Here is a 144179-nt window from a genome sequence, read left to right as displayed (position 1 = left end):
TATCGTCCTGAACACAGCTATGAAATCTCGGACTACAGGTGTGTTCCCCAATGTTGGACCATCAACATTCTCCAGTAAGTAAGCATAACAACTCATGCGGCAGGGAAAACTAACCTGAACTGGAAAAGTAAAGGCCGTGCCCTCAGGTGCACAGGCTATCACCACTCTGGTATCACAATCGATCTCTGCCTTCATCTTGGTGAGTCAATCCATACCAAGGATAATGTCGTAATGGTATAGTAGGGCAACGATCAGGTCAACGAGTACTGTCCTACTTCCTAAGTCTATCGAGCAATCCTTACAAATCTTGGTAACGTCTGAAAAGGTCCCTGTGGCGGAAGGATTCTCACCCCCTTTGTAAGAGTTGTTTCCAACACTAGTTGCTTTACTGTTGCGCATGATATTATGAAGACAGTGGACCCGGTGTCCACCAATAAGAAGATCGGTGTACCTTGAATATGCGTTGTGACTTTGAACGTCATCGGTGTTGTAACTGCTGTCACGGATGCCTCAACTAAAAGTGAGTGCATGCGAGCTTGTTGAGAACGGTTCGGCTGCGATATCATGGGCCATTGAGGCGGCCTAAATCGAGGTGCAGGTGGCCTATAAGAAGGCTGTGCAGGCAGTGCGGATCGTAGAGGTGGAGCCGAGATAGCCGGTGGCATCTGACGATTAATCTTCTGAGGGGGCATGAAGCCATTGTCCCTCATCCTGGTGAAGCAATAAGTGTCAGAATGGCCCGACCTCTTGCAGTAGGTACACCATACATCAGGTCGCCTCGGCTATGTTGATAGAGCCGTAAGCCGAGGAGGAGAATCTGTACGAGGCCTCTTGCCGAGGAACGGCCTGCTCGGCAAATCTGGTAGAGGCATAGGAATCATAGGTACATGTGTACGAGATAGCCTATCCCCATCCTGCTCAGCTCGCAAGGACATGCTCACTAGCTCAGCATAGTTGTTAATGCTAGCGCAACACATCTTCGAGCGGATCTCAGGCCGCAAACCCTCAGAGAATCGTCGTATCTTCATCGGCTCATTTGCTAGGATCAAAGGAGCATATCTGGCTAGCTTTGTGAACCAGTTCTCGTACTCTGCCATAGTCATTCCTCCCTGTCGGAGGCGAAGGAACTCTCCCTCCTTCTCATTACGGTAGGTGAGAGGGAAATACTTCTCGTGGAAGCGGGTCTCAAAAGCTTCTCATGTCCATATATACTCAGTAGCCACTGTCCATAGGTTGTTATCCCTTAAGAGACTGGCCTCCTTCTCGAACATGTAAGTGACCAACTTGACCTGCTTTGCTCAGTACAGTGCAGCGGATTCAGTATCTTAGAGATGCGGTCAAGCCAATACTCGGCCTCCTCGGGTCTGTGAGTACCCGCAAACGTGAGAGGCCGGAAGTGTTGAAATCACTCAAATAGGCCGCTGGCACTCATATTCCCAGCAGGGTGCATAGGTGATGCAAGCGGAACCACACTCATGTTCTGGGTAAGGGCCTTAGCAATAGTGGTCCAAATCTACTACTGCTGCTATATAAGAAGCATCATCTGCTCCAGCCTATCAGGAGGAGAAGCCTGATGCATGTGGGGAGTCGACGAAGGCGCACGGTTCTGCTCTGGAACCAGTGGTGCAAAAGGTGTCGGCCTATTTATGGGGCCAGTGGCCGACTGAGGATTTTGCATAATATCACTGTCAGGGCCTAAACTGGGGTCCGTGTGGCTATCGCTTAAGGGAGGTGCTTCGTCAATCGAGTCACCAAGTGTAAGACATGTCATACTCCGTGTGGCCTTAGGTGGTATTCCCTATATACAACATAAGGTGCAACACGTGTAAGATTTAGCACAACAATACTCAATTTCTCAAGCATTCTACACATTTCATAACAAAAGGTGTTGCATGCATTTCATTAAACCAAAATTGTCATAATACATGAGACATAGCTTTTACATGGATCATAACAGAAAATGCATGTGAGCTAATCTAAACAAGCTTTTAAACACTAACACATGCCAACCACTCTACCATATTACTAAGCCTATCAAGGCTATAACATAGAAAACAGAAAAACAAGAAAAACTCAAAGACAACTACAACGTGGGACTAGTCGTCCAAATCTGGCAATGGTGGAGGTGCACCCTTATCCTACATACAGCACAGGATATCCTTCAAGGTGCAAAACACCTTCTTGAATTTCTGTTTTATGAAGGCCTGACTCTCTTCAAGCTTGGCCCGGGTCTCACTGATTTCATGTCGCATAGCGACCTGGCCCTCCTCGATTTGAGCTAAACGGGCTTCTATAGCAGCCCGATCATGGTGGGGCTCATGTGTAGCAGGTGGAGAGCCCCCATCAGAGTCTTGGGCTTCCTCTTCTTCCTCTTCCTACTCTTCCTCTTCCTCGCTTTCTTCCTCTATCTCATCTCCGCCTTCTTCATCACTCTCTTCCTCTTCACTTCCCGTCTCATCCTTACTCTCATCGAGTCGGGCTTGACGTTGTTGTGGCCCAATATTCATGTTGTTGAGAGTAGTGTCGTTGATAAAATGGATCGGTGCAAGCCTTTTTGAGCCAAGTCTATAACTGAATTCACGAGCAAGCTTACATATAAGTAGGCCAAATAGGAGTGAAATGTCTGTCCTAGGAGAGCATGCGGTTTGAACTAACTATAGTAGCACATATGTAGGCAAGCACAGCTTGTCTCCTTTCCCAGCTCGATATAAGAAGTCCACCATCAGACGCTTGCATTTGGAGCTATTATTCCATCTAGGATACACATTGTGCGTGAATATGTGGTGGAGTAGGCGGAAGTCGTGAGTCATCTTGGTCGCTATGAGGTAGTTGCCACGACTCTAATGGACCAGTCGGCCATGAAGAAATCACGTACGCCGATCTCTTTCCCGCACACTCCTGAGACACTTTTCGCTAGCATGAACCTCACCAAGCGGCATCCCCATGATTCGGTCTATCAAGTCCACATTGACAACGGCTTCCCACCTTCCCACAGGGATAGAGAACTGTAGAGGCTCCAGCAGTGGGTCTCATATATGGGCGTAGAAGGCTCGGACAGTGCTCTCATTCGCACGAGACTTGCCCTCAAATATGGGACCCCACCTGGCGTCCAACAGGAGATCCATCGTCGGATAAAGCCTAAATAGTTTCTCATCCACGTGTGCTTCAAAGAGGACCCTATAGCCTGGAAACCTTCCATGTGTCATATCCGCCAATAGAGCTCTTTCGAGAGGAAGTTGGGCATCGAGATCCCGCTTCGTCCTTAGCTCCCAATCGACGCTTATGCTAGCCTCGACACCTTTCCATCTCCTTGAACGGGTAGGGCGGCTAAGCTTGGCTTCATCCATGGGAGCCCTCTTCTTTCCAATGAGAGAAAGAAGTGTGGAAAGCGAAAATACAGCCACCACAATCTCAAAAAGGGCCATGAGAGTGAAATAAAGTGGAGGGATAGGATGGGTTGTTGGACCTTGAGATTTTTTTGAGACACAAAGGAGGGTTTGCATACTCAAATGGGAGGAAATGAGGGAGATAGGAGATGGGTTTGAAAGGAATGGTGGGAGGTGGGTATGTAATGAAGAAAATGAAGAAGATATGAGAATGGAGGAAGGATTTGAGAGAGAAAAATGGGATTTTTGGGAGATTGGAAAGCTTGGAGGGGTGTAAGAGGAGGAAATGAAGCAAATGGGGGGTTTATAGGGGCCCCCACACAATTTTGTGGTCCCCATAGGTGTGTACAAGTGCCGGCTCGACCGGCCCGCCGTAGTCCGACAGGCCCGGACAAACCGGACCGCGAGGACTCGTCGTTGGGGCGATGCCATCGCGGTTTGCTGGATAGGTGGGCGATGGCATCCCCCTCCCAAGGTGCCGAAAATGCATAGGGTCCACTTTAGTCCCCCCCAATTTGCGTCATTTGGTCCCCCAAGTTCGTTTGAGTTGTTTCGGGTTCCATCTCATGCACATTCATGCTTTTTGGGTTATTTGAGTATGGAATATGTTAAATTATCATCTAAACCCATCGATTGATGGTCTAGAAAAGAACTGGGATCACCTCACATGATCACAGATGCGTACGGGTCCTATTTCAATGGTTAGTTTCACTTCAACGGTCATGTGATCACCGATAGGCGAAACTTAGGATCCTATGATCATTTCTATATTTTATCGCTCCCTCCTAAGTCAAAGTACATCAGTGTGCATCGTGTGCCCATAACCCAGGTCTAGTTTAATCCAATCATGCTCTGAACCAACTTGCAATGCCCTGAAAATCGGGGGTTAAGCAGAAGCTCAGCTTCGGGTTCCAATGCGTCACTTATGCAACATAGATAATGATGATAAATGTTGTCCATATTAGTACATTAAACATGAATGAGATTACACTAAATCAGCATATCATGCATTCGGATAGGATTTTGCTCCCTTAGTGAGCTCTGTATTGCTCGTGTTGTGGTTTAAATTTCGAGGATGAAATTTTTATTAGGAGGGTAGAGCTGTTAAGCCCATGTTCTAGTGTCTATTTCATTCCGTAGGATCCCACGGTCCTTCCGGTCAAATCTCAGCGACTTGCGACCCTTAAATTTTATTTGCGCACAACCTTGAGTTTCATCCTATAAACCCGAAGCGATTTAACCCTAAACCTACGCCATTGCGACCGCGTCATCACCGTGATTCCGACGTCGCATCTCGTGCGGCAATCCGACGTCTAGATCATAAGTTGTGGCCCGCGCACTATAAAGGTCATGGACCGCATGATGTGGGACCCACTTATCATATGACACCATTCTCAACTGGGGTGACATCACCCAAAGTCATCATTACTTTTTAGTCAAGCATTGATTGTCTTACATCTCATTATGACATGCCTCCTTACAATTAATGATGGCCTTACAAAGCCATCATTACATATCTCTCTCTTATCCCTCTCTCTCCTTCTCCATTTCTATTCCTTGTAATCTCCAACCAACCATCAAAGCTCCCAAATCCAACAACTTCTAGCTTTATCCCCTCCTAATCCATCCCTCCAAACCCCATCTCCACCGTTAAAATCCCTCCGTTGAAGTTGAGAAGACCGAAGGTGAAAGGAGAAGGAGATCTAGAGCCTTGAGGTGGGTGCTTCTTTCTCCCTCTCTCTCTCTCTTTCCTTATTTCTTTGTAATGGTGTGGTCGTGTGGCCCACTTGGATGGACCCCACCTTGATATATGTCTCATCCACACCATCCCATACATTTGGTGGCCCACCTGAGCAAGGCCCACCTATATATATGTTGTATTCAAAACCCATCCAGCGTCTTCAGTGAAGGGTGAACGGACAGTGTGGTGTCCTGTCCGTCAAAGCAAGGATATCAGTTTGATAAAAAAAAAATTGGGTGGACCCCTCATGTAGGCCCCACCTTGATGTATCGGTCTAATCCACGCTGTCCATTCCGTTCCCTAGCTCAATTTAGACGTTGAGCCAAAATATGAGGCCAATCCGATTATTGGGCGGGCCATGCCGTAGGGAAAACAGTGGTTTTAGCGTTAAAAATTAATCTGATGTTCTTATACACCAAAATATCATGGATATTGGGCTTAATGGGTCTGTCTTGATCCCTGGGATCTAACGGCTGGGACGAATTTCCCTAACATGGGTCCCATATGTGAAAAACCTTAAGAAAACGATTAAAAGAAAAAAAGAAAAAAAAAAGAAGGGAGGCTGCTGTCAGCAGCTGCGCTGGCGTGAAGAATAGGCTAGACCTCACGGCCCAGCTGTGGGCCCCACTGTGAAGCGTTTCGGACATCAACATCGTGCATTTGGCATGTCCCCTTTCAATTATGGGATAACCCAAAAATCAGTCGTATACGGAACTCAGGAGGGCTACAGAATCTAAAATCATGTGAAGACAAGCCTAAAACATATAAAAACACCTGGTGGGGGCCTATCTGAAATTTGGATATGGCTGAAACTTGGTATGGACCCTTCATTCAAGTGGGACACCCGCAATGGGTGGGCTGGATTTGTAAACCTCATCTCGGTGGGCCTGATAATGATTATGAATGTTTTCAATGGAGGGTAGCCCTCTTAACTGTTGTATCTGGTGCGGCCCACACAAGTCACGGACTGACTTGATTTTTGAGACCTAGGCCCGTGCTGGAATGGTGCATCTGACCGAAGGGTTAGATGTTTGGCAAACATCAACGGTGGGGCCCACATAGCTTGACGACCACGCTGCACCTTTTCCCATATATATATATATGGTGGGCCCTGCATGGAACCCACCTCCGTTGTGTCTCTGGCTGTGTCAGAGAAGGAAAAAAAAAAAGAAAAAGAAAAAGAAAACAACAAGGAAAGAAAAGAGGAGAGGCAGCCACGTGCTGCTCTCTCTCTCTCTCTGAACTTCAGTGGGCTGTAGGCCCCACATGATGTATGTGTTTTGGCACGCCGTCCATCTGTTTCGTTGGTGGGGGCCACTGTCACCTGGCGACAGTGAATTCTGTGGGTCCCACCACTATATATATTATAGTATATATTATATATTATATACCATATATATTTTATATTATATATTTTATAATATGTATACGGTGGTGGGCCCTATGTGGGACCCACCTTTGCCCTCCTAGTGCAGCCAGTTGTGGTGCAACAGCCATCTAGCTGCTCCTTTATCGGTAGCAGGCCCAACATTATGTATATCGACACTGCTTACTATTTGAACGGTGGGGCCCACGATGATGTAAGTGTTGTATCCATGCCGTCCAACCAATTGTGAGATCATTTTATAGCATGGGAAGATAGTGGTGAGTCAGATCTAAAGTTCAAGTGGACCCCACCATTTAAATTGTAGATAGGGACATCCACCCTTCAAACTTTTAAGGGCCATGGTAGTTTCTAATTAAGCTGATATTGTTTTCACTCCATTTATCCCTATGTTATCTTATGAATAGGTCGGGTCTTAAAATACATAAGAGCGAGCCCGACTTGATATATATGAGGCCCACCAATGCGACCTATTTTGATATACATGAAGCCGATGGTGTGACCCATATAATGCGGCCCATGTGAGGTGGCCCACTTAACATATGAGGCCCAGGTGCGAGGCCCGTTATGATATATTTGAGGCCCAGGTGCGAGGTCGACCTGTTGTGTATTCGAGGCCAGATGAGATGTATGTTGGCCCATATGACGAGGTGTAACACCCTGAAATTCGAGGGTCGAGCATAACTCGGCTCCCGAGTTCCAAAACATCACTTATGCAACATATTTAATGATGTATGTATGTTGACTGTATTAGGGCATAAAACATGGAATAGATTAAGCCAAAACACAGATATGATTCAGGGATAAGTGAATAAAGCAAGCGGAAGACTTATAGAAAAATATGTGTACAAGTGTAAATCCCTGAAGTACATATACAAGCCAAGTCGTATGAAAGTGTTATTTAACAAAATTATAAGTATCAAGTTACATCATTTAAATTTCCAAAAATAATCCCAGCATCCCGCGCATCAGACCAAGGCTCGCTAGAACCCGTCTGAAAACTGCATATAAGAGAAGGCAGCCTCATCATCATCCATCTCCTGCTCTGCCTCAGAAGTCGCATCCACATCTGCAACATCAGAACCTATGACAGAGTCCGGTGGGTGTTTAACACCACCCCAGAACGTGGGAGTGAGTGATCAACTCAGTAGAATAATAAGGCACTGGTTAACATGTTATCAGTTCAATCAAACAGTAATGATAAGGCAGAACAATTAAATAAATCCTAAGTACTCTTATTAATGCAAAGATGTATGCAAAATGATGCGTGCCCTCACGCGTACACCCTCAGCGTCTTCATCTTACGTTACGCATGACATCGCCTCAAAGTGGGCCACATCTACAAAGCACATGCAAATGCGGCTCATGGATATGATTACCAAGTTGTTATTAGTCTATTTTACACAGCAGGTTTGGGAAGCTAAGATACCTTCCTCATATCACCATCCAAACAGTGATCCAAACGAGGGTCGTCAGTCCTAGGCATCTCATACGATCATATGGTTTCAGGTCGTAGCAAAGGGCTCGTCACCAATCAATGCACGCCTTTCATACCTTTATTACCACAATTCGGCTCGTCACCTCCTTGCGGTATCCAGGTATACTCGAGGTCACTACAAAGGGCTCATCACCAATCAATGCAGGCCGACAGTACGAATATAGTGTCCCATACCACCATAATCGGCTCACGAGTTAGTTGCTCAATGGTCACTACCGGGAGGCTCGTCACCCCAGCATAGGCCGACAGCTCGACCACAGTGTCCCATACCACCATGTCCGGCTCATGAGTCTTAGCGGATCAAGGTACCATGGTTATTAGGATTTCACTGGTAAGTTCAGTACCCTAGATTCAAGCAGTAGCGTCCATACATGGTGAATATACATCGGACAATCGGGTTACTTGACGAACTCGACTAGCACGAGCGCACGTTGAATTGAGCGACATAGAGTGCGCAAACACACCGCGTGGCCAAACCACTGCCGACAACTCTAATACGGCTCGGGTTCGTCTAATACGTCCTACGTGGCGAAAGCAATCTCAACCACGAACATGAAGCAGATTACCGATTTCCTGGACTAATGCATAGTCCCAAACACATTACACTACTACAGATGTTCATATTGAATGTAAAACAGTAAAGGAGCAACAACTCAAATCATGGTACATAGACATTTGAAGAATATCAACTTAACATAAATGTAAGCATATGAAATGCTTGAATTTAAATAACATGGAATGTAACTGGCATAAAGGAAATCATGCACATCAATAGGAGTGTTGAGAATCACTTCTCAACGCCCACAATTAGTGTAATTAGTTACACTTTAGATCATTCATGCATTTCTACAAACACTTAGAATACATGGAACAACATACATGACGTATGTTAAAAAACAAGCATTTGGACAATTCCTTTTACCAAGGAGTTGTCACACATACATCTAACATACACACATGACAAATAATCATGGCAAACATAAGTGCATATTTTATACGTATACGGTACTTTATACATACACATAGAATACACAAATCTCAATATAACACATGCATATCAGGAAAGCAACGTAAACACAACATTTGGCATGCGAAATCTCATCCCTAATAAGAATAAATCATTAACTGGCATTGAAAGCCTTGAAAACCATAACCTATACACTTAAAGTCCGCACCTTAAGCAAGGAAAGAAACACCGAACTGATTTAGACGAGTTGTCTTCGTCAACGGCGATAGAATACCCTAAAACAAGGATAGAAATGAGATACAACAACACCAAGACTAATCTAAGCTCTAACACAGGTTAGGGTTAGGTTAACTTACCCCAAAATGAACTCAGAACCGTTAGAATAACGATTCAAAGTGAAGGTTCAAAGATGAAGAAGAACAAGAAAGAATCCAAGATGATTCACCAACTTATCTCTCTCACTTTCTCTCTCTTTTCCACTCTCTTTCCAAGCTAGGGTTAGAGAAAATTCGTATGGAAAAGAGAGCCAGGGTTTAAGGACTATAAATAGGCCTCAAATTGATGAAAATAACCCTAGGGTCAAGGTATACTTAGGGTATAACCAAAACCTGCCTCTTACGATCCAACGAAGCACTTCTAGTGGGCCTATAACCACGAAAGGTCGAACTTAAGCTCATTGACCATGGATCTAGGTCAGGCTGAGTTTTCATACCGACCGGCTCTTCAGATCAGCCGTGGCAGACCACACTCAATTCAATGGTCACGGAATCTCGATCAGGTCCATAAGCACTAGGATATGCCTGGGCCACCTTCCCTGATCAGAGGGTGAAATTGGGTCAAAATCCAATGGTCAGATAACTTAAAATCGTCGCGCAAGCGACACGACTCAGATTTCATAAAAGCTTATTAAATTTCCAACCGTTCTCACACTCTTCACTCCGAACTCAATCAAATCGACCCAGAACATCATCTGGACTTGATTTTCGAGGTGATGGTCAAGCCCAACATGGTGACCGCAACAGCCTAAGATCATCGCTATCGGACTTTCGACGCGCGGTCCAGGTCCGATCCAGATCTTCCAAAAATTCTCCAGAACAACTGGATTTAGCGATGGATCCCAGATTTCAGAGTAACATAGGACTAACTAATCTACAGGTTTAGAGCCATGCAGATACAATTTAAAGTGATTGATGCGAATTTCACAAGCAATCGAGTATAGTGCTAATTACCCCAAAAACAACTATTAAGGAAAGATTAGCACAAAAATTTCCAAGGTCGTTACAATCTACCCCCCTTAAAGAAAATTTCGTCCTCGAAATTCATACCTTCATAAATTCCTCAAGGATCAGAGGGTAGGTCTTTCTGACCTCAGTTTCAGATTCCCAAGTAGCCTCTTCCACACCATGATGCGTCCATAGCACCTTCACAAGAGGGATAACCTTGCTACGCAATACCTGCTCCTTCCTGTCAAGAAAACGCGTCGGTCGCAATACATAAGTGGCATCCTCACTCAACTGCACTTGCTCCCAACTGATAATATGCGAAGGATCAGGAACGTACTTCTTCAGCATAGAAATATGAAATACGTTATGCACGCCCGTAAGAGATGTGGGCAAAGCAAGGCGGTATGTTACCGCTCCCACTCGATCCAGAACTTGAAATGGACCAATAAATCTCGGCGTCAGCTTCCCCTTCTTACCGAACCGCAAAACTCCCTTCATAGGAGAGACCTTCAGAAAAACATGGTCTCCCACCTCAAATTCAAGCGGTCGACGCCTTGTATCAGCATAACTCTTCTGCCTGCTCTGCGCTGTCAGAAGTCGACGTCAAATGATGTCAACCTTCTCTGAAGTCACCTGCACCAACTCCAGGCCAAGCAAACTACGCTCACCAATTTCTGCCCAGCAATGTGGTGCTGTGCATGAGCGACCATACAACGCCTCATAGGGAGCCATGCCGATACTCGCCTGGAAACTATTATTATACACGAACTCTGCATACTAAAGACAATCATCCCAACTGTCCTTGAAATCTAAAACATAAGCTCGCAACATATCTTCCAGGACTTGATTCACATGCTCCGTCTGCCCATCTGTTTACGGATGAAATGCAGTGCTGAACTTCAGTTTCACACCCATCGCTTCCTGGATACGAGTCCAAAAGATAGATGTAAAACGCGTGTCTCTATCAGACACAATCTCCAGGGGAACTCCATGCAGACGTACTATCTCCTTGATATACAACCTAGTCAACTCGTCTGCAGAGTAAGTGACTCTGATCGGTAAGAAATGTGCCGACTTCGTTAATCGATCGACAATCACCCAAATAGAGTCATATCCCTTCCTCGTCCCCGGCAACCCAGAAATAAAATTCATAGAGATGAAATCCCACTTCCATTCAGCTATGGGCATGGGCTGCAACAACCCAGGAGGTCGACGATGCTCTGCCTTGACCTGCTGGCATGTGAGACAACGAGAAACAAATTCAGCAATCTGGACCTTCATATTGTCCCACCAATAAGACCTCTTCATATCCTGATACATCTTCGTGCTAACTGGATGCATCGCAAGTTTAGAACTATGGGCTAACTCGAGAACCTCCTGTCTCAAGCCAGGGATGTCAGGAACACATAACCGGCCACAAAAACGTAGGCCCCCATCAGAACTAACACTCCAGTCAGAGTTCTCATCTGTACCAACCCGCTACCTCATCTTCACCAAAAGCTCATCATCTGCGTGAGCTGCAACGATCCTCTCGTCGATAAGGGGCTGTACACGAATGTGTGCGATAACCTCATACAGCTCAACCACAGTAAGCTTCTACTCAAAATCACGCACGAACTCCAACATATCCCACTCTGCTATCATCAGCGAAGCCGCAAACTTAATAGCCTTCTTGCGACTCAACTCATCTGCCACAAGGTTCGCCTTGCCCGGATGGTAAGAAACATCGAACTTGAAGTCTTTCAATGTTTCCATCCATCTGCGCTGCCTCATATTCAAATCACTTTGCGTGAAAATATACTTAAGGCTCTTGTGGTCACAAAAGAGCTAAAACTCCTCACCATAGAGGTAATGTCTCCAAAGCTTTAATGCGAAGATGACAGCTGCTAACTCCAGGTCGTGCGTAGGGTAATTCTCTTCGTGTTTCCTTAACTAACGCGAAGCATAAGCAATCACCCTGTCCTTCTGCATAAGGACACAACCCAGGCCAAAGCGAGAGACGTCAGTATATATAATATACTTAACCCCTTGCTCTGGCAATACTAGCACAGGGGCGGACGTCAACTTGTCCTTCAGCTCCTGAAAAGCTAACTCCGCCTGCTCATTCCAAGCAAACTTTAAATCTTTCCGTGTCAGCTGCGACAACGGTCTAGCAATCTTCGAGAAGTCCTGAATAAAGCGTCGATAATAGCCCGCAAGACCCAGAAAACTCCTTACCTCACTAACTGAACCAGGCTGCTTCCAGTCCTGCACTACAGCTACCTTGGCAAGATCGACGGCTATTCCTTCCTTGGACACCACATGTCCTAGGAACTTGACTTCCTCTTTCCAGAAATCACACTTCTTGAACTGTGTTAAAAGCTGATGCTTCCTAAGAGTATCCAAAACCGCTCTTAAGTGCTCCTTGTGCTCTACCCGACTCGCCGAATATATCAAAATGTCATCGATGAAGACAATGACGAATCGGAACAAGAATGGCCGAAACACCCTGTTCATCAGATCCATGAACACGGCCGGTGCATTCGTCAGACCGAACGACATCACAAGGAACTCATAATGACCGAAGCTAGTCCTGAAAGCGGTCTTCTGCACGTCCCCATCCTTGACGCGCAACTGATGATACCCTGACTGCAGATCAACCTTCAAAAAGTACCGTGCCCCCTTCAACTGATCAAACAGATCATCAATCTTGGGCAAAGGGTACTTATTCTTCACAGTTACCAAATTCAGCCTATGATAATCAATACACAATCGCAAGGAACCATCCTTCTTCTTCACAAACAAAACAGGTGCTCCCCAAGGAGACACACAAGGCCGAATAAAATCCAATTCCAGCAAACCATCTATCTGCTTCCTCAACTTTTCCATTTCACTCGGAGGCATACGATAGGTGGGTAAAGATATAGGCACCGCACCAGGCATAAGATCGATAGCAAAATCAATCTCACGCTGAGGAGGTAATCCAGGAATTGACTCAAATACATCTTCAAACTCCTGAACTACCGGCGTACTAACCAACGCCGATTCGGCCAAACTCTCCAACAGAGAAGAATAATAATCAATACGAAGAGGGTAACTGACCTGAACTGGGAAAGTAACAGTCTCACCCTCAGGTCCATGGATCGTCACTGATCTAGCTTCACAATCAATCTCAGCTCGCATCCTCGTGAGCCAATCCATACCCATAATAACATCGTAGTGATAAAGCGGTGCGACTAACAAATCAACACGGATGATCCACTTCCCAGATCGACCAAACGATCCATACAACACTTGCCCAAAGCAGAGGAAATCCCCGTAGCGGTAGTAAGCGTCACTCCTTACATAGGAACAGATCTCAAACCCAAACGCCTAACTGCCGCATAAGATATAAGAGAAGTAGTGGACCCTGTATCCACTAACACAGAAACGGGAATACCTTCAATGTGCGCTGTCACCTCGAAGGACCTCGGCACTAAGTCAGACATAGGCGCTTCAGCTGAAAGCGCATGAACTCGAGCCTGCTGCTGATGATTCGGCGGAGGAACCATGGACCGCTGAGGTGGCCTGAAGCTAGGAACTGCAGGTCTAAAGGATGGATGAGCTGGCGCTGATCGAAGAGGTGGAGGAGAAATAACCTGAGGTATCAGACGGCTAACCCTTTGCGGTAGAGTAAAACCACCGACTCGCATACGGGAGAAGCAAAAATGGTCCAAGTGCCCCATCTTCCCACAGTAGGAACATCGAAGATCAGCTCTCATCTGCTGAGCGGGCGGCACCGAACGCCTCAAAGGAGAATCTGCTCGCGGCCTCTTGCCAAGGAAAGGTGCACCCTGAAAGTCCGGTTTAATCCAGATCATGCTCTGATACCAACTTTTAACACCCTGAAATTCGGGGGTCGAGCATAACTCGGCTCCCGAGTTCCAAAACATCACTTATGCAACATATTTAATGATGTATGTATGTTGACTGTATTAGGGCATAAAATATGGAATAGATTAAGTCAAAACACAGATATGATTCAGGGATAAGTGAATAAAGCAAGCGGAAGACTTATAGAAAAATATGTGTACAAGTGTAAATCCCTGAAGTACATATACAAGCCAAGTCGTATGAAAGTGTTATTTAACAAAATTATAAGTATCAAGTTACATCATTTAAATTCCCAAAAATAATCCCAGCATCCCGCGCATCAGACCAAGGCTCGCTAGAACCCGTCTGAAAACTGCATATAAGAGAAGGCAGCCTCATCATCATCCATCTCCTGCTCTGCCTCAGAAGTCGCATCCACATCTGCAACATCAGAACCTAAGACAGAGTCCGGTGGGTGTTTAACACCGCCCCAGAACGTGGGAGTGAGTGATCAACTCAGTAGAACAATAAGGCACTGGTTAACATGTTATCAGTTCAATCAAACAGTAATGATAAGGCAGAACAATTAAATAAATCCTAAGTACTCTTATTAATGTAAAGATATATGCAAAATGATGCGTGCCCTCACACGTACACCCTCAGCGTCTTCATCTTACGTTACGCATGACATCGCCTCAAAGTGGGCCACATCTACAAAGCACATGCAAATGCGGTGCATGGATATGATTATCTTGACCGATTGCCAATTAGCGATCGATGCCGTTTATCGTGACTGATTTGCCGACTCTGACTATCGATCGATTCGACTCTCGTGACCGATTTGTTGATTCTGATTATCGATCGATCCGATTCTCGTGATCGATTTACCGATTCTGATTGTCGATCAATCTGATTGACGTGACCGATTTGCCGACTCTGACTATCGATCGATTCGACTCTCGTGACCGATTTGTCGATTCTGAGTATCGATCGATCCGATTCTCGTGACCGATTTATCGATTCTGATTGCCGTTCGATCTGATTGATGTGACCGATTTGCCGACTCTGACTATTGATCGATTCGACTCTCGTGACCGATTTGTCGATTCTGATTATCGATCGATCCGATTCTCGTGACCGATTTACCGATTCTGATTGCCAATCGATCTGATTGACGTGACCGATTTGCCGACTCTGACTATCGATCGATTCGACTCTCGTGACCGATGTGTCGATTCTGATTATCGGTCGATCCGATTCTCATGACCAATTTATCGATTTTGATTGTCCATCGATCTGATTGACGTGACCGATTTGCCGACTCTGACTATTGATCGATTCGACTCTCGTGACCGATTTGTCGATTCTGATTATCGATCGATCCGATTCTCGTGACCGATTTACCGATTCTGATTGCCAATCGATCTGATTGACGTGACCGATTTGCCGACTCTGACTATCGATCGATTCGACTCTCGTGACCGATGTGTCGATTCTGAATATCGGTCGATCCGATTCTCATGACCGATTTACCGATTTTGATTGTCCATCGATCTGATTGACGTGACCGATTTGCCGACTTTGATTATCGATCGATTTGATTCTCGTGACCGATTTGTCGATTCTGATTATCGGCCAATTCTGATTGTTATGGCCGATTGCCGATTCCGATCATCGAGGCCGATTATTGATCAATTCCAATTGTTATGGTCGATATCGAGGTCAATCACCGAGGCTGATTCTGATCGCCGATTCCTACTATTGAGGCCCATTCTGATGAGCATTCGGCTTCGGCCTGATGCATTTGAGACCTATGTAATGTATGTGAGGCCCATGTGAAAGGCCCATTATGATGTATTAAGCTCTTGAGTGAGGCCTATGATGTTGTATATTAGGCCCTTGTGTGAGGCCATGGGTCCACTATATGGTAGGCTCTGTGCGAGCCATTCCATGGGGGCAATGTTGGTTAAATGCCCACATTGTCAAGGCCGATTGTTGATACCGATTATGAGTATGTGACAGCATAGCATCACGATACATGCCCATACGCATCATCCGCATGTTTGTTATGAGATGTGGTTGACCATTGCATATGTCATTGGACATGTGTTATGAGACTCCTTGATAGGCGGAGATTGTCTCACATGAGTACACGGTATGCGTAGGATTGATGCATGACTGGATTGTATGACTCATGCATCTTGCATTATGTGTTGTGATTACTGTACACCCTTGCGACATCAGGGTCGTAACCTCCACAGGTACTTCGTGGATGGCCAGATGGGACACCGAAAATCTGTTCTACATGGGGTGCTATAGATATCCCTGGGTGAAAGTCTCTAAACCCTCTTGGTTCCAGAGGTTGCTCCAACGTCTAGACCGAGTGGATGCATGAGCGCATGAGGGCCGCATACCGTTAAGCCGCGTCTCCCACTGTGTCGTGGTCGGTTGGAAATGGGTACGGCCTTACCTGCCCAAGAGGAGGGGGCAATGCTAAGCTGAGTCTGACCAGCTCGAGGAATGGGTCCGCTATCGACGAGCCGAGCCCAATATTGGCAGGCGGATAGTGTGGTCTCTTCCACTCACCTTGTTGCGCGGGATGGGGCCACAATCTGGTTTGGAGTGTAATAGACTCCGGTGATTTTTCAGAGAGTAACCATACTGATATGTGGACTTATTGAGCAGGAATTGCATATTCATTCATTCATTCCTTCACTATCCATTCGGGCTGGTGGTGCATAACTATTTGTTACGTGTACCTTTGCATGACCAGGATTTCGGTTGGGCGCGCGACTAACCTGAGATTAGGAGTTTATCACATTGATTCTGACTATCCAAATTTAGGTATGAGAGTGGTTTGGATAGAAATCCCTTGTGGTGGACCCCGTAGTCTGCGATACTACGTTCTATCATCCCGACTTCACACTCCAACATGGTCATTCCATTCGCACCGCATATCGCATTACATTCGCAACATATGGTAACTGGGGTTACTATGTTTATGCATTTATACGGCCTAGATACGACTGACAGTATTCGTGGACTCATCAGGATTTGTATATTGCATTTGCATCATCGGCATCTGATATTTGGCTTGCTATATCCGCATTACATAGCTGATCTGCATTGCTTCATCAGTATATGATATTGTTTTGATTATATTTCTGTATCGTATAGTCTGCATAAGGTTGATGGTATTTATGGCCCTATCAGTAGGTTTTTGCATTACTCTAATATCGTATCTTGTCAGTATTTCTATTTATTCCATTGTCTGATTCATGGCATTGTATTGCATACTTGACACTTACATTGTACACACACTTACACCACCCTCTAAGCTTTCTATAAGCTTATGCATGATAGATGCGTGGAGGTGTTATTATGTTACAGCAGCGTTGAGCTTGGAGCGTGCAGTTGTCTTCTGGAGCTTTGATTTCGATATATGTATTTCCCTTTTAGCATTGTACTCAAATGATTATATTAGTGGATATGTGATGATGATGTTGCCTTTGTGAATTGGGTAATCTTGTGGTTATGCTTTAAATGAACAAAAAAAAAATCCTCCTTGTAGCATCCCAAGATCGAAATCTGGCGTATGATGTTAGGAGCCGAGAATGGGGTACTACGGAGGCTGTCGGCACCGGACTAGGCGATCGTGATTCCTGTGATTCCGATTACCTGGTTTGGGGCGTGACAGAAGTTGGTATCAGAGCATAACTTGGGAATACCTAAGGATAACATCGCATATCTGCTGATAGCTACCCTTCACTCTATGATTGTTGAGAACTTAAAATGGTTAGATCCACAAGTTCGAATAACTTGGCGATTTTCTGATATAGTTCCCTACCGCTGAGATTGTGAGGACGTATAGTATTTCAGTTTCGATCATTTTTTATCCAAGATTCAAGGTCCAGTTGGATCATCGTGGTGTTGATGAGGCGTTTTGGGAGTAGGAGGCTGAAGTTCACAGGCGTTGTCCCCATCTATTAGGTGTTTGATTATGATGACATGTTGCGTTCGGATAGGATTTCGCTCCCTTGGTGAGCTCTGTATTAGTCGTGTTGTGGTTTAAATTTTGAGGACGAAATTTTTATTAGGAGGGTAGAGCTGTTAAGCCCGTGTTCTAGTGTCCATTTCGTTCCGTAGGATCCCGCGGTCCTTCCGGTCAAATCTCAGCGACTTGCGACCCTTAAATTTCATTTGCGCACGACCTTGAGTTTCATCCTGTAAACCCGAAGCGATTTAACCCTAAACCTACGCCATTGCAACTGCGTCATCGCCGTGATTCCGACGTCCCATCTCGTGCGGCAATCCGACGTCTAGATCATAAGTTGTGGCCCGCGCACTATAAAGGTCATGGACCGCATAATGTGGGACCCACTTATCATATGACACCATTCTCAACTGGGGTGACATCACCCAAAGTCATCATTACTTTTTAGTCAAGCATTGATTGTCTTACATCTCATTATGACATGCCTCCTTACAATTAATGATGGCCTTACAAAGCCATCATTACATATCTCTCTCTTATCCCTCTCTCTCCTCCATTTCTATTCCTTGCAATCTCCAACCGGCCATGAAAGCTCCCAAATCCAACAACTTCTAGCTTTATCCCCTCCTAATCCAACCCTCCAAACCCCATCTCTACCGTTAAAATCCCTCCCTTGAAGCTGAGAAGACCGAAGGTGGAAGGAGAAGGAGATCTAGAGCCTTGAGGTGGGTGCTTCTTTCTCCCTCTCTCTCTTTCATTATTTCTTTGTAATGGTGTGGCCGTGTGGCCCACTTGGATGGACCCCACCTTGATATATGTCTCATCCACACCATCCCATACATTTGGTGGCCCACCTGAGCAAGGCCCACCTATATATATGTTGTATTCAAAACCCATCCAGCGTCTTCAGTGAAGGGTGAATGGACAGTGTGGTGTCCTGTCCGTCAAAGCAAGGATATCAGTTTGATTTTAAAAAAAAAATTGGGTGGACCCCTCATGTAGGCCCCACCTTGATGTATCGGTCTAATCCACGATGTCCATTCCGTTCCCTAGCTCAATTTAGACGTTGAGCCAAAATATGAGGCCAATCCGATTATTGGGCGGGCCATGCCATAGGGAAAACAGTGGTTTTAGCATTAAAAATTAATCTGATGTTCTTATACACCAAAATATCATGGATATTGGGCTTAATGGGTCTGTCTTGATCCATGGGATCTAACAGCTGGGACGGATTTCCCTAACGTGGGTCCCATATGTGAAAAACCTTAAGAAAACGATTAAAAAAAAGAGAGAAAAAAAAGGGAGGCTGCTGCAGCAGGCGCTGCTGCTGTCAGCAGCTGCGCTGGCATGAAGAATAGGCTGGACCTCACGGCCCAGCTGTGGGCCCCACTGTGAAGCGTTTCGGACATCAACACTGTGCATTTGGCACGTCCCCTTTCAATTTTGGGATAACCCAAAAATCAGTCGTATACGAAACTCAGGTGGGCCAGAGAATCTAAAATCATGTGAAGACAAGCCTAAAACATATAAAAACACCTGGTGGGGGCCTATCTGAAATTTGGATATGGCTGAAACTTGGTCTGGACCCTTCATTCAAGTGGGACACCCACAATGGGTGGGCTGGATTTGTAAACCTCATCTCGGTGGGCCTGATAATGATTATGAATGTTTTCAATGGAGGGTAGCCCTCTTAACTGTTGTATCTGGTGCGGCCCACACAAGTCACGGACTGACTTGATTTTTAAGACCTAGGCCCGTGCTGGAATGGTGCATCTGACCGATGGGTTAGATGTTTGGCAAACATCAACGGTGGGGCCCACACAGCTCGACAACCACGCTGCACCTTTTCCCATATATATATATATATGGTGGGCCCTGCATGGAACCCACCTCTGTTGTGTCTCTGGCTGTGTCAGAGAAGGAAAAAAAAGAAAAAGAAAAAGAAAACAACAAGGAAAGAAAAGAGGAGAGGCAGCCACGTGTTGCTCTCTCTCTCTCTCTCTCTAAACTTCAGTGGGCTGTAGGCCCCACATGATGTATGTGTTTTGGCACGCCGTCCATCTGTTTCGTTGGTGGGGGCCACTGTCACCTGGCGACAGCGAATTCTGTGGGTCCCACCACTATATATATTATAGTATATATTATATATTATATACCATATATATTTTATATTATATATTTTATAATATGTACACGGTGGTGGGCCCTACGTGGGACCCACCTTTGCCCTCCTAGTGCAGCCAGTTGTGGTGTAGCAGCCATCTAGCTGCTCCTTTATTGGCAGCAGGCCCAACATTATGTTTATCGACACTGCTTACTATTTGAACGGTGGGGCCCACCATGATGTAAGTGTTGTATCCATGCCGTCCAACCAATTGTGAGATCATTTTACAGCATGGGAAGATAGTGGTGAGTCAGATCTAAAGTTCAAGTGGACCCCACCATTTAAATAGTAGATAGGGACATCCACCCTTCAAACTTTTAAGGGCCATGGTAGTTTCCAATTAAGCTGATATTGTTTTCACTCCATTTATCCCTATGTTATCTTATGAATAGGTCGGGTCTTAAAATACATAAGGGCGGGCCCGACTTGATATATATGAGGCCCACCGATGCAACCTATTTGATATACATGAAGCCGATGGTGTGACCCATATAATGTGGCCCATGTGAGGTGGCCCACTTAACATATGAGGCCCAGGTTCGAGGCCCGTTATGATATATTTGAGGCCCAAGTGAGAGGTCCACCTGTTGTGTATTCGAGGCCCGATGAGATGTATGTTGGCCCATATGACAAGGCCTATGTGACGTAAATGAGGCCCATCGTGATTGTACGTAATGCCAAGGGCCACTATGCGTATGGCTCTATGTGGGCCACTCCTTGGGAGCAATGTTGGTTAGATATCCACATTGATGAGCAATGATGGTTGGATGTCCACATTGTGACATTCCCTGAGATTTTGTTAGGTCCATTCACATCATTCTCTTAGTGTGTTAACCCTAATCAGTGGGCCCCATTCACCATAGACGGATGACTCCGTGCTATCGGATTTGATATAATCACGGTTGAGTGTCGATCTTTATACTATGGTTGATCGGCTGATTATTTATGGACCCTACTTTATTTATCTACTGATTACCGGTGCCAGTTATCGAGGCCGACGCCTATTATCGACCCTGATTATCGGTGCCGATTATCGACGCTGATTACCGATTTTGATTGTCGTGACTGATTGCCGATTTTGATTGACTTAACAGATTGTCGATTAGCGATCGAGGTCGATTATCTTGACCGATTGCTGATTAGCGATCGATGCCGTTTATCGTGACCGATTTGCCGACTCTGACTATCGATCAATTCAACTCTCGTGACCGATTTGTTGATTCTGATTATCGATCGATCCAATTCTCATGATCGATTTACCGATTCTGATTGCCGATCGATCTGATTGACGTGACCGATTTGCCCACTCTGACTATTGATCGATTCGACTCTCGTGACCGATTTGTTGATTCTGAGTATCGATCGTTCCGATTCTCGTGATCAATTTATCGATTCTGATTGCCGTTCGATCTGATTGATGTGACCGATTTGCCGACTCTGACTATCGATCGATTCGACTCTCGTGACCGATTTGTCGATTCTGATTATCGATCGATCCGATTCTCGTGACCGATTTACCGATTCTGATTGCCAATCGATCTGATTGATGTGACCGATTTACCAACTCTGACTATCGATCGATTCGACTCTCGTGACCGATGTGTCAATTCTGATTATCGATCGATCCGATTCTTGTGACCGATTTACCGATTCTGAATGTCCATCGATCTGATTGACGTGACCGATTTGCCGACTTTGATTATCGATCGATTTGATTCTCGTGACCGATTTGCCAATTCTGATTATCAGCCAATTCTGATTGTTATGGCCGATTGCCGATTCCGATCATCGAGGTCGATTATTAATCAATTCCAATTGTTATGGTCGATTATCGAGGTCAATCACCGAGGCTGATTCCGATCGCCGATTCCTACTATTGAGGCCCATTCTGATGAGCATTCGGCTTCGGCCTAATGCATTTGAGACCTATGTAATGTATGTGAGGCCCATGTGAAAGGCCCATTATGATGTATTAAGCTCTTGAGTGAGGCCTATAATGTTGTATATTAGGCCCTTATGTGAGGCCATGGGTCCACTATATGGTAGGATCTGTGCGAGCCATTCCATGAGGGCAATGTTGGTTAAATGCCCACATTGTCAAGGCCGATTGTTGATACCGATTATGAGTATGTAACAGCATAGCATCACGATACATGCCCATACGCATCATCCGCATGTTTGTTATGAGATGTGGTTGACCATTACATATGTCATTGGACATGTGTTATGAGACTCCTTGATAGGCGGAGATTGTCTCACATGAGTACACGGTATGCGTAGGATTGATGCATGACTGGATTGTATGACTCATGCATCTTGCATTGTGTGTTGTGATTACTGTACACCCTAGCGACATCAGGGTCGTAGCCTCCACAGATACTTCGTGGATGGCCAAATGGGACACCGAAAATCTGTTCTACATGAGGTGCTATAGATATCCCTGGGTGAAAGTCCCTAAACCCTCTTGGTTCCAGAGGTTGCTCCAACGTCTCGACCGAATGGATGCATGAGAGCATAAGGGCCGCATACCGTTAGGCCACGTCTCCCACTGTGTCGTGGTCGGTTGGGAAGGGGTACGGCCTTACCTGCCCTAGAGGAGGGGGCAATGCTAGGCTGAGTCTGACCAGCTAGAGGAATGGGTCCGCTATCGACGAGCCGAGCCTGATATTGGCAGGCAGATAATGAGGTCTCTTCCACTCACCTTGTTGCGCGGGATGGGGCCGCAATCTGGTTTGGAGTGTAATAGACTCCGGTGATTTTTCAGAGAGTAACCATACTGATATGTGGACTTATTGAGCAGGAATTGCATATTCATTCATTCATTCCTTCACTATCCATTCGGGCTGGTGGTGCATAACTATTTGTTACGTGTACCTTTGCATGACCAGGATTTCGGTTGGGCGCGCGACTAACCTGAGATTAGGAGTTTATCACATTGATTCTGACTATCCAAATTTAAGTATAGGAGTGGTTTAGATAGAAGTCCCTTATGGTGGACCCCGTAGTCTGCGATACTACGTTCTATCATCCCGACTTCACACTCCAACATGGTCATTCCATTCGCACCGCATATCGCATTACATCAGTAGTATATGATATTTTGGGTTGCTATGTTTTTGCATTTATACGGCCTATGACTGACGGTATTCGTGGACTCATCAGGATTTGTATATTGCATTGCATCATCGACATCTGATATTTGGCTTGCTATCTCCGCATTACATAGCTGATCTGCATTGCTTCATCAATATCTGATATTGTTTTTATTATATTTCTGCATCGCATAGCCTGAATAAGGTTGATGGTATTTATGAGCCTATCAGTATGTTTTCGCATTACTCTGATATCGTATCTTGTCAGTATTTCTATTTATTCCATTGTCTGATTCATGGCATTGTATTGCATACTTGAAACTTACATTGTACACACACTTACACCACCCTCTAAGCTTTCTATAAGCTTATGCACGATAGATGCGTGGAGGTGTTATTAGGTTGCAGCAGCGTTGAGCTTGGAGCGTGCAGTTGTCTTCTGGAGCTTTGATTTCGATATATGTATTTCCCTTTTAGCATTGTACTCAAAATATTATATTAGTGGATATGCGATGATGATGTTGCCTTTGTGAATTGGGTAATCTTGTGGTTATGCTTTAAATGAACAAAAAAAATCCTCCTTGTAGCATCCCAAGATCGGAATCTGGCGTATGCCTGTTAGGAGCCGAGAATGGGGTACTACGGAGGCTGTCGGCATCGGACTCGGCGATCGTGATTCCTGTGAATCCGATTACCGGGTTTGGGGCGTGACAGAAGTTGGTATCAGAGCATAACTTGGGAATACCTGAGGATAACATCGCATATCTGCTGATAGCTACCCTTCACTCTATGATTGTTGAGAACTTAAAATGGTTAGATCCACAAGTTCGAATAACTTGGCGATTTTCTGATATAGCTCCCTACCGCTGAGATTGTGAGGACGTATAGTATTTCAGTTTCGATCATTTTTTTATCCAAGATTCAAGGTCCAGTTGGATCATCGTGGTGTTGATGAGGCGTTTTGTGAGTAGGAGGCTAAGGTTCACAGGCATTGTCCCCATCTCTTAGGTGTTTGATTATGATGACATGTTGCATTCGGATAGGATTTCGCTCCCTTGGTGAGCTCTGTATTGGTCGTGTTGTAGTTTAAATTTTGAGGACGAAATTTTTATTAGGAGGGTAGAGCTGTTAAGCCCGTGTTCTAGTGTCCATTTCGTTCCGTAGGATCCCACGGTCCTTTCGGTCAAATCTCAGCAACTTGCGACCCTTAAATTTTATTTGCGCACGACCTTGAGTTTCATCTTGTAAACCCAAAGCGATTTAACCCTAAACCTACGCCATGGCGACTGCATCATCGCCGTGATTCCGACGTCCTATCTCGTGCGCCAATCCGACGTCTAGATCATAAGTTGTGGCCCGCGCACTATAAAGGTCATGGACCGCTTGATGTGGGACCCACTTATCATACGACACCATTCTCAACTGGGGTGACATCACCCAAAGTCATCATTACTTTTTAGTCAAGCATTGATTGTCTTACATCTCATTATGACATGCCTCCTTACAATTAATGATGGCCTTACAAAGCCATCAATACATATCTCTCTCTTATCCCTCTCTCTCCTTCTCCATTTCTATTCCTTGCAATCTCCAACCGGCCATGAAAGCTCCCAAATCCAACAACTTCTAGCTTTATCCCCTCCTAATCCGACCCTCCAAACCTCATCTCTACCGTTAAAATCCCTCCCTTGAAGCTGAGAAGACCGAAGGTGGAAGGAGAAGGAGATCTAGAGCCTTGAGGTGGGTGCTTCTTTCTCCCTCTCTCTCTTTCCTTATTTCTTTGTAACGGTGTGGCCGTGTGGCCCACTTGGATGGACCCCACCTTGATATATGTCTCATCTACACCATCCCATACATTTGGTGGCCCACCTGAGCAAGGCCCACCTATATATATGTTGTATTCAAAACCCATCCAGCGTCTTCAGTGAAGGGTGAACGAACAGTGTGGTGTCCTGTCCGTCAAAGCAAGGATATCAGTTTGATTTAAAAAAACATTTTGGGTGGACCCCTCATGTAGGCCCCACCTTGATGTATCGGTCTAATCCACGCTATCCATTCCGTTCCCTAGCTCAATTTAGACGTTGAGCCAAAATATGAGGCCAATCCGATTATTGGGCGGGCCATGCCATAGGGAAAACAGTGGTTTTAGCGTTAAAAATTAATCTGATGTTCTTATACACCAAAATATCATGGTTATTGGGCTTAATGAGTCTGTCTTGATCCCTGGGATCTAACAACTGGGACGGATTTCCCTAACGTGGGTCCCATATGTGAAAACCTTAAGAAAACTATTAAAAAAAAGAGAAAAAAAAAGGGAGGTTGCTGCTGTCAGCAGCTGCACTGGCGTGAAGAATAGGCTGGACCTCACGGCCCAGCTGTGGGCCCCACTGTGAAGTGTTTCGGACATCAACACCGTGCATTTGGCACGTCCCCTTTCAATTATGGGATAACCCAAAAATCAGTCGTATACGGAACTCAGGTGGGCCAGAGAATCTAAAATCATGTGAAGACAAGCCTAAAACATATAAAAACACCTGGTGGGGGCCTATCTGAAATTTGGATACGGCTGAAACTTGGTCTGGACCCTTCATTCAAGTGGGACACCCGCAATGGGTGGGCTGGATTTGTAAACCTCATCTCGGTGGGCCTGATAATGATTATGAATGTTTTCAATGGAGGGTAGCCCTCTTAACTGTTGTATCTGGTGCGGCCCACACAAGTCACGGACTGACTTGATTTTTAAGACCTAGGCCCGTGCTGGAATGGTGCATCTGACCGATGGGTTAGATGTTTGGCAAACATTAACGGTGGGGCCCACATAGCTCGACGACCACACTGCACCTTTTCCCATATATATATATATATATATGGTGGGCCCTGCATGGAACCCACCTCTGTTGTGTCTCTGGCTGTGTCAGAGAAGGAAAAAAAAGAAAAAGAAAAAGAAAACAACAAGGAAAGAAAAGAGGAGAGGCAGCCACGTGTTGCTCTCTCTCTCTCTCTGAACTTCAGTGGGCTGTAGGCCCCACATGATGTATGTGTTTTGGCACGTCGTCCATCTGTTTCGTTGGTGGGGGCCACTGTCACCTGGCGACAGCGAATTCTGTGGGTCCCACCACTATATATATTATAGTATATATTATATATTATATACCATATATATTTTATATTATATATTTTATAATATGTATACGGTGGTGGGCCCTACGTGGGACCCACCTTTGCCCTCCTAATGCAGCCAGTTGTGGTGCAGCAGCCATCTAGCTGCTCCTTTATCGGCAGCAGGCCCAACATTATGTATATCGACGCTGCTTACTATTTGAACGGTGGGGCCCACCATGATGTAAGTGTTGTATCCATGCCGTCCAACCAATTGTGAGATCATTTTACAGCATGGGAAGATAGTGGTGAGTCAGATCTAAAGTTCAAGTGGACCCCACCATTTAAATAGTAGATAGGGACATCCACCCTTCAAACTTTTAAGGGCCATGGTAGTTTCCAATTAAGCTGATATTGTTTTCACTCCATTTATCCCTATGTTATCTTATGAATAGGTCGGGTCTTAAAATACATAAGGGCGGGCCCGACTTGATATATATGAGGCCCACCGATGCGACCTATTTGATATACATGAAGCCGATGGTGTGACCCATATAATGCGGCCCATGTGAGGTGGCCCACTTAACATATGAGGCCCAGGTTCGAGGCCCGTTATGATATATTTAAGGCCTAGGTGCGAGGTCCACCTGTTGTGTATTTGAGGCCCGATGAGATGTATGTTGGCCCATATGACGAGGCCTATGTGACGTAAATGAGGCCCATCGTGATTGTACGTAATGCCAAGGGCCACTATGCGTATGGCTCTATGTGGGCCACTCCTTGGGAGCAATGTTGGTTAGATATCCACATTGATGAGCAATGATGGTTGGATGTCCACATTGTGACATTCCCTGAGGTTTTGTTAGGTCCATTCTCATCATTCTCTTAGTGTGTTAACCCTAATCAGTGGGCCCCATTCACCATACACGGATGACTCCGTGCTATCAGATGCTGATTATCGGGGCCAATTATCGAGGCCGACGTCGATTATCGAACCTGATTATCGACGCCGATTATCGATGCTGATTACCGGTGCCAGTTATCGAGGCCGACGCCGATTATCAACCCTGATTATCGGTGCCGATTATCGACGCTGATTACCGATTTTGATTGTCGTGACCGATTGCCGATTCGGATTGACTTAACCGAATGTCGATTAGCAATCGAGGTCGATTATCTTGACCGATTGCCGATTAGCGATCGATGCCGTTTATCGTGACCGATTTGCCGACTCTGACTATCAATTGATTCGACTCTCGTGACCGATTTGTTGATTCTGATTATCGATCGATCCGATTCTCGTGATCGATTTACCGATTCTGATTGCCGATCGATCTGATTGACGTGACCGATTTGCCGACTTTGACTATCGATCGATTCGACTCTCGTGACCGATTTGTCGATTCTGAGTATCGATCGATCCGATTCTCGTGACCGATTTATCGATTTTGATTGCTGTTCGATCTGATTGACGTGACCGATTTGCCGACTCTGACTATCTATCGATTCGACTCTCGTGACCGATTTGTCAATTCTGATTATCGATCGATCCGATTCTCATGACCGATTTACCGATTCTGATTGCCAATCGATCTGATTGATGTGACCGATTTGCTAACTCTGACTATCGATCGATTCGACTCTCGTGATCGATGTGTCGATTCTGATTATCGATCGATCCGATTCTCGTGACCGATTTACCGATTCTGATTGTCGATGGATCTGATTGACGTGACCGATTTGCCGACTTTGATTATCGATCGATTTGATTCTCGTGACCGATTTGCCGTTTCTGATTATCGGCCAATTCTAATTGTTATGGCCGATTGCCGATTCCGATCATCGAGGCCGATTATTGATCAATTCCAATTGTTATGGTCGATTATCGAGGTCAATCACCGAGGCTGATTCCGATCGCCAATTCCTACTATTGAGGCCCATTCTGATGAGCATTCGGCTTCGGCCTGATGCATTTGAGACCTATGTAATGTATGTGAGGCCCATGTGAAAGGCCCATCATGATGTATTAAGCTCTTGAGTGAGGCCTATGATATTGTATATTAGGCCCTTGTATGAGGCCATGGGTCCACTATATGGTAGGCTCTGTGCGAGCCATTCTATGGGGGCAATGTTGGTTAAATGCCCACATTGTCAAGGCCGATTGTTGATACCGATTATGAGTATGTGACAGCATAGCATCACGATACATGCCCATACGCATCATCCGCATGTTTGTTATGAGATGTGGTTGACCATTGCATATGTCATTGAACATGTGTTATGAGACACCTTGATAGGCGGAGATTGTCTCCCATGAGTACACGGTATGCGTAGGATTGATGCATGACTAGATTGTATGACTCATGCATCTTGCATTGTGTGTTGTGATTACTGTACACCCTAGCGACATCAGGGTCGTAGCCTCCACAGGTACTTCGTGGATGGCCAGATGGGACACCAAAAATCTGTTCTACATGGGGTGCTATAGATATCCCTGGGTGAAAGTCCTTAAACCCTCTTGGTTCCAGAGGTTGCTCCAACGTCTAGACCGAGTGGATGTATGAGCGCATGAGGGCCGCATACCGTTAGGCCGCGTCTCCCATCGTGTCGTGGTCGGTTGGAAAGGGGTACAGCCTTACCTGCCCGAGAGGAGGGGGCAATACTAGGCTGAGTCTGACCAGCTCGAGGAATGGGTCCGCTATCGACGAGCCGAGCCCGATATTGGCAAGCGGATAGTGAGGTCTCTTCCACTCACCTTGTTGCGCGCGATGGGGCGGCAATCTGGTTTGGAGTGTAATAGACCCCGGTGATTTTCCAGAGAATAACCATACTAATATGTGGACTTATTGAGCAAGAATTGCATATTCATTCATTCATTCCTTCACTATCCATTCGGGCTGGTGGTGCATAACTATTTGTTACGTGTACCTTTGCATGACCAGGATTTCGGTTGGGCGCGCGACTAACCTGAGATTGGGAGTTTATCACATTGAGTCTGACTATCCAAATTTAGGTATGGGAGTGGTTTGGATAGAAGTCCCTTGTGGTGGACCCCGTAGTCTGCGATACTACGTACTATCATCCCGACTTACACCCCAGCATGGTCATTCCATTCGCACCGCATATCGCATTACATTCGCAACATATGGTAACTGGGGTTACTATGTTTATGCATTTATACGGCCTAGATACGACTGACAGTATTCATGGACTCATCAGGATTTGTATATTGCATTTGCATCATCGGCATCTGATATTTAGCTTGCTATCTCCGCATTGCATAGCTGATCTGCATTGCTTCATCAGCATATGATATTGTTTTGATTATATTTCTGTATCGTATAGTCTGCATAAGGCTGATGGTATTTATGGCCCTATCAGTAGGTTTTCGCATTACTCTAACATCGTATCTTGTCAGTATTTCTATTTATTCCATTGTCTGATTCATGGCATTGTATTGCATACTTGACACTTACATTGTACACACACTTACACCACCCTCTAAGCTTTCTATAAGCTTATGCACGATAGATGCGTGCAGGTGTTATGAGGTTGCGGCAGCGTTGAGCTTGGAGCGTGCAGTTGTCTTCTGGAGCTTTGATTTCGATATATGTATTTCCCTTTTAGCATTGTACTCAAATGATTATATTAGTGGATATGCGATGATGATGTTGCCTTTGTGAATTGGGTAAGCTTGTGGTTATGCTTATTATGAGTTAAATAAATAAATAAAAATCCTCGTTGTAGCGTCCCAAGATCGGAATCTGGCGTATGGACGTTAGGAGCCGAGAATGGGGTACTACAGAGGCTGTCGGCACCGGACTCAGCGATCGTGATTCCTGTGAATCCGATTACCGGGTTTGAGGCGTGACAACCCAGGTCTAGTTTAATCCAATCATGCTCTGATCCAACTTGTAACTCCCTGAAAATTGGGGGTCAAGCAGAAGCTCAGCTCCGGGTTCCAATGCGTCACTTATGCAACATAGATAATGATGATAAATGTTGTCCATATTAGTAAATTAAACATGAATGGGATTACACTAAATCAGCATATCATACTCTAGAGACAATTAGATTACGCAAGCGGAAGACTGTGATAGATATATAAAGTGTATAAGTGGATATGAACCCCAGAGTATGATCATGTCACCAGGCTGAATAATTACTGTATAGTTCCAAAATGTACAAAATAATAAAGCATAATGTCATCTAATCCATATCCCTATAACCCCGGTGATGCAACTCCAGGTCTACATAGACCCATCAGAGAGTTGCAGGTAGGAGAACTCCTCGTCGTCATAGAAGGTCGGCTCCAACTCGTAAGCCTCGCCATCATCTGAAACTACAAAAGAGTCTGGTTGGTATTTTAAAACACCATCCCAGAGTGGGAGTGAGTGATCAACTCGGTGGAGCTATAAGGCAAAGGTTAACATGTTATCAATTCAGTCAAGTAGTAATGATAAAGCAATACAATAAGCATTCTTAAGTACTCTGGTTAATGCAAGGATGATATGTATTAATGATGCATGCCCTCGCCTGCACTCCCTCTGCGACATCATCTCACGGTCGCGCATGCTAAACTCCCACTGTGCTCAACACCCACGCCAAAGGCACATGCAATGCGGTGCATGATCATGTTAGCTAAGTTCTTAATTAGACCCATTCATACAACAGATTGGGGAAGCTGAGGTACCTCCCTTTATATCATTTACTCAAACAATGATCCATCTAGGGTCGTCAATCCTAGTTAATCACATACGATAAGCAAGTTCTCGAGTTTACACTATGGGTTACTACGGGAGGCTCGTCACCTCAGCGTAAGCTTAATTCACACTCGAGGTCACTACGAGGGCTCGTCACCCGGTTGTAGGCCTATTTTATACTCGAGGTCACTATGGGAAAGGCTCGTCACCTTAGCATAGGCCGACAGCTCGAATACAGTGTCTCATACCACCGTATTTGGCTCACAAGTTTAGTTTGCTCATTGGACATTACGGGGAGGCTAGTCACCCCAGCATATGCCGACAACTCGAGCACGGTGTCCCATACCACCATACCTAGCTCATGAGTCTTAGCGGATCATGGCACTAAGGTTAAACGGGTTTTTCAATGGTAAGTGGTACCTTGATTCAAACAGTAGCGTCTATACATGGTGAACATATATTAGGCTAATCGGGTTACTTGACAAGCTCGATTGGTACGAGCGTACATTAAATTAATCGACATAGAGCACATACACACTCCTCGTGGCCTAACCACTGACGATAATCACCGTACGACTCGGATTCATTAGACGCATCTGTCGTGGCGAAACTAGTTCGGCCACTTATCGTAAACCGTTATCGATTGCCTGGACTATGTATCAGTCCCAATCATACTCAAACACAATAGGCATTCATATATAATAGTCAAAATAGCATGTGACAATTAATTCAAATATAAATCTTATTCGAGCACTTTAACAAACACATAGTGTACATGTTTCATACGTAGGCATCTCACCAATAAATCACGTAGTAATAAAATAGGTTATATGAAGGAAACTGTAACTACAGATAAGGTAATTGAGAATTCTATCACAACATCCTCATTAAATACATTTTAACAAGCATTTTCTCATCTAGGCATTTTATCAAATACTTAGACTACACATATCAACATACATGTAATAAATTAATTATAACGTATATTATAACAATTCCTTTTACAAGGGAATTGTCACACATACAACAATCACATATTCTCAATAAATTATCATAGTAAGCACAAATCATCATTTCATGTTCATTCAAACATTTTTACAAACACATGGAATGCATTATATTCAATGTAGTTCATATATATGTGTAATACAGAAAAACATCTCATCTAAGCATATGTGATAGCAATCAAGTCATTCATAAATCATTAACTGATGTTAAAAGCCTTGAAAATCATAACCTAAACATTTATAGTCCGACCTTTTGTCAGTATACTCATATCGAACTCAGTTCGAATCCTACGTTCCCAAATACGGAATAACGAGTACCTATATCATGAAATAGGTTAGATATTTCACCGATCTACTTATTTGGATACCTAAAACAGATTAGGGTTAGGATTTTTACCCAAAAATGGTTTCGGATTCGACGGTGTAGCGATACAGGTAGGATGATTCGGCACGTGGAGCGGTGGGAACGAATCCTAGCAACTATCTCTCACTCTCTCTCTCTCTCTTCTCCTCACTTTCTCCTTCTCTTTTCTCTCTTCTCTCTCTTAAGGTTAGGAATTTCGTATGGAATGAGAGAGGGGTGGGTTAAGGCCCTTATATAGGCCCAGAACGGATGTCAATGGCCCCAGGGCCATGGTATACTTAGGTTATAGCCAAAAGTTGTCTGTTTCGGGCCAACAGAGCTCATCTGGAGGTCCATTTCCTGTATACGGTCTGGAAAAAGTTCCTTGACAATGGATTTATGCCAGGTTAAGATTTCGGTCCAATCGGGTTTATAGATCGACCGCGAAGGACCAGTTTTAGTTCAATGGCTATCGACACTCAATCAGGGCCACAAGTGCACTGACATGTGTAGGAAAATTTTCCTAATCCAAGGGTGTAGTTGGGTCAAAATCTGACGGTCTAAAATCTTAAACTTGGCCTGCAAGCGAACGACCTAATTCACATAAGTTTGAGTTTATTTTCTAAAGATATTCGTGTGTCTCAGACATTTTGCTCCGGGCTCAAGTTGTGCATTTTTTGATACTATTTAGACTTGATTTCCAAGATGGTTGTCAAGCCCAGTAAGGCGGTCATAACCCTATAGTTTCACGGTAATTAGACTTTCGACGTATGGTCCAGGTCCGATACGAAGTTTCAAGATGTTCCCGAGAGCAACTGGGTTTTGAGATTGATCCTAGGTTTTTAGAAAATGTAGAGTTAGCAGTTCTAATGGTTTTGGGTCTTACAGTTCGTATAGAAAGTGATCGAGCTAATTTGCCGATCAATTCAGTTTAGTACTTAATTAATTTTCGTCTAATTTCTAAAGAATTTGATCCTTAGTGATTTCTGCCTAAGGTGGTACTCGGGTCTTTATACGGATTTTTCTGAGACGTTACACAGATACTATCACGTGAGACTCGACTCCACTACTCAAGAGTCTAAAAAACTGCGTTGCTCCACTACTCAAGAGCTTAAACTGTCTTTGATCATCTTACTAAATTGAAATCTAGTACTGCCTATTAAAAAAATCATATAGGAAATCACATACTGACAATCATAATATATTGATGTCTTTATCTCAATTCTTCATTAAATATCATGTCGAGACTATTGCATAAATGAATATGCTTGAAATGATCCATGATTTAGAAATTTATGAAGGAGAAAAATATCTCAAAAATATCATTATGTTTTCATTGATATATGTTGAAAATCAAAAGAAATTACATATTTTTTAAAAAATGAGCATATACAAATGAAACAAATTCTTTATATCTCATCCGTAATTCCTAATATTCCCATATACTTTTACAAATCTTCCTTTAACTGGACTTGAGCTGCGACATGCTTTGACTTTTCTTCAAGAATGATCTTTGCCTGATCAAGAATTCCAACTAGCTTGTTCTCCAAGGATGTGATTATCTCTTCGTTTCTGAGTAATTCAGATTTCTCACCATCAACAGATCAAATATTGATTCACATCTTTTCTCCAATCTCCCTCATGATTGATTCCTTTGAATGATCTTTTAACTCTAGCTGCAAGATTTCCTCTTTTAGGACATTATGCGGTTCTGAATACTCGTCCTGTCATCAGCACATGCCTTCAATTATTCCTAAAGAGTTAATTGTTCTTGATTAAACTCAGAAATAGCAAAAGTAATGAGGGAAGCCTTCTCCTTGGAAAGAGCTAGTTGTTTCCCATATTCCAATATCTCAGGTGCAATGGTGACATTTTCCACTGATGCTAGAGAAATTATTAAATTGTGAAATCTGAAAAGAGAGTCATGTAGGGTGGAAATGTTAATCTTCGCCATCCTTGCAGTACTTTACAAGATTTCAATAGCGATGTCCAAATCCGACCATTGCTCTGGATCCTTGAAAATATGAACTATCGCTGACATAGAATTCTTCATCAGAAGCATTTTGCGTGTAGGAATCTTCTCAAAAAATAATAGTTTAGACGTAGTGACTACAGATTCAGAGCTTGTTACACTGCTATGAGGAGGAGTTCCTGTAATATAAAGAAGAAAAGAAGTTAGGGTAATGATAACAAGGCTAGAGGGCGTGGAAATTTCGATAAAATAACTGATATATATACCTGCTACAGAAGTATGGCTGACAGAGGTTGAACTTCCCTAATAAAAGAAGGACCAGCTCCTAACATATTGCAAAAGAAGGTGCTCTGGCCTCCGTGCTTGAATCTCTAGTAGTTGGAGTTGGTAGATCAGTGGTCTCCACTTGAAAAACAATTTCACGAGCCACCGCTTTTGGTGCCACCAAAGGAACTCTCGGCGAAATCACCAGTGGAGTCGAAGGAAAGATTCGCGGGAGGAGTCTCACCCGTCCTAGCATTGACAATATAAGCACCTGAAATAAAATATAACAATAATAACGAGATAACTATTGCAAGATGCACATATATATATATATATATATATATATATATATATATATATATATTCCTTGGTGAATATCTATATTCTCCTTAATCCAGGGGCTCATCTTCTTCCTCCTCTATTACTGCAGGAGTCTTTGTAGGAATATTGGTACCAAGAAGAGCCTCAGAGGCTGGCAGGAGATGCTCTTTATCAGTACTTTCTATAATGACATCCTCCTCGCCATCGATGTCAACTTCTCCTTCTTTGAAATCGTCATCATTTTCATCATTTTCATTGTCTTCATCATCTTCGTACTCAACGGAAGCGGTACCTTCCCATGAAGAGGCTAAACTTTCATCCCCTTAGTCTTCTTTATCGACTTCTTCAATCATAACTTGTTTCCCTTTAGAGGGAGAAGCTCGGCTACCTCTTGGTTGAGTCTTTATTAACTGGAATCGAATGAGATGGAGAAGCCTGACTACCTCCTTCTTAACGAATAGATGGCGACGATTGCAAGCGTGCCCAAGACCTAGTTATAGGAGAAGATGAGCTAGGAGGAGTAGGCTGTGAAAAAGGAGCCGGTTCATCTTGAGCTGCGGCGGTGTTTGTCGAAATGGGAGAAGATGTTCCTTCAACATAATCTGCAGCCCGACCAGTGAAATCACAAGGGACTTTTTCAAATTCCGCGATAACCCCATAATCCAGCCTTCCAAGGTATTGATAGCCTTCTTTTCACGGATTGGATCTTCTAAGGATATTCTTCTGCAAATTTGGCCATGAAAAGGTGCGCAGCTCTTCTCCAATATATAGCGAATTCCGTCTTCGATCTTCCTACCTCTTAGCTTGGGCGGGGGAAGCCAGATAGGTTCGTCTATTGGCAAACAATTGTTGACCAAATAAGATTGGTGATCCCACCATCACATCCAACTATAAGAAGCACAGACTATAAGATCACAACCTGGGATTACGAAAGTGGAATCGACGGGACTGCCTAATAGTTGTTTCCATACCATGGCCCAATTATAAGGACCGGTGCCATAACAACGCATTCTTCTGGTAACTAATCCATAGTCCTTGGAACAGCCTAGTCAAAACCGAACTGACCAGGAAAATGACTAGGATAGTACGGCTCTCTCCAAAACTTTGTTCCTTCCCACAGTGGCAAACTACAAGAGCGTATGGAGAGGAAGAATGCCCTTTCCCCTGCAGTGAGTGTCGCCGTGTCTACCATATCAGTATCCTCAATGTAGCGATAAAAGTGAAATTGAAAGAAATCAATATGATCAGTGTCCCGAATCTTGTTGGCTACCCAGTTGTATGATATTTTTGCCATAGCCCTTTGCTGAAAGAACCAGAGTAGAAGATGCGAAGGATGAATGTATGCTTTCTTTGGGGCTTCAAAAGTCCAAGGAAAGTAGACCCCCATCCAGCCAATAATATAGTGCCATGGAGTATATGTTGAAGAAGCTCCAATGGTAGGGTTCTTGACATGTGTGGCTATTTCCTCGAGGGCTCTATAAATAGAGCATAAAACTGGAGGTGCAAACGAATGTTTGTGACCTTCCAACAAGGCGCCAGCAACGACAAAGACAGTGGGGTGAATAACATCTGCCCATTTTGAACTAGGAAGTACCACGATGCTTAGCCAATAAGCCAGGAAGGCCGCAAGCTCCCCATATAGACTGTACTCTGCCCGCTCTTTGATGTTAGCAAGAAGCTCTGTTAGCTCTAGAGAATGACAATCACGGAATCTGCAAGAGAAGTAAAAAGTGGGTAAAAAGGTGCAATTGAAGAAAACAGTTGATTTATGGACTTAAAATTACCTGAGGGCCCTGGAAAAGTACGCAAGCCATTGTAAAGGAGAGATCTTGTGAATATTCAAAAATTTCGACATTTCCTTGAAAAGTTTGATGGTAGTTTTTAAGCTGGAAGGCTTTTGGTCAGGAGAAGAAATGAATGCCAACTCCTTATTAGTTGGGACAAACTCATCGTAGAATTTCCCTGTTAATGGAAGGCCCGCGATTCGGTGGAGGTCCCAAAGCGTGATGCTCATCTCACCCACTGGTAAATGAAAATAATTGGTGGTGAGGGACCAATAGTCAAGAAAACCTTTTATCACGGTCGGCTCCCTGTAGAAGTACTGGGACGTAACTTCTATGGCATTATATAAGTCTATCTTGATCAGCATCTTTGAGTGTTTGGTCAAGATAGCTTCTACCCAATCTGAGTAATAACGGTATGAAGTTAAAAGACCCCTCGTCCAAAATTCTTCTAGCCCCCAAAGTGGCTCACGGTCTCGGAAACGCTGTCGGACCGTCTCGTAAAAGTATGTGGGGAATAGGTTATGGGGATTGTGAGAAGGAACAAGGAAATTCATTGGGTAAATCTCGCTGATGCATTGCCGCAACTTGTGCGCTAACAAGATCCCCTCAAGGATGCGTGGTTCTTTCAGCATCCAAGAAGAAGTATACATCAGTCTTTCCCCATCCATGTGATCTGTTGGCTCGCAATCAAGCATAGATTGGTGACGGTGAAGACTAAGAGGAATCACGGTCATACCCTCCAAATGCGGGTTATCGAATTTCATGATGCCTTCAATGACTCTGATTATTTCCCAAGAGTTATGAAGCTTCTTTTTATTATGTTCCCATATCTTTTCTTGAAATTCTTCAGCCTTATTGCGGCGAGTTTTCTTCGACCGAGATGCGGAGGGTGTATCCTCTCGGGCAGGAAGTCTTTAGCTGTCAGTATATATATGGGCAGTTGATTTTAGCCATTCATCCCAATTGTATTCTCGACCGTGTTTTAGGGTCGTTCTACGTCTCCCATTGAAATTGCCCAATGAATAGGAGACGACAGTGAGGAGATGCGATCAGAAAAATTGAAGGTTGGGAGCACGGGCTCCTTGAAGTAAGTAGGATGACGGGTGGTGGTTTTCGTGCACTTTGGTGTAGCTAGTCAGAGGATGAAGAAGGATTGGAAGTATGAATAGAAGATAGGTTTGGTAGATCTTAGTGGGAGGGTTGTGCAATAGGAGGGTCAACGGCACGAAATGTTTGCTTAATGCGAGCCATGGAAAAAAAGGTTTAAGTCTTGAGGATTTTTTTGAAAAAGAAAAAAGTTAGAGTCTGAAAATTCTCTTAGTGTTGGTTGCGCGGACTCGGGCAATCAAAGTCCGTTGCACGGAGCAGCACAACAACCAAAGACTTCGCGCAAATAGGAAACCTGTTGCGTGAGTTCGCGCAAGCGAAGTTGGTTGCACAAAAGTTAAGTGGAGAAGCAAAGGTTCGTTACGATTGAAGCAAGTGCAGAATGAGCAGAAGTTCGGGGTATTTATAGTGTGTGCGGCCGAGTACGATACATGGACGTCGGTTGCGCAGGTTTGCGCAAACAATTTTGGGGTCAGATTGATCCTGATTCTTTGATTTCTAGAGAGATAAAGAAAGGATCAAGGGGGCATCTATTAAAGCATAAAAAAGTGAAGAAAGAATTGAAGATTAAGAAGATAAATATTAAAAAGACAGAAGGAAACAGAAGATGAAGGAGTTCTTTTAAAGGGGTTCGCGTAGGTCTGCGCAAACCATATTGGCTGCGTGAACCCCACAACCAGTGATACCAGTAACGTGTGTTGGCGCAACTGATTTCAGGACTTGTTGTCCATGAATGGTCAGAATCGATGAAAGGTGGGTCTCATGGCACCAAGATCGAGGGTTCACACGTACGGAGGTCTATAAATACCCCCCTCCCCCCTCATTTGAGAGGATTGAAGATTTCATGAGGAGTGCAGAGCTACAGAGAAGATTGAAGGGTAGGACTGAAGAGAAGCCCAGGCTTTGTACGGACCCGCGCAAACCATATCGGTTGCGTTGGTCTGTCCAACCAGACTACCATGCAGTCAGTAATGACAAAATGTTGAAATGCTGCCAAAATGATCAGGCTTCAGTTCTTCTTTTGTCCAATCTTTAGAAAGAGAAATCAGCTGATCAGATTTGCACAATATTCCTTTTAAAAAGATGATCAAATCATGAGTCGAAGTGCTGCCGAATTTAACATCCAGATTCAACATTTGAACTTTGTCAATTTCTGTATTTTAGATAATTTATCTCAGAATCAAGGGACACCTAAGGATGTAAATGAACTCAATATTAATAATACAATGATTGTTCGTGATGTACTCTTTCTCTGTTATATTTGAATAAGATAATCTCACAAATTGAATGCATTTGTTTCTTGTTCGAAACAAACCTGTACCATGTTGATACCTCAATTCGGATCAAGGGACACTAATGAGGAGCCCTCATGTGCCACAATAAACCATGTGATTCGGATAATAACTCATGATATAACGTTGGTATTCCAGCTTTGCCAACTTGTTGTATGAACTGTGATTAATAATCACTTGGCTAATCATGTATTAGAATATGATGTTGCGATTTGGCATTGGAGTCGCTTGTGAAGGAGTGTTGACATTTACAAAATAGCCGTTGAAGTTGAAAGTGCTAACCCTAAGTATTGTCAAATTTTGGTGTGTCAAACTAATTCAAGTTTGTATCTTGATTTGTATCATGCTTATGCATCTGTTCACATTGAATCTTCGACGTTTGTTCTGTTCGTGCTAAATTTATCTTGCTGATATTTACGACAAACTTACCGAGATCTTCAAACTGGAAGAAAGTGAAGACTTAGTTTTTAAGAACATTGCGGTTCAAGATCTAGAACCAGAAAAGTTCAAGAACTTAAGACCTAATTGAAGACTTTGTTCGATATGTCGAGTTCAAGCTTCAAAGAGCCTAAGAATTAAAGTTACCGAAGTGATCGATAGTTTGATGGTTCATATGTTCTATCTCACAAGTAAGGTATGATTGACCTAAATTGACCTTAGATCATGATTAGATCATTTCATACTTTCGGTCGGTCATTTTGGTCATTTTATAAGTGTAAAATTTTATTCTTTCGACTAGCCCTAGCACTGGCTCGACCAGTCCTAGAATTTCCTCGACCAGTCTAAGATTTGTTATGAATTTTTAAAAATTTTCTGTTGGTTTACGACCAATCCTGAAAATTGCTCGACCAGTTATGTGAATAGTACTCGACCAGTCGTGCAGTGCTCGACTCATTTTCCAGCAAGTAATTTGGACTCACTCGACCAGTCGTGAGGTGTCCACGGCCAGTCGAGCAGGCTACTCGACCAGTCATGGGACCCACAAGGCCAGTCGTGCAACTAAAAAATCTTATTGCGCTAGAATTTTTGAAAATCTGTTTGGATAAGGCCAGTCATAGCTATTTAAAGGCCAGTCGTGCGAACCGATTTTTCACCTATAAATAGTGCTCGAATTTCAGTGTTTTCTATTCAATTCTTATCATTCTTAAGCAATCACTCTAAGATTATTTTGAGTACATTTTAGGCTATTTTATGCATATTTAAGATTATTTAAAGTAGCTCTTGTATTTTGATTTTGATTCTCTATTCCAGTCTTAAATTAAAAAGAGATATTTGATTTACCCTTTCATGAGATCAAAATCAAAGCAAAGCCCTTGCTGATTTAATTAAAAATCATCTAGACTTAGAACCCTATACACTTATGAGACTGAATGTTGAACATCTACATCGTCATCAAGTTGGTTCTACAGGGCTGCTTCAGAATTGCCATACAGATAAGTATTTTACTTTTTTTGTAATTCAATTTCTTTTTGGTTTGTGAGATTGTTCCAGAAAATCTCCATTTGTGATTTGTCTGAGGTGATCCAGAAAACTCAGAGCGTGGGGTTTTTTAAATTATATAAACCCACTTGAAAGACACAATTATGAAGGTTTTAGGTGAACCTTGAAAAACCTATTTTGGATTAGTGAATGCTAATATCCCGAGGGAGTGAATATTAGGAATGGAGTAGTTGTGTGGCTGTTGTTTAACAGTTGGCGTACACACAAGCGAATCACTATAATTCTTTGTGTTTGGTGGATGTGTGGTTTATTTCTTTATCTTTTATGGTTTAAGGTTGTGGGATGTATTTGTGGATGTAAATGTTGTAATCTTTACATTTCAGCATTGTGTGGTGAATGTTGTAATAGATTAGTTTCTATTTCTTTCATATCCTCTTGAGTTTGAGTTTTTGATACTCACCCACGTTCTAGTAAGGTTGTCCTGCCATAAACCATTGGTTTTTGGTGTTAGGTTGTCCTTAGAACCAAGTTTGTATCAACCTCTCAATACTTGATTTTTGAGGTTGTTATTTCCTTTGGTTAATTGCATTTATTTGGCTATCTTGTTGTTTTTATTCCATTTATTGTTTTTATTTAGCATAGTCTTATTCACCCCCCACCCCTCTAGGGCATTTTGCTCGGCCTTTTCAGAAGTCGTTTGTGAGGGAGTGTTAGATTGTAAGGAGCATACATCATTTCATCATAACATTAGTACACTTACCAAATAGATTAGAAACTGCTTGTTTGTTATGCCATTATTATGTGCACTTGGTTGTGTTGATAACATGTGTAACTTCTTAGTATCTGTGTGTTAAAGGTAACATGCTTGAGTGTATTCTTATATGTATGAATATGTATTTGTTGTGAATATGTTATTCCCAAAAATGTCCTGAGTAACAATCTTGGGAGTATTTCTTCACTATGTTGATATTTAACACTTTCGAATCGCGTTACTCTGATTATTCGTGTGTGGAATGAACATGAATCTGAACAAAGTCACACGTGCATTTCATTTGGTTCACACCGAGAACTCGAGACTGGGGTATCTATACTCAGGTGTCGATTTTCGAGGTGTGACACCTGCATGTGTGGTTCATGGCATAGATTTGGGCTCATGGCATAGTCCCTGAACAACTAAATTCATATGTCCCCTTAAAAGGGCATAAACTCTATGTAAAATCTATATCTTATAAATCCAAAATTTTCTTCTTGCCTATCAAATGTAGGACACACCACTACAAGACAAAATGCCTTTGTTGCTTTTTTTAAAAAATTCCGAGAAAAATTTTCAAATCATTTAAAATTATTTATTTATTTATTTTGAATCATCATAATACAACCCATACAAAGTTCAAGTGGACCAAATCATAAGAATCCGTGGGGACTAAACTCTTACTATTGAAATATTCTTTGCGAAAAAAATAAAGATTTAAGGCCTGTTTGTTAAATCCGAAATCCGAAGTCTGAATCTAAAATCTGAATTTGAAGTCAGAAAACTAATAGTGAATTTAAAAGAACTTGTTTGTTAACTAACATCTGAAATGTTTGAAATATATTAATTTGACACATTTACCCATATGAAACAATTATGATTGAATCCCTATCTTTAAAAACTCCATGAATTTCATTGAAATGTTTATTTGCCATCCAATCTATTGAAAATGTCACAAACAACTGGATAGAGAGGTGACACAAATATCAACATGATCCAAAGCTTTTGTGGCCCAAATTTTTTTTAAAATGGTCAATCACCACTGTTTCCTATAGAAGGGTCCATCTAAGATTTGAAGCTAATTTATTTTTTAGATCATGCCATAAAATAAGCTTTCAATATAGATGAACGGTATGAATGTAGTCACATATATCACGGTAGGCCTTAGGTGTGAGCCGGATTTCATGGGAAAACCTTTCCTAGGAAGTCCACCACTAGAAATCTAAGTGGGGCCCACCGTGATGTTTGTGTGAAATCCACCTCGTCCATCCATTTCGTGAGATCATTCTAGGACAAAGTGCTAAAAATGAGTCGTATCCAATACTCAAATGGGCCGAAAATGTGAGGATTGGACACCCATAATTAAAATATTCGTGGGGCCACAGAAGTTTTTAATCATGTTAATATTTGTGGTTTGAATTCATCTCACTACGAATGTTAGTATGAATGGTATTGATGGCATGTAAACATCACTGTTGACCCTGGGGAGGTTTCAATAATAATAACTTTCCTACCCACCTTTTCCTTTAATGCGACCCACTTAAGTCTTATATCCTCCTCTTTTTCTGTCTGGAGTCTTAAAATGATCTCAAAACACAGATGGACAGATTAGATTTATTGCAAACATAACGTGGGCTCCACTTAAGATTCCAACGCAGGAACTTTTTGCTAAAGGCATTTGCACATAATTTGCACCCCAAATTTAGGAGTACTACCCCACCGATATCTACCTAAATATGGATAATTAAAGGTTTTGTGAGGCCTACCATGATATATATGTTTTATCCATACCGTCCATTCATTTTTTTGTATTATTTTAGAAATTAAGAAAAAAAAAGAGGCAAATATAAGGCTTAAGTGGGCCACACTACAAGAAACTGTGGGAATTGAGTGCTTATCATTAAAAACTTCTTGGGACCACATAAGGCTCTGATCAAGCTGATTGTTGTGTTTTCCTTTTATCTAGGTCTGTGTAACCTTATAAAGAGATTTGATAGCAAATAAACTTCACGGTGGACATCAGGAAGGTTTTTACTATAGTCATTCTTGTCCCACTACTTTATGTGGTGTAGTTGACTTGAGCTTTGGATATGCATCTTTTTTCAAATCATGCTTTAGAATGAAATAGAAAAGTTTATAGACGGTGTGAATCTAACACATAAATCATAGTGGGATCAGAGAAGTGCCCCACGTTAAAAGTTAGGATGTGTATAATGTAAGAAAGAAAATCTTTCTCACAAAAGACAATTTTAGATTTAAAAATAAGAATCAAAGGGCACATTTTTGGTTCCCCATTAAACTAGACTCGTATCCCCGGAAAATTTTTAGCATAAAATGGTAGAGTGCTTTCCTTCCTCCACGTTAACAAACACCACTAGACTTGAAACATTTTCCAAATTCAGTGATAAGTGCAACAATTCAGCGTTAACAAATTAGCCTTAGATTAAGTGGATATTTGTGTCGGTGTGAACATCACCGTGGACCCGCCCTAGGCAGGTTTCAACGGTGGGCATCATTGCCCTCTCTGTTTTCCGTAGTATGGTCCACTTAAGCTTTCGATCTGCCTCAGTTCTGAGCTCATGTCTTAAACTGAGCTTTAAAAAATGGATCAACGGAGCAGATAAAACACATTCATCACGTTAGGGCCCACGGGGCTTTTGCACCAGCTAGCGGGTTGATGTTGGGTTCACCAGCCAAACCGCGTCCATATAAACGAGGCTCTCGCCTCGCCGCGCAGTTTCTATTCGATTCCATGGCGAGCAGCGACTGCAGTGAGGCAGCAGCAGCGGCAGCCTCTCCATCCACACTCCAAAATCCATCCAACGGTCACCATTTCATCTCCCTCCAAAACGACAACAAAGAAGAAGAAGAAGAGGAGGAGCAACGTCGACTGCTCGTACCGGATCCGGTGCATCTCCCTCTCTCTCCCCCCTCTGCTATCGACTCCAACTTCGTCTCCTTCTTCGCTCCTGGTATTTCGTTCTTACGAAACCCAATAATACCTCCACCAATTTTGAAAAACTACTCGAAAGATTTCTATCAGTTTTCTTCTTCTGATATTTATCATCTTCCCTTTCCAATACAACGAGTTTGCAGATTTTCTTAAGCCCGGTCACGATCAGTACGTCTATCGCCATGCCAATGGGTAATTTTGGAATATGAATACACATATATAAATGATTTCTTCTTCTTGTGCATGTCACTGTCGTGTGTGAGGTCCGGAATACCGGTTTGATTGTTGGGTGGATCGTACCTTGGTGAGCTATATAGTGTAAATTGTACCAATCGAACAATCCTAACCATTCAGTTGAAGATAGGAAATGGATGGTGTGAATAAAAAATAATGACAAGTGCTTTTCTTTCATAAGAAAATTCCTCCAACTGAATAGTTTTGGTATGTCTGGCTGGAGTGCTTTTTCAGCTGTGGGCCCCATCAAAGATTAGGTCATACCTGATGGTCAGTTTCAATCTTGTACATGTTTGTCATGTGTATGCGAATTAACTCAATTAAAAACTTGAGTAAAATAGCTGACGGGTGAATATTATAGATTTTTTCAAGAGGAAATGATCTTTAAATTGTAATTACCTTCCTTAGTATTCTGAGTCTTCTGATGAGCCAAGTAGTCCTTAAATTGGCAGTTAAATTCTTTTCAAGTCTAACTTGAAAGTAGCATAATCACAATTTGACTAGTTTTAGGGTGAAACCCACTAGGGGAGATTGAAGAAGTGATTCACAAAATGTGCAAATATGGCTTATGGCTGTGAGATCTGGGCCAGTCATCACGTGGTGTCTACTATGAACATGCCCTGTCTTGAAAGTTAGGTTGGTCTACTCATTAGTTATAATATGAACTGCATGTGTTGTTTGAATATAGATTGTTGTGATACAAATCTCACACCTAGTAAATGGTCCCAGTGTATTACATGTGAGCCACCCCGGCATGTGTGTGGCATATTGCCTCTTCACTTCTCACTTGAGTCCTTAGTTTCACATGGTAGGAGCAATAGGGGGAGCAAGGAATCAACAAATTTTGAGAACTTAGAAGTTTAAAACATCTAGGAATCATCTGTACCGTATATATTATTATGCAAGTTACATTCAATGTTGTCAAAATCATTATCGTATCGTAAAATGTAATGAGGGTTGAATTGTATTGAATTGCAAATCGTAAGATTTTTTCTGATTTACGTATAAAAAAAACACATGAAAAGACATAAGTAAATCAGAAAAGATTAAAAACTCATCAATCATCCATTTACCATCAACATGTACCAAAAAAGTAACACATCATGATATTATCAATTGAGAAAATGTATATGGTATACATATCATGATAGTAAATGTTTTGTCTTTTTCTTTTGTTGTCTTTTGTTTTCTTTTGAAAATTTACCTTTCAAGAGTCCTTTAAAATCTTATTCTTTCGTACCTTTCTTGTGTAAAATCATGTTAGGAAAAAAGGCATAAATGGCATTTGATTCCATTGTGAATAAAAAGATATCTTGATTTATTTGTTTTGGGTTTTTGAATACCAAAATCCCCAAATCTCCTCTCTCTCTCTCTCTCTCTCTCTCTCTCTCTCTCTCTCAAAAGAAAAAAATTAAGGATATTTTTAATAGGGGGGAGAGCCTTATTCATATTTCATGAGCAAAATGGTACAAAGAAAAAGAAACAAATTGAATAAAAAAATATTAAAAAATTGATTTTAAAGTTTTTTGGGCGCATTTACGCAGTCCAAGATTATGTTACGATTCGTACGATTCAATATGATTATTGTTTGATTTGTACGATAATCGTACGATTATTTAGGATTTACAATTTGGGTGTACAATTCAAATCGTACTCCCATACAATGCGATATGAATTGTACAATTTTGATAACATTGGTTACATCACATACACACACATTAATTATAAAATGAATACATTGGGTTCAAGCCTGTAGCTCGATGGTAGGCAGTGCATGTTCCAACATCGAGGTCTCGAGGTTGAGCCCATCTTACCTATAAGAGAAAAAAGTGAGTACATTGTGATTCTAATTATAAAAAGGTGAGTATCATAAAAAATTAGTTGTTTTTTTTTTTTGGAAATCTTTGTAAACAAATTATTAGTATTAAAATTCTTGACATAAATGTTATATCAATGGTTATTCTTTTTTTTTTTTTAGTGACAAAACAATGACCCCCCATGTGTATGGGAGATAAAAAAACAATATATTCCTTCTTCAAAAGAAAACGAAGGGAATATAGTTTCTCTGTGTTTGAAGCACGAATCGCTAGAGGGAGAATCACGTTCCTATAAGAATCCAAACTGGAATTGCGAATTTGCAATTTAAAGAGGAAGCGTCAGATGACATAGACGAATCTAGCAACTAAGCTTGAATAAGATTAGCTCTTCTCTTCCAATTTAAAGGCAAGATCTCAATATGATTACTAAGGAAGGTAACCACAATTTGGTCTCCTCCACTTCATTGAACCATTATTGCAATCTAGTTAAATAGGCGATACAAACACATCCTTTTCCTCATCAACTTCTTAGTCTTCATTATTTACAAAGGTTTTTTTTTTTCCTTTTCCATTTTAGGCTATGCATAATTGGATTGGCTCCAACACATATTGCCCTAGCCGAGAAAGGAGTTACAACTGTTGACTTCAATGTAGGGAAGTCTGATCGAAGCGACTACAAAGTCACAGGAAAGCGTAAAAAGGTAAAGGAAAACAGTAGTAATTGCTGTAATTTTACAATTAAATCTTAATTTTGTGAAGTATTTGGAACAAGGTATTCCATATTGGTAACGGTGGCCGTAACGGTCACCACCATTACCGATACGAGGGCGTAACGACCGTTACGACCCCCGTAACGGTTGAAAATTTTCTTTTGCTTGGAAAATTCTGAAAAAATCTCTAGAAAAATCAAGAATAATGTAAATATTTCAAATATATATTCATTTTTTAGTTTTGAACATGTTTATGGTAATATAACGGTCCATTCTTTAGTGAGAGTGTTGTATCGGGCTGTCTAGTGAATTATTTAATATGATTGTCTCTAATGTTTACACATCACAATCAAGCATTAGAACTAGAAATCAGAAAAAGGCATAAATACTCTTTTTTCAATTTTTTGAAAAAAGGCCCTCAAAGATTATATTCGCTCCAATCACTCCAATCCACAATTTTAATGTTAAAAGCTATAGTAAGAGCAATTGAAATCTGTTGTAAAAAGATATAGGAGAGTGTTTGGAATGAGAAAATTGAAAAAGAGGAAATAAATGAATTTAAATAGAAAAAAAAGTGATTGCTTTTCGACCGTTACGGGAGTTACGGTCGTTATGCCCTGTAACGACCTTTACGGCCACCGTAACGGCCGATTCATTCTGAAAAAACTAAGTGCCCCTTTTCACCCCCGTATCGTGTAACGGTCATGGCTGTTACCTATACATATCGGCCTTTATGAGTGTATCGTAATGGATACAGAACACCTTGATTTGGAATGCGGCTCTAGTAGGAATATTTATAGAAGTGATTCTCAACAGACTCCCAAAGTGATTGTTGTGTTGTCTTGGCCCTATTACTTAAATTGTTGGGGGATGTTTCCAATCGAATTAGAGGTGGGTGGGTGCATTAGAGAAGTGCCTCTAAAGTGCTGCAGAGGGAGCAAATGGGTCGGGTCGAGTCAGTTTGGGTTGGTTTAGGTCAAGGGGAGTTCAAGATGTGACTTGTTTGATACTCAGTGTTTTGACAAGAAACGAATGCGTTTGGTTTGGGGATTTATCGTTCAATAATAACAAAGAAAGAATGAGAGAAGGATCATCACAAAGTATTTTATTGATTTTGAGTTCGTTTACATCCTCATGTTTCTCTTGATTCTGAAACAAAGCATAATGAACTATCACAATGAAGTAATTCAATAGCAATTTTGGCAATATTTTGGCATATTTTATATCCATCTCAATGAGAAAAGTGTTGTGCGGGCCGGAACATCTTCCATTCCCTCTTCTAGTTCGTCTAGAATGGTAGTCTTTGTGAAATAACAACTGTATTTAAGGAAGATCATAGAAAACTGTTATCTGATAAAACTCAGAAAATCTGACAGAATATGGACCACATAGACTGTCTGCGCGCAACACTTGTTGCGCGGGCCGTGTTGCGCAGAATGGCACAACAGGATAGTATTGTGCGGGCCAGCGCAACACTGTCTTCTTTCTTCTTCTTCTCCAAGTACCTGTCAAGGATACTCAGAGGTCTTCTTCTTCTTAGGAGCTTTGACACCTCTTTGAAACTTCTCTTGCTCCAAATGAGAGAGGGAGGGGGTATTTATAGGCTTTCCCATGTGTGAAGCCTCGAATAATGTGCCATGGGCCCCTTTTTGCATAACAAACAAACACAACAAATCTGCATAATAGGTCTGTTGTTGTGAGGATTAGCGCAAGAGGGTCATTCGTTGCGCGAGTTCACGCAATAGGGTCGTTTGTTGCGCGGGTCCGCGCAACAGGGTCATTCGTTGTGCGGGTCCACGCAACAGGGTCATTCGTTGTGCTGGTCCACGCAATAGGGTCATTCTGCGCGCAATTGCACTCTGGGAGGCCATTCTGCACAACTGCACTTTGCGAAGTCTGTTTCTGCACAACTGTACTCTAGGAGTCTGTTTCTGCACAACTGCACTCTGGGGGTCTGTTTCTGCAGTAACAGGGACTAGAAAGTCTGAAAATGCATTTTTTGTGCACTAACACTTAGGTCTAGGTTTCAAGTTTCATTCCCAAACTTGAGGCATTGATATTTGGGTCAAGTTCAATTCAAGATAAACTGAACTTGGCCAGGTTTATTAAAAGGATTCATACCCAACCCATTTATCCATGGTCAGGTAATGTCAGGTATGAGTTAGGTTCACCTAATCTCTGGTTCCCTATTTAATGTAGACTTCTTAGTGAGCACCTTGCCACATGTTTTACTTATTTATTTATTTGTTTAATTCTAATTAACCAGCTATATTTCTTGTTTAAAGGATTTAAATGGGTTTTCCAAGTTCGGTTCGAGCTATTGCCCATCTTTGGGGGTTCAAACATGATCCATCCATTTAAAAGTTGAGTCAGAGGTCAGTATGGTCAAGTTGATTTTTAGAGGTTTTAGGATCCAACCCATTTACTACTTAGGGTGGTGATTTGGACCCAAAACCTGAACCACAGGTCTAAATTTAGAGACAGACCCATTTATTATCGAGTTGGGCTAGTGGTCTCCATCGAGTCAAGCCAACCCATTTACAACCTAATGCAAACTCTAATAGGGATTGCAAATATATCAAAGAAAAGAAGAAAGAGATTATGGGAAAGAACCCAATAATTTTCTAGTTGAATGCTAGAGACCACAAAAAACACCGTCTCCAAATCTTCTACCAAATAAAACTAAAGAAAGAAACATGAAAATTGAATTTTTATTCCATAATCATAACGATAATAATAATGCATACATCTCCATAACATAGCATTATATAGGCTTAAAAAAAAGAAGAAGAGAAACCCTAATTATGGAAAATGACTAAACTGCTCCTAAATCCCATCCCTACCATATGGACCTTTATGTAAATAGGTCATATCTCACCCAAACGGCCCCAAAAATGCATGATCTTGTGCTCATTCAAAATCTTACTCAGTAGCCTATCAAACAAGACCAATTTTGTGTCCTTTGGACATCGTTTGGTGCCCCAAAAGTGACCTGCCAAGAAAGTGACGAAAATATTAAAGAGAAATTATCAACTAAATCATGACTCAATCTCACTCTAAAGGCTAATCAAATAAATAAAACTTATGCAATTGATGACCATATGATGATCCCATAGGCCCCACAATTCAAGTTTTTCTTTTTGAATGATGCCCTACAATTTTAGTTGACCATTGATTCCATCCAATTGATCATCATACCGTTGATTTCGTCCATATCATCAACCAAGACAATTTGAATGGTAGGATTGATCGGTTCTTAGATAAACCAGCTTACATGGCCATTTGATTGCATCACAACCTTAGTTGTGTGATTGTTGCAAGAGAGTAGAGGATATCAAAGGATACATGTTACATGTACAAGATGGTTTTGGAGAGGAAATGGATGGGCAATGCTATTCTTGATTTTGCTATGGCATACAATCTATCTCTAGCAAACACATGCTTGAAAAAGAGAATGAAGATTCAAAATGGAATTTGAAAAGAGAGAAAACAATGGTATTTAGTGATAAATTAGTGGAAAAAGGAAATTGAAATGTTGAGGAAGATGGGGTGGGCGTAGAGATGGAAGAGAGGGAGTGAAATTAATAGGTGTTTGAAAAACAAGGTAGTGGAATTTGAAAAGAGAGAAAACAATGGTATTTAGTGATAAATTAGTGGAAAAAGGAAATTGAAATGTTGAGGAAGAAGTTAATGTTATGTGGAATGAGATGACTGAATACATTGGGAAAATGGCTAAAGATGTTGGAGTATCTAGAGAGAAAAGCCACTCATATAAGGAAACTTGGTGGAGTGAGAGGTAGAAAAGGTTGTTAGTGATAAACGATCATGTTTCAAAGCCTGACAGTGGACTAGGAAAGAGGAAAATTTAGAAGAATATAGAAACAGTAAAAAGAATGCTATGAATGAGGCTAAACTTAAGGCATATGATGATCGTTGCAATAGATTGGGACGAGAATGTGAGGAGATGTATTCAAACTTGTAAAAATGAAAGAGGAATAGTAGGAACCTAGATCATGTTAGATGCATTAAGAGCAATGACCAAAGGGTATTGATTAAGGATGATGGGATCAATAAAAGTGGAGACAATATTTGTAGAACATGTTGAATGATGATCACTTTGAGAGCTCAGTGATAAAAGGAATCATAAGCTAAAATGAGGTTGGAGGCTATAGATATTTTTGTAGGATTAGGATATCTGAATTGAAAGAAATTTTGAGAAAGTCGAAGATGGGAAAGGCCCTTGGACGAAATGGTATATTGGTAAGGGTTTGGAAGTGGACGAGAAATATTGGTTTCTTTTGGTTGATAGAGTTGTCAAATAAGAGTCGACGATTGAAGAAAATGGCAGACGAATGGAGGAAATGTACTGTGATACCTATTTATAGGAATAAAGACATAGCATTGCACTAACTATTGTGGGATTGAACTTGTGAGTTATCCTAAGAAACTTTGGGAGATTGACCGGTGTTTATTGGAAGAGGTCCCGGTGTATGTCATTTATACATGGCATAGTTTTGATTGATGAATTGAGAAGGGGCTGAATGCAGAAATAGAACTATGGGGGGATGCTTTAGAATCGAAAGGTTTTAAAATTAGTTGGACTAAAACGAAGTATATGGAATGCAATTTTAGTAACACCAGGAGTGGAACTGAGGAATTAGGAAAGATGGTTGACCAACAAGCTTACCCCAAAATGACCTTTTTTGATATCTTGGTTGATAATTCAGGAGAGTGGAGAGATCGAGAAGGATGTTACTCATAGAATTAGAGTTAGGTGGATGAAGTGGAGATGTGCCTCTGGATTTTTATGGGATTGCCACATACCAATGAAAGTGAAGGGGAACTTTTATAGGATAGTTATTAGACCATCCATGCTTTATGCGACAAAATGTTGGGTCATCAAATTACATGTTCATAGGATGAGCATAGCTGAAATGAGGATGTTGAGATGGATGAGTGGCAAGACAAGGAAGGATAGTGTTAGAAATGAATGTATTTGAGGGTATTTAGGTGTAGCATCAAGTTAATAAGCTGAGGGAAAGTATGGTTTGATGGTTTGGCCACATGCAACAAAGACCGAGAACTGCACTAGTGAGGAGTGAGTTGGTTCATGTTGAAGGCCCTAAAAGGGCAAGGGGGAGGTAGTAAGAAAAGGCTTGATGACTTATGGTTTAGCTGAGGATATGGTCCTTGATAGAGTGAAATGGCATAAGAGAATCGTGTTCCTGACCTCAATTAGTTGGGTCAAGGCTTAGACAATGATGATTGTAAGATCACTGCATGACTATGAAACTTAAGAGAAAGTTTTAAAACAACTATCTGATTGGATTTATGCAGGTGGAGTATTGGTAGTTAAAAGGGAACATGCCATAGATTGAATGATGTAGAGATGAGGGAGTGAGTTAGAGGTGTTTGAAGACTAGTGAGGATAGAATTAACAATGAGGTTATCTAAAGCAGCCTAGGAGGGGTTCCAATAAGGATGATGGAGAGATGCCATTATGCCTATGAGTGAAACTGAATAATTCATGAGGTCAAATATATTACTCCATTGGCCTGAAAGCGGAACTAAAGTTTCTGCCTTAGTTGCCTACTCCACTTTGAATCATGCTTTGGACTCGTACGCTTGCTCCCATTCCTGTCTATATTTGAAAACATTTTGAAACAGATGGTTCTTTGCTCCCTCACCTGAATCTGTTGCTTTATGTTTCATGCAACTATAGTTTTCTGCGTGTATTTCTTTGAAATATACTTGAATCAAACATATCCCATAAAATGTACATATAGATGTACGTTTTATCTGAAGGAATAAACAATGTTTTTACATCTCTTGTTGTGAAATGTATGGCATTTGTACATTTTCTATTGTGTGGATCCTGATTCCAAAATGGCAATGCCTTGAAGTGGTTCCAGCATTTGTCAAACATTTATCTAAGTAGTACCATAAACGTTTTCATGCAGAATGCGCAGCACTTGGAACCCAACTCGGCTTTATGTAAAGTGTGTGCAAATGAAACTTTCTATGTCGTGAGGTTTGTGGTTGTTTACTTTGTTAATGATGCATCATGCATTATGATTTTAAATCAAGAGTCCAATGGTGGCTTTTGGCAGATGCTGTGTAAAAGGCTCCCTACTAGAAGTGAATGACAGACTTATTAAGCAACCTGGGCTGCTCAACTCCTCTGTAAGTAGTTTATTTAGTTCCTGGTATACAAATTATTTGAGATATGATGGGTAATTCAGTCTTGATTTTTGTTCTGCATCCATTAGTTAATCACCAAGTAATATCAGGTTTTTTCACAGAAATTTTGAAGCTCCAAACAGTTCTCCAGAGTTCAATTAAGAGTTGGAAGCAACAAACATGTTTTTTTAGGACCTAGCATAAGTTTTACTTGACACAATCAGCGTTTATAAGATTTTGTGGAGTTTATTCACTTTTATATTCCGAAATTACCTTTCTTTCTCTGCATGCAGGTTGACCTTGGTGTATTGATTCACAGATAAAAACAGAAAATGACATTGCTTTATTGACCTAATTTTGTTATTGATGCTCTGGATGTCCTATGAAATATTTATGATTTTTTTTTTCTTCAGTACTTTTACTTCCGAAGAGAAGTACCAAAAGATGCATGATACACTCCTAAACAACTGCTTCAAGTAGTACATAATCCCATATAAATAGGAGGCCTTACCAAACACTCTTTTACTTGGAAAGGCACAAGCATATTTTGCCTCTCCATTGCAAGAATATCATGAAACAGGATATTGAACAATTGACTAAGACTGGTTATTCTCTTCCACAACATCTTGAAGTCACAACTGGTGTCCCATCCCCTATGATGAATGATCACCGCCCTCAAATGTCAGCTAACTGGGAAAGTATAATATAAAGAGTGGCAAGTCATCTAGTAAAGCATTCTGTTTCACTAGAAACTCCAAAGCAGACTCTTTATGCCAACATCACTGCTACACTTATCTTTAAATGGGCACAATTTTCATGAGCGCAGGTTACACATAATCTACAATTTATGTTCTCCTTGCACAGGCTCTAAAATGAGGTCTAAAAGAATGAAAACTATATGAAAAGTTGCCTTCTGATGCTCTCATTTGACTTGTATCAGTTTTGGTCCTGACTGGGAAGATACATGGAACCAAAACTAACACCCCCGTCCTGACTCGGTCCAACTCATCCCAACTCCTCTAGAATCAGTCCAAGTCATAGCAGGTGATGTAGGACGGCCTAATCCAACCTTAAATGAACGTGGTATTTGAAAGGGGCAGATTTATGCAATCTTTAAAAACAAATAAAAAAAATTCAGCCTCATACATCATAAACATAAGAAAGAAATAAGGTTAATGCAACAATAATTATGGCCATCCATCATAAACACAAAGTATTGAATCTTAAAATCTGAATTTAATCGGATCCAGCGAAAGTAGGTCCGTCTAATGATTCAAGTGGATTTTCTAATCCAGAAAATAGGAATTTTTTGGATTGGGAAATCTGAAAAATTTAGAAACAAAATTGGTGGTTCTTCAAATTTAGGCTTTGGTTAATGGGTTTTGAAGAATGTCAAAATATGTAAATGTAGGGATGAAAATCTTTTAAAATCTAATGATTTAGATAAAAAGAAACAGGATCGGCTTCTAGATCTAAAGATTTTAGGACAAAAGGAAGAATGAGGTTAAAGAAAAGAGCACCTTGAGAAAAGAAGGAAAGAGAAGTAGAGGATGAGAAATCACTTCCCTGGGCCTCGCGCCCTCTTCCAATCACTGGAAGTCGAAGACGAAATCATTAGAAGCAAAAAACTCTATTTTTCTTTTATAAACATAACATGACATGCTTTAGGTTTAGGGCAACCCTTATAAATTCATAATTACATGAAATTACCAAAATCCCCCTACTAAAAAAAGTTTCAAAATGAGGACGACGTGAGGAATGAGGACGAGATATATGAAATGGAGGACGACATGAGGAATGAGGACGAGACACGGAATGAGGAGAGAGAGAACACCTCGGATAATCAACATCGACGAGACCTGCAACGACGAGACTCAGAAGCTAGGGAAGAAGCTATTGCTAGTGTACCTAAGGATAAGAGCGTGGGGGAACCAGCAGATCTACATCAGCTAAAACCGATCGGTGACCTCAGGGGAATGGATTGAAGTCGAGAGAAGAAAAAGGAAACGCCCAGTTTCAGATAAAAAAGACAGTTTTCAAGCTACCCAACCCTATTCGTCAAAGGATATCCGATTGGATGGCTCCCTATCAACATTGCAAGAGTGTTCGGTAGGGCTGGAGTAGTCATGGACATTGTTATGCCTAGGGACGCTGTCTCTGGGCAATACAGAGGATTTGCGCTAGTCAGGATGAGCTTCAAGGAAGAACTATCCAGAGCAGTGTTTATGCTTCACGGCGAACGTTTTAGAGGGATTCCCCTTCTGGTTCAAAGAGCGAGATTTGGTCCAGATCGAACAGGAAGGAAAGTTAACCGCCCTTCACCCAAAAATTCCAAGACGGCTCTGCCGGTTAATCGCCAAAGCGATCCCCTTCCAGTTAATGGATCCTCATACAAGGATGCTTTAATCAATTCAGAAGCCTCTTCGAAGTTGATTCAGCCCCAAAATACTAAGCTGAGGACTAGTAATGGGGAGGTTGGGAAGAAGCAAGAAAAACCGAAGGTTTCAAACGATGCCTATATTTTGCGAATCAATCAAGAACGTGTAGAGCAATCAAAGAAAGATCTGCCGGACTCAGTTGTGATCAGTCCTAGAGAAGGGGTTTCCATTTCTCAAGTCAGGAACTGGATCGATAGTTGTTGTAGAATCTGACCTTCACAATATTCGATCAAACGCATAGGTTACAATGAGTTGTGGGTTAAGTTGTGCTCGGGTCTGAAACCGGACATTTTTATCATGGCAGGGGCGATACACACAGACGGTCCAATTTCAAGAGTGCGGAGCTGGGACGAGTTCTCTATTTTTGGATCGGAGGAGGTGTGGATCCTCATCTGGGGTATTCCTCTTGAATTCTGGTATGATGAGTTCTTCATTTCAGTGGCAAAACTACTAGGCTCACTCATCGAACTGGATCTCAAAACTAAGTTTGGCGAGGAGATGGTGGTTGCTAGAGTTCTCGTCCGCAGAAATAAAGGAGATCCTCTTCCGACACAAATCCATGTTTTTATGGATGACAGAGATTTCTCTCCCCTTACAGAGGGAAGAGAAGCATATTCCGATCCCCAGATGGGGCGATCTCTGGCATGCAAAGGAAATCTACTCCCCCCCTGTATCGGCCATTAGGGGTGCACACGGGTCGGTTCGGTCCGGTTCTGGGGTAAAACCAGAACTGAACTATTCCTAACAGTTCTGGGATTTTCGGAACCGGAACCGGACCGTTAGCACACTAGAACCGAACCAGAATTGGACCGTGAAAACTGGTTTGGTTCTGGATCGGTTCCACGGTTCTGGGTTTTTAGAAAATTCAACAAAAGAAAAAAAGGTGAAAAAAAAATCCAACAGCTAAAAACTCTTCAAATCATCAAATTACATCTTAAAACAGAAACTATACTATTATATTGATTTGAATATTTTTAGAAAATTCTTCCTAATCTCCTTCTCTACAAGCTATCAATTAAAAACATATGGAAGATACAAAATACAACTCCATTTTCTACTAAGAAAAAACTCCAATTCACCAAATTACATCCTAAAACAGCAAATCTACTATTCTATAGATTTGGGTGCGTTTAAAATTTAAAAAAACATTCTTCCTAATATTTTTCTCTATCAGCTGTCAATTAAAAATGTAAAAGAATAATGCAACTTTATTCTCTACTAAGTATTGGGAGTTGCACAAGGAGATTTCAGGCGAGCTGAGCAGGTATGGGGAGCTTCAAGATTACTGGCGAGAGAGAGAGAGAGAGAGAGAGAGAGAGAGAGAGAGAGAGAGAGATTGGGCAGGGGCAAGTGAAGAGACGGCGAGTGAGAGAGAGGGACGACCAGAGAGAGCCGCATGCGAGTTGTAGGGTGAGAGACGGCGAGAGAGGGAGACAGTGAGAGAATGAGAAAGAGATAGGGTATTTTTTGGTTTTAATCTTTAAGTTGGGATCAACGGTTTGGATCCAAGGTTCAGATCCACGGTTCTGGGCCACGGTTCAATGGATCGGTTCCACGGTTCGGTTCGGTTCTACATGTCCCTAAACCGGAACCGAACCGTATCCAACGGTTCTTGCAATTTTGGAATCGGAACTGGTGCTGTCTAGAACCGGACCAAACCAGACCGATCCAATGGTTCCGGTCCGGTTCCACGGTTCTACCGGTTAAATGTGCACCCCTATCGGCCATGGCCGCTGGAGCTGAGCACGAGGGAGTTCGGTTTCAGTGCTCCCGGGGAGTACTGGATCCTACCTCTGCTCCTTCACTTATTGCAATCAATGATTGTGCCAGCGAGCGGTCTTTTCGCTAGACGCGTGGCACGGAAGCTTCTTCCCATCGCTCTACTTTGGCTAGCGGTGAGACACGTGGCATAGAGCATCGCAATTAGACGGCGGAAAACACGCCACGCAACAGCCTCGATTCTGTCAATCTCAGGGTGTCAGATCGCAGCATCAGAGATCAGATGACAAGGATGCGTGGTGAACCCGACGTGGAAAGGAAAGGACCCGGACCCAATGGATCCAAAAGGGCCAAATTGGGTCCTGAAGGTATTGGGTCTTGGGTCGACTTATGCTTATCGGATCCTGCACCTTTCAACCTCAACTTATCCTTGAGTCGAACCCGATCGCAGACCGAAGGTTAGTTTCCCATCTTAACAGCCCGACTGACTCTTATGTCGTTATTTCAACTCCCTCAGGCAAGGCTCCCTCTCCAGTCAACCCCTCCCGAGTGCAGCATAATGTTTCTTCGGCTCCAACCTCTCTACAGATGAAGTCGAGGTCTATTCAGAACAAATACAATCATACCCTGCTGATCGATTCAACCCTCAGGAAGATCCCGGGTGCCGAAAGTTCTGAATTCGACCAAGGTTCATATTAGTCGGAAAACTCGCCTTCCCCAATGTCCCTGCCCTCTTCTCGTTTCTTCTTTATGCGACTGGACAGATCAAAGCCTTTTGGCACTTTTTCAAGAGGAACCAGATATTGAGGTTATAGTAGTCGAACCTCCGCAGATTCGTGATGGCTTTGTCCCGGCTCACGCAGAAGCTGCCACCAAGCTGATCGCAGACGACTCTAATAGAGCTAATTTGCTAGAAACAATTCAAAGAAAGAAGTGGATCAGAGATGCAATGGGCCACATTGGCAGATCTTTAGGCTTATCTTTCGGAGATTGTTCGGAGGACTTCATAGCCTTGTTCCACTGTGTGGAGTCTCGTGGCAGACCCCTCTCAGATACGAAATCGCCAAGAAGCCATCGCTCCAGATCCTGCATTAGCAGAGAACTGCAACATCTTGCGGATTGCCTAGGAATTTCAGATGATTTCACGGGAAGAGGTAGGTATCAGGGACTATGGGGAAGTTTAGTTCCCTAATGAAGTTTATTTCATGGAACGTTAGGGGAGTGGGGTCTAAACAGAAAGAAGGTTAATAAAAGACACATGTGATATGAATAATCCAGATGTCATTTGTTTTCAGGAAATGAAGATCAAAAGATTTGACGATAGGTTGATGGGTTCCCTCTGGAAGGCTAGAGATGCAAAATGGGTAGTCCTTGATTCTACTAGCAGTGCCAGAAGCATTCTGGTTGCTTGGAAATTGTCTCAGTGTTCACTCCTCAGCAATTGGGTTGGTTCCTTCTCGGTTTCGGTTAGGCTGCAGCACAATTCTTCGGGGTTTAACTACTTGTTCTCCTCAATTTATGGCCCTACTCAAGAAGCTTACAGGAATCAATTCTGGGATGAAGTTACTGCCTCTAAACAGATGTTTGCAAGGCCCTGCTGTATAGTGGGGGATTTCAACATTATCAGGTTTGTGGAAGAAAAGTCCCATGGGAACACGGTGACTCCAGCGATGGCATCCTTCTCTCGATGGATTGATGATCAGGAGTCAGTGGATCTCCCATTGCTTGGTTCCAGATTTTCTTGGTCCAATGGGAGAGCAAACCCCATCTTTTCCAGACTTGACAGGTTTCTTGTATCCCCTGATTGGCTAGAACTCTTCCCCTCTACCTCTCAATCTGTCCTTCCAAGAACCACGTCTAACCACTGCCCTCTCATCCTTGATGTTTAGGAGCAGAACTGGGGCTCCAAACCTTTTCGATTCGATTCTTCCTGCCTTAAAATTCAACGTCTTAGTCAGATGGTTTCTGATTGGTGGTCTGGGTTTTTGGTAGAAGGCTTTGCAGGTTTCAGGATTAGCTCTAAACGAAAACGGCTGAAGGAAGCTTTGAAGCAATGGTACCAGAGGGAATTTCAAATTAGGGAACAAGAATCAGATTCTCTATTATTTGAACTACTCAGCATTGACGTTCAGGCTGAAGTGGCTCCGATGTCTTCTGATACTCCGGCCAGAAGAATCCAGTTAATCCAATCTCTTGCTGGCAGGGCTATCGAAAAAGAAATATCCTGGAATAAAAAATCTTGGACAAAATGGATTAAAGAAGGTGACAGAAATACACATTATTTCCATAGCATTGCTAGTATGCATGCTAGGAATAATAAAATCAGCAGTATAGTTGTGAATGGGGTCCGGATGGAAGACAAACATCATTGCATACAAGATAGTAGCTTCCTACAGTGCTTTGCTTAAAGGAGAAGATTGGTGTAGGCCTACTTTGGATTTTCTTCAGTTAGATAGTATCTCGTCTATAGAGGCTGACATGTTAGAATGCCCCTTTTCAGTGGAAGAAGTAAAACAGGTGATAGATTCTCTCGGTGGTGATAAGGCTTCAGGCCCAGATGGTTTCCCCATTACCTTTTTCCAACACTTCTGGGAAGTGATTCAAAAAGACGTGATGGACTTCTTTTATGAATTCCACGGTAGAAGCATGATCTCAAAAGGCCTTGGGGCCTCCTTCATAGCTCTTATTCCTAAAGTGCCGAGGGCAGCCTCTCTCAAAGATTTCAGGCCGATTAGCTTATTGGGAGGTCCCTATAAAATTCTTGCAAAAGTTCTGGCGGCCTGATTAAGAAAGGTAATTGGGAAGATCATCTCAGGAAATCAATGTGCTTTCATCTCAGGTAGACAGATCGTGGATGCGGCCTCATTGCTAATGAATGCTTGGATTCTAGTCTTAGATCTGGTTCAATGAATATTATATGTAAGTTGGACATAGAAAAGGCCTATGATCATGTCAACTGGGGCTTTCTGTAGTATATGTTGAATCGGATGGGGTTTGGGGAAAAGTGGAGAGCTTGGATGGGCGAATGCATCGGGTCGGCTCACTTCTTTATCCTTCTCAACGGATCTCCAAAAGGTTTCTTCAAAAGCTCGAGAGGTCTAAGACAAGGAGATCCCCTTTCCCCCTTTCTATTTCTTATTGTAGGGGAGGCCTTATCTAGAATGCTACATAAAGGTCAACCAGAAGGTATTTTAAGTAGAATCAAAATTAAAGGTATGACCAGCCCAATCTCTCATATTCAATATGCGGACGACTTCTTAATCTTTTCCGATGCCAGTACAGACAAGGTGGATAACCTTCGTACCACAATCTGTTGCTTCGAGGCAGTTTTAGGCCTGAAAGTTAATATGGCGAAATCCAAGCTGTTCGGGATTAACATGGAGAGAGAGGAGATCAAAACTCTTGCGAAAGCTTTCGGTTGTTCCGCGGCCTTCTTCCCATCTTCCTTTGTGGGTCTCCCCTTGTGCATAGGTTCGCTGCCCAAAAGGCCGTGGGAGAAAGTCATTTCCAGATTTAAGAAATATCTTGCTAGATGGAAGTGTTGATATCTATCTTTAGGAGGACGCCTCACTCTAATTAAAGCAGCTTTTCCAATCTTCCGATATATTTTATTTCCCTCCTCAAATGTCCGATCTCGGTGTTGGCTATCCTTGAAAATTTAAGGCGGGAATTCCTTTGGCACGGCATGGAGGACAATAAGAAATTCCATCTTCTTAACTGGAAAGAGGTGTCTTCATATCTTTGATGGTGGAGCAAGGGTAAAAGACCTCAAGGCTATGAATAGAGACTTACTTGGCAAGTGGATTTGGAGACTAGGGGCGGAAGATGGGAGTTTCTGGAACACCATTATCAAGCATAAATATGGGAGATCAGCCGGTGGGTGGTGGACTAAAGACACATCCTCCTATAGGGCGTCGGCCATCTGGAAGGATGTCTTAAAGATGAAAAAGGAGGTGCTCACTGGCGTCGGCTTTGCCCTCGGTAATAGGGCAAATATTCGATTTTGGGAAGATATTTGGGTAGGGTACCTGCAGCTTAAAACTAGATTTCCAAACATATTCCTCATCGCTCCTGATAAGGAAATTAATGTGGCTGGTTGTTACACTATGACCGACGACAAGATAGTGTGGAATGTGATTTGTAGAAGGAATTTCCAAGATTGGGAGGTTAGCGAATTTGTTGATCTCCTAGATTGCATCTATGCTACTTTTCCTATCCAATCCGCCTTTGTCAGCATTATATGGAAACCGGAAAAATCCTGCAGATTCTCAGTTCGATCACTTTACAATTGGATACACATCAATCTGACCGCTTCTGATCTCAATCAGTCCTCCTACATCTGGAAATATGTTGCTCCCCCTAAAATGTTGCCTTTTGCTGGTTAGTTGGCAAAAAGAAAATCTTAACTGTAGACAATTTGAGGAGAAAAGGGATGATCATTCCTAACATTTGCTTATGCTATATGCGGGAAGAAGAAACAGTCGACCACCTTTTAGTGCATTGTCCTTTCATTTCCTCTATATGGACAGATTTCCTGCTTCGGTTCAAGATCAGCTGGTGTGTTCCTGTTGAGGCTAATCTTCTTCTTCAAGCGTAGCATGGTGTTCACATTGGAAAGGTTAGGACGACGATTTGGAGGATGGTGATTCTTGCTGTTTGGTGGTCAGTATGGGAAGAAAGAAATAACAGATGTTTTAGGGATATCTCCAATCCCACAGGGGTTGTCTTGTTGAAGGCAAAGTAGAGTTTAATTGAATGGGCGACTCATGTAGATTCCCTGAAGGGCTACGATTACCTTTTCTTAGGTGTTTAGTTTTGTCTGCTATCTCAGCGGGCTCTTTTCTTTAAGTTATAATCCTTTTTGTTTTTTAATATAATCGTCATCTTTCTTTAAAAAAAAAAAAAAGATCCAAAAAAAAGAAATTCGCACAAAAATTGTGCAAACTGTCTCAAAACTTAAATAAATCAAATGTTCATAAACTAAATTCAAATTAAAGATGCCCGATGAGCCCCGATGATAGTGCTGTGAAGGTGGTGTAATGAAGGTAGGCCGTGACGATCCAACGGTCCAAATGTCTCCTTTAAGCAACTTACACATGTCACGAACACATGTGTAAGGTCTTCAACCTTTAGAGACCCGATTCGTACCCGTCATCTAAATACATTGACACGGGTAACACACGTCTCCTGCATTGATATACTTTGAATGGCCTGGTGTCTGCATCACTAGGTCACTTTGGTTTTACACCAAGTGGACTCAGTTTTGCATCGAGTTCCAGAAATAAGCCTTTCTACCGCCCAAATCTACCTTGCATCTTATAAGCTATTATCTTGGAGGCATCCATCATACACAACACCTTCCCCCTTTTGGGCCCCACCACAGTAGCCGATATCGAGGAGGTTGCTGACCCTACCATCACTGCTGCCTCCATAACTGTCATTGGTGACGGAGAAGAAGTGGAGAAATTGGGGTTTTTTTTTTTTTTAGATACAGACATACAGTAGCACCCACACTCACTCGTTTTCTAGAAGAGTCTCACTTCTAGGCTTTTTTCCAATCCCAATGGAAAAAAAGAGTAGGCTTTTCAATCAATCGAATAGCTAGTATTTTTGCTCAATATAGGCTCACACAAACATATATAAGGAGTTCAAATCCACTCAGGATTGTTGGTAAAAGAAAAGGAAAAAAGAAAGAAAAAGAAGGACAAATCAACCAACCTACTCGCTATCCTAGTAAAACAGATAAACAAAAAAGTAAAATGGATTTTTAGATATAACCATATGGACTGGTGTTGGACAAACCTACAGTTTGGACTGGGAGTCTATCCACACATGTAGAACCACATGTGGGGCCTAACCAATGTCTTCCGCACTATTTAGAGTTTATCTGCTTATGACTATGTGCCTAAAAAATTCCAGGCCACCTGACATATTGAAGAGCCTGATTTCCTAATCATGTATGCTATGGAGTTCACACCCCATTTTGAGGATTGCATGTCCTGCACCATTCCCCCCTGGTTTGACAAGCTTGTCCTCGAGTTTGCGCTCATCAGCTGCCACTTGTTGCCTTTGTATCTTATCTTTGTTGTCTTTGTCGGGAGCTGGTGATGTGGTAATCACCAAACCCTAGATTAGCAAGTGCTATTGCTTCTTTCACCTTGTCACAGGCCAAGACCTTCACTTTTGTACATCTTACCACTGATCTTCAAGCTGTCCACTCTGGTCGTTGTTGTGATGAGATTAATCTGTCTATCTCAGCTTTAATACACTCAATATTTGCTGATCTGACTGCAGAGTTGTCTCTCGCATTTTTTCTTACATCCACAAACAACTCGCTTTCTGGTCCATCATCTGATCTATCCATTGATACATCAGGTGAGCTTCCGTTGATTTGTCGATCAATTTATCAAATGACTCAAAGAGTCTAGACATTTGATAGATCTAACAATAGATCCATCAGTGGATTCATCTTTTTCACCACTTAGGATTGTCACACTTTTTTCAGGCACTTCTTTCATTGGATCTTCATGCTGCCTTTCTCCAAACAGCTTAGATTTCATCATAGCAACGGTTTATTATGATCTTTCGTTGATTTGTCGGTCCATTCATCAATTACTCAAGAGTCTAGACATTTGAAAGATCTAACAATAGATCCATCAGTGGATTCATCTTTTTCACCATTTTGGATTGTCACACTTTTTTCAGGCAGTTCTTTCATTGGGTCTTCAGGCTGCCTTTCTCCACACAGCTTAGATTTCATTGTAGTAACGGTTTATTATGATTTATCACCATGTAATGAGATCCATTGACCTTTGTTTCTATGCTGACTGTCAGTAGTGTCTTTTGAGTTAATTCGTCTTTCTATTCTTCACAACATCTCCCCCAACATCTCATTTAAATATGTCTATGTCATCTAGGAACTATCTGATATTCCACAGTGAGTCAGCATTTCTTAATAACCGAGGTATCGAGGTGGTATATCGTGATAGGTGGTGGAATACAGATAGGGACTGTTGTAAGAAGCATAGGAGCAACTGCTCATCGCAGACATCTCAACAAGATCAAGTAACTAGAATGGCCTTATGAGATGTGAAAGGTGGGTATGGACTATGGAGGTTATAAGACAGGCAACCAACAAGTCCCGACCAGGAATGGCCTGTCATAGGTGTGAACTTCTGGTCATCTTATGGATAGATCATGCTCAGTTAGAGATGGGATTAGGTGTTGGGCTTTGGTGCAGATGTGGGGAGTTTTTAGGCAAGCGGGATTGACTTGAATTTGAATTAGGGTTGTCAATGGGCTGGGCTCGGGCCTGGCAAAATCAAAATTTTGAATAGGCCTAGCCCGAAAGTTCAAAATCCGGGCTGAAGCCAACCTTAGGCCTGGCCCGTTGTGAACCCTAATATGAATTGGGGCTAAAATGCAGAAAATAGACTATATTTAGGGTTTTGATTACAGGCTATATTTGGGCTGAGACATGGGTTGATTGGTGATGCAGGGACATGTGATTGCCTAACCCTAAATGCATGTATAATCAGGTTGAAGAGATTCAAATAATAAAATTAATCAACTAACTATTTATGATCAAGGGGATTAAGCAAATCTCAACACAAAGATGAAATCACTCTGTCAAAATTATGCCCCTTGGCATAAAATAACATAAACAATAAAAAAATGGAGGATCTGGGGATATGAAGATATTCTAGATCTAGCATAAGCCAGTCCACAATCAAATTTGGATCCGATTCTCCTGACTAGCCATCCCTCTTTTCCGTTCAAACCAAAAGGGAATATCCAGAGAGGAACGAAAGAGATGAAGAAGAGTTGGGTTCGAGATGAAAGAGAGTGCAGATTCTAGGGCATCAAAGAAAAGAAGACGGTTGATTCTTACCTTTTCTTGCACCTCGAAGATCTAGAAAAAAAGAAAATTTAAAATCGCGGTGGAATTCTCAACATCCAAGGACCAATCCTGAAACCCTAATATCTTTGGTAAAAGAGGAAGAAGGCATACGAATTCTCATCCATTCACTAATAAAATAGGATTTCTCACAGTGTATATATAGGCCACAGAAAAAAAACGAAAAGTGCACTAAAGCCCTTGAAAACAAGTAAAAGAATAAAAAGACGCTTAAAACTAAAACACCCGCATGACAGAGTGTGAAATCCGCCTCATGGGCCTGCGGTTAGGGTGCGATTATGCCGCTTCTGCACTTGTAGTGCGTCAGAAAATGGGTCTGTTGGACCTGGCGTCTATCCACATCAACTCCTCCGCTCCGATACTCTGTCGGCGACGCCTCCTCCTCTGGAATACTCTAAAGGGTACATTACTGATGTCCGCATCAATTCTCCCTGGATAGAAAGAATTCGTCACTGGGAAAAGTGAACTTCTGTATCTCTCGAGCAAATCGCGGTCGATGCGCTGCAGTTATCTTTATGATCCAAAAGTTATCTGTAACAGGCCTGTTCCTCCATTTGACTAGGAATTTCTGGAAACCTTCGGAACAAGTGGAAACCGCCTCAGAGTCCAAATTTTTCTTTATCTCGTCTATTCTTGGTGCAGGTGGAAGAGAAGGTTAGATGGGTACAGGAAGGTCAGGCTGTGGCCAAGGTCCATATATAGGGGGATCTAGGAAGAAACATGGGAACATGTAGATAGAGGTGATAGCTCGTGATGGGCAACTAGATCTTCTACATTAAATGTAGAACTGATGCTTATAGTAGCAGGGATATTAACAACATAAGCATTAGACATCAACCTTTTCACAATTTTTTGTGGGCCTATGTTACAGGCATGAAGCTTCTTCACGGATCCCGGTGGAAACCGATCAGACCTAATACAAACCATGACATTATCTCTAAGTTGAAATTATGACATTATCTCCAAGTTGAAATTCTCTAAATCTCCCATGAGTGTCAACAAAAAGTTTATAATGTTCATTACTTAAATTAATCTTCCTCCTGATCTCACTATGCAATGCATGTATATGCTGGGTGAAGGATTCTCATAACTCTGAAGGATGCTGTGAGGTAGCCATGGAGATTAAATGTGGTGGCTCGGGGTCTAAGGCCTAAAACAATTTCAAACGGGCTCATTCCTGTGGACTTGTTCACTGAAGAATTATATGCGAACTCTGCTTTGGGAAGAACAGTGTCCCAGGTCTTATTGTGGTCTTTTAATCAAATATCTCAACAAATTCCCTAGGCTATGGTTCATTACCTTTGTTTGACCATTCGACTGGGGATGATATGCTTAAGAAAACTGGAGCCTCGTACTCAAAAGATGCCAGATAGTCTTCTAAAAATAACTAGTGAACCTAGTATCTCTATCAGACATGATGGATCTAGGTACTCAATGAAGTCGCATAACCTCCTGAAAGAATAATTTAGCAACGTGGGAGGCATCTGAGGCCTTATAACAAGGTAGAAAGTGGACCATTTTAGAAAACTAATCAACAACCACGAGTATGAAATCATGCTTACGAATAGTCTTAGGAAGGCTAAGCACGAAGTTTATACTGATATATTGCCACGGGGCATGTGGAACTAGTAAAGGAGTATATAAACCTGTATTTTATTTCCCCTGCTTCACCAGTTGACATGTCTGGCACTATCCTACAATCTTAGTCACATCTCGCTGGGAGATTAGGCCAATAAAAGAGATTAGACACAAGGGCAGTTATTTTATTTCGACCAAAGTGACCTCTCATCCCTTCGGCATGCAACTCCCAAACTAGAAAATCACGGAGGAATGTGTGGGATACAGAGCTTGTCCCCTCTAAAAAGATATCCATTTGTAAGGACGAACTCCACACTCCGCGACAACGGGTCACTAGACAATGATGCATAAATGATCTCAAAATCAAGAAAGTTTAAGTACTCACCCTTGAGTTGCTCAAAGCCTATGACTTCAATGCTCATGACTGCAACGTCATGACATGATGGCTAAGTGTGTCAGCAACCTTATTCTCTTTTCCGGCCTTGTGCTTAAGCACGAACGTGTACTCTTGAAGAAATTATACCCACTTGGCATGCTTAGGGCTCAATTTCTTTTGAGAGCTCAAATATTTCAAGGCCTCATGATCAGAGAACATGATGAATTCTTGCAGTAATAAATAATGCCGCCAATAGCGCAATGATCTCACAACCGCATAGACCTCCTTGTCATAAGTGGAGTAGCGTTGTTTAGCCTCATTCAGCTTCTCACTAAAAAAAGCCATAGGATGTCCCTCTTGGCTTAACACTCCACCTATGACAATTCCTGACGTGTCACATGCTACCTCAACAACTTTGGCAAAGTCAGGTAGACGCATGACTGACACTTTTGTCATCTTCTTTTTATCTTAGAAAGCCCGTGCCGCGCATTTAGTCCATTGAAACTCCCATTTTTGTATGCAATCTGTGATAAGAGCCATAATCAAGTTAAATCCACGGATGAACTGCCGATAGAACGTAGTTAGGCCATGAAAGTTTCGCATGTCGTGTATGGTACGCGGCTCAGGCCAATTGACAATGGCCTTCACTTTCTCAGGATCTGCAGACATACCCTCTGACGACACAACGAACCTTAAGAAGATAACTCGGGAGGTCAAAAAGGAATACTTCTTGAGGTTCGCATAGAGCTTTTCTGCGCGCAATGTGTTGCTGAATTGCCTCAAGTGCTCGATGTGCTTGCTAGGGGACGTACTATAAATGAGGATATCATCGAAGTATACAACTAAAAACTTGTCCATAAAGGATCGCAGTACCTCGGTCATCATTCTGAGGCGTTGGTTAACCCGAAAGGCATAACTAGCCACATGTACAACCCATCTTTTGTCTTGAAGGTAGTCTTCCATTCATCTCCTAGGCAAATAGGAATTTGGTGATAACCACTCTTGAGGTTAATTTTCGAAAAAAATAGTAGAGGCGGCCATCACGTCAAGCATGTCATCAAGCCTCGGTATGGAAAACCGATACTTGACGGTGATCTTGTTTATAGATCTACTATCGACACACATGCGCCACGTGCCGTCTTTCTTAGGCGTAAAAAGTGCGGGCATGACACACAGGCTCAGACTCTCACAAATGAATCATTTTTTAAGCAATTCATCCACTTGCCTCTTCAACTCGGCATACTCGATGTGGTTCATTCTGTAGTGAGGGTGGTTTGGTAGGGTCGCCCTTGGAACAAGATCTATCGCATGCTGAATGTCTCGCATCGGTGGAAGCTCATCTGGAAGGGGAAGACATCCTGAAACTCCTCTAGGACCGGACGAACCTCCTGGGGTATCCCCATAGCAACCTTGGGTGTACTCTCCCTAACCAGTAGGCCGTACACCATAGTCCCCATCTTGGTCTCTCTCTCAAACTCCTTAGCATATATGATGTGGAGAGATTTCGACTGCTGTGCCCTTTAACTCTTAGAACCGCTTGGGGACGCAACATTTTTTGCTCCTGTGGACGATTTGGGAGAGAACGGGCTCAAGACGAGCTTCTTTCCTCAATGCTTAAATACACAATTATTTGAATGCCCAAATAAACACAATTATTCGTATGCCCGAATATTGTGACATCTTTGTCATAGAGCTATGGCCTTCCTAAGATTGTATGATCAACATCTATTGTGACCACATCACACCACAACTTGTCCTTGTATGGTCTAAACTCAATCGGAACAAGGCATTGCTAGGTCACAGGGAGGGATATTGCATCCACCTAAGAAACTCTGTATGGGTTGAGGTGATGGACTAGCTTCAACCCCAGGCGACTCAAAGTAACTAGGGAAACTACATTCTCACAGCTCCCGCTGTCTATGATCACTTTGCAGCTCTTTTCTCCCACTTGGTGTAAGTGTGGAAAATGGTAGTTCTGGGCAAATCTTCGCTTTCTTTCGTCTGGGTCAAGGCGCACCTCACCACTGCAAGTGGGATAGTCTCCACAGTATCATCCTTAACATCACTAGCTGGTTCAAAGGAGGGTATAATGATCTCCTCATCATCCCAGTCACCATCAACTTTATCTGCCACTCTTGTGGGGTGTTTGGAAACAAAGGTAATGCGCCCACCCTTATTTGAACACTCGGCAGCAATGTGACCCATGCCACCACAGTGATAGCATTACCCTGGCATCGCGGGCCTAGTACTTGGTCCAACCATATTGTTACTACGATTTTTGATTTTTGTTGACTGGCTGGGTACCAGGTTAAGCTCTGGGTTGAATTCTGAACTGGGGTCTCGCTTCCTACGGAGCTACTCTAGGCGTAATAGGTCGAAAATCAATCCCTTTCACATTGGACTGGCGCACACAGTGCTCCAGTTCCTGCACCACTTGGTAAGCATGTTCCAGACCGATGACCATGTGAAGCGTGAGCTTCCGCTGAAGCTCAGGCCCGAGGCCCATACGCAAACAGGAGAACTATAATAGAATCCTCATCCACATCGCACCTCATCATGTATTTATTGAGCTTGGCGATGTATTCCGTCATCGTCATGGATCCTTGTTACAAAGTGTGCCATTGATCTAACAACCTTTGCTTGTAAGAAAGGAGAATATACTTCTCTCGCAACAACTCTTTCATCTCAATCTAAAAGAGAACTAGCTCATCTCTAGATCGCTTGCGGCGACGCTCCACATTTCCCCAATATAGTTTTGCCTGGCCCACCAATTTCATCTTGGTGACCTGACCCTTTGTCGGTTTGACAGACCGTGCCACCCAAAGAAGTGGTTCATGTTTACTAACCAGTCGGAAAAAACTTTGGGTCCAATCACCCATCAAAACCGGGGGTGTCAACCTTGATGCCCTTCATGACCCTAGCGATGGGGTCCTCGTGCTCATGGTATCTCTGAGGTTGCTGAAGACGCACCCCATCGTTGCCCTCTAATGCGGACACTAGGTCATTCAAAGTATATCATTGCAGGAGATGCATTACCCGTGTCAATGTGGTTAGATGATGGGTATGGGTCGGGTCTCTAGAAGTTGAAGACCTTACACGTGTTCGTGACATGTGTAAGTTGCTTAAAGGAGACATTTAAATCGTTGGATCACGAGGATGGTGTGATCGGACCGTTGGATCGTCACGGCCCACCTTCATTACGCCACCTTCACGGCGCTATCATCGGGGCCCATCATGCATCTTTAATTTGAATTTAGTTTATGAACATTTGATTAATTTAAGTTTTGAGACAGTTCGCGCACAATTTTTGTGCGAATTTTTTTTAAAATTTTTTTTTTTTGGTAGGGGTATTTTGGTAATTTCATGTAATTACGAATTTATAAGAGTTGCCCTAAATCTAAAGCATTTCATGTTATGTTTATGAAAGAAAAAGAAAGCTTTTTGCTTATGACGATTTCATCTTCGACTTCCAGTGATTGGAAGAGTGCATGAGGCCCAGGGAAGTGATTTCTCATCCTTTATTTCTCTTTCCTTTTTTTTTTTTCTCAAGGTACTCTTTTCTTTAACCCTATTCTCTTCATTTTCTTCTAAAATCTTTAGATCTAGAAGCCGATCCTGTTTCTTTTTATCTAAATTATTAGATCTTAAAAGATTTTCATCCCTATATTTACATATTTTGACATTCTTCAAAACCCATCACCCAAAGCCTAAATTTGAAGAACCACCAATTTTTTTCTGAATTTTTCAGATTTCCTAATCTAGAAAATTCATATTTTCTGGGTTAGAAAATCCACTTGGATCGTTAGACGGACCTATTGCAAGACGAAAGTTCTATTTTTCACTGGATCTGACTAAATTCAGATTTTAAGATTCAATACTTTGTGTTTGTGATGGATGACCATAATTATTGCTGCATTAACCTTATTTCTTTATTGTGTTTATGATGTATAAGGTTGAATTTTTTTTATTTGTTTTTAAAGATTGCATAAATCTACCACTTTCAAATACCACGTTCATTTAAGGTTGGATTAGGCCGTCTTACATCAATTTTTGGTATCAGAGACTAGTTCTTGAATTGGGTCGTCTTAAATCGAGTTATCAAGAGTCTAGAATTTTTTATTTTATTTTATTATTTTTTCTTTTTTTTCACATTTGCATCATTCTAAAGGTTAGGATCATTGGTGTCCATAGTCTTGTGTTAAAACAATCTCCTAGAGTCGTGTTTTAGGAAAATCTAAGTTGAGTCTTATTGCGTATGCCCACTCGGACTGGTAGAGGGTTTGGTCTACACTCGATCTTAAACATGGAGCAGTTGACTGAGATGATGAACACGATCAACCAGTGTTTAGCCGTCATTGAGGCGCAGTCTAGGAACACAAATACCCATATAGATCAGATAGAAGCGTCCTTGAGAGAAATCTCCGACATTGGAGGGGATGAACAATCTCACGTTGAGGGAGTGGTTGAGGAGCGGGTAAGAAATCATGGTAGAGGTCGTGGAGCATGTGGCCGAGGGGTAGGACGTGGAGGGGCGCGAAATACTCAGCCCGTTGTTGAGTCTCAAGACCGTTATGATGCCGATGAGAGGGTCTTAAAGAGTGTTAAAGTAGATGCTCCTAGTTTTGATGGGCGTCTTGATTCAAAGGCATTCCTTGATTGGTTAGCGAATATGGACCATTATTTCGAATGATATGAGATGTCTGAGAACCATCAAGTGCAGTTTGCAAATATGAAACTTGTGGGTCAAGCGAAATTGTTTTGGACAAATATGGAGCGTAGAATCGAGAGATCAGGAGGTGTCCTAGTTGCACATTAGGTAGAGACAAAGGAACTATTAAAAGAAAAATATCTTCCTCTCTCTTAATGTCAAAAGCTCCTCGATCAGTGGCAAGCATTACGCCAAGGATCTATGTTGGTTACAGATTACATCGCAAAATTTGAGTACATGATACAGTGTGATGTTCAGGAGGATCCCTTAGTGACGCTGGCGAGTTTCAAGGTGGGTCTTCACATGGATCTGCACAGTGAGCTTATAACCCATGTAGTGGGTGACTTGGATTAGGCTTACCAAGTTGTACAGGAGTTAGAGCTTTACCTAAAGTCTCCCGTCATGAGGCGCTTTGAGTCCCGAGACACTAATGTTAGATTTGGTTTTCAGGGAACCAAGTCTAATGTTGGAAGTCAGCCTAGGGCGCAAGTTAGTGCACCGCCTAAGCCTAAGGATGATAAGGGCAAAGGTGTCCTTGGTGCCAATCCTAGCAGTGGTAGTCACTTGAAATGTTATGAGTGTGGAGGTACGGGTCATTTCGTATACCAGTGCACGGCAAAGACTCGTGAGAAAGCCTTAGTCATAGACGAGTCAAATGTAAATGCGGATGGCATGGGTGATTATGAAGTTGAGGAATATCACCCAGGATAAGTGCTAGTGATTATGAAGAAGAAGAACCAGAGGCTGCACCACTAGCCGTAGTTAGATTTGCTTTAGCGAAAGCCTAGGAGAGTGATGATTGGCGCAAAAGCACAATTTTCTACACGTTTATCAAGAGCGGTGACAAAAATTGCAAAGTCATTGTGGATAGTGGTAGTTGCACCAACGTGGTCTCTGTTAGCACAGTCACTCATTTGGGTTTGAAGCCCATCCCTCACCCTCAACCCTACAAGGTTTCTTGGGTTGACATGTCTTCTATGCCTGTGTCCTAGCAATGTTTATTCCCCATCCAAATCGGTTCATATAAAGACATTGTGGTGTGATGTTTTACCTATGGATGTCGGTCACATCATTCTAGGGAGGTCGTGGTTATATGATAGAGATGCCACGATTTTTCGTCACTCGAATGTGTGTACATTCACGCATGAGGGCAAGAAAATCAAGATTAATCCGTTGCCACCTAAGAGCCACACGAACAAGGCTAGGGATGTGAAAACGAGTGAGTCAAGGATGTGAGGAAATATATTCCGAAGTCTCTACATATCATAAATGCAAAAGAGTTTGAGAAAGAGACAGGATGATTCGACGGTTTACGCCCTAATGGCTAGGGAAGTTACACCCAAGGTTCACGTAGAGTTACCCCCTAAGGTGACTCCGGTTCTAGAGGAGTACAATGATTTATTCCCTGAGGATTTACCGGATGAGCTTCCACCTATGCGGGACATCCAGTATGCTATTGATCTCGTCCCGAGGTCTACTTTACCAAACATTCCTCATTACATGATGAACCCTGCAGAGCATGCAGAGTTGCATAGGCAGGTAAATGAGCTCCTGTGAAAGGGTTTCATCCGTGAGAGCATGAGTTCGTGTGCCGTACTAGCGCTATTAATGCCTGAGAAAGATGGTACGCGGCGGATGTGTGTGGACAGTAGGGCCATTAATAAGATCACGATTAAGTATCAGTTTCCGATACCGAGGCTTGATGATATGTTAGACATGATGGCTAAATCCACCATTTTTTCCAAGATAGACGTCGAGAGCGGGTATCATCAAATACGCATACGCCTAGGAGATGAGTGGAAGACAGCCTTCAAGACAAAAGGATGAGTTGTACGAGTGGTTGGTCATGTCCTTTGGCTTGACTAATGCACCCGATACTTTATGCGCGTGATGACCTAGGTTTTGAGACCCTTCATGGGGAAGTTCTTAGTGGTTTATTTTGGTGATATACTCATATATAGTACCACTAAAGAGGTTATATGCGAACCTTAAGAAATGTTCATTCATGTCTGATAGGATTGTTTTCTTAGGGTTCATAGTGTTGTCTGTAGGGATGCGAGCGGATCCAGAAAAAGTCAAGGCCATAGTTGACTGGCCTGAACTGCGGAACATACATGATGTAAGAAGCTTTCATGGCTTAACAACATTTTATCGTTGGTTCATTCAAGGATTTAGCACTATTATGGCTCCCATTGCTGATTGCATTAAAAAGGGGGAGTCCATATGGTCTAAGGCCGCAGATAAGACATTCAAAGATATTAAGGGCAAGATGATACAAGCTCCCCGTCATGCGTCTTCTAGATTTTTCTAAAGTCTTTGAAGTAACGTGTGATGCTTCAGGCGTAGGTATAAGAGGAGTACGAAGCCAAAAAGGGTCATCCAGTTGCCTATTTCAGTGAGGAACTGAATGAGGCAAAATAAAAGTATTCCACTTATAACAAAGAATTTTATGCGGTAGTGCAGTCGCTATGTCATTAGCGTCATTATCTTCTACCGTAAGAATTTGTCTTGTTTTCTGATCATGAGGCTTTGAGGTATTTGAATTCCCAAAAGAAGTTTAAACCAAGGCATGCTAAGTGGGTAGCGTTTCTTTAGGAATATAAAACCGGGATCGAGAACAAACCAGCCGATGCCCTTAGTAGTAGAGTGACATTGCTTAACTCCTTGAGTGTAGAAGTTGTCGGGTTTGAGCAATTGAAAGACGAGTATCCCATGTGTCCAGATTTTGGGGGAATATATGTGTTACTCTTAGGTGCCCAGCATAGCTCGGATGAGTTCGTGCTCAAAGATGGCTTCCTGATGCATGGACATGTGATAACCTAACCCTAGATGCATGCATAATAAGGTTAAAAAATATTCAAATAAATACACCAATTAACTAACTGTTTCCAAACAAAAGGATTAGGTAAATCTCAACACAAAGATGATTTTATTCCATCAGGATCATGCCTCTTAGCATAAGATCACGTAAACAGTAAAAAGGGAGGACTTCAGGATATGAGGATATCTCAGATCTAGCATAAGTCAGTCCACAAGTAAGCTTGAATCTGATTCTACTGACTAACCATCCCTCTTTTCCGTTCAAACTAGAAAAGGGTATCCAGAGAGAAACCTCTTTTCCGTTCAAACTAGAAAAGGGTATCCAGAGAGAAACGAAAGGGGTGAAGGATGAGGGGTTCGAGATGAAGAAGGTATAGGTCCTTTGTCGTCAAAAGAAAAGGAGGATGATTCTTACATTTTCATTCACCTCGAAGATCTTAGAAAGAGGGAAACCCGAAATCGGGATAGAATCCTCAACACCCAAGGGTCAATCCTGAAACCCTAATCTCTTGAATAAAGAAGAAGAAAATAGACGAATTCTTATTCATTCAATAATAACGAAACTAGGGTTCCTCACAACATATATATAAGCTATGGAAAAAGTAAAAGTGCATTAATGCCCTTGAAAACAAGAAAAATAACAAAAAAGTCCAAAACTAAAACACCCGTGTGGCAGGGTGTGAAATCCGACCCATGGATCTGTGGTTAGGGTGTGGTCATGCCGCTCCTGCACTCATAACGCATCAGAAAATGGGTCTGATGGACCCAGCGTCCATTCACATCAACTCTTCTGCTCTGGTACTCTATCAGCAACGCCTCATTTGGTACACTTTAAAGGGTGCACCACCGATGTCTGCATCAATTAGAGATGAAAGAGAGTACGGATTCTAGGGCATCAAAGAAAAGAAGACGGTTGATTCTTACCTTTTCTTGCATCTTGAAGATCTAGAAAGAAGGAAAATCTGAAACCGGGGTGGAATCCTCAACACCTAAGAGCCAATCTTGAAACCCTAATATCTTTGGTAAAAGATGAAGAAAGCATACTAATTCTCATTCATTCACTAATAAAATATGATTTGTTACAGTATATATAAGCTACAGAAAAATAAAAAGTGCACTAAAGCCTCTGAAAACAAGGAAAAGAACAAAAAGACATAAAAGTAAAATACCCGCACGACAGGGTGTGAAATTCACCCCATGGGCCTGCAGTCAGGGTGCGGTCGTGCCGCTCCTACACTCGTAGTGCATCAAAAAATGGGTCTGATGGACCTGGTGTCCATTCACATCAACTCCTCCGCTCCAGTACTCTGTCGGCAACGCCTCCTCCTTTAGTACACTCTAAAGGGTGCACCACTGATGTCCACATCAATTAGGGAAAAGAGCTAGGTTATCGTCATGGACTGATTTATGGACATGTTAAGGGCTGATTGGGACAATTTGGGAACTGGTTTCATAATTAGTTAGGGCCTGTTTAGATAGGAAGAATCTGAAATGTGGTCAGGGAACCAAGGGAAATAGTAATTGACAAGCAAAACGGTGGAATTAAATCCAGATTCCTTTGTTTGTTTTGCAAGGCTATTTTCCATGGAATTCAAGTTCATTTTCTGTTTCCTTCTTTTTTCTTTTTTTGTGTTGATTGGTATCGTGTAAACTGGGAAAATCTATGAAAAATCTGTCAATACTTAAGTACTACAGAGACAACCATACACAATGGTAGACGGTATTTAAAAACATGTTTGTGCACATCTACCTATCATGTATGGGGTGTTGACACACTGTACAATCGAACCATTGAGCAAGATTACATTCAGATGGACATCAAAAGCAAAGACCATTTCATCATAGAATCTGCCAATACAACTGTGCCTGTTGATCAGCAAGTTTCATAGCATTACTATCAGATTTCCATGTGAGTTACATCAGTGAACAGACAAATGATGCAAAAACAGAATCTTTATTGAGTTAAATAGTCAAACACCCATTTCATCAAAATATGATTTCGAATATTAAAAAACAAAGATTGAAATAGACCATTTGCATTTGCATTTGCATAAGAGAAATAAACAGCTCATAAATAAGCAAACATTGCAGCTTGGCACAATTAAACAAAAAAGCAATCATAACAGCCAGTCTTCTGCACCACATTTCTTCACGAAGAATGGGGGTGATGCACTGTTATTGAGTATCTGATCAGATAAAGGATAATTCATCATCTCAGTGCAGCCCGAGACCCTTTTGCAGCATGAGAGCATATAAATATATGCAAAGGCTGTAACATTTGTATTTGTCAAAAAAGAAGAAAAAGAGACCAACATTTGTTGCTTCTGTGGTGAATTAACTTCATCATCCTTGCCTTTGACTGTCGTTGGAATTTTACAGCACAAGCCACATATTCCTTACCTGTTGATGCAAAGACAGTCTGGGTGAAGTGATGAAATGGCATGCAGTTCAATGTGATCTTCACAATAGTGTTTGTGTTTGATCAGACCCGCACCAATCCACCATCAAATTCCCAGAACTCAGCCGCATAGAGTCTGTTTTTAGGGTTTTTCATGACAACAATGTGAGTAGGAAACATGTGTCATTTTGTTAGATTATAGTGTTATGAAGATTAGGATTTCAATTGGTTTGATTAAATTGGGATCTGTAACTGAGAAATATGAAATTTAGTTCTTATGGAATGTCACCATGGGAAATCCTTGGAGAATGGAACCATTCAAAAAACCATAATGCTAGTCTCTTTGGGGAAATGATTTCAAGTAATAGTAGCGAGTTGCCAAGTTGAGGGAGACATTTATGATGCCTGCCCTTCTTTTTTATTTTTGTATTTCTTTGCAGGCGGCTAGAGAAGGGTACATTGCAATTATCATGCCAAAACCAGCAGATTGGCTTAAGATCAAGAGTTCATTGTTGAAGCATGAAGATTACAAAAAATTAAGAGGCCTTTGCTGAATTATTTTAAGGTATTTATTTTGCGTTTGGTTTGGTAATAGTTTGAATTAAAATAAAATAAAATAAAATAAACCAAGTTGGGTTGGCTTTCATGGCATGCTGCATCATGGAGTGCTTGTTATAGTTCTGATAGAAAATTGCCATGGTTGTAGGACTCCATTTTCAGTTCAGCGAGAGTGATTCTGCTCATTTCACATTGTTGCGCTATTCTTGGAGGTTGAACTTCTGGTAAAATAGTAAATCAAGCTCTCTGAGTATTCATTCAATCAAAAATTCTGAAGTGATTATGGCAAGGAGAGATTGCATAGGCCAGTCATGCCTTTAGTTAGCAACATTCTGTTTTAAACTATGTATTTTTTTAAAAAAAAATTGATTCAACACTTAAAAAACATTTTAGAAGATCAGCCCTAGAAAAATCATTTTTTGGGAATTAAAATCAATTTCTAAAGAAAGAACTCATTTGGTTGAAAGAAAAAACTTTTGTATGTGATTTAAAGACGGATTGTTTTCATTCATTGATAAAATTGAGCGGAAAGTAGAGGAATGATTCGGAGAGGCAAAGCATGATATCAAGTCTCTATTTCATTACCAAGTACATTATTAGTGATGCACATTGAAATTCAAATGATTTTAATTGACTCCAAACCACATTAAACCTGAACTCTTTATTCTCGGATCTTTCGATTGATTTTTCGACCTGCTTTTTAAGGATGAAACCCAACTATACTTTCGTACCTTTCTTTTGGCGATATTGTTAACTGTGGTCACAGAACACTTGTGCAAGATCCCAGCCAACAATTAAGTGGGGCTGACGGTGAGCATGGGGTCATTGATGAATCGGGCACTTGACTAAGCTAGTGGGCACACCTGATGGGAAACTAATGTACAATGAGATAGAAATCACCAATGACCTATAATCATTGCATGTGTGGCACACCTGATGGGGAACTAGATTGGATTCTGTGACAGCATATTCTCATTGAGCACCACCTGGTATGTGGCTAGGATATGATGGCACCAATCCATCTCAATTTCTCCTTGCATGGATAAATGTCACAAATTCACCTCGTCAATCTCCTTGCATGAATTACGGTAGCTTCTCTTATTGAAAATTTCAATGTCCTTTTATATTGTTGGTTAGTATCTGAAGGAAATTTACGCAGGTTTTGGAACCTTGTTTGGAAGAGTCACGGGTGATGATGATTGCTGGAAGTGGATGGCGGCCAAAATCTATTCAGATTCGATGCTCTAAAACACAGGGTATTATCATGCTGGTTTTACTTTGTTTGTATGCCAAGAAGATTATAGCAAGCTATCCTCTATCAATGTCTACATTCCTTTTTTTTTTCCCCTTTCTTTTTAAACTTGGGCAAAGGAAAGCAAGAGTGATTAAAAGAAAGTAGAAATCAATCTCAATTTTTTGCACAATAACACATTTGAATTCCTACTTCACAAGTATAGTTTTGGGCATATTAGGCTTGGTAAGTATTCTACCTTTGGATAGGTGTGCGTGTGTGGGGTGTGTGTGCGTGTGTAAGCTTGTGTGGGGTGTGTGCGTGTGCTAAAAAAAAAAAAGAAAAAGTATTCTACCTTTGGATAGGTAAACCTAGATGGCTACCAATTTCATGGTAAAATGGTGCTTTGATTGCCTGTTGAAGGTAGCTACTGTAAGACCCGTCCATTCCATACCTTTTCTATGCATGTGTGCGCGATCTTCGGCGCCTTTAGTGAGACTTAAACTGGCCATGCATAGTGTCCATCCAGCTGACCGGAACCTTGAGACCCATGTCATATTGACCACCCGGTCGCCGCGATCGTGGAGGTGCCACCTGCATGTTTGTGCGATGCTCCGTTGGTGAGGAACACCGTGAAGAACTCTCATCTTTCATGTGCGCATGACGCCCTACATTCCATTCCACAAATGTATGCAACACATGCTTTCCACACATGCACTATACCACACATGGGTGAGAGAATCTCTACCCATGTGTGTGATTACATCACTACCTCTTACCACCCCTCTACCATGTGACAAAGTCAACACTCGTGTCTCCCATTTCCATACGTATGGAATCTACAGTCATGCCTCATTATCCTTCCTAAGTGTGGATTAGTTCCCCTAATCATGTATTAGCCTTTAATCGTAGCCTAACCTCAACCATGGTCATTTTTCTACCCTTAACCCAACCATAACCCCATTCCTTGGTTAATTCTCTGTAAAAATCCAACTCTTAGCCATTTTTTCATCCAACACTGTGAGAGAGAGAGAGAGGATTAATCTTGGTGGGCCGTCAACCCCATCCCTTCCACCATCAACTTTATCCTTTTATCTCAACCATCCATCTTGATCATCAAGGTGAGTACACCCCCTCATATGTATTTTTGGTAGGTCATCTCTAGATTGATATATGATAATGAATATGATGATGAGGGACCCCCTGATAGTGGGCCTACTATGATATTTACATGCCTCCCAACTCATTCAGCAGATCCTACACTCGTGGGTGAAGGGGAAACAAAAAAATCTGCTTGATTTGGAACTCGTGTGGGACCCACTGACCATGGGCCCCATCACGATGTTTATCCACCTACATAATGTCACAAAGATCTAGATGGAGGGGGAGCTGTACAAATATCAACTTGGTCAGCAAGACATTTGGCCCCACCATAAGCCATTGTGACGTTTATACACAATCTAATCGTACAGATTATGGACCCCTCTGATCAGACCCTTACTCTCTCTCACACACTCTCCCACGTGCCCACACATTCCAGCACCCTGCTGCATTTGGGCCACTTGGTCGGGCCTATTATAGGCCCTTCTTTGACGTATGTGTTATCCAAACCGTCCATCAATCTTATCAGAACATTTTAGGCCACAGACCTAAAAGAATGGAGCTTATCAAGGCTTAAGTGGATCACACGGTTGATTGAAGGCCTACCGTTGAGAATCTCAAGTACAGCAACAAAACACAATAATAGTAATAATATATAATAACATGATAATAATGTTATAATAAAAATAAATAAAATATTATTTGAGAGGACGTCTTCTATGTACGTTGACGTTTTCTCTGGACGTTACAAAGTCCAGAGAGAGAGAGAGAGAGATAGTCCGTTGAAAGGATCTCTCTTGGGATTGTTCTGGGAAAAAGGTGAGAGGCCATAGCAGGTAACACGATTATGTATACGTTAGATCCAAGCCGTCCATCCACTTTTCCTTTTCATTTTAGGTGGGCCACACTGAAAACCAGGCCGGTCCAAACTTCTGGTGGACTGTACAACATAAAACACTGAGGATTAAATGACTACAGTTGAACCCTTCCTAGGGCCACCCAAATGTTTATTGCCATCGCCATAGGCAGAGAGCACCATCCAGACGGTCCAGACACCCAGCCCAAGGATGAAGGGAGAGTGTAGCCTCCACTCGTGGGTCCCACCGTAACATATATGTTTGATCCATACCGTCCATCCATTTCAGCAACCTATTTTAGGCCATTAGATTAAAAATGAAGCCGATCCAGATCTCTGGTGGACCACCCATAGGAAACAGTGGCGTTAATGACACCTACTATCAAAAGCTTTCAAGGCCCATCGTGATGTGTGTATGTGATCAAACTGGCCTAAGTTAGGACTCTTGGGTCCATGGTGAGCTGGGTGAAGAGGTAAACGGAGTGGATCATTTCAATGTGGGCCCCAATCAATAGAAAATGCAAAAGAAAAGAAAAGAAAAGAAAAGAAACGAAAAAAAAGCTGTACGTGCATGGCATTACTGCCAGCAGGATGGTGCAAGCCCTCCTGGGCAAGGAGGGGTGGCCCACTCATGGGACCCATCATAATGTATGCATCTAATCCACACCGTCCACTGGCTGCACCAGATTATTTTAGGCCATGGGCCAACATATGAGACAGATCAGACCCATCAAGGCCTCCCTGTTCATCCAATTCATGGAGTAGATCCTTTTGGAAACAATTCATAGATGTTGAAACATTCCACGGCCCATCAAGGGCTCCCTGTTCAGCCAAACCAGTCTCAGGAAGATCCTATTGGAGCTTATTCGAACTAGCCAAGACGGTAGATGGAGTAGATCATCCACTTGAGGCCCAGCCTTATATCGTGTGCAAACAAAATAAAATACGTCAGTCTTGTGGCGTGAACTGGGCCTACTCATGGGACCCAACATGATGTATAAGTGTTTAATCCACGCAGTCTATCAGTTTTGCTGGATCATTTCAGCCCGAGTCTCAAATATAAAGAAGATCCAAATCTCATGTGACCCACACCACTAGGAATAGAGGACTAGTGTCGTTGTCGTCTGCGGCCCACCATGTTGTATATGTTTTATCTACTCCGTCCATTCATTTTAACAGCCTATTTTATGGCTATGTTCAAATAATCAAGCTGATCCAAACCCTGTGTTTGCCGTAAAATCAAAATAGTGAGGATTGCTCAACCACCTTTATGTATTTGTTTTATTCAATCCGTTTTACCATATCATTTTTGGGGTATGAGCCCATGAATGGGATAGATCCAAATATCAAGTGGACCACACAGTGAGGCTTGAACACCCACCGTTAAAACCTTTCCTAGGCCCCTTTAGACTATTTATTTGCCATCCAACTTGGCTGGTCAGACCTTTGTTTTTGGCATTTAAACCATTCGATGGGATAGTGGGTCCCACCGTGACCCCATCTGTCAGTTATGCCAATTCATTTTAGGGTGTAGGCCAAATTATGAGAATCCAAATTCAACTATGTCACACTGCTGGATGACAGCAGCAATATCATTTCACCCTTAAAACTTCATTAGGCCCACTATCTGTGTGTGGCACATCAACCGTTAAAATCTTCCTCAGGGCCATGACCGTTGTATGAAATTTATATCTACTCCCTTCATAAAGTAGGCCATACCACATAAATCAGTACCTACTGTTGAAACATCCCTGTGTCCCTCCATATGTGTGTCACATCGAATCCGTCCATCTGATGGACACAAACCACTTCATTTTATGGCATGGGCCTGAACCCGTTGCCGATTTAAGTCATGGGTGGGCTACACTGTAATGATCAGACATGAGCTGTTGAGAACTCCTCAAGGCCCACCTAAGGTAACTATGAGTCTAATAGTAGAAACCGTATATAGCCGAAGCCACTAATGGAATAGTTGTCTTGCGATGCATGAGATGTAATTGTGAATGCAAGTAGAGTATATGATTGAGATAGTTATGGATAATGATGATGGTGTCGATGATTATTGATCACTAAAGATGCCCTGCATAGGTGGATGTTGATCATGCTCATGCATCATGGGATGATGGCATGTGTATCCATCCGTGCATAAGATATGCTCTTTGCAATTAGATCTCACATGATTATGGAATTGATATAGCCAATAATGGCACATGATGATATATGAATTTTTTTTTATATCTTACGGGCTAAGCAAACTCTAGAGGCTCATGGCATTACATGCATATTAAATGCACTTGAATATATCCCTTAACATAATTGTTTGAATTCATGCATAATCATGACATACATGATGATGGAAATACCACGTGCCTTGTAACATGAATTGGGTCATAACGAAGAAATGGGCATCCATGATGATCACTTAGGTTATCCCTAAAAGGGACGAGACATTGGAAATGTGAAAATAATGGGGGATGATGTGTCTCTTGAGTTGAAAGTCCCTAAACCTTGATGCTAGTTAGGGATGTTACATTTACTACCTATTTATTTTATACCTATTTTATACCAAATATCGGTAAAATTTCTTATTCCGAGGTGAAGTAAATGCCTACAAGAAATCAAAAATCATGGTTGGGAAGGTCATAGTAGCAAAAGCCCTTGAAAGTTTTATTTTATATATCGGAAGAATCCGTTTTGTTATCGATCACTTCCTTTTCCACTAAGTGATTGCTTAGGGACCTTAGCGTACGATCTAGGCTGTTTCCCTCTCAACTTTAGATCTTAGCACCCAAAAAGTCTGTCTGTACAAACGATGACGGCCTGTATTTGGAGTTTCCATGGGGTTGGTAAAGCAAAATGGGGGCCATCAACTAATCCCTACTCTTGATTGGCCGGTAGTCCCAAGCACCGTGGAAGGTCGAGTCGACTCAATATCAGTACTCCAGGGCCAGCACCAAAAAGAATTTATCTTCCTCGATAGGTGGAACTTCATCGAGCAAGAAATGCATGATTGGTCGATGAGCTAACGCGAAAGTCTCCCTTTACTAGCTCGCATTTGCTGGTTCGCTGGCGTAACTGATTCAGTTAGAGCGAAGGGAAGGTGCTCTTGATGATGCCATGGACGGTGAAGGACTCCTTCCCCGTCCTATGAAGCTAGGGTTTTGTATGAATAGGTATTGCTCTGGTAAAATCTCAGCGAAAAGCCAAATTAACCCATTTTCTATTATAGGAATGAAACACATTTATAAAAAACACGAAGAAATGAGTTGCTTAACACTTATTTACATCTACATCTCCAACATATTGTTATATTGTTCGGGTAGTTGCCGAGCCATACCACAGTCTTCTAGCGACAGGGGGAGCTGCGAGAGGCACAACAACAAGACTGCTGGAAGGGAGAGTGAATTTCGTCCCATAATCCTTCGTAGAAATGTTGGGGAGGGGAGTTAGTCACACCCGTCCTCCCAAAGAAAGCTTAACTCCACTGATTTATCGTATATGACCAGAGAACAGTCACACTAGTTTCAGGAAAAGACGATTGATTGTTTGGATTTCCCCCTCGTTGGGTCGAGGGTGCTCTTAGGCAGAGAGTCAATCATACTTCCTGAGGCCTTACCGTCAGGTTGAGTAGATACATAGGCCATGGATTTGACTGCCACTGACGAGGTCGGGTTGAGAAGATGTAAGTCTAATTTTCTTAAGGGCTGAGGTGCAAACAGGGACCAGTTTGACCCGCTGGCGAGGAGAAGCACGAATGAGGTTCACTACTGGCATGCTGGGTGGAAGTTCACTGCAGGGCGGGTATACAAGGTTGATTACTGGTGCCCTGTGTGCATGAGTATCGATCACGGTGTTTCATGAGATATATAGTTACCGTGATATGACATGACAACATGATGATAATGTTCTGATTACAAACACATGTAATATGATTATGGCTGTGGTATCGAAGAAATGAAAATGTGACTTGGTGATGCTAGTAGCATTGACTCGAAGTATTACTATGATGCATATGCACTGCATTGGCATTGGCATCATACCTTACATATTACATGCCTTTCACCATACATGATTTCTTCATAACATATTTATCTTGCTTGCATGTAGGACACACTGCACACACATGTACTTACTGGGCTTTAAAAGATCAAGCTTTCCTTTGTAATTTTTTCAGGATACTACCAAAAGCAAGAGCAACAAATGATGAAGCTTTCCTTTATAATTTTTTCAGGATAGTACCAAAAGCAGGAGCAACAAATGATGCTTATCTCGTTATATTTGGACTGACGGATATGTACCATTATGAAACAATTGTATTGTAAATATATTCTACAGTGGAAGATGATTATTTTGCTTGTGTTGGAAATGCCAATATTTATGCTAGATATCTATTAAAAAAAATTCTTCAAAATTTTATAGTCGGGCGCCAAGCTTAGGACTTGGTATGTGGACACCAGGTGCCGAACTTGGAGTTCAATGCGTCGTGATCCACGCCTGGCCATCATAGATCGGTCGTACGGGAGGCCGGGTTTGGGTTGCTAGACATACAGAACTGCAGAACTGCGCACACACAAAACATACAGAACCTGGTTAAGGTTGCTAGAACCATTCATTTGGCTGGCCACCACACGTACGGACTGTAAGAGCTAAACCATGTGATCAAAATTATGTTAGCCATAAGATCAGTTGCCTTACAATAAGTTGGGCGCACTCATAAGGACCTGCTTTCTTTAGTATTATTATTATCTTATATAAACCAGGGTCGACCAGCAGATCATCTGTTCCAGTCGTGTATGGCTTTTGCCACCTGCATGGAAGGGGCAGCATATCCTGGAATTTCAACGAAGTGCACCTACTTTCATCTCTTCTGACCAATCCATAGAAAACCAGCCCACAGAGTGAGAACCTTCATTTCATCGGGACACTCGGAGAGTCCAGTCAATCGATCCTGACTGTTCATTGGGTCCAACATTCATGGGATATAGTATAAAAACCACACAGACAGATTCTAACCAACACGGACTGAGAGATTCCAACCAATGTTCATGGCACACAACATAAAAACAACACCGACCATCCGTTCAATAGCCTATCAAACGGGCAGTTAAGATCAATTGCGAAAAAAAAGGCTTAATAAACGATGTAAATTTTATGTTGGTTGCTCACGATTCTATAGAATCACATTTGTCAGATAAATCATAAACAACCCAAACCCAAACATTGGATTATAGAAAGAAGGGCGTAGGATCATTCCAAGTGTTATTCTCAAAATGTAGAACGGGAAAATCCCAATTGATCAACTGGACTGTTCAACACACTCTCTCTCTCTCTCTCTCTCTCTCTCTCTGCTGCCCAGAGCTTGAATTTAGACAAGATGGGATCCGTTGGTCAGTGATCAGACCGTTGATAAGATAATTCCACTGTGCAGGATCATTCACCAAAAAGCTCTTGTGGACCATTGATCTTCATCTTCGCCCTGGTTTGATCAAGGAAGACATTTGGTCAATTCCCCATCGATGATTTGGCTCATCAGATCAACATTCCCCAAGCCAAGGGCCTCACTTGTCTAAACTCAAGGCTGGAGGATACTTGTGGATTCGATTCGGTACTGACCCTCTTGGTACCGACCTAGGTGTGATGCTGGAAAAGCTGTGGGCCCACTATGATGTATGTGCTTATCCATGCTAACCATCCATTTTCCCAGTTCATTTTATGGCATAACCCCAAGAATGAAGCAGATCCAAATCTCAGGAGGACCACGCCACAAGAAACAGTGATTGAATGCCGATCATTAAAAACTTCTAGGGCCCACTGTAATGTTTGTTTGCCATGCAACCTGTTGATTATGTCACATGAACCTGGATGAAGGAAAAACACAAATATTAGCTTGATCCAAAACTTTTGTGGACCAAAGAACTTTTTAATGGTGAATGTTCAATCACTACCATTTCCTGTGGTGTGGTCCACCTGAGATTTGCATCTGACATTTTTTTTTTGGGGTTCATGCCACGAAATGGGATGGCAAAATGGATGGAAAACAGGGATAAAACACATACCTCACAGTGGGGCCCACAGCTTTTACAGCACCGAAATCAGTCCTGGAGGTTGTCATGCGTATGACCAGAGCTTGAGGTTCATAAACAACAAGGAAAAAGGGCGCGCACGTAGACGGATGCTACAACTTGCAATGACTCAGGATCAATGATGGCCCAACGTCATCTCGACCAATTGAATGTTGCCACGTAGGGTAGATGCCTTCAAGGATGGCATGAATGAAAAAGCATCCACAAGTTTTGTGCATTTCAACCCCCATTTAACCATCAAGTATTCGATGAGATGATGTCCACTGCACACATTAAGAGAAGACAACCACACTCAATTAGCAATCCACAATGTATGCACAGTAATTCAAAACCACATCATATCATACATTTAAATAAAATAATAATAATAAAACACCTTCTGTTGTGGTAAGTCGTAATGAAGACTGAGTCTGGACAATTTTGGAGCAGGAATGTTACAGTTGCAAAGAGATCATCAAAATCTTATCAACACAGTTGGCATTTAAATGTTTCAGTACACCTAATTAAAGAGCTTTGCAAAGTCCACACATAATCTACATTTAGACAAATGTGCTGATGTGGAACATGTGCAAAATCCAAGCCATTGATCAGGCTACATCTTGTAAAAATGTCATGGCTCTAAAATCAGTGTGGTAGGATCATGCAGTGTGCTGGACTGGTATGTTGAATGTCGAACATTAGCCAATCTTTATTAGCTGTCCATTAGCACCATTGAAGAAATGATGGTGACTCTTCAATGGTACTCATGGCATGGTTTTCTATGGCAATACAGACTGTCCAATCCCTCACCTAGTTGTGGATGGGGCATAACCCAAAAATTACAATGAAAAGATAATGGAATCCATCAATCCTTCGAACTTGCACCATTCATGTTTTTTACTTTTTGACCATTCATTTCGCAGCCATCAATTGGATGGTAAGGATTGCTAGATCAGTGTGATATGCTCCATCCACAATGTGTTGCAAATTTGGATGGTCTGCAGAGCTGTACATGAGTACCACATATGAGGATGAGCCACCACCATTTTCAAAATGATGACGAAACATTATAGGAGTTTAGCCTGTGTGGTCCAACAGATGATGGGACCAAGTGGATTTTTTGGCCATGACATCTATAAAACTGGTCCACACAACTCACGGTTGGATCTTGCATGCACATTGGATCACAGCCATCAACACATATGAGCCAAACAGAACAAATTAAACCCAGTTCAAGTCTGTGGCAAAGCACAAGCAATCCTACCATTAGTATCATATAAAACATCGGCTCCAAGCAGGATTTTTGGGTTCAAACTGAACAAAGGTGCATCCCACTCCCCCCAAGTGAGTCCCAATATCTACAAAACAGAGAAAACAATTTAGAGAATAAACCATAGGGGCGCTAATAACTACAACCAAGCCAAAAGAGGTAAAAGCCTACTTTACAGTTGAGGTTATTGAGGTCTGACGTTTTTCTCATGTTCTCCAGTACCTGCAGTTCCAAAGCCTCAAACCATTAGGCACGATATCCTCAAATTGCTAGTGATATAGTGTCATGTAGAATGCATATGCAGTGCCATATGTAGACAGCTTAAATAATAAAAGATGCATATGTAGACAGCTTAGCTCTAAAACTTGGTGGGCCTACTCGAAACTCGACCGAGTCGACTTAAAGGGATTTCGAGCCAAGTCCCATCAAAACTTGCTGCCTGGCGTGACTCTGTCATCTTGACTAGTCTCATGATGTCAGCCCAAAAACTTGGTTGACTATGTGAGTTGGCATGACTCAACCAAGTCACTGCCCAGCCAGTAGGGTTCTGTTTTTAAACTATAAAATGCACGATGCAAGAATCAAAGATGCGACCTCATCTATCAAATCAGCTACATGCCACCACAGCACCACATTGCGCATTTGTGTTCTGTTTTGGGTATTTTAATTACTTTAATAGGTTTTAACCATTTTAAATGCATTAAATAATAAAAATTTAATTATTAAAATATCGAGTCGAGTCGATTAAAGACTTGTTCAAGTCTTCAAGTTGACCCAACCTGGCTAGACATTAGTCTTGAGTTTTCGAGTTTTGAACTATGGTAGAAAGTGCACAGCAAGGTAAGAATAGGTGGCATCGAAAGGGTACTTTTAGGTGTCTTGTGAATTTTGCAAATAACAAATTTTGAGGAGGGAAATGTTTTTAGGCAAATCAATGGATTACAGGGTGAGGCGCATTTGCCAAATTCCTAATGGCTTGGCTGCCAATCAATGGATTTCCCAATTTCATGGGAGAAAAACCCTAATCCAAAGGGAAAATTAAGGTAAATTTTTATGAGATAGTTATTCAACCGGCATACTTCATATGGATCATAGTATTGGACAGTTAGAAAGGAGCATGAAGAAAGATTTGGGTCCTGCATATATGAGGATATCAAGATGGATCAATTGGAAGATTAGAAAGGAACGGGGGCATCAAAAGCTGCCTATGATTAGTCCCAATAGGAGATAAAGATCATGAAGAGAGTAATGATCAGTCATGTGCACCAGTGGCTAGAGATGGCTTCAGTAAAGGATAGGAACATTGATTAGGTTTGAAGGACCTGAAAAGAGGATGAAAGCAGTGTTCGAAATATTGGTATCATGTTACGTATCGCATCCTTGAGATACAGATACGTATCAGTTATCGCACGGGATATATCGTTTGTATCGGGTAATTTATCACACTTTTTGGGAAACATGGGGAAACATTGGGAAAATAATTGAATTTTTCAACAAAACTCCGGGGATTGTTAAAAAAAGAACTTAATACACACTTTAAATCATAAGGTCTCAAAAAAGAAGTATACATAATAGGTTTTCTTTGTATAGGGTCCTAAGTTATGCGTTGTCTGACTGAACTAATGCAAACTATATTCAAATTGAATGCATAACATCTAGAGTATATGTGATGATCATTTCATCAAAGACTCCTAAATATTTTGAAATTAGTCTCAATTGACAGTTGATTGAAGGAATTTTTGAGAAAAAATAATATTATAATATTTTTATTATTATTAATTTTTAATTAAAATGATTTTTATTTTATGAAAATTGAGAAGGACTTAATCAGTAGATCATTCCTCACATGTGCTTGATTTCATGTTTAGAGTGCAACATTACAAGCAATTTAGGAGAAATTGGGAAAACAAGTCAAAGATCACGATATGATCTGAGAGATGGTGGGACAACAAGCAGCACTTGAACAGATTCTGGGTGATCTGGTCCAGATCTGGTCATAGCAGCAAGTGCAGCCCACAAACAGATTGAACAGACGTCGACAGATCTTGCAAGATGGGCCAAGAGGATGCAAGGGAGCAGCAGTAGCAACAGAACCAGATCTTATGGCCCAAAAAAAATGTAACGGCGGTGATTATAAGAGTAGGTCCAGACAAGCAAATCACCACATATAAACATGGACAACAATGTATTAACGGTTCTACAGAACTAAAAAAGTGGTCTCAAATGTCCCGATGATTAGAGGTGACAGAGGAAAATGCCCAACAACAAATCAACGATTGAACAGCTCAACGTCAATGAACAACCACAACATATCCCAACAATCATCACTGTTTCTTCAACAGACAATGATCGTCACATCAAATGGGACAATGGTTAAGGTTGTTCAATAAGCAAAGAAACCAAATAGCATGCATGAGATCAGGATTTGATGAAGATGTAGAGGTCTGGAACATGCAGTGCACCGAATGCAAGCAACAAACAAAGCTGTAGTGATCAAACAATAATCACGTTGGAGATCTCACGGCCTGTTTGATCTTCTCAACAGCAGAAATAGATCTGCTGGGTATCAAAGCTTCGGTTGCCGGAATCAATGGAAAATGCGGATGTGGGTTCTCGTTGGAATCCTGAGTTTGACAACAGAGAGGAGCCAGAGACGACCATGGGATCCAGCGATGGGTTCAAAACTGGCGATGGTTTCTGGCGATGTGTGTCCAGCTGCTACCAAAAGGAAATAAGAAGAAGAAGAGAGCAACATTAATGCCAGACTGGATGATGGTGGCGTGGCGGAAGCTTGTAGAGATGCAAGTCGGCAAAGAGCAGGAATAGGGGCCTACTCCATATCGGTATGACAAACTATGATAATATCTCAAACGGGATCTTTTGGATGAGAAAATATTTGGCTCCATGGGACCTCCATATTAGAATGGCAAGATGTGACTCCAACATGGTCTAAATCTTGTAGTAGCTATACAATATATATTCAACATGTAAATTAAGTTTAGCCAAAACAGGTATATAATTGACCTTAGCTAAAATAATTTTGTTTTAAGTAACTTTATAAACAATGAAATAACTCTTCAATTACAGTAAGAGTTACCAAGTTACCTTAAATTATCGAGCATGTTATAAAAGTAACTTAAAATTTAACCTGAAGTTGTGACTTTCTGTTGGAAAGTTGCAACTCGACTCCTAAGACCTTCTAGTGGCTTTCTTTCATTTTCCCTACTTTTTATTTTGAGTTTCCTTATATTTATTCCTTTAAAAAATCCTTATATTTTAACCCAATGCTGTGACCTTCTATTGGAAAGTTGCAACTTATTTGACTCCAGGTCATAACAACTACTACAAGACGATGATGATGACGATGATGATGATAAAAACAGACCTCTTTGGATTTAACTAATAAAAATGAAACCCAACAAAAAAATGGGTCACAGAATGCAGCAAACCACTGCCTCAGGAGAGTCTCTTAAGAGATTCCTTCTTGCAAGGTGATAAAGTTTATTAAAAGCCAAAAGGCAAAAAGCTATACAAAGACTCGAGCTGAAGCCTGCACAATCCTACTCTGATATAAGGAGAAAAGTCCCCATACAAACTTCAAAGAGGCCTGCTCCTGTTCCAAAAACATCGATTTTTCCTTTCTTCGATCCACAGACCAGCCAATAAGGCTAGCCTCCACCTTCTCCTCCTTTTCCCGTGTCCATCTTCATGCCACACAAGACAGAGGCCTCCAATGGTTCCCGGAATCACCCAAGGGACATTAAAGGCATAAATAAATAAATAAATAAATAAACCTCTTACACTGCTTTGGCAAAGGGGAAATGAATGTAGTGATGGTCTTCTGATTCCGCTCCATGCATGTCGATAACACAAATGTTTGGGAGGACCGTTATTCTCTTTTGAATATCAACCGTAAGGACTCTGATCACCTCATACATAGATGAATCTTTAACCCACCATCCCCTACTATTGTACTGTACTTGCAGTCTTGCACGCAATAACAAATCTCCATAGACTCCCCTCTTCCGCCTCAAACCTCCAGTCCACACCCAGGCTCGATTGTTTGGGCTATTGGGCTTTATTGTACATGTCAGATAGTTTTTAGGACCATAGATTAGTCTTTGCTTCATTACTTAAGTAACAGGGCTATGTTTGTAATTTTATGATATTTTAGTGAAGCCTTCATAAAACTAAAGTGAGTGGGGACGTGTGGAAGCATTGTGAGTGCAGCCGTCTCTCTCTTTCTTCTTCCTCTCTTCTTTTCTCTTCTTTATTCCGTATTCCTAGTAGATTCTCTCTCTTCACACATTTTTACATGGTATCAGAGCACCCACCATTGGATGTGATTTGGCTCCAAATCTCCTCTTTCAAATCCCTAATTTCTAGATCAAGATTGGAGGACCCCAACTCTAGTGCACTGGATCGGACCTTCAAGGAAAGAATGTTCCTCATCTTTTTCTTGCAGAAAACAACATGTTTTCTGTATTTCTGGTCAAGTAAAGAGAATGCTCGCAAAAAGGAGCATAGGAGCCTCAACTTGAAGATGAAGGCATGCTGATTTTTCTTTTAGCGTGATGCTTAAGTTGTTTTCTTTCATTACTTTGTGTTAGAAGCAGTCTTTTTTGTACTTATTTATTTGTTACATTGTGTGAGATTTATAAATGATGATGAAATGGGTTCTAGTTGATGAAGGGCTGGAAATTTCTGTGTAATATTATTGAGAAGTATGGTTGTGCATGAATCTGAGTATAAATCAGTGCTTTTCCATATATGTTGATGTAAATCAGTTCCAAAGTAGCTATGGAGCCGAAATGTGTGGTTGATGGTCCCTCACCACTAGGAGAAGTGTCCAGACTGTTGTTTAATGCATCCATAACATCCATGAAGTTGAATGGGAAGAATTATCTCTCCGGCTTAAATATGTTTAAGTGTTTCTCTTAGCCTAGGAATATTATAGAGGAATCCTATCCTAGATATAGATGGTGGATGCGTGATGATGCCCAAATTAGATCTTGGTTGTGGAATAGCATAGAACCCAAAGTGAGTTCTAATTTGGTGTTTTTGAACACTGCAAAAGATGTTTGGGATACTGTTAAAAAGATGTATTCCAATATCTCTCGGGTCTATCAATTGTACAAGGAGATTTTCTCGTTCCAAAAGGGGGATAAGTCCCTAGTGAGTACTTCGCTAAACTTACTGGTACGTGGGAAGAGCTCTAAATATATCATCCTATTACTTACTCATATGAAGAAGCAGTTGGAGAATATGAAAGTGATGGACGTTTTGTCCAGTTTACCAAAGGAATATCAATTGACTAATATCATATTTTGAATGGTGTATCAATCCCTTTAATTGCGGGAGTTTCTGCTAGGCTTCAGAGAGTCTCTCCTGTAAATGAATATCAAATTGCTCATATTAATGCTTCTGATAAAGTTGCATTGGCCACTTCATCTGGTTACACTAGCTTTTGTGGAGCCCATGGTGGTCGCACAAGTTGTGGTATAAATCAGGGTGGCAAAGAAGGTAGATTACCAGAGGGAAGTAAAGGTGGTCGCATACGCACTCACTATGGTTTGATAAATTACATCGTAGATTTTTATTAGGATCACCTTGGAAAGGCTCCAAAGGATGATCAAGCTCTTGTAATGGATGATGTTTTTATTGATGGTAGACCCACCACTTCTACCACAGAGTGTCGGTGGATGATGTTTTAGTGTCACACTATCACATGAAGAATATGCATGCTTCCTCTCTTCTAGTGGCTCTATGTCCAACAATGTTCCTTCACTTCTACAACCACTCTTGCTCAGTCAGGTAAAGCATGCCTTGTCATCTCATCCCTCTCCCTAGATTATCGATTCTGGGGTGTCAGATCATATCTCTGGAAATCACAGCTCTTTTTATTCTTTTGATCGTGTCTCATCAAGTATATTTATTACTTTAGTTGATGACACCTTGTCCACTATTGTTGGACTTGGTACTGCTCAGCCTAACACATCTGTGCCCTTATCTTTTGTCTTGTTTGCCGCCAAATTTCCTTTTAGTCTTTTATCTGCAAGTAAACTAACAAAACCTCTAAGATGTTCTGTCTCATTCTTTCCTTCTTGCCGTGTTTTTTAGAACATTAAGACAAGTAAGATGATTGGTGGAGGCCGAGAGAGGAACAGCTTGTATTATTTGGAGAGGGAATCAGTAAGTGCTACAATGCTTCCTGAGGATCCAGTAATTTAATGGAATTATCGTTTTGGTCATCCATCTCTCCAGAAACCACAAACTCGTTCCACCCTTTCCGAAGATGTCAAATTTAGAGTGAAAAACGTGTCAGCTGAGTAAACATCATAGAACTCATTTTCTGTCTAAGGTCGATATTAGGAGTGATATTTCGTTTGAATTAGCCCATCATGAGGTGTGGGGACCATCTCAAGTCCCAAGTTTGTTAGGTTTTAAGTACTTTGTTCTTTTTATTAATGATTTTACTGGAATGATGTGATTATATCTCATTAAACATAGCTTAGAAGTTTTCATATATTTTAGAATTTTCATAATGAAATAAAAACTCAGTTTGGTGCAAATTTGTGTATGTTTAGATCTGATAACGCTTTGGAATTTATTTCTCAGAGATGTTCAAACCCATGTACAAAGTCAAGGTATTATTCATCAGAGCTCTTGTGTTTACACCTCAACAAAATGGGGTGGCTGAGCACAAGAATAGACATCTGATTGAGATTACTCATGTTTTGTTATTATAAATGAATGTTCCACAATGTTATTGGGGTGATTTAGTTTTTACTGCATATCATTTAATAAACAGGATGTCCTAGTCAGTTTTAGACGGAAAAACACTATTCTTATTATTATTTTCAGATCCACTAGTATTTTCTGTTCCTCCCAAAGTTTGGGTTGTACTTTCTTTGTTCATCTGCTTGGGTTTGGTCAAGATAAACATGCACATCATTCTGTTAAATGAATCTTTCTGTGATATTCTTGCAATAAAAGAAGGTTATAGATGTTTTTGTCCTTCATTTGAAAAGCACTTTGTGATAACTGATGTTAGATTCTTTAAATATGTCCCATTCTATGATAGAACCGAACGTATTACAGAAGCCACACCATTAGAAGTTTCTTTACCTAATGTTTTTCCTCCAGATTTTGTTATTAAGGAACCATCATCTCAGAAGGATTTCATGTAAACATATTACAAAAAAAGAGAAAAGATCAAGCATCATAGACTATTCCTTCTCAATCCACACCATTTACTACACCTAATGAGTTTTCACTCTTTCTGAGTTTGCAAAAGTTGTGAATGATTTACAAATTGTGATTTGTAAAGGTAAACGTTCCTGTAATCCTCATCCAATATCTAATTTTGTTACCTTTAAACTATTTGTCCACAAATTATCAGAAGTTTACTCTTGCCTTGTCTGATGTTTCTGTCCCTGAGTCCGTTCAGGATTGCATTGTTGGATGAAAATTGGAAGAAGCTATGGATGAGGAGATAAATGCCATGTATTCCAATGATACATGGGAACTAATTGATCTGCCATTTGGTAAGACACCGTATAGACGTAAATGGGTTTACATGCTTCTTTTTTTTTTTTTATACCTAATTGATGAATTGATCATTACAAAACCAATTTAGTTGCAAGGGGTACACTCAAGTTTATAAAGTAGATTATCTAGATTTTTTTTACTAGTGGCCAAGCTCAATCCAATTTGTGTTGTCATATCATTAACTGCAAATCATAATTAGACTCTCTTTCAGATAGGATGTAAAGAATGCATTTTTGCATGAAGAATTACTCTAAGGGGGTTATATGGAGCAGCCTCTTAAGTATGTTGCTTAAAGGGAGTCCTATGAAGTATGCAAACTAAATAAGGGGTTGTTTAGCATCTCTACTAATAAGAGCTTATGATGCAGGACCGATGCATAAACCAATTAATTTGTGAGATCAACTAGCCGAATTAAGATATTTAACCAAAAAAAAAACAAACATCGCTATAATCATCACAAATATTATGAAAATCAAAAGAGTATCATGCATAATCCTATCCTAAGCTACCAACATCGTAACACAAGATCATTAAATAAAAACAAACTAGGATCTAATGGATGTAGGGACATCCAATTATCATAGTGTATAGTCTATTTCAAAATAGGAAACCTAATACAACCTAGGGTGAAAATTAGGGTTTAGATAATTTGGGAAAGTAGAAAAATTAGGAATCTTAGGTTTAGGGTTAGGGTTTCGGGGATGGAAGAAAGGGGTTTTGATATAATGATGGTCAGAAACCAAAAGGGACGGGTGGGATTCACACGTGCGGCCGTACGATCACATGTGTGGCATTGGATGATGGGTTTAGGTCAGTTAGGGTTTGGATTGTGGATGGGTATGGGAAAGTTAGGTTTGGGAGAAGACGAAGATCTGTGATGGGGAGAATGAAGAACCTGGAAAAAAAAATACCTGTATGGGAAAGAAAAGAGAAGATGTTGTGGGGATAGATGGAGACCTTGCACCTCTGTTAATAAAGATTAGCCTTGCACCAATCTTCCTTCCAAATCGCATAGAAGTACCTTCAAATCGCATAAAGATGGAAGAAGAAAGCACGAGCTTCTTTCTTTTTTTAATCACAAAATCCAATGGGAGAGAGGTCACACGCCCTCCCTCCCCTCTTTTTATAGATCCAAGAAGTTTCAAAAATTACAATAATCCCCCTGTCTTGTGAATCTTAACGAACATAGCAATAGTCTAAATAAAATAAACCAAAATACTCATAATGCATCCAAATATAAAACAATAAAAAACTAAATCCTAAAAGATGATAAAGTCTAAAACTGATGTGGACGATCAATGATCAATGGCCCATTCATCGCATCCCTCCGATCCAACGGTCTAGATCACTCCATAAAGCAGCCCATGTGCATCTTCCCAATATGGAGTCTTCCAGATGCTCGCACATGCACATGGGGTCTTCAACACGATCACGGTTACTCACCTAGTCACGGGGAAATCGGTTCAGCCCGCCTCCTCCTCTGATACGTACGTAAGGGTGTACGTGACGTGATGTCCTCATAAGCTTATTTACTTATTCTTTAAAAAATAATAATAATAAGCTCTTATTTTAGACATAGACTGTTTGTTAAAGCTTTAATTTTACTACTTATTTTTTTTTTTTTAAGAAACTAGCCAAAAAACACTTAAAAAATAAGTGATGGGGAGGTCACTTTTCTTAAAGACCTTATTTGGCTTAAGTGGATAGACTATTTTGGCTAATTTTTGGGCAAGTTTGTCCTTAAACTTTTTTAAGTAATTCCCATGTTACCCTCTTCTCCTCTTTACAATCTCTCTAAGGTGGGCCCACATGATGAACGACCCATGTTGAAAGTGGGGCTCCACATGATGAATGGTCTATATCAAGGTGAGCCCACATAATGCATGGTCACATCAAAGGTGGGCCTCACATGATGGATGCCCCACATCAAAGTGTGGCCCCACATGATGGACGATCCACACCAAGCAGGCCCCACCAATGGGGGGTCCACACCAAAGGTGAGATCCCACATGATGGATGGTGGACAATGAAGGTGGGACAACATGATGAACAACCCATATTGAAGGTTGGGCCCCACATAATGGACAATCTACAGCAAAAGGTTAGAACCACATGATGGATGGTCCACATCAAAATGTGGCCCCACATGACAGACTATCCACATCAAGTGGGCACCACATAGTGGAAAATCCATAGCAAAGGTGCGACCCACATGATGGATGGTGGACATCAAAGAGGGGCCCGCATGATGAACAACCCATGTTGAAGGTGCCCCCCACATGATGAATGGTCCACATCAAGGTGGGCCCACATAATGCACAATTCACATCAAAGGTGGGCCCCACATGATGGATGGCGCGCATCAAAGTGTGGCTAGCATGATGGACCATCCACATTAAGTGGGCCCCACTTGATGGGCGGTCCACATCAAAGGTGGGCCCACATGATGAACAACCCATATTGAAGGCAGGGCCCCACAAAATGAATGGTCCACATCAAGGTGGCCCACATAATGGACAGAGTGGGCCTCACATGATGGATGACCCACAACAAAGTGCGGCCCCTCATAATGGACAGTCCACATCAAATGGGTCCCACCTAATGGACTGTCCACATCCAAGGTCTCCAATGATGGACAACCCATATCTAAAGTGGCCCAACATGATGGATGATCCACATAGAAGGTGCGCCCACACGATGGATGGTGGACATCAAAAGTGGGCCCCATATGATGGACAACCCACTTTGAAGGTGGGGTCCACACAATGGACACATCAAATGTGGATTCTACGTGATGGGTAGTGAACATTGAGGGGCCCCACATAATGGACAATTAGCATTGATGGTGGACTGCACATGATGAATGACCTACATCAAGGTGGGCCCCACATAATGGACGGTCCACATTAAAGGTCAACCCCTAATGATAAATGGTCCACATCCAAGACGGGCCCTACATGATAGAAGGCCCACTTTGAAGGTTTGGCTCACATGATGGATGATCCACATCAAAGGTGGGCTCCATATGATGGGCAATCCACATCCAATGTCCGACATAATGGGCGGCCCAAATGTTTTAAAACATGAAGATTGTAGGCATCCATTCTTTTGCCATTCAAGGCACGGTCAATCTGTAATGAGATCCACCAAAACAACCATCTCGATTGCTCTTATAATGGAATCATTGTAATCTTTAAAAATGACAATAATTGCCCCTAAAAAAAGCTCTTATTTGAATGTTTTACCAAACGTGCTTATTTCAAATAAGTGTTTCTTCTTTTTTTTTTAAAAAAAATTAAAAAAATAATAATAATAATAAACATGATTTTACTAAACGAGCTTATTTAAAAGAAGAGCTAGAACAAAAAGAACTTACTAGAGTAACTCTTATTTGAAAAGCTCCTATTTGATTAGAGCAGATATGTCAAACGAGCCCTAAGTCTATATATGGATTGAAGTAGTTGCCAAGAACCTGGTTTTAGAAGTTCAACAGTGTGGTGGTATCATATGGATTAAAGATGAGAAAAGTATATCACTCCATTTTCTCAAAGCATACTACATTTGACTATATTGTACTTGTTGCGTATAACAATGACAGTGTCTTAACAGGTGATGACATGAAGGGTATTGAGGAACCGAAGTCGTATCTTCAATCTCGGTTTCAAATCAGAGATCTAGATCTTAGATATTTTCTGGGCATCGATGTGGCAAGATCTAAGGCTAGAGTAAGTCCATGTCAAAGGAAGCATGCTTTTAACTTATTAGAAGAGACAGGAGTGCTAAGTGCCAAACCTATTGGATACACCGATGGTTCATCATTTTAAACTTGAGCCTAAAGAAGGAGAGTTATTGGTAGATCTTGGCAGGTACAAAAGACTCGTTGGAAAGCTCATCTACTTTCCCGTCACCAAACCAAACATTTCCTTTTCTATCAATGTGGTTAGTCAATTTATGCAAAGTCACAGAGCTCCACATTTAGGTGCAGCTATGAGAATCCTCATGTACTTGAAAGTAGTCTCCTAGGAAAGGTATCTTGTATAGATCCCATGATCATCTCTAGATAGTTTGTTATTCAGATGCAGACTATATAGGGTCAAGCTATGATAGATGAGCGATTACAGGTTCCTGCACCTTCCTTGGTGGCAATGTGAATACTTGAAAGAGTTAGAAATTGAAGTGGTTGCCAGGTTAAGTGTTGAGACAAAATATAGATCAATGGCACACAACTTGTGAACTTGTTTGGCTTAAATCACTTCTTCAAGAATTGGGGTTCATGGTTCAAGGTCTAATGCCTTTACATTGTCACAATCAAGCTACTATACATATTGCCTCTGGTATTCCATGAGAGAACAAAGCAAATAGAGGTTGCCCACCACGTCATTCAAGATAAGATCTCCTAGAAGGAAATCTTAGACCCATAGGAACAGTCTTTGCTTCATTTCTTAAGTAAAAAGGGTATTTTTATAATTTTAAGATATTTTAGTGAAGCCTTAATAAAATTAAAGAGAGTGGGGACAAGTGGAGGAATTCTAAGTGCAATCGTCCCTATCTTCTTCTTTCTTCTTCCTTTATCTTATTTTCTCCTATTTATTCCCTATTCCTAGAAGAAGATTCAAAAACTAAACATGCAAAAGAGTGACTATTCAACAACTAAAACTAGAGGCTCACCATATAAGGTTAACAAGTGTAATCCACAAGTGGTATTACAACGTATCGTTGCAAACTTGCCAAAGGAAATCCCTCTTTAGTCTTTCAAATCTCACCAACATCGACTTCACGCATCTAAACAAGGAATTGAAATATAACGCAGGTTCGAAAACATGGCTTAAATAAGCGTGATCTTGCCACTCAACGACAAATGGCTACCCTTCCAACTTGACAATTTCCTCTCCATTCTCTCGATTACCTTGTCCTAAAGATGCTTTGTTGGTTTTCCCACGCAGAGAGAAGGGCCAAGATAATTCAACGGAAAGGAACAAGAGCAACACGCAAAGACTGCATCTATCCTTTCAACTTCCCTGGTCATGTAAATCTCCCAAAATCTTGATTTTAGAAATATTGACCCTCAACCCCAACACTGCTTCGAAGCACCTCATGACCTTCCTCAAGTTGTTCACCATAATTTTGTCTCCCTTGCAAAACAAGTAGAACAAGTCAATAAGAGAAATCAAGCCAATAAGAGATTCCTTGACCAAGCTAATAAAAGATAATGTCATCATCATCATGCCTTATCCCAACAAATTGGGGTCGGATACATGAATCATGTTTTGCCATTCAACTCTATCAAGGATCATAACTTCAGTTAGACCATAAGTCATCAAGTCTTTTCTTCCTATCTCCACCCACGCCCTTTTGGGCCTTTCCCTTGCCCTTTTAGAGCCTTCGACTTGTACCAACTCACTTATAATAGGCACAATTCTTCATATCTATTGCACATTACCAAACCATGCAAAGTCTCCTAAGTTCCCTCGAATGCATTCATTTCTAATTCTATCTTTCCTCGTGATGCCACTCATCCATCTCAACATCCTCGTTTCAGCTACACTCATCTCATGAGCATGTTGTTCCTTAGCTACCCAACATTTTGTCCCATAAAGCATGGCTGGTCTTATAGCTACCCTATAAAATCTCCCTTTCAATTGTACATCACAATAACAGAAAACCCAAGAGACGCATCTCCATTTGTTCCACCCAGCTTGAATTCTATGGGCAACATCCTCCTTAAGCTCTCCACTCTCATGAATTATCGACATGAATTAATTGGCAAACTTGGTGCTCCAATGAATCTTAATAGTTCACTTTTTCTTCTGACCCTTAGTAAGTTGGCAAAACCTACATAACTGGTAAATCTTCGCAATCCGATTTTAGACAAGGCTAAAAGTATCTATCTCCACCAAGGGCTAGGATCTTATTACAGCCTAAGTGATCATTACATCCACCAGTATATAATTCCCTCACAATATACTCATGGATGGATGTAGGGGGTAGGCAAAGTTGCATCCCTCGAAACAAGCAGCCATCATGAATGCTAAAATGTGGTTTCTCACATGCTCTTCACTAAGAATGGTTGCATAAATACGTCTGAAATCCTTGTTTTCCACATAACACCATCTCTTCGAATCCTACAACAATGATAGGCATCAATGATAATAAATGCGCATGACGGCTCCATGAATCAAGAACTTGAGTGTCCTTGCCACCGTTGTGATGGATGAATTTTTCAATGAAACTTCAAGGATTGTTAAAAAACACCTTAATACACATTTTTAAATCACAACATCTCAAAAAACAAGCGCACATAATAGGTTTCCTTTGTATAGGGTCCTTAGTTATGCGCCGCCTGACTAAACCAATGCAACTATATTCAAAATGAATGCATAACATTTAGAGTGTGTGATAATCATTTCATCAAAAATTCCTAAATATTTTGAAGTTAGTCTCAATTGACAGCTGGTTGAAAGGAAATTTTGAAAAAAAAAAAATATCTTAATAATTTTTTTATTAATTTTTAGAAGTTAGTCTCAATTGACAAGGACTTGACAAATCATTAGATCAACCCTCATACATTCTCGATTTCATGTTTGGAGTGCAACATTGCAAGCAATTGGGGAAATTACCAAAATTTCCCAAATTGGACCACCTACACCCAAATTTCGAAATTAGAGTGTATATGATGATCATTTCATCAAATACTCCTAAATGCTTTGAAATAAGTCTCAATTGACAGCTGGTATTTTCCCAAAAACTTCATCTCTCCTCTTCGCTTCATATCCAAGATAATCCAAATAATCTTTTTCTTCAACTTTTCATCATCCAACTTCAACCCCAACTGAAATTAACCATTGAAGACCTAAAAACCCTAGCCAACGACTCACACATGCGAGCCCCTAGGCTAACTATATGGTCAACCGCTCAATCCTTTGATTTCCCCTTGCTTCCAAAACTCATTGATTCCTCATCCATAACCCTACCCTAAACCTTAGATTCTCAATTTCCTATTTTCCTCAATTTCTAAAAACCCTAATTCCTAAATCCCCAATTTCCATGAACCCTACTTTTCTAATTTTCAGATTTTCCCCTTCCTAACCCTAATCATAAAACCTACAGGTCATTCCCCTGAGTGTGGAACGTGCCTATGCTAAATTGAAAGTTTTATCCTTCCATCGGGCCTAGTTTTAATTGATTTATGTGATTTCTTAGCATGCGGGCATGTAATTTAGCTTAAATCAGATTTTATTTCCTATTGTTTACTCTTAATTACTTGGTGGGTTAGCATCTTTTGTTAATTGAATTACTTTATAGACTCTTTCATAATCTCTACGTTGCATGCTAGCATTAAATTATGTGTCCTGCATCAAATTTGGTATCAGAGCCAAACATTTAGCATATGATTTTTGTGTTGCACTTAGGTTAGAGTCACATCTAGGGTTAGTAGAGCATACATTGCGTATAGGATCTAGGATCATATTGCTGAATTTTGTTCCTAGTTTGGAGTATCCCATTGCTGAATTTTCAGCTAGCGTTATCCACTTTTACCATTGCTGAATTTTTAGCATAGTAATATTAGGTTATCACCTTGCTAAATTTTCAGTTCTGATTTTCAAATTACACTATTGCTGAATTTTCAGTTTGGTACTCTCATATTACCATCCTGTTGAATTTTCAACATAATATTTGAGGGTGACGGCTTGCTGAATTTTCAAATTGGTGTTTCTAGTGTGTTCAGTTTGATCTCTAGGTTGGTTTTATCATTGTCATAACATTACCCTATGATCTAGGTTTCCCTTTTAGAGTTCCCTTGCGTATGCCCACTCGTTCTGGACGTGGCTTTGGTCTACATCTCACTATGAATCTAAAGTAGATTGCCGATGCCCTTAATGCTATCAACCATCGTCTGATGGCCATTGAAGCACACGATAGGACCATCACAAGTCAATTGACCATGACCACTGCGTGTGTCGACCAGCTTGAAGCCTCCGTTCAGGTGAACCCCGACACTAGGGAAGATGTCCAATCACAAGCCGGGGATCAAATTGAAGGATTTGAGACTGTGCCAATTGCAATTGTTAGCCACACCTTAAGCCAGATTGTAGAAACTGCTAAATGTGGCGCAGGAATTCAATTTTTCACACTTATGCTAAGTGTGGTGGCAAAAATTGCAAGGTGATCATTGATAGTGGTAGTTGCATCAATGTGGTCTCTGCTAGCACCGTGGACCGCTTAGGTATGCTAATTGTTCCCTACCCTTGGCCCTATCGAGTCTCATAGGTAAATGTATCTTCAATTATGATTTCTTAGCGTTGTCGCATTCCCATCCAGTTTGGTTCCTATATGGATACGTTGTGATGTGATGGTTTGTCTATGAATATAAGCTGCATCATTTTGGGCAGGTCTTGGTTGTATGACAGGGGAGCAATATTATTCAGTCGCTCGAATACGTGTTCGTTTCTATATGAAGGCAAAAGGATTGTCTTGAAGCCACTCCCGCTTAAAAGCACCACGGAAAAGGAGGACATTAAGAAATATGGTCCTGATGATGTGACAAAACTCCAGCTTGAGTCGCTTACTATAGTTAATGCGAAAGAGTCTGAAAGATGGATTAAAACTGATTTGACGATGTATGCCCACGTGGCAAGGGAGGTCATACCTAAGGTTATTATGGAGATGCCACCTAAAGTTAGTAGTGTAGAGTTACCACTTGAGGTGAGTCCGGTATTGGAGGAGTCTAGTGTTGTTATTCCAAAGGACATACCTAATGAGCTTACACCTATGCAGGACATTCACGCGTTGACTCTACCAAACCTTCGTCATGATCAAATGAGTCCCGAGAAGGAAGTGGATATGGAAAGACAAGTAGATGAGCCTACGGCCCATATAGATTGTATACCCATGTCAATGTTTCATAGGCCTCCAGAGTTTGCATATGCATCTACACGACATATACATGACTTGCATGTGGAGATAAGAAAAAGAATCAATGTAAGTAATGAAACATATGAAATAATTATTGACTGACACTATAGGTTTAAAGAGTTTGTTGTGGGTGACGAAGTCATAATTAGAATACGTCCAAAAAGATTTCCACAGGGAACCATAAAAAAATTACAAGCCCGTAGCACTGGACCATATAAAATCTTGAAAATACTAGGTTTGAATGCTTATTTGATAGACCTTCCACCTAACATGGGCATCAGTTCCACGTTTAACATGGAAAATCTTGTACGTTTTCATAGACCTTCCATTAACCCTCACATGAACTTTGATGATGATGCCCTTGACCTGTCCCATAACCCATGGCAAATACCTGACCCCTCTTCTCAACCTTTACCATCCGCACCATCCACACCTACAAGAAGAGAGGAGATAGAGGATATCTTGGATGAAGAAGAAGTTTCCACACGGCATGGCGGTTACCAGGAGTACCTTGTCAAGTGGAAGGGCAGACCAAAGTCAGACAGTACAAGGTTCTCAGAGGTAAAGCTTTATCGACAAGACTGAGATCTCCTCGAGCATCACTGCAGCTTTATTTCGCCTGAGGCGAAATGATGGAGACATCACACGCACATGCACCCGCCCCCTACACACGTACGCAAGGAGGAGGAGAGCCCCACCGTCGATTTGGATCGATGACGACGTCCAAGGAAGGCCTCCTAGTTAGAGGACGGCGTTTTGGTTCGTTGAAGTGGACCCGATAGTCATGTGAATCCTACCATAGGTTCTCATGATCGTGGCCCACTAGTCTAATTGATCTAGTACTTTGGCTTTTGCTTATTATTGTTATTACGAATATCATGGACGGTTTAGATTGCTTTGATTAGTTCTTATTTTTTATTGCTTCGTCTCCAAGTAATAGGTTGTGCACATGACGCAAGTTTTGAGGTATAGGGTTTTATTATAAATAGACACCCCTTGTAGTCTTTTTTTCTCAATGAAGATTAATAAAATTGCTGCGTTTTTTTGCTCCTCTAAATTTCTGAGTTGTGAGATTCAATTGGGTGCGAAACCCACCCTTCCTCGAAGGGCTGACTACCGTGGTGCAAAGCCACACCTGTCCCGATTCGCCCCCACCTTCTTCCATCCATATTTCTCCTACAAGCATTCCATCTGCAAATCCATCAATATTTGCAGACGTTTCTTCATCTACAGCACATTTCCAGATTCTGGCCCTGCAGGAGGGTTGAAATTTCGGCGGAACACCACGTACAAACCGTGCATCGGATCGAGCTGAGATTTGGGAGTTTTGGAGTCCATCCCTGGCCCACCAGGGCCAAGGTGGCCTTTTTCTGAATAGTCACGTGCGGCTGGGATCATACGCACGTGTGTCTGAGCCATTGTTGCTGTCCACACGTGCGGTACTTTTCTGGTTCATCTCTCTCCTCTCTTTCACCCCTCTTTCACCCCAAATCACTAACTTAACTCAAAATTACTCAAATCCCCAATTTTATGCCTTTTCTTTAACCTTAGGGTTCCCCGAATTGAAATCTATGAACCTCTTGGATTGGGGAATTATTTCTATGCATGTGTGGATGAATTTACCCTCCTTTGATTCTTGTTTGGTCTATAATTTTGATTGATCCGGCCCTAGCATGTGTAGGCCTGGATCCGCATAAGATTCCCCTTGATTGAGTGTTTGAACTTTTGTGTGGGATGTAGAATTTAGTGTAATTGCTTCTGAACTAGTGTGATCTAAAGCCTGAAAATCTTGCACATCATACTTGAATTTCATGTCCTGCATCACGAAATCTCCTCAACCGAGGGGAATTGATGAGGACATCCGAGCACCATACTAAAGGAGGGTTGAACCAGTCTCCTTGTGGCTAGATGACCATTACATGGGGCCCACTTGGCCCAATTCACATTCTTAGCCATGTTGAAGACCCCACGTGCATGTTCGTGCATCTTTGAAGACCTCACACTAGGAGATGCACATGGGCTGCATATAGGAGCTTGATAGACACATTGGACCGTTGGATTGGGTGGACATGATGATCGGATCGTTGAATCATCATCAAACACCTTGATTGTAGACTCCCATGGGTCATGAGATAGTTTAGTTGTTTAGATTATTTACATGCTTTGTCATTTTTGGTATACCTTATATTTGTATTAAGATTAAGAAGTTAGGAACAACTTTTAATTTATTAAGCATCTTTATGTTGAAAATCTTATTTGAGAGCGTCTTTTTGTAAGAGGTCTTTTCTGAGACCATAAACGAGTAAGATAGTGTGTGAAGCCCTAGTGCCATTATTATTATTTTTTTTTGGGGGGGGGGTGGGGGGGAAGCTATGTTTTCTCTTCTTCATGTGATTTGGAGCTTGGGTGTGGTGTGATTACATTCCCCATTCAACGGAGGTGCGAGACTTCCATCTATCATATTCCTTCTTTCTTCCTTTCTATCCAAAAGAGATATTTTTCCAAAAACTTCATCTCTTCTTCGCTTCATATCCAAGACCATCCAAATAATCATTTTCTTCAAATTTTTATCATCCAACTTCAACCTCAATCGAAATCAACCATTGAGGAACCAAACCCTAGCCAACGACCCACACGTGTGAGTCCCTAGGCTGACCGTATGGACAACCGCTCAATCCTTTGATTTCCCCTTCCTTCCCCCATCAAAACCCCTTAATTCCCCATCCATAACCCTACCTTAAACCTTAAATCTCCAATTTTCTATTTTCCTCAATTTCTAAAAACCCTAATTCCAAAATCCCCAATTTCCATGAACCTTAATTTTCCAAATTTCAGATTTTCCTGCTCATAACCTTAATCATAAAATCTACAAGTCAGTCCCTCGAGTGTGGAACGTGCCTATGCTAAATTGGAAGTTCTATCCTTCCACCGGGTCTAGTTTTAATTGATTTATGTGATTGCTTAGCATGCGGGCATGTGATTTAGCTTAAATCAGATTTTATTTCATATTGTTTACTCTTAATTACTTGGTGGGTTAGCATCTTTTGTTAATTAAATTACTTTATGGACTCTTTCATAATCTCCACGTTGCATGCTAGCATTAAATCATGTGTCCTGCATCAATATCCCAACTCTACCACTCGAGATCAAAACCATGATAATTTCCATACTCCAACAAAAAGGAAGTGCTCATAATTTCCAACAATATCTTGAAATCCATTTAGTCCAAAATGGCCCAGCCTTGCATAGGCTACCTCACCCCACCTACTGTTTTCTCACACCATTATCCATCCAAAACCTATATTATTTTCCCAATAAAGTAGTCTGCCTACTCTTGTATTTTATGGAAGCATACACCATTGGTGTCATTTTTAACGTTTTGTGGCTTTTTGCATATTTCATCTAGTGCAAGATAAACCAAGCACCAGTGTCGAATAGAAGAATAATCTTATATGGATAGAATGGTTTCATTCGATCGACACGTGGGAAATTCTCCTTCAAACTCATCACCATCGATATATTCTAGTTACCTTTCACACTTTTATTGATTTCATTGAAATAGAATCCGATAACTATTGGGTTCCTGAAAGAATCGTCCACATCCAAGCATGGAGCCATGTTAACATGCAAGGCAAAGCTACTTTTATTCGGACTCATGGATGCATTTTAAGGAAAATTTATGTCATTTCCATGGCAAAGCAATCACAGACATTCCTGTTGAAATACTTGCATGGCCCTTCGCAGATCCCCTTTGTTCTCTTAACCAAGACTTCATTGAATGCCAACTCAATTTCTTTAAAAGAAACAGCCTTGGTTATATTGAACCGCAGTCTCCACCCTTTGTCACCATATCTGATAACTCCAGCAACTGCAGCAGTAACAGTGATTAACAAATCATATACGCCAATTCACTCAACTCAGTTTGAGTTAAGACTATTGCATCCAAAGGACCTTTTAGAAACAAAAATATTGTTGCCTTTTGTCGTTTGTGCCGACAAAACACTAGCATCATATTAGTTACTATTGAAGATAATGTCTGCGAAACTGTTTACTTTTCCGCCCATGGTTTAGGAATCCCACCCATGGTTTTGTAATGTTGTTTGTAATCCAAAGCTTGCTTAAGTCCGGACTCCTTAGTCTATAAAAAGGGCTCCCCTCTCACTCATTTAGCAGAGTAAATCCAGATGAGAGGTTCCTTTTCTTGAAACTTTGTATGTAAGACTTTCTGACCTTTTATATTTCACAAACTGGCTTTTAATATTGCATTAGCTATTTGTGGCCTAGTTCTCCCGTCATTTATAGTCATCTTATATTTTGGTATCAGAGCCATGGTAGACTAGATCTTTGTTACTATTCCTGCTATGGTGGATTGTTTCTGGCTTTTGACATCACATCTGAGTATTCAGAGTAATTAATTTCATGATTAACATGCTCTGTAGTTGCCACTCTGTTAGATCTTCTATGACAGAAAACTTGGATTTAATTTCTCTCTCATAGTAATTTTACCATCATGATTAATACAGACTTAAACTCCTCATGTGATTTGGTTCGTCACATGAAACCCTACCTAGATTATGTCTGCCGAGGAGAGGCAATATTTTACTCACTTTTGGGTGTATCTGATGAATTTATTTCAACCTTTAGTCTGATTTTAATTGTTGCCTTTGCCAGAACCAACTCACTATAAATGGAATAGTGCATCTCATCTCTTTATGGCCTCTAGCTCCTCCCAGATTCCAGAACCCTCTCTCACTACTTCTTCCTCCTTTTGATCTTCTTCTGCTTCTAAATTAGATTTTTTATATGAAATAAAATATTTGAATGATCATAAGAAAGTCCCACCCACTTCCTTACCTACAGTAAATCCTCACTCTGTGTATTCTCGAACTCGAGAAGGTGCCAGTCGTAAAATCTTTAAAAAGCTTATCACACCCAAACACCCTAGTCCGGTCAAATAATATGTATGTGCTTTCAAATTTGATCAACACCAAATTCTTGCCAACCAGGCCAAGCCCTTTGTCCCCATTAATCTTCCCAGAGAATTCCATCAAGATTGGTTGCAGAATGGTTTTACCCATTTGCACATTGGCATTGTTGAGTTGGCTTTAACCTTCCATGGCAGGGTCTCTTAGTTTGTGCCAACATGGCTTTGTTAGACGCCAGCTTCAAAGAATACCAGCATGCCACCATTGGCACAATCCAGACAATACTGAATGCTGGCACTATTTTTGTTGCCCTATTTCCAAACTTCAACATTTCACTTTTAGGATATCGCCTATTTGAGAGATTGTGAAGGAACAATTGTAGCCACTCTGCATTATCAAGTTGCATTCCAAGTCCAGAATCATTCATTAGATCTGCCAGTCCAAGGACTCAGCCAAACCCAAGACGCATTATTCATTAAGGTAGAAAATACTCTGGTGCCTCACTGTACTTTTATACCCAGACAGCTCTCGACTACCCGGCCTCGGGAGATCCTACCACCCAATTGGATCAAGTATGAGAAGCAGCACCAGAAAAGTCAAGTCATCCAAGTTGACAATCTTGCCTCTATCTGGAAAGCTGATGGAATGGTGGAAACTCATTTTTCCACCACCGCATCACCATCGTCTCGCCCTGTTTTTTCGACAGAATTACCAGAAATCAACACTTTCTCGTCTCGAGTTGAGTCAACTGGGTTGGCCTATATATATATATATATATATATATATATATATATATATATATCACACACACACACACACATCCAAGTTGACAATCTCGCCTCTATCTGGAAAGCTGATGGAATGGTGGAAACTCATTTTTCCACCACCGCATCACCATCACCATCATCTCGCCCTGTTTTTTCCACAGAATTAACAGAAATCAACACTTTCTCGTAGTTCATGGATTATATATATATATATATATATATATATATATATATATATATATATATATATATATATATATATGCGCTCAACCTCACTAGTTCGTCCCATGAGGTCGAGTGTGGGGCCCCACCGTGATGCGTTTGAACATCTACCCCATCGATCGGATGCACCATTCCATCGTGGGCCTAGGTCTCAAAATCAAGTCAATTCATGACTTGTGTGGGCCACACCACATACGAAGTGGGGAGGGGCCGTGCACCATTAAAACATTCATAATCATTTTTGGGCCCAGAGATGTGGTTTGCAAATCCAGCCCATCCATTATGTGTGTCCCACTTGGATGAGGGTTCAGACCAAGTTTCAGCAACATTCAAAACTCAGGTGGGCCCCACCAAGTGCTTTTATATGTTTTAACGGTGTCTTCACATGATTTTAGATGGTATGGCCCACCTGAGTTCCGTATATGGCTGATTTTTGGGATATCCCATAATTTACAGGGACCCATCAAATGCACGGTGTTGATGGTCGACACGCATCACGGTGGGGCCCACACGGCTTGACCTCACGGGAGTTTATCGTGAGGTGGAGCGCTCGACCTCACGAGAAGCTCCTGTGAGGTCAAGCCGTGTGGGTCCCACCGTGATGCGTGTCGACCATCAATACCATGCATTTGATGGGTCCTCTCTAAATTATGGGATATCCCAAAATTAGCTGTATATGGAACTTAGGTGGGGCCATACCATCTAAAATCATGTGAAGACACCGTTAAAACATATAAAAGCACTTGGTGGGGCCCACCGAGTTTTGAATGCTGCTGAAACTTGGTCTCGAACCCTCATCCAAGTGGGACACACATAATGGATGGGTGGATTTGCAAACCACATCTCTGGGCCCAAAAATGATTATGAATGTTTTAATGGTGCACGGCCCTCCCCACTTCTCGTATGTGGTGTGGCCCACACAAGTCACGGATTGACTTGATTTTGAGACCTAGGCCCACGATGGAATGGTGCATATGACTAATGGGTCACGGTGGGGCCCACACAGCTCGACCTCATGGGACTGACTCGTGAGTTCGAGCGCATAGTACCTTTTCCCATATATATATATATATCACACACACACACACACATGTATATGCTGATAGCTACTGAAATTCTGTTTTATGGTGTTCACAACTACACAACAATTTAGGCATTCAGATGCTTCATGCCTACGCAACCAACAATATTCGGTATTATAGTTTTCACACAAACACGACAATTAAACTTCAAAGCTGTTTATTGACTGCACGCTCCTGTTGTTTATCTACTGCATGCATTCTCTTTAAATCTTTAGTGCATTTACAGAGTATCGCATTCACACAGTTACTACACATGAGATACATGGACCTCAATCAAGGTTATGCCAATCATAAGCCCCACTGCAGATGGGTGACAAACAGAGAATCGCATGGAATGGTTGATAGTAACTGTCCTATGGGTGTTCATGAAATGGATGGGTAAATAAAAAATGAGCAATCGCCAAATCACACAAATCTAAGGCAGGGCCATGGTTTGGATGATTTGTAATGAGACGCATGCTATGAACCTTGACTATGTGCATGTGAATGGGTTGGCATATTATATCAGCATATTCAATATCAGCATATTATATCAGCATATTCAACCTTGACTCTGCATTATCAAGTTGCATTCCAAGTCCAGAATCATTCATTAGATCTGCCAGTCCAAGGACTCAGCCAAACCCAAGACGCATTATTCATTAAGGTAGAAAATACTCTGGTGCCTCACTGTACTTTTATACCCAGACAGCTCTCGACTACCCGGCCTCGGGAGATCCTACCACCCAATTGGATCAAGTATGAGAAGCAGCACCAGAAAAGTCAAGTCATCCAAGTTGACAATCTTGCCTCTATCTGGAAAGCTGATGGAATGGTGGAAACTCATTTTTCCACCACCGCATCACCATCGTCTCGCCCTGTTTTTTCGACAGAATTACCAGAAATCAACACTTTCTCGTCTCGAGTTGAGTCAACTGGGTTGGCCTATATATATATATATATATATATATATATATATATATATATATATATATATATCACACACACACACACACATCCAAGTTGACAATCTCGCCTCTATCTGGAAAGCTGATGGAATGGTGGAAACTCATTTTTCCACCACCGCATCACCATCACCATCATCTCGCCCTGTTTTTTCCACAGAATTAACAGAAATCAACACTTTCTCGTAGTTCAGTCGACTGGATTATATATATATATATATATATATATATATATGCGCCCGACCTCACGAGCCCGTCCCATGAGATTGAGTTGTGTGGGCCCCACCGTGATGCGTTTCAAACATCTACCCCTTCAATCAGATGCACCATTCCATTGTGGGCTAGATCTCAAAAGTCAATCTATGACTTGTGTGGGCCACACCACATACAGAAGTGGGGAAGGGCTGTGCACCATTAAAACATTCATAATCATTTTTTGGGCCCACCGAGATGTGGTTTGCAAATCCAGCCCATCCATTATGTGTGTCCCACTTGGATGAGGGTTCAGACCAAGTTTCAGCAGCATTCAAAACTCAGGTGGGCCCCACCAAGTGCTTTTATATGTTTTAACGGTGTCTTCACATGATTTTAGATGGTATGGCCCACCTGAGTTCCGTATACGGCTGATTTTTGGGATATCCCATAATTTAGAGGGGACCCATCAAATGCACGGTGTTGATGGTCGACACGCATCACGGTGGGGCCCACACAGCTCGACCTCACGGGAGCCTATCGTGAGGTCGAGCGCATAGTATCACGATAGGCTCCCGTGAGGTCGAGCTGTGTGGGCCCCACCGTGATGCGTGTCGACCATCAACACCGTGCATTTGATGGGTCCCCTCTAAATTATGGGATATCCCAAAAATCAGCCGTATACGGAACTCAGGTGGGCCATACCATCTAAAATCATGTGAAGACACCGTTAAAACATATAAAAGCACTTGGTGGGGCCCACCTGAGTTTTGAATGCTGCTGAAACTTGGTCTGAACCCTCATCCAAGTGGGACACACATAATGGATGGGCTGGATTTGCAAACCACATCTCGGTGGGCCCAAAAAATGATTATGAATGTTTTAATGGTGCACGGCCCCTCCCCACTTCTGTATGTGGTGTGGCCCACACAAGTCACGGATTGACTTGATTTTTGAGACCTAGGCCCACGATGGATTGGTGTAGATTTTCGAAACGCATCACGGTGGGGCCCACACAGCTCGACCTCATGGGACGGACTCGTGAGGTCGAGCGCATAGTACCTTTTCCCATATATATATATATATCACACACACACACACACATGTATATGCTGATAGCTACTGAAATTCTGTTTTATGGTGTTCACAACTACACAACAATTTAGGCATTCAGATGCTTCATGCCTACGCAACCAACAATATTCGGTATTATAGTTTTCACACAAACACGACAATTAAACTTCAAAGCTGTTTATTGACTGCACGCTCCTGTTGTTTATCTACTGCATGCATTCTCTTTAAATCTTTAGTGCATTTACAGAGTATCGCATTCACACAGTTACTACACATGAGATACATGGACCTCAATCAAGGTTATGCCAATCATAAGCCCCACTGCAGATGGGTGACAAACAGAGAATCGCATGGAATGGTTGATAGTAACTGTCCTATGGGTGTTCATGAAATGGATGGGTAAATAAAAAATGAGCAATCGCCAAATCACACAAATCTAAGGCAGGGCCATGGTTTGGATGATTTGTAATGAGACGCATGCTATGAACCTTGACTATGTGCATGTGAATGGGTTGGCATATTATATCAGCATATTCAATATCAGCATATTATATCAGCATATTCAACCTTGACTCTGCATTATCAAGTTGCATTCCAAGTCCAGAATCATTCATTAGATCTGCCAGTCCAAGGACTCAGCCAAACCCAAGACGCATTATTCATTAAGGTAGAAAATACTCTGGTGCCTCACTGTACTTTTATACCCAGACAGCTCTCGACTACCCGGCCTCGGGAGATCCTACCACCCAATTGGATCAAGTATGAGAAGCAGCACCAGAAAAGTCAAGTCATCCAAGTTGACAATCTTGCCTCTATCTGGAAAGCTGATGGAATGGTGGAAACTCATTTTTCCACCACCGCATCACCATCGTCTCGCCCTGTTTTTTCGACAGAATTACCAGAAATCAACACTTTCTCGTCTCGAGTTGAGTCAACTGCATGGGCCTATATATATATATATATATATATATATATATATATATATATATATATATATCACACACACACACACACATCCAAGTTGACAATCTCGCCTCTATCTGGAAAGCTGATGGAATGGTGGAAACTCATTTTTCCACCACCGCATCACCATCACCATCATCTCGCCCTGTTTTTTCCACAGAATTAACAGAAATCAACACTTTCTCGTAGTTCAGTCGACTGGATTATATATATATATATATATATATATATATATGCGCTCGACCTCACGAGTCCGTCCCATGAGGTCGAGCTGTGTGGGCCCCACCGTGATGCGTTTCGAACATCTACCCCATCAGTCAGATGCACCATTCCATCGTGGGCCTAGGTCTCAAAAATCAAGTCAATTCATGACTTGTGTGGGCCACACCACATACAGAAGTGGGGAGGGGCCGTGCACCATTAAAACATTCATAATCATTTTTTGGGCCCACCGAGATGTGGTTTGCAAATCCAGCCCATCCATTATGTGTGTCCCACTTGGATGAGGGTTCAGACCAAGTTTCAGCAGCATTCAAAACTCAGGTGGGCCCCACCAAGTGCTTTTATATGTTTTAACGGTGTCTTCACATGATTTTAGATGGTATGGCCCACCTGAGTTCCGTATACGGCTGATTTTTGGGATATCCCATAATTTAGAGGGGACCCATCAAATGCACGGTGTTGATGGTCGACACGCATCACGGTGGGCCCCACACGGCTTGACCTCACGGGAGTTTATCGTGAGGTGGAGCGCTCGACCTCACGATAAGCTCCTGTGAGGTCAAGCCGTGTGGGCCCCACCGTGATGCGTGTCGACCATCAACACCGTGCATTTGATGGGTCCTCTCTAAATTATGGGATATCCCAAAATCAGCCGTATACGGAACTCACGTGGGCCATACCATCTAAAATCATGTGAAGACACCGTTAAAACATATAAAAGCACTTGGTGGGGCCCACCTGAGTTTTGAATGCTGCTGAAACTTGGTCTGAACCCTCATCCAAGTGGGACACACATAATGGATGGGCTGGATTTGCAAACCACATCTCGGTGGGCCCAAAAAATGATTATGAATGTTTTAATGGTGCACGGCCCCTCCCCACTTCTGTATGTGGTGTGGCCCACACAAGTCACGGATTGACTTGATTTTTGAGACCTAGGCCCACGATGGAATGGTGTAGATTTTCAAAACGCATCACGGTGGGGCCCACACAGCTCAACCTCATGGGATGGACTCGTGAGGTCGAGCGCATAGTACCTTTTCCCATATATATATATATATCACACACACACACACACATGTATATGCTGATAGCTACTGAAATTCTGTTTTATGGTGTTCACAACTACACAACAATTTAGGCATTCAGATGCTTCATGCCTACGCAACCAACAATATTCGGTATTATAGTTTTCACACAAACACGACAATTAAACTTCAAAGCTGTTTATTGACTGCACGCTCCTGTTGTTTATCTACTGCATGCATTCTCTTTAAATCTTTAGTGCATTTACAGAGTATCGCATTCACACAGTTACTACACATGAGATACATGGACCTCAATCAAGGTTATGCCAATCATAAGCCCCACTGCAGATGGGTGACAAACAGAGAATCGCATGGAATGGTTGATAGTAACTGTCCTATGGGTGTTCATGAAATGGATGGGTAAATAAAAAATGAGCAATCGCCAAATCACACAAATCTAAGGCAGGGCCATGGTTTGGATGATTTGTAATGAGACGCATGCTATGAACCTTGACTATGTGCATGTGAATGGGTAGGCATATTATATCAGCATATTCAATAACTCCTCTTTACAAGTTCTACCTCTAATCTGTTTGAGTTGTCTGTCAGTACAACATCTGATCCAACTTTCGCGGCTACCAATCCAGGCAAGGAAGTTCCTGCACCAAGCTGTTCAAAACAGAATAAAATCAAAAGGTTAACTGTCTAAGAGATTAAATAGTCAAGCAGAATTTGTCTACTACACAACCCATGGTTTAGGATTTTGCATAGAACCATTACACTCATCAGAGATACGGTCAATCACAATCATCCATCTACTGGGAAAATTTACCCCTCCCCTTTCTTCACTTCTCTGCACCTAATGCTGAAAGTGAACCATCTCTTTGAAGGCTGCAGCCAATGGCTACAATCATCCAATGCATCTACATATCAAAACACTTGCTGTCCACAGTAGGACCCCCTAAATAAACCATCTGCAACAATACATCAACCTGCTGGTGTATACTGTGAAGAGATGGCTCTACATATTCCAATCTTCAGGCTTTACCTATAATTTCTCTTTTTATAAAGAAAGATTATACAAGCATTAGGCCAAGAGTTTGCAAATGCATTCAGGCTTTCATTTTTACAAGTGGTACCCATGGCTCAATGATCTAAATGGTTGATATCATGGGCTTCACCCTAGATTGGAAGTTCTATTTGGCCTCTTTTTGGTTGAATGTGAATTGTTGCTGTATTTATTTATTAACTATACATTTGGGCCACCTAATGAAGGGCTTGCATTTTATTTGGGAGATTAATGGTGCATCTGCTACCAATGTGGGGCCTGTCGTTGGTCAATGTATTGATAAATATATTGGCCGATATGGATATTCGGCGGATACTATCGATATCACATGGTACTAACACGAAACATGGGGGATATGACAAAAAATTCCATGCACCATTTATATCTGATACATGACAATATTTGCCATAATTTCTGCTATTTCCCAGAAGTTTCCCCAATCTTTCCCTCCGATTGCAATGCATGCGATATTTCCCAATGTTTCCCACAATATTTCCATATCCCAAGGGTGCTATGTTCATACATAAAACATTGGGGCCTGTAACATCAACAGTTTAATTACTTAACCATGGGCCCCCACTCATTCAAACTGAAAACCTGAATCCACTGTACCAACTCCCAGTCTGAGTGTTTGGTATAACAATTTTGAGGCAGAATGTTTGTACAGCACCATTCTGGCTTTCAGTTTTACCAATGTGGCCAAGGTTTAGTCCTCCAAACCATTCACATGATGGGCCTAATGGTGGTGCTCGCCTAAAGAGCGCAGGTGCATGTATAAGAAACGGGTCATCATCATCATCCAAGGCTTATCCAAAGGGCCATAACTTCAGTTAGACCATAGGTCATTAAGTCTTTTCTTACTACCTTCACCCATGCCCTTTTGGGCCTTTCCCTTGCCCTTTTAGAGCCTTTAATTTGGACCAACTCACTCCTAACTGGTGCAGTTCTTGACCCTGTTGTGCATGACCAAAACATCCAAGTCTACTTTACCTCATGTTATTACCTATTGGTGCTACTCCTAAGTTCCTTCGAATGCATTCATTTCTAATTATATCCTTCCATGTCTTGCCACTCATCCATCTCAACATCCTCATTTCAGCTAAACTCATCCTATGAACATGTTGCTCCTTAGCTGCCCAACGTTGCCCCCAAAAGCATGGCTGGTCTTATCGCTATCATATAAAATTTCCCTTCCAGTTTGAGTGGTATATAAGAAAAGGGTAATTACTAAACAATTGGAGAAGCTTTTCTTTTACAATTCAAAACCTCAAATTAAATACAAAATAATCCGAGATATCTGTTGGAGCTAGGAATGTAATAGCTCTCATAACTAAATAAGGTAAACTATGGCCAAGTTTAGTAACCCAGGTGAATCTTGGTATCCACTGTTTATGTTATATGTGAGCAAGACAGTCTGAGATACAGTTTGATACCTGACCTTTTTGCATTCAAGGTCCTTATTTCACTATTTTTATGTGTCCACAGTCATATGCTTGAGTGGAGAAACATAAACTATTCTATGAATACATAAACTATTCTACGAATTCAATGATTTTTAGCATTATTTCCTAGGGTTGCATCTCAGTGATGGGATAACAGCGGAGTTGTCATTTGCATGTGAGGTCAATTTTTCCAATATTCTTGGGTATTTACAGATATCTGCTAGAACAAAGATAAATTTTTGTAAACTATCCCACAAAACTAATCGTTTTAGCATTATTTTATAGGGTTTATGTTTGGTGATTGGGTAAGGACAAGGTTGTGATTTTGTTATTGCAAACTTCTAAAATGATCACGATTTTTAAGTGAAATGAAATTAGGATTTCTACTTGTTTTACTTTTGGTAGAGTTTGCAGTTAGGAAACTTGTAATTATGTTTGCTTTCCTAGTTATGTGATAATCATGGTGCTAAGAATATGTATACTTGTTTGGGGATTATGTAAGCTTTTCTCCCCTTTCTTTCTCTTATTCAGTATAGATGGTTTTTTTTTTTTTTTTTTTTTAAAAAAAAAACTCTTATCCTAGAGGAGAAGACCCCAATATTTGGTTTTTGAGTTACTATCTCATCGCAATTTTTGGTACTCTGATTTGTGCATCTTCATCCTCTCCATGTGAATTTTCTACTCAAAAGCTGTGGATCTAGTCAACTGAGATGAGCCTGAGATTTAGTTCCAAAATTACTAAATTGTATCTAATAAGCTACATGAAATTTTTTTGGTTAACAACCTACAATCAACGTTTTAAGATCATAAAACTTTCCAACTAAGCAAAACAAGTTGAATCATGTGAACTTGCTATCAGATGAAATTAATACAAAATCAAAAGAAAAGAAGAAGAAAGAAAGAAAGAAAGAAAAACTTATGGCGGCTGAGTTAAAAGTAAATGAAGCTACCTCAACCACAGTCATGCCAAGAAAGCGCGGTCTTTGTTGCCACACATACTCTGCAAGGACAATACTGCATGGCCAGACAAACATTCCATAATCTTCTTGCATATTCTGTCAACACAATGGAGCATTGATGATTTTCTATAATTAATGCAAAAAGAACATCCACCTTTGCTTCCTATATGTGTGAAAGTGCGTAACTTAAATATGAAAAAGAAAGATTTGAGAAACTAGTACGACTTCAAATTCGAAGCAATGAATAAAAGGCAATCTATCTTGGACTTCGTATAGAAAATGCTACACAAACCTCTCTGAAAGACATCCTCAAGAAAAGGGAAAGGGAAAAAATCAAGTGATTTCCTTCATGATGACTAAGAGACCATAAATCCGGGAATGTTGACCCATGGCATCCTAGCCAAAATGGTGATTTCCACAAGAAGTATGAGTTGGGCTATAGGATCCAATAACATTGCTACACAGCTGGGAACAAGAGTAACGTACAAGCTCCAACAAGACTATCCAAATTATCCTAAAGGAGAGCAGAATGTTTATATTGCAGATCCTGCCCAACATGTCAAGATTGAGATTCCAGATTATGATGGTAATCTGGAACCCAAGGTCTTCAATGACTGAATAAAGTCAACCGAAAGATATTAAGCAGTACAAAATGAAAGAAGCCGTCAAGCTACATTTTGTTGTCCTAAAACTTAAGGGTGAGACTCAAGATTGGTGGCACACTGTTAAACAAGACTTGCAACTCTGTGGCTTTCCTCCTATAGACAATTGGGCGGAAATGAAGGCAAGATTGAAGCAAATGTTTCTATCGATGGATTATGAGACAACTTCCTTCTAGAACCTCCTTAGCTGCGACTAGACAATCTAACTGTGCAGGAATACATACAATGATATTATGGTTTGGAAATCCAATGTTGCCTAATGGAGACAAGAAAGTAACAAGTGGCACGTTACTGTAATGGATTGTGGTTTGACATTCAAAGAGAACTTATCACCGTTCGGCTCAACAATGTGGACAAAGCATACCAAATGCCCAAAAAGTGTACGAGTAGAAATTTGTGGCAAGACATCATAGCCTTTAAACCGGGTCCATACTCTCACCCATTCTACTGCCAGTGGTTGTACACAACCAGTCATACCCCATGATAATTTTCCTCAAGATTACAAAATTGACCAGAATGCTACCTCGAACACTCTCGGTCATAATCAATGTTGATACAGAAATCTGGTCAATCCTGCCTCACCTCCTACGAGCCGCTGAGTACCTACAATTAATGGAGGACCCTCCGATGCACTGGGGGCGCCAATTAAGGCCGAGAACCCTCCGATGCCTAAGTCAGGCATATTGACTCACAGTAGGTGTAGTAAAATCAATATATCTGTGTACCTTGTTCCATAGCAAGAGTCTCTATTTATAATCCCTTGACATCACTTATGTATATGGCAATGACTCTATTGGATAGTTATGTATCACAAAGTGAATCTGTCTCTGGGTATATCGCGCCTTTCTCGGCGAGATCCTTGGCAAAGATCTCGCAGGGTAATCCTATCTTTATATATTGTAAGGATATTTCTATTCCGAGGTGGTGGTCGATATCCGAGGTCAAGGTTTGTACCGGAGGCCAAAGTTGGTACCCGAGGCCAAGGTCGGTATCCGAGGCCGACCTCCGAGGTCGAGGTCGTCCCTTGAGACCAAGGTCGATACCCAAGGGCCAAAGTGACAACTGAGGCTAAGGTAGAAAGTAGCCGACACCAAAGGTCGGGGTCATTTTCCGGCCCTCAAGCAATCCATAGTCATCGAGTCTGGCTGCTTAACTCATCTATCTCATACATTTGTTTAGCTCAATTTTAGACATAACAGTAACCCCCTACTTCCGATCTCTATACTTTATGAGCTCGAGAAATAACTTTTGAACTAATGTATGAGAAGGTCAGCTCGTTCAATGTATGTTCCTCGATTTTGTTGCCTTTATGTGTAGGTGGTCATGTATGATGACTTAGTAGATACGATAGTCGAGCATGTAGTGATAGCTTGTCCACGGTAGAATCAATAGGTTGACCGTCAAATAGTAGACGTAGTAGTAAGCCGAGCACTAAAAAGGACTTTCTTCCCTTAAATTGAGGAAAGTCCTTGTGGTCAATCGTACAGCTCAGATAGTCGGGATTTGAAAGAAATTCTCTTCCCCTAACTAGGGGAAGTTCTTTCCTTGTAGAATTTGTAAAATAGTAGAGGAGAAATGGTAGTAGTATCATGAGCACCTTTTTCCCTTTTACAAAGGGAGGTCACTCACAGTTGAACATGTAGATAAAAACGGTAGATAAAACAGTAGAAATAAAGGGTAGAACCTTCTTCCTTTTAAATAAGGGAGGTTCCTCATAGTCGAACACGAGTAGCTTCCACCGAGGCGATCAATTAAGCACAGTCATTTCACCCGTGGGAGTTCCTCATGGGTAGTAGATTTTTAGATGATCGGCATTTCATGGGTGAGGTAAGAGCTTACCCTCCATGTCTTCTAGTCGGTACGTCCTTTGGTACTTGATGTCGAGGTCAGGGTTGGCCAATGAGCCTTATTACCAAATTTGGTTGACTGGTTCAGATCGGTCATCAGGTTTTTTTGCTCTGTCCAGCTTCCTTAAGTACTTGCTCCGGCTTAGTGTTCAAGGGAGTGTACTGATGGAAGCGACTTGCCGGATGTCGGTTGGTATGTTGGCCTCAATTTTGGTCGTACTCCTTTCTTTTGGTGTTAGCGGTAGAGGGCTTCCCTTCTTCCCTCCGCTTCCCATCCTTAGCTAAGTTGTTTCCTTCTCGAGTAGCTCTTCGTGAACTAAAGAACTCATCGGCATTTGAATATTTTTTAGCTCGGTTAAGTAGGTCGGCGAAGATATTCGGGGGGTTCTTACAAATAAAGAAGAGGAACTTTCCTTGTTTAAGGTTGGCTACCATGGCAGTCAGAGCTATCTGGTCAGAATAGTCATCCACCATGTACCGCTTCCTCATTGAAGTGGATGATATAATCTTTTAACATCTCGTCCTTCCTTTAAGTGATCATAAGGAGGTGTGTTGATGGCTTTCTCTTATCTTTCCCACTGATGAACTGAGTAATGAAAGCCTTCCTAAGCTAGGTGAAAGAATTGGTAGACTTTGGCTCCAGTTGTTTATACCACTTCTGTGCCACTACTTATAGAGTCAAGGAGAATGCTCGTCACATTACGGAGCCGGATACACCGTAAAGATCTATCCAAGCCCTAAAAGATACAAGGTATTCAGCCGGGTCCCTCGAGCCGGATTAAGGGGTGATCTAAGGCATCTGGAACCTGAATGGGAGCTAAGACTTCATAATGTTATCAGTGAACGAGGGTTCGGCCTCCTCGAGCATGGCTTCCACAGAGGTCTGTCCCCAGGCTCGACACGCTTGTTGAATGTCGCCGAGCTGGCCCCATATCTCCTCGAGTTCTGCCTCCCATAGGACTTCTCTCTGCGACGTCTTCAGGGGCCTTCCCACGCTTCCTCTTTTCTAAGGTGTGGTGTAGGTTGGAGTATGCCAACACGGTCATTCCTGTTGTACACGTGAAGGCCTGACCGTACTACCCTAGTCGCTGCTTTACATATGGGTTGTGAGGTGCCTGGGGAGGTTGAGATAATTCTATTGCCGCAGCTACTTCCGCTTCATGGTCGGGAGGTGGTTGCTGCCTTTAGAGTATTTGCATTATGTGGTCTATGTTGCCGGCTAGGGCCTCGACCTAGTTTTCCAAGGAGATGAGTTGACTAGCTCTGTTGCAAGGTCTACCCGAAGCCACCGTTGAAATATGGTCGGTATTATGTTTCGAAGGCGATTCCTCAGGTTACTCATCTGGTGCGAGGATTGGGGCAGTAATGGTGGTCAAAACCCGCTTTCTTCCTTTAGCCATTGTTGAGCAAACAAGGATGATGATTCTTTTGATGTAAAGGAAACTTCTAAGATGGCTTTGCTGTCGTTCCCACAGACGGCGCCAAACTGTTGATGCAGAAATCTGGTCAATCTTGCCTCACCTCCCGCGAGCCGCTGAGTACCTATAATTAATGGAGAACAAGAGAATGCACTGGGGGTGCCAGTTAAGGCCGGGGACCCGCCGATGCCTAAGTCAGGCGTATTGACTCACAGTAAGTGTTGTAGAATCAGTATATCTGTGTGTACCTTGTTCCATGGCGAGAGTCTCTATTTATAATCCATTGACATCACTTACATATATGGCAATGAATCGGCTGGATAGTTACGTATCACAAAGTGGATTTGTCTCTGGGTATATCATGCCTTTCTCGGCGAGATCCTCGGCGAATATTTCGGAGGGTAATTCTATCTTTATATATTGTAAGGATATTTTTATTCCGAGGTGGTGGTCGATATCCGAGGTCGAGGTTGATATCCGAGGCCGAGCTTGGTATCCGAGGTCAAGGTTGGTACCCGAGGCCGAGTCGGTATCTGAGGCCGACCTCCGAGGTCAAGGTCTATGGTCGAGGCAGGGCGAGGTCGTCCCTTGAGATCGAGGTCAATACCCGAGGGCCAAAGTGACAATTGAGGCTGGGTAAAAAGTAGCCGACACCAAAGGTCGGGGTGATTCTGGCCCTCAAGCAATCCATAGTCATCGAGTTTGGCTGCTCGGCTCATCTATCTCATACATTTGTTTAGCTTCATTTTACCCATAACAATCAACATATGAATCCTCTTTCCCGAAACGTTGACATAATGGGGAAATTTGTTGTGCCAACTCAAGAGATGTAAACCAACACTTATTTCAAGTGTGGTGGTCGCAAACATTATGCAATGGTGTCCCTCTTGCAACCTATGATTCTTGAAGGGACAAGAGGGTGAATGGTACAAAGAGGAGTTTGTTGAAGACCAAGAGAAAGGTGTACGTGAAAGCCATTTAGAAGGTAATGATTAGGAACCTGAAGAAGGCATAGATAGCCTTAAGCAAAATAAGTTATTGTTTATGGTCAGAAGGATTCTAACAACCCCCAAAGGGGAGGCCCAAGAAGACCGGTTGAGAACCGATATCTTCCATACACAAGTATCATGTAGTGGAAAGGTCATTATTGGTGGAGGCAACAATATGAACTTAGCCTCATAAAGCATGGTGAATAAGTTGAAGCTAAAGACTCAATAACATCCCAAGGTACACAAGATTGCGTGGGTGAATGACACGTTCATCCCCATGATTAAGAGGTGCTTAGTGAACTTCTCCTTCAGTCATTATGAAAAATCACTTTGGTGTGACATTATTCTGATAAAAGTCACGCATATATTACTAGGGCTCCCATGGATATATGACAGAGATTTGATTATAAAGGTCACAAGAACACATACAGCTCCATGTATAAAGGAAAGCTTGTCACTCTCAACCTTATGAGAGATAATGAACCCAAAGAGGCAAAGCTGACTCTCATGGTACTGAGTATGACCCAATTCGTGGAGGAAAGTCAAGAAAAACGAATCATGTATGCTCTGGTAGGATGCGAATGCAAGACCAATCTAATTGGTCAAGTTTTTGTCCAACTACATATGATTCAGGGCATTCTGTCCTAATTTCAGGATATAATTCCTAACAAATTGCTAAATGAGCTTCTACCCCACACACAACATTCAACACACGACTAATTTGGTACTTGGAGAGCCATTACTAAATCTCCCAACATACTGAATGAACCCGACAAAGCATGCGGAGCTCATGGATAGCTGGAGCGGAATTATTAGCCACGAATTTCATAGTGCAAGCCTCAACTCATATTTCATTCCAACATTGTAAACGCCAAAGAATGGTGGTAGGTAGTAGTTATGTGTTGACAACCGCAGCAACAACAAGATAACAGTAAAGTGTTGTTTTTTAATTACATGCCTTGATGACATGTTGGACATGATGGCAGATGCTACAATATTTTTAATGATTGATTTGCGACTAGGGTAACACCAAATAAGAATTAGTCTTGGGTATATAAGAAGAAGACAATTTTATTTTATTTTATTTTATTTATTTTATTTTTTTTAAGACTACTTTTAAAACAAAGGATGAATTGTATGAGTGACCAGTCGTGCCTTTCAGCTTGACAAACGCACCTAATACATTCATGTGGGTGATGATGCAATTTCTATGGCATTCATAGGTAAGTTCGATCGTCGCGTACTTCAAAGACATCCTCATCTACAATCATTCACGAGAAGATCATTTGATCCATCTTTACCAGGTGATGAGTGTATTACACTACGAGAAGCTCTACATCAATTTAAAGAAGTGTACATTCATGGTTCCATGAGCATGGTCTTTTTGCGGTTCATTGTTTTAGCAAAAAGCATGAGGATCGTTCCAAAAAAAATAAAGGTTATTGTCGATTAGCCTACTCCCACAAATATTCACAAGGTTTGCAGTTTTTACGACTTAGCAACGTTTTAATGAAGGTATATCTGAAACTTTAGTTTTGTCATGGCGCCTATTACTAAATGCATGAAGGTCAATCAATTTGAGCGGACCAAAGGAGCAACGAAGGTATTTCAATAAATCAAACGAAAAAATGACAGAAGCTCCGGTCTTCAGGCTTCCTAATTTTGAGAAGCATTTAAGGTTGCAAGTCATTCATCCCATGTAGGGATTGGAGGCGTCCTTGTCAAGAAGGACATATGGTAGCCTTCCTCAGCGAAAAATTCAATGGGCATGAAAGAAGTATCCTATATATAATGAAATTTTATGTAGTACAAGCCTAGAAAATTGGCATCATTACCTCATTCATTGAGAGTTTGTGTTGAATTTCGATCATGGGGCACCGTGTTATTTGAATTCTAAGAAGAAATTGAGTATGGCACACCAAGTGGAGTGCTTACATTCAAGAGTTCACATTCTACCTTAAGCATCGGTCCAGGTAGAAAATAAGATAGCAGATGACCTTAGATGTCCTCGGTCGAAAAACGCTTCTATTTTCTACCTTATCAGTCTCCGTTGTTGGGTCTAAAGAAGTTTAAAGAGACTATGTAGCAGAGATGATTTTAGGAAGGTATTTTTAAACTCTCTGCATGGTCAAGCACAGAATACAAACAATATAGAGTGTGTGATGGTTACTTATTCCATGATATGAGGTTGTGTCTTTCTAAAAGCTCCTTACATGAGCTTGTGATACAAGAGCTTCTTTCAGATGGCCTCGATCGTCAATTTGGGATTGACAAAACAACAACCCTTGTAGAGGACTGTATCTACTGGGCTGGTTTGAAGAAAGATTTTGGAATCGCCATTTGACAGTGTCGAGTGTATTAACAAGGCAAAGGTAGCTAGCAAAATACCGATCTTTATACTCTATTGCTTGTGACAGATGCTCCATGAGAGGAGATCAGCACAAATTTCATCCTAGGATTACCTAAGACTCAACGTAGCTATGACTCTATTTACTATGTAGTCAACAGGTTTTCTAAGATGGTCCGTTTCTTCCATTGTAAGAAGGCAAAGCTAAGCATCACTAATGTTTTCTTCGAGGAGGTGATTTTTCTACATGGTGTTCCCAAGATAATTGTATTTCATCGCCATGTTAAGTTTATAAGCTACTTCTTGCGAACTTTTGGTCTAAGATGGAGATGTAGAGCGGGCCGCAAACCTATTCCAGGCATAGTTTGACCGGAAGAAGCTCGAACGGAAGCGGACATAGTCTGTCAAATCCGAGCCTAGCCCTACGTAGGGTATGATGTAACTGGGCCGCGGGCGCATCCAGATCAAAGAAATTCATTTTGGATAGGGAGAAATTGTCGTTTGAAGTGCAAACCATAAATCGGCCATAACTTTTTATTTGGGTATCATTACGGGCCACACAACATATGAATTCCTATTGCAACAGGCTATTTGGGGTGAACCCGACCAGCGCAATGGGTTGTGTCGGTTTGTGTCGCAAGAAAACGAATCCTTACGATTCAAAATTGTAGCTTTTTGAAAACTTATTATTTTTAGTAAGTTTAAGATTAGACGTATCTAATTCATCTTAGAGTTTTAGTATGTAATGTCTTCTTAGGATTTGCTTCTTATCATGCCAGGAATCATTCGACAAAAAAACATAAAATAAAATTAGGACTTTCTATTTTTAGTATATTTTACTATTTCCGGTAATTTCTAATTTAGTCGAATTAGGACTGTTGATTAGGGTTTGTATTTTACTATTTAAAGCATTGTAATTTCGTTTTAGAGACAGATATCAATAAAACATCTTGAATTTTCCTTTATTTCTTATGGATTCAAGAGCCATTATACCTTGTGGATTCAAGGTTCGTATCACATAGAGGAGATGGTGTTCTTCCTCTATCCATTTTACACCCCTTTCCTGCATCAAATGGGAACTAAATTATAGTTCTCAAGCACCTATCATCCGCAAACAGATGGACAAACTGAGCTTGTTAACCGCAATCTTGGGAATCTTCTTCAATATTTGATTGGTGATTGCATAAGTTCATGGTATATCATGGTATCACAAGCTAAGTTTACCTATAATAGTTTTGTGAACCACACTACGAGACACTCCTTTTGAAATTACAACTAGTATTTGACTTTCACGACTTATGATTTAATCCCAATTCCTATTGTGACGTAATGAAGCCAGGGTGCTAAAGCTTTTACATAGCATATTAAGGAAATACATGATGAAATCAGACATAGGATCACCCTTAGTAATGAAATTTATAAGTGGCATGCACATATTCGACAGCATTTTGCACAATTTCAAGAAGAGGATGCAGTCATGGTATGGCTCAAACCTAAAAGTTTCCAATAGGCTCTTCCACTAAGCTCCACGCCAAAAAGGCATGTCCTTATATTTTGAAGAAGCTAGATGATAATGCATACTCAATCAAGCTTCCACTCGAAATGAAGATTAGCCCCATTCTTAATGTAGAAGACCTTATAGTTTATCTTGGATCACGAAGACAGGAGCACATATGAACAAGCTATCCATATACTTGAGGTACCATGTCAATTTGAAGAAATCATTAAAGATGTGTTGGACGATCACATAGTTTCTACTTTCTACACGCTAAGGAGGGTATCAAAAATTTCTCTTTTCAAGTGGAGGAAACCTTGTAACACTCATTATAAATTACAAGGCATAGGCCCTCTAGAATAAGAAACTGTTGAATGATATTTTATTTAGCCAAGTTCTCTTGTTTCTTTACAGTAGAATGTTGGGGGAGGGGGGTGATCTCTAGTATAAGACTAGAGGGCTATTGAGCTTATTCACAACCATTGAACATTTTCTCTTTTGTCATTCAAACTTTGAATTTGGTACATTGAACTTTATTGCAATCAGTTTCTAATTTGATCTAGTTGTGTCACCCTTTTATAGATAACATATCCCAAGAGAACAATATGTCCCAAATCCTACCAAAACGAGGATTCACACAATTAAAGAAGGAGAGAGGCAAGGAGTTTCCAATTAGGAAATGTCCAACGTACACCACCACCACAAGAAGTCCAACCATCCAATAACTCATTAAACCCATTATAGCCTTACAGTATTGGGTACATTTGTATCGAACGCATTTGGCACCATTTTATTAAGGGTGAGTTTGGATGCGCTACTATCATAATGAATCAGAATGGCTAGTCTAACAATGTGGAAATAACCAAATTGTGATTTCCTTCCTTAGCATTCATATTGAGTGTATGGGCACCAAATTGCGATTAACAAACTGCAATTTGAGGCTGGCTGCTACCTAATTATCATCATTTTTGTCATCTCCTCTTGCTTAAACTGAACATTCTGCAATTCAATTAGATTGTGTATCCAAACTCATCCTAAATGACAGAATCTTGATCCAGAACATGTAACTCAATCCAGAATGTTCAAACCCTAGCCCCATAGTGCAAGTGGAGTGCCGGACCAACGAACACACAGACGGACCGATCTTAACTATCCAATGTGACCTACTGAATATGGTCATTCCAATTGATTGATGGCCACCAATTGGATGGATGGAACCATCCATTCATGTGTAATTTCATCGACAACAGGGCCCACAATTTGGATTGTCTGGATTGGGGGACGTGTAGGGTTGGATGAGGAAGCAGAAGAAGAAGGGATCTTGAGGATAGGAGAGAGCACCTCTATGATGTGGATGGTGAGGCCATCTTCATCATCACCAGTCTGACACGATTGACCGAAGGAATGGCTGGAAATCGTCGTCATGTGCGTAGATAAGCGCTGCGGGTGTTCTCCTTCTTCCATACTCCTGCACTGTACCGGAAACCACGAAACGGAGGAGGAACCGATCCGATATTTAAGAGCTTTGGCAGCAAAACGATATGGTTACGCAGAAGGGCTTGTAAATTGTAATTGTAGAAGCCTCAGTTGCGAGAGCAATCGAAGGCAGCAATGCCTAACACCCAACGGGAGCGGATTAGATGTTACCAGGGTCACACCGTAGTGGGTGTTTCCCTGACCATGGGGCCAATCTTGATGTATGTGTTATATATCCACGCAGTCCATCAGTTTTTCCAACTCACTTTAGGAAATTATTCCAAAAATGAAGCAGATCTAATATCATAATGGGCCACACCACAGGAAAGTGTGGTCATTGAACGTTCACCATTAAAAATTTCTTAGGGCCCACCTCATGTTTATTTTCCATACAACCTTTTGATAAGTTCAAAAATATCTGGATGAAGTGAAAACGTAACTATCAGCTTCATCCAGAACTTTTTTTGGTCCACAAAAAGTTCTTAATAGTCAGTCACCACTCTTTCCTATGGTGTGTGGTCCACAGGAGAATTGGATCTTCTTAATTTTTATAATATCTTAAAATTACCTGTAAAAACTTATGGACGGTGTGGATATATAAAAAAATACATCAAAGTGGGCCCCACGGTCAGAGAAACACCCACATTGGGTTACCCAGGTAACATCGAATCCGCTCCCACATCCAACCAGTTGGTAAGTTACCATCTAGCAATCAGGTAACTTCTAACATATTACGTACTTTATAAATCAACCCCTTCCAATATGTTGGCCCATCATGGAGTTTACTTTACGAAAAAATCAGCATCGTTCATTCATCATCTGGACTATGCCATAGAAAATAATATATAGCCACTAATAAATTTTTTAAAAATAAAAATGTGGACCACGTGATGAATATCTAGGAATGAATCTGGTATAAAATGATCCCATGGTGGGGAAACCTATTGGACGGATTGGATTTCTTACTTACATGATTATCCGCTGGATGGACGTTGACTCATCGTCCAACTGGTTGTCATCATTTCAAACCACGAGGGTGAGTTATGTGATCCTCAGGCAGTGTTTGATGCTTTTTATACGCAGCAGGGCTGCAGCTTGAGTTGGGGTTAACCTGAACCTGACTGACCCAATGCCAGTTTGAGTTAGGTCGGGTCGGGTTGTCAAGGTCCCCGTGTTGGGTTTGGGTTGAAAACAACGACCTGATTTGAATTTGGGTTAGGTCAGGGCTGAACAAATTTGGGTCAGGTTAGGTGGGGTTGGGAATACTCATGTATTTGGGTCAGGTGTAGGGGATCCCACCAATGATTTGCATATGGGGCCCACTACCTTCGTATAAGTCATCTAGTTAATTCATCTCACATACATGTCTTGACGAAGGGATAACACAAAAATCAGGCAGTTCTAAAACTTGATCGTGAACTTGCGGGTTTCAGATCGGGTTGATATTTGGATGCCGAGATCCTCTGTTAATGCATAATAGGATTCCTATGTCCACCTCATCTACTTGGTTTTAAAAAAAAAAACTAGAGTGAAAAAAGGATCCGAAAATCTTATTATTATAATAATAATAATTGTTGAGGTCAAAATCTGGACCACCCTCCACTCAATGTCGTGAGCCTCAAATGCACCCTTGTCCTGCACAAAAGGGTGAGCAAAGGAGACCCTGGCTCAGCAGGGGGACCCTCCGATGCCTAAGTCAGGCTAGGAAATCTGGGTCTAAGTTGCGTAATGTAGAGAGAGGGTGCGAGATCTTGCATACCTGTTGCAAAGGGGTCCCCTGGTATTTATACATGTAGGTAGAGAAGATCGCGTCCGTTAATCTCGATACGATTTACTCAATCATGCGGATATTGTAATCGTAAAGATATTATCCGCAATCTTTGGGTCGTATAGCGTATCGTGTCTTAAGGGCACATATCCCTGGGCGAGATCTTTGGTCACGTCCGTATTTAGGTTAGTCTCCCGACTCGGCACTCGAAGTGTCCTCACTCGGGCTCGACCTCATCATGTCCAGACCCAAGGCCGAGTGCTAGTATTTGGAGTCAGTCGATTAATTTGCCTCATACTTGGATGTAGGCATAGCTCGGCTGTTTTGCCAACGTGGATTATTGAACAAGGATCATAGCTCGGAGTCATGATTCGTCGGTAGCGGACTTGGCCACACTAAACCTTCATAGCCTCCTAAGGTCTTCCCTCTGACCTTCGAGCTCTGTAATCAACTTGACTTGTCGGACCGGATTTCCCCGTAACAATAATAATAATAATAATAATAATAATAATAATAATAATAATAACAACAAAAAGAAAAAAGAAAGACAATAGAAAGAAAGATGCATTCAACCGTCTTCTTTCCCGACTCTCCCCATTCTCTCTCAATTTCTCTCCCAACTTTCCCTTTTCTTTCCCAACATTTATGTTTGAAACAGAAGATCCGGACTCTCTTCCTCTCCCAACATTTCTGTTTACTACAAATAGATAATACAAACTCATTGCAAAACATGCAATGTCGAGGCAATTTGTGTTGTCATGGATGGTAGAGGCCATTCACCGCAGACATGCTAATGTGGAATAGGTATGCGTGATTTTGGGCATTCATTAGGTGATGTAACCATTTATGGTGAATATAAATCATTCGTACAGTTTTTCCTTTCCGATTTTCCTTTTTTACGTGGGAGTGAAGCCCTAGCCCACCGATGAGTGGACTAGCTTAATGATTCAGCCAATGGGTGTTTATTGATGTCCTCTTCAATCTCTCCACGACCAAATCACCATAATATTTATTATCTAGGGCTCAACCAAGGGAGAAAAATGTGTCAAAAGATCCACATGTAGTTCACATGCAGAAGATGCATGGATCATTCATCAAGTGACGTGCATTGTGACTGGACACAGACTAGCTGCAACCCCTGATCTCAACAGGCGGGTGCTTCCCTGATCATGGGACGGACCTCATTAGATATCTATCTCATCCATCTATTTTTCCAGCTTATTTTAGGACATGGTCAAGAAATGAAGTAGATATAAATCTCAGGTGGATAACATAGTAGGGATTGAATTTCCACTATTAAATGCCTGTTATAGGCCACAAAAGTTTTGAATCAACCTGCTATATGTTGTTTTCCCTTCATCCAAGTCTTTGTAACCTTATCAATAGGTTAGATGGTAGAAAAAACATTATGGTGGACCTTAAAAAGTTTTAATGGTGGGTATTCAACAACTATTGTTTTGTCTGTTGTAGTTTCATATTTGATACTTTTTTGGGACACATGGACTTATTTGGTTTTCCAATTTATAATCGTAAATGATTGTAAATGAGTTATGACTATTTACTCACGTACTTACATTTGAATTTTATGATGATTTTGCTACATTATTTGTTTCACCCTGTAATCATTATAACAATAGTGATTTTATAAAGTGAAAATATAATGATAATATTTTACTTTACCTTGTACAAGTATATTTGAAATGAGTTTGGATCCCTTATTTGTAGCAAAACAGTGAGTGTTTATTTGTTTCATGTTTATCGATCTCCGTCATCCTTGTTGACGTCAGCGATAGACTCTAAGAAAAGAAAAAAGAAATACAACTATTATTGAAAGAATTAAAAAAGAAAAAAACTAAAAGATGAGTCATTGATGTCCCAAAGGGATGTGAATAGGACTATACATATTTCGAGTATAAAATGCAGAAATAATAATCATGATCGCACAATGTATTGAAACTTTGATTCCAATTAATTCGTAAGATAACCTTCAGCTATTATTTTAGGCAAAACAACCTTATTTCATGACGTCATTGAAATCAAATTTTCAAAACAAAAAGGAGATAAAGAATCAAATAAACAATCACCACAAATGCACAAGGGGTTATAGTGGTTCGCTGCTTAAACCTACACCTACTCTACTCCCAAAATTACTACCTTTGTAATTTTGGTTTTCTACTATATCAAGGCTTTCACATGTTCATATTAACAACCTTTTATAGTTATTGTGATTTTCACGGGCTATCACAATAAAAACTCATTTTATGATTTTCACGGGTGTTTGTTTGCCTCTAAGTGTAGAGGTTCATAAGTAGTATCTTGTGAATACAGGGTCGATCCCACAGATAGATGATTTAGGAGAATGAAAAAATCAAATGCAAAACTAAGTAATGGAAACTAAACAGATGTAATGATTTTAAAAGTTTTGAAGGTATGACTTTTAAATGGAATTCAATTAAATTAAAAACAAGATCCAAGCTTCAAAGTTCCACACATAGGTTAATAATGCATAAATCATGATGACTTTGATAACACAATTAGGATATGAGCACTATGGTCAGCCTAAATGGAAAATAAAACAGTTTAAATATTTTTAGTAAATGATATAAGAGATTAGAGAATCATGGATTAGCACCATTAACATATATTCTCAAGCGCCAGTGATTTTAAGCATTCAATATTCATGAGATAATGAATCAAATAATGTAGCAGGTTGAGAATATCTTCCATTTAAGAAATCTAATTGATCCAGGTTAAGCCTAAGCATCCACCATATGGATCTCACATGATGGATCAAAAACCTAAACCTAGATAATTGATAACATGCATACACCATTCATCTCATAAAAAAAAAAAAAGAATCAATCAAATCAATCATCATAACTTAAAGAATCATTAAACTCATGTGCTTCCCTTCTAGCTTGGGCTAGAGGGAATTAGAAAAATATAACTAAATGGCAAATAGAAAGCAACAAGAGAATAAAAAAAATAATAATAAAGATCTAAAAACTTGTAAAGAAAAATAATTTTTAAAACTATGAAACTTGAGAGCTCTCTAAAAAAATCCTAGATATCCCTAAAAGTCTTAGGAAACCCATATTTATAGGCTAGTTTCCGCAAAATCGCAAAACTGCCTCAAATTTATGTACTTCACATAAAATCTGTGTAACAGTTCGATGTTATTGAACAGCCTTGGATGTCATCAAAGAATATATCCAGTTTGTCCAGCAACCAAACTCAATTTTTCTGTAATGCTTCGATGTCATCGAAACTCAGATCCTGCGAATTTCTACACATCCTTCCTTTTTTACTTGGTTTTCTTGAATCTTGGAGTCTTGAAATCTTCAATCTTGGTCTCCAACGGTCCATTCTTTGCTTTGGTGATTCTTAAACATCAAATCCATACTTTTAACATTCTTTTTCATCTAAGCTCTTAAACTGACCTTGCAACACAAACATGTATAAAATATACCATTAAGCATTATCATATTTATAAAACCAAGATATAAATGGGGGAAAATATGTAATATTTGAGCCTCAATAATGGGCTTACCACAAAAAAAAAACCCCCTTTTTATGATTTTTACGGGCTTACCACAAATCAACCCAAATGAGATTTCTGGGCTATATAAAAAAAACTCAAATAAAATAATAATAATATCAATACTTATCTTTATATGTCGATTTGAAGATGTAGTCGAGGTTTGAAGCATGGTTTTCTCTCTTGAGAGTCAATGAAGTAATATATATGCTCAACTAAAAAGAATATAATGATCTAATGTATTTCAAGGAATAAAAACCCAAACTGCTGCAGATTCAACTCTCTATTTTCCAAGTAGAGTATAGATTACTCCCTAATTGCATTTAACATCAACTTGAGAAAGGGAGTTGAATAAGCTAAATAAAAATAATAATTAACACACAGATAGCTTGAAGAAGACCTAAGTTCCTCTTTCACTTGTAGAAGGTTTATGAGTGAATTTCATTGTACAAATGAATGAGAGAAGCTCTCTATTTATAGCCACATGATTTGGAAATCCGGTCAGTCTAAAAATAGGTTCGGCTGACTGGATTCCAACGATTCTGTTCCAACAACTATCGGATTGCGCATGATAAGATTTATCAAAAATTCGGCTGGCCGAAGCTAAAATTCGACTGGCCGAATTCAGGGTTTGACTGGCCGAATCTCTTTGAAATTGGAAAGTTCCATTACTGGAAACTTACTCGAAATAGCTTTGAGCTAGCCGAACTTTCACTTCGGCTGGCCAACCCAACCAAATTTGTAACTGATTTTTAAAATTTTTGAACCTAAAATCTTGGCTAAAACTGAAATTGGGTTAGTTGAAGTAAGTTGGGCTGGACGAACTTCAGTGAACTCACATTGTAATTTACATTTTAAAACATTTTTTCGAAAGGTGGTTGGCATATACAGATATCTTAATCTTGAAACCATGCCAAGTCTTTAAGTCTTGAGTTGTTGAGCCGATCTTTAGTCAATCTTCATGAGATTCCGTAAAAGACTGAGGTTGCATGTGCTGGTATTTTTGTCTAGGAAATTTAACAACTCCATGTGTGTTACAACTATAAGCTCTTACAAAAATATAGAACAAAAAATCCACACAAGATAAGGTGTCGTTCCCCCTTTTAGAACCAACTCATTTTCTCCCATTTTGAAAAGAAAAAAAAAACAACCAAGCACTACCAAAAAAAGGAGTTACAGTTACAGACTAAAACATTAGATATTAGTATATCGCTACGGTTTTAATCTGTAGTAGGGTGGCAACCATTGGTACCATAGCCATTGCTATTGAAGCAATGGCTACGGGCTAGAGCCATAGCCAAAAGTAGCAACATCTATGAACTAGTAAAAATGGTTACAGACTAGATCCCTAGCCATTTACTTAAAAAATGGAGAAGAAATGGCTACGAACTAGATCCGTAGCCATTTCCTTATAAAAGAACCAAAAAAAGCCAAAAGATCAGATTTTGTTGCAGCACAATCTAAAGAATGTTGCACAACATAATTAAAATTGAATATTAAATAAAAATTGTATTACTTTATAATAAAAATATGAATAATATTTATAATAATAAGTTAAAAATGTTCTGAATATAAAAAACCAACACTTAGCTCTTAAATCTTCGAGTTTGGAAAAAATTTACACATTTTTTTTTGGAAGAAGCAATCCTCTACAACAACTAAAAAAAAAAAAGAGTGGACAATTGGAAAAGAGTAATCCATGTCTTGGTTCTCATGGAAAAACTGGGTTAAGAAACTAGCAACATACTATCTGACCTAGATGGACAGAATGAAGCTTATAACCAAACAACCCCTTTGAAAAAATCAAAGAGTTCCTATTAGACACTGACAATAATATGAAAAGCCACATTGTTCTTGAAATGACATTGTTCTAGTAAATAGTTGAATCTGATAGAAATAAAAATTAATATGTCATAAGTAAAATTATCCATAGATTATGTTTACCTAGGATAGATAACAAATTATCCATTTGGCTTTGTGATTTGGAGCAACAAAAGCAAGCAAAAACAGTATCATGTTTAATCAGGTTTCTGTTTTCAGCATGCCCCCAAATGCAAATGCAAATAGTTTATGCTCAAGTCATAGAATCATACCATTCCCACTTTCGTGGTGTTTCCTACTTGGAAAATAAATCAAAATATTACCTGCAGTGGTCTTTGATGGTCACTTGAGAGTATTTTCACTTTAACCATTTCTTCTCATGCACTTTCAGAAAGAGAATGCTCATCTTCTAGAATAGATGGAGGACCACTACTTCCCAAAGATGGTAGAAAATTTCCATCAAAAGTGCATAAGAAAGTCTAAGAAGTCTGATCAACAATCAAAATATAATAAATAAAATAAAACAAAATGATCTGAATAAAAAAACTTTGGTGTTTAATACTCTCAAGTATATTGACTTGTTTATAAATTCTAACTACTATACCATTAGTGTCCAGAGATATACAAACATTTTCCGTATACATGAAATCTAAATCTTTCGCAGAGGCATGGGCATCAAACTGATCAAGGACTTACATACTAGGCTATTTCTTCATTACAAACATTTAGAAATATCATTAATTTCTTTCATTTCCTCTCGATTGAACTTAGTGTTGTTCACTATACATTTCATTTATCAATCCTCAATATAGCCTAAGGTTCCCAATGTATTTCAAACAACAGAATCACTACTAAATACTCTCATACTATGTAATCAACCAAGGCCTTAACCTGCTTCAATTTTCCCGTGGTCTCTATCATGCGACTCTATAGCTCTAGAAATGCTTGCATTTTTAAACGAATGCAGTAAGCAGCAGAAAACTATAAAAAGACCAATCTTATGAAAAAAATGGAGTGCAACAAAACAATATGATTGATCATATTAGTTGACAATATAAATATGCAAGTCGAATTAACACTTTTAACAGAACTATCACAACAATATAGTAGTAAAGAGTAACTAGATATAAAAAAAAGTATGAATTCACCTTCGAATGAAACCTAATTGCCTTTCAAATAACTTCCTTCTCAATACCAATGTTCATATTCAATTGTATCTTTTTCGTTCTCAATTTCTTTCCAAGTGCAGTAATGTATTCAAGAAAATCAAAAGGTACATTGAGGGAGAATTGACCATCAATAGATACTAATTTCTAAAAACAACTGACTTTAATTAAAAGAACATATCCTCTGTCAACCTTAAAAAAGAAATTTGTAAAGAAAGAAGACGTTTTAGGAGTGAAAATATGAAGTAACTATAAACTCAAGATAGTCACCAACTTGAAGGCTAAAAGATGAAAATGAAATTAACTACTTGCCTTAGATATTATTAAAGAGAAGATTTGTGGTTTAAAAAAATCCCCCATGTTCATTCTTTGTCTTTTTTCCATGCCCCTTGTTTCTTTCATTTGGATAAGTTGAGTAGAGGAGGTAAGCTATCATTGACATGAACCATAATGAACCTCCATTCCTAACTATTTCAAACATTGATAATCGTCATTCTATAATTCAAAAAAGGCCTTCATGTTCAAAAGCAAGCTGAGAATTAGGTGGGCCTCATGGAATTGCTTCAACACAGACTTTTTCTTGGTTGAAGCATTTCTTCAAATAATTAATACGCAGAATTCTTTATATAAAAAAGTAATTAAATACTCCATGGAGAAACAAGTGAAGAAAAGAATATAAAAAGAAAGGAATTCTACCTAGTGTACATCGTTAGATCTCAAAGCTGCAAACCCTACCAGAAAAAGCAGAAAATCATACTAGATCCGGCCAGTTAGTGCATAAATAATGCTACCTGGTGAATAATAAACCAAATTTGGCCATCTAAATTAGAAAAACTCTATCAACTAGCCGGAAGGGAGGGGATCCAACATTATATGGCCGGATCAGTAGAAAAAAAAACTCCACCAATAAGCTGGAAAAACAACAAAAATCTGACCAACTAGTAGAGAGATAGAGAGAGGGAAGGGAATAAAGGTTCTTGCATTTCAAAGGACTAGCTGAGAGAGAGGGAGAGGGAAGTGAGCCTGCCCGACAGAAATTAAGATCGTGGTTTTTTTTTTCCCCCTATTTTGGGCATATTGTTACGGCTTTAAACCATAGCTAAAAGCCACCACAGTCTATAGCCTTTACTCCATTTTTTGTTTGTGAGGGAGAGAGTGTTGTTCCCCATTTTAGAATAAACCCCTCTTCTCCCATTTTGCTACAAACAGAGGATCTAGAATCTGAATGTTTCTCATACCTCTTCTCTCCCAACTTCTCTCATTTCATTTTTTTCATTTTCTCTCCTCACACCACTTCTCTTAATTTCTTTGGTTTTTTAAGTTTTCCACCTTTTCTCCTTACATTGCTTGACAAGGTATGAGCATCACCTAAAATTTTCACGTTTGTGAGTTGAGCTTCGGGCGGATTATGATTTCTTCCTCAGGTTATAATTTATTTAATGATTTGCATTGTTTTACTGTTAAATAGTTTCAAAGATGGAGCAAATTTGGATGAAAATCCGAATGAAGCACATCATGTAAATACTAACATCCAAATTTAATGGGTAAAGTCAAGATGGTTAGGATCTACCAACCAATGTGATTTTGAGTCCATGCTTCATCCACTGTAGGCCCATTATTTAGATATTGAGGCGATCTACTGGTGATCGCTGTTGGTTGTTGATGCATTGGCATTGTTGTTGTTTGTATTTATCAGAGTAAATGTGCCCAGATGTTGTTATGACAACCCCAAGCACAGGGCTGCAATATAGTAGTAACTTGGTGAGACCGAGGTCTTACCCACAGGGACTTGATATTATACAATTTATGAAATATTTTAAAATTAAAACTAAAATCTAAACTAACAACTAAATTCTGGATTAAAAGAATAATTGTGTAAGAAACTATCATAGATAAAACACTAGAGTGCCAAAGATTCACTTATAGCTTATTTAATGTTAATTTGTTTGATTTAATCATATCACGCAATTGGAATCGAAGTTGTCACCCTCCAAACTCGGAAACCGGGTTCATAAAATTTCCAATCATCAAATCTGGTGCCAACAACCTCCGTAGTACCCCATTCTTGGCTCCTAGTGCGCATGCGCCAAATTCCAATCCTGGGATCCTACAAGGAGGATTTTCTAACGTACATTTATTTTGTAAGAAGCATAACCACAAGTTTACCCAAACCACAAAGGCAACATCATCATCACATATCCACTAATATAATCATTTGAGTACAATGCTGAAAGGAAATACATATGTCAAAATCAAAGCTCCAGGAGTCTGCTGCATGCTCCAACCTCAATGCTGCTGTGACCTAATGCCACCTGCACGCATCTATTATGCATAAGCTTATAGAAAGCTTAGACGGTGGTGAAAGTGTGTGCGCAAGATAAGTGCCAAGCATGCAAATATCAGAGTAAGCAGAAATATAGCAAGTCCATAGAAATATCATTAACCTTATCCAGAATATGCGATGAAAAGAAATAAGCCAATGTCATATACTAAGAAATTAATGTAGGTCGGCTATGTAATGCGGATTGGCTATGTAAATGTGGAATCATAAAGAACCAAATATCAGATGCCGATGATGTAATGTAATATATAGTACAAATGAAATGACTAAGCTGGAGTGAAGTCGGGATGATAGTATGTAGTATTGAAGGATATGGGGTTCATCACAAGGGAATTCTATCCAAACCAGTCTCATACCTAAATTTAGATAATCAAACACAATGTGGTAAACTCCTGATCTTAGGTTAGTCGTACACTCCAATCGAAATCCTAGCCATTGCAAAGGTACACGTAATAAATAGTTGCGCACCACCAGCCCTAGTGGATAGTAAATGAATGAATGAATGAATATGCAACTCCTGCTCAATAATCCACATATTAGTACGGTTCCTCTCTGGGATCATCACCGGGGTCTATTACACTCTACGCCAGCTTGTCGCCCCTATCCGAGCGCACAACTGGGTAAGTGGAAGAGACCTCATTATCCGTCTGCCAATATCGGGCCCAACTCGTTAATAGCAGACCCATTCCTCAAGCTGGTCAAACTCAACCTAGATATTGCCCCCTCACTCAGGCAGGTAAGGTCACACTCCTTCCCAACTGACCACGACACATTGGGAGATGCGGCTTACTGGTATACGGCCCTCATGCGCTCATATATATCCACTCGGTCTAAATGTTGGGGCATCCTCTGATACCAAGAGGGTTTAAGGATTTTCACTCAGGGCCATCTATGACAGCCCGATGCTAGAACAGTTTTTTGGTGTCCCATCTGGCCATGCACGATATGCCTGTGGAGGCTACGACCCTGATGTCACTAGGGCGTACAATAATCACAACACACAATATAAGATGCATGAGTCGTACAATCCAGTCATGCATCAATCCTGCGTAACCATATGCTTATGTGAGACAATTTTCGCCTATCAAGGAGTCTCATAATAACATGCCCAATGACATATGTAATGGTCAACCACATCTCATAATAAACATGCAAATGATGCGTATGGGTAGGTATCATGATGCTATGCTATCACATACTCATAATCGACATCGTCAACCGACCTCGACAATGTGAACATTTAGCCAACATTGCCCCTAAGGAATGACCCTCATAGAGCTTAACATATAGTAGACCCATGACCTCATACAAGGGCCGAATATACAACACCATGGGCCTCACTCAAGAGCTTAATACACATCACGACGGGCCTTTCACATGGGCCTAACATACATAATAATGGGCTCCATCGCCTAGCCCTCAATGCATCACAATGGGCCTCATCACATAGGCCTCATATACATCACATTAGGCCTTAAACACAGGCTGAATACACATAATAAAGGGCCTCAAATATGGGCCGCATATTCATCACATTAGGCCTCAACAATTCACCTCGATATCTGGCCTCAACAATCGGAATCGGTATCGATAATCGGAATCAGCCTTGATAATCGGCCTTAACAAATCAGAATCGGTATCGGCCTCGACAAATCAGAATCGGTATCGACAATCGGAATTAGCCTCGACAAATCAAAATCAGCCTCGACAATCAGAATCGGCCTCTATAATCGGCCTCGATAAATCAGAATCGGCCTAACTAAGGGCCTAAGGGAAGGTCACAATGAGGACTTTCAACCATCATTGCCCATCAATGTGGACATTTACCAACATTGCTCCCAAGGAGCGGCTCACATAAACATCATTACATACATCATGGCAAAATCACATCGGGCCTTAATACACAACAGGTGGGCCCTGCACCTCAGCCTTAAAACACGCAATAGGTGGGCCCCATTCATGGGTTAAAGATACACCATGATGGGCCACAAAATACATCAAAGTGGGCCTCACAGATGGGAGCTTGGATTACATCTAAAATCATTTCAATAGTTATAGGTATAACATGTATATCACTGTACACTATCATTCTATGGGGCACATGGCCCACTAATGATGATTAGCACTATCTAAACATCGCCTAGCAAATCAGTACCATCCAAACATTGTCTAACACCGTCCAAACCTTGTCCAGCACCGTCCAACACAATCTGGACGATGTGGATAAACATATGGACAACTTGGATATAATACACATACCTCATGATGAGGTCCACGAAACTTTTGACATCCATGCAGATGGACATTTTGGATATAACACATATATCATATGGGACCCACATTAACTAGGAGGGCTGCTGGCGCACACCATTCAACAGATGAATGGTTTGGATATAAGACATACCACATGTGGGTCCCACATACCCTGTTGATGTCAATACAGGTGGGACAGATAGAACTTGCTGATGTCATGACAACAGCAGTGTAGCTGCTATCAGTGCTCACCAGCCAATCCGCTATCCCATCGGGTGGGTTCCACGTGGGGCCCACCATAATGTTTATTTTCCATCTAATCGATTAACAAGGTCACACAAACTTGGATGAAGAGGAAAAACAAATTCTATAATGATCCAAAACTTCTGGGATAACCCAAAAGGGTTTCAATGGCAGACGCTCAATCCCACTGTTTCCTGCCATGTGGGCCACCTGAGTTCCACATATGGATGATTTTTAGGGGGCCCCACTACCTAACTGGGGCCCACTAAATGCACGGTGTGGATGTTCTCCACAGCACGGTGGGGGCCATGGTTGGGACTCGTGATCCCTGGCCTAAATGCAGCAGCGTCAGCAGCAGCAGGTGCTGCATGCTATTTTTTTAAATTTAGTTTTTCCTGGTTTTTCATATGTGGGGCCCGCATCAGGTGAATCTACTCCAGCCGTTGCATTCCATGGCTCAAGACCGACCAAACAAACCCGATATTCAATATGTTTTGGCGAATCGAAACATCAATGTGGTTTTAATGGTAAAACCATTATTTTCTATGGTATGGCCCGCTTGATTATCGGATTAGCTTCTTTTTTCAGCTCAAAGCCTAAAATGAGCTGGGGAATGGAATGGTCGGCATGGATTTGATTTATACATCAAGGTGGGGCCTACATAAGCGGCCCACCCAAAACCTTAAATATATATATATATATATATATATATATATATATATATATATATATATATTTGTTGCAGTTAGTGCATCCCACTATCTTCACACTTCACGGAACTCACGTCCAGCGTCCAGGGATGCTGGATGGATGGTTTGAATATATATCAAGGTGGGTCCCATAAGGACGTGGCCCACTTGATTTAGACCAATTTGATATTTGTGTTTTCCCCTCATCATTAAGGTAAGACCCACATGGCCCGGACGGTGAAGATCCAACATGTCCATCAAGTGGGTCCTATGGAGGTGGACGACATAGATGTGAATCATATCACAAGTGTCACGCCCCAAATCCGGGGATGGACAGCTTCCGTGATGGCCCGAATCCGGCACTCGACTTCCATACACCAAGTCCCGAGTTCAGTATTCCACAAGGGAGATTTTCAACAAATTTTTTTTTTATATAAAATACTTGAGCATGAAGACCCATGATCAAAATACAAAGCAACACTC

The 144179-nt window shown here is 41.1% G+C and overlaps 2 protein-coding genes and 1 long non-coding RNA gene across 7 annotated transcripts; 2 read left to right on the top strand and 1 right to left on the bottom strand.

Moving 5' to 3' along the window:
- The first annotated feature begins 44021 nt into the window (after positions 1 to 44021).
- On the top strand, positions 44022 to 79070 carry LOC131237167 (uncharacterized). 2 transcript variants are annotated; one of them, XR_009167078.1, is made up of 8 exons: positions 44022 to 44335; positions 44460 to 44508; positions 46945 to 47068; positions 53038 to 53108; positions 53188 to 53260; positions 77653 to 77777; positions 77919 to 77994; positions 78930 to 79069. XR_009167078.1 is itself a non-coding variant. In XM_058234837.1 (7 exons), the coding sequence occupies exons 1-6, from the start codon at positions 44041 to 44043 to the stop codon at positions 77764 to 77766; spliced, it is 726 nt and encodes a 241-aa protein (XP_058090820.1). In that variant the 5' UTR covers positions 44026 to 44040; the 3' UTR covers positions 77767 to 77777; positions 78930 to 79070. The 2 variants fall into 2 exon arrangements, 1 of the variants encoding a protein (XP_058090820.1); XM_058234837.1 differs by lacking the exon at positions 77919 to 77994 and having other exon boundaries at positions 44026 to 44335; positions 78930 to 79070.
- On the top strand, positions 74962 to 76915 carry LOC131237168 (uncharacterized). Its single transcript, XR_009167079.1, has 2 exons — positions 74962 to 75090; positions 75141 to 76915. It is a non-coding gene; the product is annotated as an uncharacterized LOC131237168 (long non-coding RNA).
- A 7370-nt stretch (positions 79071 to 86440) lies between the features above and the next one.
- On the bottom strand, positions 86441 to 130082 carry LOC131237166 (uncharacterized). Of its 4 annotated transcripts, none has more exons than XM_058234834.1 (7): positions 129743 to 130074; positions 119635 to 119739; positions 116756 to 116842; positions 88462 to 88512; positions 88285 to 88378; positions 87418 to 87451; positions 86441 to 87304 (listed from the first exon to the last, which is right to left on the bottom strand). In XM_058234834.1, the coding sequence occupies exons 1-7, from the start codon at positions 129863 to 129865 to the stop codon at positions 87157 to 87159; spliced, it is 642 nt and encodes a 213-aa protein (XP_058090817.1). In that variant the 5' UTR covers positions 129866 to 130074; the 3' UTR covers positions 86441 to 87156. The 4 variants fall into 4 exon arrangements, with proteins under 4 accessions (XP_058090817.1, XP_058090816.1, XP_058090819.1 ...); XM_058234833.1 differs by having other exon boundaries at positions 87418 to 87502; positions 129743 to 130073; XM_058234836.1 differs by lacking the exon at positions 119635 to 119739 and having other exon boundaries at positions 87418 to 87502; positions 129743 to 130082.
- Between the last annotated feature and the right edge of the window lie 14097 nt (positions 130083 to 144179).

Source organism: Magnolia sinica, chromosome 2, assembly GCF_029962835.1.
Source record: "Magnolia sinica isolate HGM2019 chromosome 2, MsV1, whole genome shotgun sequence".
In the NCBI taxonomy this organism is placed as follows: Eukaryota; Viridiplantae; Streptophyta; class Magnoliopsida; order Magnoliales; family Magnoliaceae; genus Magnolia; species Magnolia sinica.
Note: the sequence above shows the minus strand (reverse complement) of the source record. Positions and strands in the feature narration are given on the sequence as shown.

Coding starts and splice junctions, on each gene's coding strand:
- LOC131237166 (XM_058234833.1), bottom strand. CDS start 129,865: ATGGAAGAAGGAGAACACCCGCAGCGCTTATCTACGCACATGACGACG. Junction 116,843..119,634: donor TTGGCATGACTGTGGTTGAG/GTAGCTTCATTT, acceptor TGTTTTGAACAG/CTTGGTGCAGGAACTTCCTT. Junction 88,513..116,755: donor ACAACTCAAACAGATTAGAG/GTAGAACTTGTA, acceptor TTGGAACTGCAG/GTACTGGAGAACATGAGAAA.
- LOC131237167 (XM_058234837.1), top strand. CDS start 44,041: ATGTTGGGTTCACCAGCCAAACCGCGTCCATATAAACGAGGCTCTCGC. Junction 53,109..53,187: donor GAAACTTTCTATGTCGTGAG/GTTTGTGGTTGT, acceptor GGCTTTTGGCAG/ATGCTGTGTAAAAGGCTCCC. Junction 53,261..77,652: donor CTGGGCTGCTCAACTCCTCT/GTAAGTAGTTTA, acceptor ATTTCTTTGCAG/GCGGCTAGAGAAGGGTACAT.